At 51.4% G+C, this 143,202-nt stretch overlaps 2 protein-coding genes across 6 annotated transcripts; one reads left to right on the plus strand and one right to left on the minus strand.

Moving 5' to 3' along the window:
- Positions 1–3,613: 3,613 nt before the first annotated feature.
- Positions 3,614–4,702, plus strand: LOC120391734 (4-galactosyl-N-acetylglucosaminide 3-alpha-L-fucosyltransferase FUT6-like). Its single transcript, XM_039515767.1, has one exon. It carries the CDS (start codon positions 3,614–3,616, stop codon positions 4,700–4,702), a length of 1,089 nt encoding a protein of 362 aa, XP_039371701.1.
- A 19,177-nt stretch (positions 4,703–23,879) lies between these two features.
- NRTN (neurturin) lies at positions 23,880–119,378 on the minus strand. 5 transcript variants are annotated; one of them, XM_039516077.1, is made up of 3 exons: positions 119,102–119,378; positions 46,848–47,082; positions 23,880–34,411 (listed from the first exon to the last, which is right to left on the minus strand). In XM_039516077.1, the coding sequence occupies exons 1-3, from the start codon at positions 119,120–119,122 to the stop codon at positions 33,963–33,965; spliced, it is 705 nt and encodes a 234-aa protein (XP_039372011.1). In that variant the 5' UTR covers positions 119,123–119,378; the 3' UTR covers positions 23,880–33,962. The 5 variants fall into 5 exon arrangements, with proteins under 5 accessions (XP_039372011.1, XP_039372014.1, XP_039372013.1 ...); XM_039516080.1 differs by lacking the exon at positions 119,102–119,378 and adding an exon at positions 113,645–113,700; XM_039516079.1 differs by lacking the exon at positions 119,102–119,378 and adding an exon at positions 113,353–113,518.
- Positions 119,379–143,202: the final 23,824 nt, after the last annotated feature.

The following is a 143,202-nucleotide window of genomic DNA, read 5'->3' on the forward strand; positions in this document are numbered from 1 at the left end:
AAAAAGATATACTGGCACTAGAAAAAGTTCAGAGAAGGGCAACTAAAATGATTAGGGGTTTGGAACGGGTCCCATATGAGGAGAGATTAAAGAGACTAGGGCTTTTCAGCTTGGAAAAGAGGAGACTAAGGGGGGGATATGATAGAGGTTTATAAAATCATGAGTGATGTGGAGAAAGTAGACAAGGAAAAGTTATTTACTTATTCCCATAATACAAGAACTAGGGGTCACCAAAATGAAATTAATAGGCAGCAGGTTTAAAACAAATAAAAGGAAGTTCTTCTTCACGCAGCGCACAGTCAACTTGTGGAACTCTTTACCTGAGGAGGTTGTGAAGGCTAGGACTATAACAGCGTTTAAAGGAGAACTGGACAAATTCATGGAGGTTAAGTCCATTAATGGCTATTGGCCGGGATGGGTAAGGAATGGTGTCCTTAGCCTCTGTTTGTCAGAGGGTGGAGATGGATGGCAGGAGAGAGATCACTTGATCATTACCTGTTAGGTTCACTCCCTCTGGGGCACCTGGCATTGGCCACTGTTGGTAGACAGGATACTGGGCTAGATGGACCTTTGGTCTGACCTGGTATGGCCGTTCTTATGTTCTTATGTAAAGCACTTGGTGAGCATTACAGGAGCTGTCTAGTCTGCGAAATGGTGCTGACGTGAGAAAAAAAACCTGAACTCATTTCCTGTGTCGAGTCCTGCTGCAAACACCATGGCCCGATTCCCTGTTGCCTGCAGCTCATGGAGTCATTTAACCAGGGCTGGCTTTAGGAAATGCGGGGCCCAATTCGAACAGCTTCGACGGGGCCCCAGCAGGGATGACTGAAAAAACAAACAAAAAAAACCACAGGTAAAAAACCACGTGGGGCTTGTACTCACCGGACAGTGCTCCGAGTCTTCGACAGCGCTTCGGCAGCGGGTCCTTCACTCGCTTCAGGCCTTCGGCAGCACTGAAGGACCAGCCGCCGAAGTGCCACCAAAGACCCGGAGCGCCGCCAGGTGAGTAAAAATTAAAAAGGCGCCTCTAGCCAGGGAAGGGATTCTCACTGGGCACGGGGCCTTCTTAGGTGTGGGGCCTGACTCGGGGGAATTGGTGGAATAGGCCTAAAGCCGGCCCTGCCCAAGTATCTCACTCTCCTTCGCTCGATGATATTTTTCATACTCCTCCATGTTAGACTCCTACCCTCAAAAGCTGCTCCAGTCTGCACAATGTACCTGGGGTCAAGCCTAGGGGATAAAAGGCACCTCTAGACCTGACCCTTAGGGATTTGAAGAATTTAAAAGCCCTTCGCAGCAAATTCCTGAACATCCCAGGCCTGATTCCTGCCCCCACCGCCTTCCAGGTGCAGCCTCCATCCAGAAACTGTAATTCAAGTCAAACAGCCCACGCGTCCATTTAAATACATTTCATCCTGATTTAATGCATGAACGGCCTTTTCATGCCAGCCCCTTGCAGCCAGGCAGGTGCACAAAGAAACAATTGACTCCAGTCGCAGCAACTGAAAAGCATGGATAACCCCAGTGACTAAGATACATGAGACCAACTCACCTGGGCTGGGGGTGGGGCGAGCTTTGTAGCAGGACAGGGCCCATAGCTGGTCTTCCCCAAGCAGAGCCGGTATCACTCCGTGTTCCTGTCCAGCTCACCTCTCGAGTGCTGGGAGTCACGAGGGGGTGAAGGAGGTGGAAGGCAAAAGCTTGAAAGTGACACATCCAGGGCCTGAGACCCTGTCACTTCCTTGGTGACACATCCAGGCCTGAGACCCTGGGTGAAGTTTCCAACGGGGGTTTGGCAGCACATTGGAATCAATGGGAGCAGTGTGGTTAAATCTGCTCTTTAGCTTTGAGACTCGTGGTGATTAATAATCTCCTTATCAGCCTAGGCAACCCCTCCATGGCAAAGGAGAAATGGAGAGCGGCGGCTCTGCACAGGTTCCCATGCTCAGTAGGGCCTGTGGGCTGACTCTGGAGCTGATGGCCGTACCGGGCAGAGCTCTGAGGACTGTTCCACCCATCCCCTGCTCACCTGCTCTGCAAGAGCCCTCGGGAGCTCAAGAAGATCTGGAATCCCAGCACACATGCATTGCTCCGTCCGTCCCTTTCAAAGGGAAAGGAGCTGCGCCACATCCAACCAGAAAGGCAGATCTGGTACGTTTCAATCTTATATTGTCCCTCTTTGGGTGCTGTTTCCAGTTCAATTGCTTCCCTCTTCTTTGCTGTCACTGCTCAATTATCTTCAAACATATCAGCCTTGGGAACAATTGTTGTGAAGGGATTGGCCGGGGATGTTTAAAGAGGGTGGGACTTTTATTTCCTGGAGATCTTGTTCCAGCTGCAGCTGATTGGTATATAGTAAACTGTTGGCCAGGAGATACATGAAATCCACTCCCTGTAACTTTGCCCTCCTCATTCTGTTTTGCATCACTTGCGTTCTCTTATCCTACCTGCCGCTTCGACTCATCTCACCAGAGCACTTACCGTCATCTCAGGAATTTGTCAGGACAGAAGCCAGAGGTGAGTCGCTTTCTTCACTGCTGTCTGGACTGTGGTTTGGGTGGCACGTTCCCTAATCATAGGCAGCCTGGGGATAGGGGCACTGGCCGAGGCGGCAGGCTCCCTGGGTTCTAATTCCCACTTCTGCCAGCTGTCTGGTCTATGACCTTGGACAAGCTGTTTCCCCCTTCCCTGCTGCGTCTGTCTTGGCGTGAGCTCTTCAAGGATGGGACTATGGCAGTGCCAGGTAGGTAGCACCAGGAATCCTGGACTCGTTGCTGCTGTATTGTCATGCTAATAAATTTCTAAAAAAGGGATGGGTGAAATGTGGAGTAAAAGGCTGAGGAAGAAACTGAGGTGGGCAGTGGTGAAGGAAACCCCGAGGCCTTTGGAAGATCCTATGTAGCCCACCGGCGAGTGTGTGTTATAGCAGACAGCTATGGAGCCTGGGCTTCTCAGCTCACGCTTTTAGTTCTGGCAGTTCCTGGTGTGTCAGCCAAAGGGGTGGTAATCTAAATTGGTGGGTGCTCCCACTGTATTTTGAACCAGAAGCCTGATGAAACGGAAACCTGGAATTACCCAATGGCTCCCTAAATCCCTCCTGCCAGCTGGAGTTGATTATCTCCATTTTCTGCCTGAGGCTCCAGCTCCATTTACACAACTGGAGTGTTTGTCTGGGCGATGCCCTAAGCCGACGGGAAAGAGTTTAATAACTTCACCTCCACGAAAGGCGGAAGCTGTCTTAAGTTCTGAGAGCCGTAAGTTCTACTGAAGCAACCTGTAGTGTAGATGGGGTCTAAGTGGTTGGAAAGGACTAGCCATTTCAGTTTGCTCTGAGTAATTCCCAGCCACAAGGGCAGCATCATACCTCAATGAGGTTATTTCAACAGGGGCAGGTTTGGGAGGTGGGCCACCAAAGAACTTGTCTGCCCTTGGCTGTGAGTCTGCGAGTGATTCTGCTTCGTGTTGCCTCCTTTGGGCTTCAGATCTGTGACCACTTTCTAACAAGCGGTGCCAGTTCCTGGCATTGCTCCATTCCCCTTGTCCCCGCCATGTTTAGTTATCGCTAATCACTAATCCCTCCGTCATTGGTGTCTCCTGCATTCCCAGGCCAGCAATGCAGAGCAGCGAGCAGTTGAAAAGCCCAGCCTGCAAGCACCTCCTCCTCTTTATTCTCTCCCAATTCATACTCGCCCTCTGTTTGTTTACATACCTTCGGCCCTCCAGGGACCGAGGCCCAGAGCCCCAGGCTGGCAATCCCTCTGCACTCACAATCCAGCTTGGGAACAACCCCACAGCTCCACAGGCTGGTTCGGAACTGATCATCCTGCTATGGACCTGGCCCTTTGGGCAGCCTGCTGCTCTGCAAAAATGCTCTGAGCTCTTGGGCATCGGGGACTGTCACATCACGGCCAATCGCAGCTGGTACCACAAGGCCAATGCGGTGATTGTGCATCACAGGGATGTGTGCTCCAGCCCAAAGCAACTGCCCCAGGGCCCACGGCCCCCATCCCAGCACTGGATCTGGTTCAATCTGGAGTCCCCCAGCCACAGCCCTAACCTGCGCTTTATGGATAACCTCTTCAACCTGACCATGTCATACCGGAGGGACTCGGATATCTTCACCCCCTATGGGTGGCTGGAGGTCCTCAGCCAGCCCCAGAACTTCAGCATCCCAGCCAAGTCCAAGCTGGTGTCCTGGGTGGTGAGTAACTGGAACCCAGCCTCCCGCCGGGTGCAGTACTATGGGGAGCTGAAGAAATACCTCCACGTGGATATATACGGCCACCAGCACATGCCTCTGCCCCAGGACAAGCTCGTCTCCACCCTGTCTCAGTACAAGTTCTACCTAGCCTTTGAGAACTCACTTCATGAGGACTACATCACCGAGAAACTCTGGTACAATGCCCTGGGCTCAGGAGCCGTGCCCGTTGTCTGTGGCCCCCCCCGAGAAAACTATGAGCGCTTTCTGCCCCCCGATGCCTTTATTCACATCGATGACTTTCCCAATGCTCAAGGGCTGGCCCAGTACCTCCAGGAGCTGGACAAGGACCCAGCGCGCTACCAGCGCTACTTCCAGTGGCGAACGTGGCTAAAACCGTCCGAGCAAAGTTCCTGGACCATCCGCTTCTGCAAAGCCTGCCGGGCCTTGCAAATGACAGAGACCTACCAGACCAGGACCGGTTTGGCCAAGTGGTTCCGCTAGGAGTTACATGCTCAGCTTGCTGGGTTTAGTACAGATCATTTCCGGGTGGTTCAGTTGCAATTAGCCAAGACTGCTACGTTGCTTTGTACAGAGACATGCCTGCATTTGTTACAAGCTGGGTAGCCTTTGCACCAGGAATCGGCTGTTCTGCGCACCCCAACCCCTCTGCCGGTCCTCGGCTGCCTGGCTTCAGAAATCTGAAATTGTGAAATGCAGAATAAGGAAGAGATGACAGAACAAAAAGCAGCTTCCGGGAGGGCACCAGTTTGGGGGAGCTCTGATTATGGCCAGCCTAGGCCAGTGGTTTTCAAACTTTTTTTCTGGCGACCCAGTTGAAGAAAATTGTTGATGCCCGCAACCCAACGGAGCTGGGAATGAGAGGTTCAGGGTGTGGGAGGGGGCTCTGGGCTGGGGCTGGGGGTTGGGGTGCAGGGGTGAGGGCTGTGGGGTGGGGCTGGGAATGAGAGGTTCAGGGTATGGGAGGGGGCTCTGGGCTGGGGCAGGGGGTTGGGGTGCAGGGGTGAGGGCTGTGGGGTGGGGCCAGGAATGAGGGATTCAGTGTGTGGGAGGGGGCTCTGATCTGGGATGAGGGGTTTGGGGTGTAGGAGGGGGTCAGGGCTGGGGGTGCAGGCTCTGGGGTGGGGCCAGGGATGAGGGGTTTCGGGTGCAGGAAGGGGCTCTGGGTTTGGGGGGGCTCAGGGCTGGGGCAGGGGATTGGGGTGCGGGATTACCTCAGGTGGCTCCCAGTCAGCAGCTCCAGCGGGGGTGCAAAGGCAGGCTTCAAGCAGCAGGTCCGGCTCCTAGACGGAGGCGCGCAAGCGACTCCGTGCGGTTCTTGCCCACAGGCACCGCCCTCCCCAGCTCCCATTGGCTGGTTCTCCTGGATGGGGAGATTATGGGTAAGTGAATAGAAGGATGAAGGGCATATGGGGCATTGTGGCTTCCACATGCCAAGCTGGGCAATTTTTAGGTCTGGTTGAACTATTAAGGGGCAGGCGGATGATAGATAGATCAAGGTCAGTTCTGGGGTCCCGTTATGGTGGGGCATGGGATAAGTGGGGATGTTGGGTTCCCTGGACATTGCAATGAAAAAAAAAACCCAATCAGAAGTCCAGAGGCTAGTTAGATTCTTGGGAACGTTTGGATTTTAACAAGAAGAACAGGAGCACTTGTGGCACCTTAGAGACTAACAAATTTATTTCAGCATGAGCTTTCGTGAGCTACAGCTCACTTCTTCGGATGCTGTAGCTCACGAAACACACACAGATCGGAACGTGCCCAGGGCTTGGGAAAAAAAAAGCCACAAGACCTTGGTTCCGCCTCCAGCTTGCAAGCACCCTGCCGGGGGTTGAAACTTTGCCATATTGAATCAAGTTCAAAGTCACCGTCCTGCTCTTCAAAGCACTCCCTGGGCTGGTATGCACATGCACCTGTTGTTCTGTGCTTAGAGCTCAGAAGCAAGATCAAAAAAATGAGCTTTGTGCATGGAGTGGAAAGTGGGGAGGGTTGTGATGGTCCCTTGTTCCCAGGGGAGTTCATTCCACAGTCTCAGGCCGGGTCTACGTTAGCTCACCCCAGCAACGTCGCTCAGGGCTGTGAACAATCCCCACCCCTGAGCAATGGCGTTAATCTTCCCCTAAGACTCTGTGTAGACGGCACTAGATGGTAGCTGGATTCTTCCGTCAGCCTAGCTGCTGCCTCTCGGGGAGGTGGATTAACGACAGCCACGGGCAAACTCCTCCCGTCGCTGCAGTAAGTGCTGCTGTAGCGGTTTCATTGTAGACGCAGCCTCAGCTCACCCAACTCGCACACGATCAAATCAAGCCACTGCACTGCTTCTCCTAGCGAGAGGAGGAGGGAGAACACACGCCAGGCGGGTGTGTCCTCACATGGCTTAACACCGTGGTTCTCAACCATGGGTCTGGGGGTTGCGAATACATTTCGGGGGGGTCGCCAAGCAGGACCAGCATTAGACACGCAGTGGCCCAGGATAGAAAGCTGGCGCCCCACTGCATGGAGCTGAAAAGCCCAGGGCCCTGAGCCCCACCGCCTGGGCTGAAGCCAAAGTCTGAGCAACTTAGCTTCACGGAAGCCCCTGTGGCATGGGGCCCCGGGCAACTGCCCTGCCCCTAATGCCGGCCCTGGCTTTTATACGCAGAAAAGCAGCTATTGTGGCACAGGTGGGCCGTAGATGTGGGGGGAGCGGGGACTCAGAAAGAAAAAAGTTGAGACCCCCTGACTTAATGCATGACTGGAGGAGCTCAGATACTATATAGGCTACAATAGGCGCAAACTGCATCTGCAGAAAAGCCGCAGCTTTGAAAACATCTGATTCCACCTTTTCTAAGCACTGTCGCTCCTGGGATAGTCCTGCCAGCCGCATGAAGGCTTTGGAGACAGCTTGAGTTTAAACAGTGGCTGAGTTGAAAAATGTTTCAAACCTTCCAGCCAGTAGCGTCTGTGCTGTCCCCTCTGCCCCTTTCCAGCAGGCAGCTTGCTGATGGGAAGCCCCAGGAGAGAAAGAAAGGGGAGTTTTGAGACGCACGTCCCCCGCAGCTTGGCCGGGGGAGCCTGAGCAGAGTGGAAGGAGATGTGAAGCAGCTTTGTGACTTGCTGAGGCTGCGGGAGCCAGAGGAGGAAATGCGAAAATCAGGATTGACACCCCTTTCTGCGTGGCCCCTGCCGATGACCACCAAAGAGCTGCTCACTGTCTCCGCTGTTCTCCTCATGGGACTTCGCAGACCCTGCCGTGAGGGGCGGCAGTTTAAAACCCTGCGAGCAGTAGATCCTGTAACCTCCCCCCAGCCCCCAGGGATACGTGGGCTGTATTTTCACAAACAGCCTCTCAAACCAGCTCCTGCAGTTCCCCCACCCCCAACTCTTGGTGCCAGCAAAAGGCCTCTGGGTGTGTAACTCGGTGTCTCGAAAGTCTCCATTTGCACACAAACACACACGCACTCTGGCAAACTTGGGGGCCGGGCTGGACGGTGCAGCTTGCTGTAAAGTGTGTGTTGTGCCACTCTCCAGCCCACGGAGGGGGTAAAGGCAGACTACCGCTGCCAGGGGATGGAGTTACTCCGTCGGCTTGTGTGACAGCCTGGAGTCCAGCCCTTTGGTGGGGGTTGTCATGGGAGCATATTGGCCATAAACAAAGGTTTAAATGCTGCAATCCAGACAACAGACACTCCACACGTGTAATACTTTCCCAGCAAGAATCCTGGGATTCTGTCTCTGCAAACCCAAACCCTCTAGCTGGGATCGAGGAAGCCAGACAGGAGGCTGGACGTTTGCTCAGTTTGATCCCATGGGCTGTTCGATGTAGAACCCATCCTGCCCCATACGGGTTACTTCAGAACCGTCTCTGATGGGATTCTCAACCGCCCAGCCTAGGCTGCGCTCTGGTGACGGGGGGAGGCAAAGCTGGGGCAAAGGCAACCGTTTCTGCAGGAGGTCGGCGCACAGGAGCTGCTCTGCAAAAGACAGAGCAGCACAAACCACCTCTAATCCCAGAGACCGGCTAGCTTGTCTCCTCACGGCCACCAACTTGGGTGTGCCCTACATCTCCTCCCCTTGTAGCTGCCACCAGGGAGCTCCACCGTTATTTGTATTTCAGTAGGACCTAGAGGGGCAGATCAAGATCAGAGGAGCGGCTTCCTAAACACATACCACCAAACAGCCCCTGCCTCGAAAGGCTGGCAGTCTAATTAGACTATGGGAAGGAGGAGGAGACGCCCGCTACTAACAGGCGGCTCTTGTCACCAATGCAGCTTCTCCAAGGAGGGGAGACTCGTTATCGGGAAACTGAGGCACGGAGAAGGGAAGCAGCAGGTCGGTGGCAGAGCCAGGAAACGAACCCTTGTTTCATAGAGTCAAAGCAATGTAGGGCAGGAAGGGACATTTTCCCACTGCTGCACTGCAGCAGTGGTAAGTATACCTAGGCCTGAGTTCTGCTCCCATACCCTAGCCCCTGGACGGGTCCTAGCAGAGTGGCTGCAATCCCACTTAGGACCTGAGGACTCACGTTTACTGGTAGCTCTTTGGCTCACCGGCAGTGTCTCGTCTAGCTTCATAACCCCATTGCAGATTTCACATCCAAGGCAGGCCACGGGCATAAAGTTAAATACATGCAAGAGACCTGCCATGCCATCAGTCTCACGGGGCTGTTACCTGGGACAGAAATGGTGAGTTTCCCCTATGCAAGCTCAATCTGTAACAAAACCTCAGGCTTTCTGAGCAAATTCGCATGGGTTGCGTTTAAAGGAGAACTGGACAAATTCATGGAGGTTAAGTCCATTAATGGCTATTGGCCGGGATGGGTAAGGAATGGTGTCCCTAGCCTCTCTTTGTCAGAGGGTGGATATGGACGGCAGGAGAGAGATCTCTTGATCATTGCCTGTTAGGTTCACTCCCTCTGGGGCACCTGGCATTGGCCACTGTTGGTAGACAGGATACTGGACTAGATGGACCTTTGGTCTGACCTGGTATGGCCGTTCTTATGTTCTTATGTAAAGCACTCGGTGAGCATTACAGGAGCTGTCTAGTCTGCAAAATGGTGCTGACGTGAGAAAAAAAAACTGACTCATTTCTGTGTCGAGTCCTGCTGCAAACACCATGGCCCGATTCCCTATTGCCTGCAGCTCATGGAGTCATTTAACACGTCTGCAAAGTGAGTGTACGATGCTGCCATTCTGGTCTGGTGGCATTTCACACCCACTGGGGTCCAATGTAAACTGTGGCCGAAGGTGCAGAGTGATGACGAATCCGGCCAATGGTGGCTCATTTCGCTCTTGGACTTGAGTTATTTTTAAATGGTGAGACAGGCTGTATATGCAGAAGTAGAGTTGTGATTCTCCTGGCTGTAAAACTCTGTATCTGCTTCTGCGTAGGCACCAGCCAGCAGGTTTTTAACAGCTTCACTTACATCCAGCCAATTCAGGCACTGCTACACGGAGCCGGGAGGCATTCAGCAAGCCATTCCAGTGGGTATCTGGCCAAGACTCTAGGATGTATCTGACCATGGAGTCTGAAGCGGCCAGACCATACACAAAGCCAAACCCCCATGTCAATCAACGGCAAAATGTAGCTGCAAAAGACGGTCTATTTTCCCAAGTGAAATTCACTTTGCTCGCTCATAAATCCAGCACCGCTATGATCATTTCAACAGCGACTGTATAAATAGGCTTGTCAGAATTCGATTTTCATTTTTTTAGACTTTCAACAGCTAACATCAACGTTTATTTTTAAGCCTTTTTAAAACACTTTTTCTCGAGTTAAATGTTCACACGTGTGCAGAACCATGGGGCTTTGCAAGCATTTTTCAAACTTTTTATCACGTTACGTTTTCACAGTTGTGGGAAAAAGTAAAGCTTTATAACTGTTTAAAAACAGTCAACCTCAAATATATAAATTTTAGTCATAAATCAAACGCTAATCAGTTCTCAAGCAGCATTTGTCTTACTTTGCCTAGCTGCCCATTGCTATTATTATCGATGGAAATATGTTTTTTTCGATCGGTTTGTGTGTGTGTACAGGGAAATCAACGCGTATTGACATTTACTGATAAAAATCGAATCCTTCCAAGCTTACACAGGAAAAAAAAAATACCCAGAAACAATAAAAAAAAATTGCCAAGGAATGAATGGGATAACTCAAAACTGCCTGTATGTGTTTGCTTTCAACACTTTCAGCGCACAACTGGCCTCTCCAAATTCGTTCTCGAAAGCAGCCCCATTTCCAAGGTGCTTACGTTTTGCATGGTGCATGAAGCTGATCTGGTAACAATATTATTGCTACTGGCGGAGCGGCTGGTATGCAGTGTGGAGGACACAGGGCAAAAGGCAAGTGCTTGAGAATAGGGACTATGTGTTTATCCTGTTCGTACAGCACCGAGCACTGCATAGCACCGATTAGGCTGTGCGAATGCACCGTGTGGCCCTGGCCTCTAAAATATTCAGGCTCCAAACACTTGCTTAACAGAAGTTAACAGTCCAATTGGATTACCTCCAGGAGGCAAGTTTAGCTCTATTTTCCCATAGGAATGGGACCCTCATCTGGGTTGGGGCCTCTGGATGCTATTGAAATATAAATGAGCATGATTATTATTGTATTACTAATGCAAGAGACTGGAGCTGACAGGCAGGAGAGGGAGCACAGGTAACAGTGAGCAGCATGATAAACAGCATAGACTCATAGAAGATTAGAGTTGGAAGAGACCTCAGGAGGTATCTAGTCTAACCCCCTGCTCAAATCAGGACCAACCCCAACTAAATCATCCCAGCCAGGGCTTTGTCAAGCCGGGCCTTAAAAACCTCTGAGGAAGGAGATTCCACCACCTCCCTAGGGAACCCATTCCAGTGCTTCGCCACCCTCCCAGTGAAATAGTGTTTCCTAATATCCAACCTAGACCTCCGCCACTGCAACTTGAGACCGTTGCTCCTAAGAACAGCCGAGCTCCACAGTCACAGGGCGTCAGCTGCTCAGCCATGGTCGAGTTTTATGGAGCCGTCACAACAGAGGGAGTTTTAAGGAGGGATAGCTTGTGTTATTATCTATTATTGGAGTCCTGCTAAGTGCGAGGTTAGTCCCTTTCCCTGAACGTTGGAGATTTTCACCAGGATCAGGTGCGGGGTTTGATTGGAGCAGCTAGAAACATCTCCAGCTATTTTGGGAAGTTTGCAGGAACCCACACGGTGAATCATTTGGCCCTTTGGGTCGAGTTTTCCATCAGCTGCCAAGGCTTTAGAAGCCCAGGCAAAATAAATACCCTCGGTTACGATTTATGAATATTGACATAGCTGATCCAACAGCAATACAGCTCCCAGCGCCGATGCCCAAAATGGCAATGCAACCTTCAAGGGATCTACTAAACCCTCTTTATTTTAATGACACTAGAAGCAACTGAGTCTGAGAATAAAGCAGGGTGTAATGAACGCCCCCTGCACAAACAAACACGGGCCACGTGCTTTCGAACTGCAAAACAAGCTTTTATTAACCCGAAGCTCCCAGAACTGGCAGCTCCCAGTTTATTGACGCAAAGAAAAGAGAAGTGAGCTTGCACCACTGAGCCACGGGGTTTGCGTTCATTATTGGAAGGGAAAATCGACACGGCAGCCCAAAAGCGATGTAATGAAGAAATCCGATCGAGTGAAACATCTGGATTCCTGTACTTCAGGGGCCTGGCTGCCAGGGAGTGGAGAATTACTCTGTAACTGACAGGCCCATTTGTTAAACAAGAGCGCAGGATCGGGGGAGCATTGCTAGGAAGCAGCATGCTTGCTTCCTCTTTTTAAGTGCCCAATTTCTCCAGAGGCTTAGCTCCCTGCCTCCTTTCAAACAGGCCTTGTTTTACAAAACTGTGGTCCAGGGAAGCAAAAAGAAAAACACACCCAAGTGCAATCACAGGGTGTATGCAAACAGTGCCACGAGCTTGAGAGAAAAGTCTGCTCCCAAATTTGGTTCCTTCTGTAGATCTCCCGGATGGTGCACAAGGTTTTTAATCAAGGGTTGTTTTGGTGGGTGTTGACAAAGACACCTTAAAACATATGGAACTAGGCCGAACAGCATCATCCAAATTGCAACATGCAGGGAGGTGCAGTTTCGCAGCCTTGGGGGCGGGAGCTGTCTTTTTGAGATATACTATTAACTAGATTGGATGGCGAGGCTGTGTCTGGTGGGACTCGCCCTATGTGGGAGGGGATTGGTGGTATTTGAGGCTAGGGAGTATGGGCTAGTGGGTGCAGCATGGGGCTGGGAGTCAGACATTCCAGAGCATATGTTACTGACACAATAGCCTTTCCTCAAGCAACCAGAATAGATGGTTCATCTGTATCAATCGCCCCAGCGTCCTCATTTTCTCTTCATGGCCCTGGAGCACATGAGGAGCAATCATACACCCATGGGAAGGAGGGTACTGGCCTTCCCATATAAAGGGAAACATGGAATGGACATTGTGGGGGAAGGAGGACCAGCCTCGCACTCGCCGCCTTTGACAGCCATGGTGCAGGACCCCTCAGATACTGCACTGATGGGAGCCAGGTAACAGAGAGAGACAATAACGCAGGCCACCCGTTTTCCCAGCAAACTGACTGGAGAGATAATGAGGGCTCCTTCCAGCAGTCAGGAAATTGAATAAATTAACCCCGCAAAGGGCATATGTAGCTTGCTGTGTGGGAATTCTGGAAGTGGGAAACTGAGGCAGGGTGCTGATTCTTGGTTGCCCAGCATGCTATGCCGTCATTTGCACCAGCGCGAAGCGCTACCATTTGGATCCGGAGGAAGAGCCGTCAACAAAGTCCTTTGTCTTCTTTCATGTTCCACAATAGTTTGTCTAGCGCCGATGGGCCTTCCTAGTTGGCCAGAACATAAAACCTTCTGTTGGAGATCAGCACCCTACACTAGTGAATGTCTCTCTCCTGTCTGGTGACTTTACACTGTCACAGAGGCTTATAATATGTCCATTGAAATATTACCTTACGCTATGGGATACAAATGTTGTAAATGAGATTAATGCAGGCAGCAACTTCCAAGTGTTCAATAAGGTCTAAATGCCAAATGCATTTTTATAATCTAAATCCCTATTTCAACAATATTAACACGCAGGTGAGCCAGACCGATTCCAGATACGCATGTGTCAGTGTCCCACCCAGGCATGGGGGACCTTGGCATGAGCTGGCACCTGGTTCGCCAGCATCGCAGCTACAGCTGTAGGGGCTTTGGGGCAGGAAGCAGCTTTATGTCCTGTGTTCGGACAGTGCCTAGCGCAATGGAGGCCCGGTCCGTAAAGAGAGGCTCCTAAGTGCTACTGCAGTATAGATAGAGAATGATCATCATCAATGGCAGATGGGAAGCTCCCCGTGGTGAGTGAAGGTGTCTAAACCAAGCCCCTGTAAGGACCAAGGCCCCATTGTGCTCCGTCCGGTACAAACACAGAAGAAAGATGGTCCCGAGTTCTGCGGAATTGAAGAGTTCTTTTTATAAACAAATTAAGTTTTGAGCCCTCCGCGATAGGACGAAACCCTTCCACACGTGATCCCTGTGCAAACCAATACAGTGCGCTCGGCCGGAGCTGGCAGTCAGGCAGCTCGCCTGGTTAGATTGCGGCTCGTCACTTTGCCAAACAGTGAAAGACACCAGTCAGTGTCACTGCTGCTATCCAGCACCACTAATTTTCACTCTTCCACTGCTTGGGAAGTCTCTGAGCCACTTGGTAACTACTGTCCCTGGACCTATCTGATAACCCTCTCCACATCTCTTGGGTCAGACTTTGGCTGGTAGGTGTAGTCCTCTTGCTAGAGGCTGGTCGCCTCCAGAACGCCCCATCCTGGCCCCAGGGTGGGCCTGCAAGCAGCCCCCTGCCTCAGTTTCCCTCTTGCAGAAGCCGCAGTAACAACACGAAGCCAGTTTTTGCAATATAAATAGCCCTTTGTGGGGTTAACTTATTACAGAAGTCCCACCACCACAACTGAGATTTCCCCAGCACAGTCCAGACAGTACAGTCCATCTTCAAGTCCCAGTAGCCCCCCCGCCAAGTACAGATCTGGCATTTCTCACCCCGCTCACCTTTCAGGTATGGATCTGGAGTCTCTCACTGTGCCTCACCCCAGCCTCTCTCTCTGGGATGCTTCTCTGCCCTGCTCATGCTCAGGTTACCATCTAGCTCTTGTCGTGAGACACCAGCGGGGTCACTCCTCAATCATTCCCCAGCCTTCAGCTCTCTCAGGCCCTCCAGCTTCAGCGCTCAGAGAGCCAGCAGGCATCTCCCTCTGCAGCTGTCGGCCTTCAGCTCTCTCTGGCCTGGGGAAGTCTATAGGTGACCCACCCCTGACTGCCTGCCGCTTTCACCAGCCTGATCTGGCTCCACTACTCACTAGGGAACTCTGACCGCTCCCTCCTCCGAGGGCGTCCCTTCCTTGAAGCGCTCAGACCATCTCTCCTGGTCTCTACTTCTCTAGACACCCCCAGCTCTTCACTCTGGAATCCCCGCTTGCCTTTGGGCTGTCTCCCATTGATAACTCCCGGGTGCAGCCCCACCCACTCGTTACACCAAACTGGGGTGCACCTGGACTGCAGCAGGAGCGCTGGGCCCGATTTCATTTACGGGGCCAGCTCCCCTGTTACACAGCTCCTCAGCAATAGTTCAACTCCTCTCCCTTGGGATGTGCCACATACACCACAGACAGCCCAGATACTGGAACACGGGACCCCTGGGTCTGCCAGTGATCTCGGGCGAGGCGTTTCTGTCTGTCGCTGTTTCCTCCTCCACACCCTTTGCTGTCTTGCCTATTTAGATTGTAAGCTCTGTGGTGCAGGGACTCTCTCATCTGTATCTGTTCAGAGTCTAGCACACTGATCTAGGATCTAGGGCCCTGATCTAGGATGGGATAGCTCAGTGGTTTGAGCATTGGCCTGCTAAACCCAGGGTTCTGAGTTCAATCCTTGAGGAGGCCATTTAGGGATCTGGGGCAAAGATCTGTCTGGGGATTGGTCCTGCTTTGAGCAGGGGGTGGGACTAGATGACCTCCTGAGGTCCCTTCCAAACCTGCAATTCTATGATTATAGGATGAAGCCCCACGGTGCTATCATCAAACATAAAACTGGTGTGATGTGGCTGGGAACAAACCAAACCCAGAGGTGTCCAAGACCCGCTGCAGTTTGATTAATCCCGGGAATCCAACGCCAACTATGTGAAACAGACAACAGCAGCGTTTCAGTGACTGAGCCACCAGCCCTTCAATAGCATCAGCGTTTCTGGCCGAGCAGCGTCTGAGGCAAATAAAAGGCTTTTGCAGTTGGTTAAATGCCAGGATGAGGTTGAGCCTCCATTGCTGGAACAGAATCTAGATGGTGCAAGAGGAGGAGGAAAATCCAGCAAAACATCACACTGAAAATAAAAATGAGGTGTCCCTGGCCTCATGGAGACAGCAACTTGGCGCTTGTTTGTGCTTTCGAACCTTCTACTGACACCTCTTTGGGGTGGGTCTCGTTTGATTTCATTTGCCTCAATGTTTAAGGCCAGAAGGACCAACATGATTGTCCGGTCTCGGTGCTACGAACCCCAAGTGTTTAAAAACCATGAGGCCAGGAAAAATTGTGAGATTGGCTTGAAAAATCACCACATTTTTCAAAATAAACTCTGGGGGACTTTTTATTTATCACCCAGTGCCAGCGCATACGGAGTTCAAGTTTTCAAGCTTTTCTCTCCAACCATGAGGGTTAAAAACTTACTTTGTATTTAAATGACAGCTGAGATTCTCAGCTAATCACATGCTGCCAGGAGCTGGGGCTTTAGGAAAGCACCAGCTGTCAAGAGACTCGTGATAAAATTGCAAGCGCTGGCAATACTGCAGTCCGACCTCCTGCATAATACAGGCCAGACAGTTTCATCCAGTGGTTCCGACATTAAGCCCGACAACTTGTGGTTGAGCTGAAGCACCAGAAAGAGCCGCCCAATCTGAATGTAAAGCCTTGATGTGACAATGAATGTGCCACCTCCCTGTGTGGATCTACCATATCCAATGGCGAATTACCCGCATTTTGCACATCATTTGAATTTTTCTGCCTTCAACTTCCAACCATTGGCTCTTTGCCTGTTAGCTTATAGCGCTTCTAGTGTCAGATAAGTTTTAGTGGACTTGTTTTTATGTATCAGCTGGGAGAGTTGCACAGGATCAACATGGCACGAATAGGCGGAGGTGAGCTCAGAAGGCGTTTTGAAGGCTCAGCACCTGCTGGAAAACGAGGCCCAAGAACAAGGTAACGTCATTGCCAAAGAATGTCCCTGAAAGGAAAAAGCTAGTGAAGAAAGGGAGGCCCCAGTGATCAGAACTCTCATCACATGACTAAAAGGCTGGGTGGGGCCTGCCCCCCGAGGGACTCCAGCTGACGTCTTTGGGCAGGACTCTGTAGCTGAGATCCTTGCAACAAGACGGCTCGGCTGTGTCTCTGAGCTACAGAGCAAGAACAGCTTTGGCTGTTAGCACTTACCTTGGATGAGCGGAGGGGGATGTGCAGCCACTCACATGCCTTGGGCAAACAGTAGTAATTATGAGTGAATGGCTCCCTTCTTTCCCATTGCATAGACAGTGCTCCCAAGTAGGGTGGCTGACACGTCTCCATCTAAACAGCTTTTTGATGGAAAATTGGGCTTTTTTGCAACTTCATGAAATTTTTCACAGAAAAGTGGCTGCTTTCCACACAAAATTTAGATTTTTCATCAAAAACTGGAATGCCCCAAAACAGAAATATTTGTATTTGCAAATGATGCTGCAGTGCTTCATGGGAGATGTAGTCTGGTTGCCTCATATCCTCATTTTCCTCGATGGGCTGGGTTTCCCACCTGGACTAAATCTCCCATGATGAACTGCCTCTCTGCTTCAAGATGGGAGACAGCGATGCATCATGGGAAATGTAGTCCAACCAGTGAATCCAGCCCATAGAAAAGAATGGGAGCATGGGGCACCTGAACTACAATTCCCATGAGGCACCCCAGCAGCACTTCCAAAGCAAAATATTGTGGTAATCCAATTTTCACTGCAAAAAATCAAAATTTTGTGCAAAAACACCCCCTTCCTTCATTTTTCCTCACCAATTCAACTCCCCTGGCAGAGCTCAGTACAGGCCTAGGATCCTGTGGTCATAGCTGCTGATGGTGGTGAGGAAGGTGACCGTAGTGAGGAAGGCCAACCCCCCAGCTCTGCTTCCTCTGGCTCCTAATTGGTAGGAGATGAGGAAAGGATCATGTGTCTGTGTGGGAGTTTCCAGATCTCAGCTCCATCCCCTTCCTTACCTTGAAAAGGGGCAGAGCCGGCAGCCAGCCTCTCACCCCTCAGACAGCCATGTTGGCAGTTGGCTCCATGAGCCCTGGCAGCACAGAGATGGCCGTGGTGTGGAGGCCTCCGCCCTCCGGGGCAGCCCCCATGGCCCATCAAGGGGGCTGCAGTCTGGGAACTACCGCCTGAGCCTCTCACATCAACTGTCATTTCTTTAAACTGTTGCGCACGTCAGATTTTCCAGGCAGCCTTTTCCAATTTGATCATTAAAAATCAAATCCCCCCCCCGGTTTTTGACACAGGCTGGCAGTGAGAGCGCAGACTTTTTCTGCTTCAGGCATGCACACACACACACAAAGAGATTTATGAGTCTCCGAAGATGGTGCCTAAAATATTTACAGAGTGTAGCTTCGAATGTGAGTGATGGAATCCCTCACAAGCCAGCCGCCGCTGTCAGGAATCTGGGTGGCAAGTGGGGAAACATAAACAGACCTTTTTTCCATTCCCCCAAATGCTATAAATCTTCTGGGCCAACAGCTTTTCCTATTTTTCATCTAAAATCCATTCCCCCACCTCACCCACCTCCCGGCCAAAGAGCACAGATTCGCTGCAAGCTGCGGGGAGGATCAGGCTCTTTCGTTTAGCTTGGGCGGTCGGCAAACAAGCCCCAAGGTGCTTAGCTACCGTCGCCCACAAGGCGCTGGCTATTTTTAGAGCAGCAGAAAATTAAATCACCTTTGCAGGAAAGCGTTAGGACTTGTCTAGGCTAGAAATTTTTTTTGCTAGCATAGCTGTACCAGCAACCCCTCCTAGTGTACATGCCGTTTATACCAGCATAAAAGTACTTCTGCCAGCCTACTTTAAGCCAGTTCCCCAAGAGACATGGGTTATGGCTACACTTCAAATGCGACAGTGGCCCAACTTCCGCACTGTTGTGCATCCACCTCCCCAGGAGGCGGGAACGAGGCTGATGGAAGAATTCTTCCATCAACCTCACGCGAGCTACACAGGGACTTCGGTCAGCTCATCTATGGTGCTCAGGGGTGTGGGTTTTTCACAGCCCCAGGCGACGGAGTTGGGTCAATCTAATTTCCTGGTGTAGACCGGCCCTCAGACTCATAGATTCATAGACTTTAAGGTCAGAAGGGACCATTATGATCACCTAGTCTGACCTCCTGCACAATGCAGGCCACAGGCTCTCACCCACCCACTCCTGTAACAAACCCCTAACCTATGTCTGAGTTATTGAAGTCCTCAAATCGTGCTTTGAAGACCTCAAGGTGCAGAGAATCCTCCAGCAAGTGACCCGTGCCCCATGCTGCAGAGGAAGGCGAAAAATGCCGTAATAGCAGAGTCACAGTCATGGGCGGCAGGTATCGTAGGCAAGCGGAGGCTGTGCCTCTCCAAACAGCCTCCCCGGGCCCCGCCCCCAGGCCAGCAGGCCTCCTGCAGAGACTCGGGGCCACTGGGGCAGCTGGTGCCGTGCTGCCTGCCCAGCGCTGGCCGCCCGAGCACCGGGCCTGGGGGCCGCCTGCAGCCCTGGGGCTGGGGGCAGGGCTGTGGGCGCTGAGGCTGGGGGGATGCTACGGGCTCCTGAGGGGGAAGGGAAGATACAAGGGGAGGGAGAGGGAGAAGAAGGGGAAGGGTGGGGCCTTGGGCACAAGGGGCAGGGCCAAGGGTTAGCCTCCCCCAGCGGCTGGGTCTCTGGCTGCCCATGCGCACAGTATATGCCAGTATAACTGCATCTGCACTAGGGCTTATATGGGCATGGCTACACTTTGTGCCGCTTGTGCGTGTCTACACTTTGCTCCTTGGGTCGGCGGTGCACGGCCTCACCAGGGGCACAGCACCGGTTGAACTCTGGGGCATTGCGGGGCGGCTTCTGAAAGCCGGCAACAGTCGCCGTCAGCAGCGCAGTGTCTACGCGAACAGTGCATCGAGCTAACTACATCCACTCTACGCCTCTGGGGGAGGCGGAGTTATTAAGTCAGGGTAGCAGCAGGGCCGCTCAGAGGATTCAGGGGGCCTGGGGCAAAGCGGGGGAGCTGCGTCGCTTGTACTCACCCGGCGGCAGTTTGGGTCTTCGGCGGCAGGGGGGCCTTCAGTCGCTCCGCGTATTCGGCTGCACTGAAGGGCCCCCCGCTGCCGAAGACCAGGACCACCGCTGCATTTTCAGCTCCGAACGATCAGGCATATTGAGCCTCAGCTCCACTGCACCTTGTGCAGTTGTTTCTACCAATGCAAAATATGACTGATATGGGAGCATTTTACGGCCACTCTTGCACTTGCGTTGCGGAGGTGTAAATGACTGCACGGGGCGTAGGGCAGCAGAGACTCAGAGCTGGGCTTGCTCCTTGATATAAACAACAGAGTAACAGAGCACATAATGCTCTCCGCAGCCACCTTGAGGCTTCAGAGCTGGTTTCCCTCAGTTCTGCTCCGGCAGGACTAAGTCTTATGGAACTAAAGGTTTCCTGTTTTGTTTCCAGCTGTAGTTTCGTTGATCTTCGTGCCAAACACAGCCAGTAGGGCATGATCTTTGGCCAGTGACTTGTTTGGCTTAGAAACGAGTCCATCATCAAAAGGAAAACTCCAGTGTAGCAGAAACACTAGTGTAGCAACTCCATCAGAACATAAGGAAGGTTTTTTTCCCTCGCTCATGAGCATCTTGACCATCACCAACAAGAACAACTCACACGCAAACGGGAGTTTGGCGACATTTGGCTTGAAAATACGCCTCTCCCCCTGAAGCTGCCGGGAGGTCAGTTCTCAAACTCTTGCTAATTTCAGTTTAACAGCTTGGGTGATGAATCAGTTTCAAACCAGAGATTTTTTTTCCCCCCAAATGCTGAGCCCTCACGCATCCCCTTGCCTTCAGTGCGAGCTGCAGCTGCTTGGCAAACCACGACACTTCTATTTAGGTACCTAAGTGTGGATTCAGGAGCCTAGTTAGCACTCTCTGAAATATGGAGAGCTCGGCCCTGGAATTTAGCTGACAAGCAGAGCGCGGTGAAATATTCTGGATGACTAGATTAGTCACCAAAAAAATGCAGTTTGGTGGTTGGCTGAAATTATTTGTGAATTCGGGTCAAATTTGCATAATAGTTTCAGCCAAAAAAAAAAAAATAGGGGTGCGGGAAAGAGCTTCAGAAGGGAATTTAAGTGCCATTCACCAAAGCGCCAGAGGTGGTGCTCCCTTTGTACCACTAGCCCAGTGGTTTGGGCACACCCCTGAGATGTCAGAGACCCAGGTTTAGGTCTGGAGCAGGAGTGCAGGGCTCCCCTCACAGGAGGGTGGCCTAAGCACTGGGCATTTAGCTATTCGGGGAGCTCACTTGATCTCGCTTGTTGAAGCTGTCTGACTTTGGGTGAGAAAGAGAGGGTAAGAATTACTCGCCAGCCGAGGGGGGGGGGGGACTCTCCCGACGTGGGGATGCCTGGTCCATCCCCGCTCCAGGGACTAGTTAATTATTTTAGCCATGAGGGTATTCTGTGCCAAAAAAATTAAACTTCTGTACCAAAAAAATAAAAATTCTGGGGGAGGGATAGCTTAGTGGTTTGAGCATTGGCCTGCTAAACCCAGGGTTGTGAGTTCACTCCTTGAGGGGGCCATTTAGGGAACTGGGGTAAAAATCTGTCTGGGGATTGGCCCTGCTTTGAGCAGCGGGTTGGACTAGATACCTCCTGAGGTCTCTTCCAACCTTGATATTCTATGAAAATGCTGCAAATTTTATTTGTCAATAAATAAATGTGGAGGCCTCAGCACGGCAATGGGGAGCACAGGCCCCTGGCTGCACAGAGGTGAGAAATGACCGTACAGCTCCCCCGCTGGGGTACGGACTCAGCGATGAGGCTGCACCCAACCCTGACACAGTGTAAGGACTGGGCCTGCCCCAGAAACACCCCAGGGCCCTGCCCCAGGCAGGATCAGCAAGGCAGGGTCCAAGAGTGGAGGGGCTTAGTGTGAGCGGGATCCAGGTGTGGGTTGAGAGGGTTCTGTGTGGAGCAATCTGGATGCAGGTGGCTCAGTGGGGGATCTTGATGCACAACGGCTTGTTGGGGGGTTCTGGGTCCAATGGAAACGGGACTCTGGAAGGGGGTCCAGGTGAAGGTGGTTGGGGCTCAGATGGAGGGATCAGGGTGTGGGGGGGGGGGATAGAGCTCGGCAGGGGTGTGTGGGTGTGGGGAGCTGAATGTGGGGATCCAGATGCTGGGGGAGTGGGGCTCAGTAGGGTGGGGACCCAGGTGCAGCTGGTTGGGGCTTGGTAGGGTGGGGATCAGGGTGCGGGTGGCTCATTGGGGTGGTCCAGGTGCAGGGTGGATGAGGCTCAGCAGGAGAGTCTGGATGTGAGGGGGTCTGGATGCACAGGGGTTGGGCAGATGGGGGAAGAACTCCCTGTACAGAGATCCCTCCCCCTGCAGCTGAGGAGCACTGAGTGCAGGAAGTGCAGGGGTGCGGGAGAAGGAAAGAGAGTGTGCAGAGCTTCCTACAGCTGGGGGAGAAATCTGGGGGTGAGTCTGATATGCTGATGTGGCCCCGGATGCCGTGCAGGGGAACAGGAAGTCCCGTCCTCCCCAGCCCAGCCAGGACTAGCAGCTGAGCCAGGCACAGGGTAGGAGCCACCAGCCGGGTCTTCCCCAGTCCCGCCCCCTGCCCCACAGTGATTTACATCTCTGCTGGCTGCCTTGGGCACTCAAAACATACTGCTGGGGAGGCTCATGTGACTGCTCTTGTAGATTCCCTTTGCTCCCCTGTCAGAAAGTCATTTTTCTGTGGGGAAGCAAAGAAATCTGCAGGGGACATAAATTCTGTGCGAGGACATTGGTGCAGAATTTCCCTAGGAGTATTATTTATACTAAGTTGAACAGCGTCAACGGGAAAGTTTGACAACAACCTGGCTTAGACTAGCCTAGTGGTGAGTGTTGCCTCCTCAGAGGAGAGAAATCCTCGTGCCAAGTCCCTGCTCAAAGGAGGTGTTCAAGTCCAGTCCCCACGGTAGTGCTCTAGCTATTGGGTAGAAGTGGGCCGCCTCGTCCTTCTCCTTGGTTTGGTGGCCTATCCCTTCATTTCCTTTGCTTTTATTTCAAGGGAGGCTAAAATGCCCGAAAATTAAATGAACCATTTCATTTCAGGTTGAATAAAATGTTCCATTTGACCCCCAAACAAAACTGTTCCGACTTTTTCAATTTGCTAAAAATTGAGAAAAAATTTTGGTTTCGATTCGACAGGAATCAACCTTTTTTCTAATATTTCAAAACCTCCAGCAAACTGAAAAATCAGCTCCGCTGCCAACAACGCCAAAACTCCAGTGCTGCCAAATAGTGAAGCGGATTCTTTCAACGCTTGCTGAAAAGTATCCTGAATAATACTGTCATAGGTGGGAATTTTCATCTATAGATCTCCAAGAGCTTTACACAGAAGGGTCAGCATTATTATCCTCATTTTACAGATGGGGAAAAGGCAGGGCCGAGAGCTTAAATGACTGGACGTGTTGTGTAACCTTAGGCAAGTCAGTGGCAGAGTCAGAAATGGACCCCAGGAGTTCTAGCTCGTACTTTGTAGCTGTGCCGCTGTCGAGCCATAATGTAGACAATTCCTACATCGATGGAAGGGCTATTTGCTGTCGATGTAGTTAATCCATCTCTCTGAAAGGCGGTAGCCAGGTCAGTGGACGAATTCTTCCATCAACGTACCTGCATCGACAGAGTTAGGTTGATTTATACATGTAGCTCAGGGCAAAAATTTTTCACAGCCCTGTGCAAGGAAGCTAATTTTTCAGTGCAGACCAGGCCTTAGATTTAAGGGCTGTCCACTGGAAGATGCAGCCAGAGAGATAACAAAGGGAACGGCTTGCTGCACTGAGACTGAACAAATGAAAGCACTTCTTAAATACTATTGCAAATTAGGACCAGGTTCTCTCCCGCTCTGAAACCTTTGCCCAGGGCCGGCTCTAACTTTTTTGCTGCCCCAAAAAAGAAGAGCGCCGCGCCGCCCGAAGCCCCGGCCCCCCCGAACGCTGCGCCACCGAAACACGCCCCCCCCCTCCGAGCGCCACCCGGTGGAAACGAAAACAAAAGAAAAAAAACCCTCCAGCGCTGCCCTGCTGAACCAAAAAAAAACCCAACAACCGAGCGCCGCCCTGCCCCAAGGTGCCGCCCCAAGCACGTGCTTGGTCGGCTGGTGCCTGGAGCCGGCCCTGCCTTTGCCCAATGGGCCTAGTGAGGTCCATGTGACTGAAGCCAACAGGGAGGGCTACCATATGGGCAACCTTGTTCGGCTTTATACCCAGCTCTCGAAGTTGCAAAGTTAATAGCAAAATAAAATGAATGCAGCATCCCGTTGCCATTGATTAGACAGAGACAGAAGTGAAAGAAAATAACTGGACAGGAATCAATACAATCCTCACTTTATTTTCACCTTGTCTTAAGTATGTAACAGCATCACAGCTGGCTTTAGGTTGTTTAAAAAAAATATTTCATACTGCATTTTACTCAATGTTCAGAATAAATGGTAAAATGTAATAAATGTAAACTGCACTGGCACCATTTTTGCTCAATAAATAAAAAAAAGAAAGAAAGAAAGAATGCTTTATGTAGACTGCACACTACAGTATCTAAATAAATAACATAAGTTACTTTGAATAAATAGAGATCATCTCACATACAGATGCATTGCATCAACTTCTTGCAGTTGGTCATTCGAGCCAACAATGCGGGAATGGAAGCGACTGAACAGATGAAATTGACCAGCACTGAAGAATGGACCGTGGTTACTAGGAAGAACCCAGTAAAATAACTTGCTCCTGTGTAATTTACAAAAAGAGAAATGAAATATTGTTTCCCATTCCCATTGTGTTTCTTTCAATTAATCTGAAACTACTCTCCTCTTTGAAATGGGGACTATGCCATAACTGTATTCCTTGCTCAACCAATATTGAAAGTATTCAGTAACTCTGTTTATTAAGAAAACAGATTATTTTCCCTCCCTAAAAATAATTTGTCTTCATAAATTAGGCAAACCGATTTAATACAAAGTTTCTGGAACTATTTAAGTAAGGAATGGCCCGTTTGCCAATGGTTTCACTCAAATGAAAACAATGAAATTGGGCTGCTTCTCACACATACATCAATACAAATCAGAAGTGACTCCAATGCAGCCAGTGGAGTTGCAACTGGTCTAAATGACAGAAGGATCAGTCTCCTAAACACCTCTGTACTTCACAATCCTTCTTGCACTGGCCAATGCTATGGATATATAGTAAAAACACAGTGAATTGTGCTTGTAGCTCATTAGCAGACAGAAGAGGGTAAAATAATCTACCAACTCTCATGGCTTGATCACAACTGCCAGAATTTTTTTTTTTAAATGCGTCGTGTCTGGAAAGCTTGTCATTTTTCAAACGCTATGAAATATCTTTGCCCTTTATTGGTGGGTATATTTAAAGCTAATGGCCGATCTGCAGCATACAGATATGCAAGTTGCAGAGGAAAAAAAAAACCATAACAGATGTTATTGTTATTAACAATAAATAATTCATGGGATGGTGAAGAAAGAGCCAGGCGGCAGATTTGGATGTCGCTTTCACGTAGAGGCTTTTCCATCCTTTCGCCTCCTTTCTGCATTTTAGACATTCTTTGGGAGGCGTAAAATCTCTTACTGCAGCCGAGAAGGAGATGCAGAAGCATTTGTCAAATAATAGAGAGAGAGCCTATTAAAAACAGATTTCAGTGAATAAGCAATGGAGGAGCACACAGAATGTGACCGATTGAGCAACATTATTACATAACACAAACAGAGGGACTTACAGTTCCTCTGTGTAATGGCCCCAAATACAGCCCTGGACAGGACACACACACATAAAAATCCTTTGGCGAGAGGGAGGGAGCTTGGCATTCGGAAACCCAAACGTTAACACTCACATTCAAACAAGAAATCAAACCAAACCAATTCAGCCGGCCACATTTGTGGTACGGCACCGCAGAGATCAGGCATTCGAGTGCCCTCTGCTGTGCTACTGAATCATTTCCTTGGTATGTCACTAATAATGGGGCTCTGATTTTTGGAAAGGGGTTTTACTAACCGACGCCCTGCCTGCAAACACCAGGCAGAATCGCCTTGGGCTGGAGCAGGTTGGTAGCCAGAATGACACGGCAGTCAGCAAGGCTTTCAATGGCTTTATTGGGCATTCGGGTAGATCAGAACATTTTCATCAACTTGAAGATGAGAAAAAGCAGGCTCAACCGTCGGCTGGAAAACCGAGGCGAACAGGGCAGCTGTAGCGCCGAGTTAATGGATGGCCTCAACACTCCATATAATGAAACTTCACTTTCCCTTGGCAACCCCTCCTGTCACAACGATTCGGTGCCGGCCAATCCAGACAGATCTCAAAGCACTTCAAGAACCCATTGTACAAACGGTGGCCAAATTCTGCCCTGGGACACATACAAGTGACATGCAGGTATCTGAGGATGGGACTTGGCCCAAGGAGTCACTCCCACTCCACCCCCCAAAAATGCAGCCTCCTCTGGGGTGCAACACACCAGCTGTTTAGCAACACCACAGACAGGAAATGGCTACAGTTCCTATCCTGAAGATACTGAGATCGGCTCAGGAGAAGTCATTCCACAGTCCCTCCTTCTGGGACATCTTTGCGACAACAGCGCCGAGATCTGACCAACGGGAGCCATTTCTCTCCCTGGCTCGCTCCTGTTTCCATGCCTCTCACTACAGCTGCAAGTCTCCCACCTGTCTATTCATCACGTCCTCTTCTAGAGTGAGATGTGATAGCTGCCACCTTGGCTGGCACCCTGGGGACTGAAGCGGGGAACCTCAGAGACTAAAAGCACAAGCTGCTAAAATTCCCTAGCTAGGGTTGCAACAGACATATCCTCTGTGGATCAGGCCCAGAGCGGGACCTGTAGCTCTCAGTGACCGGTGAGTTAGTCACACCTCTACATTAGCGTTAGCGTGGGTTCCAGGAAGGGCAGGGAGAAGATCGGTATCGCTATATAGGAAACAGTCATACTCCATGAATAAACTCGAAGGGCCTGATTCTGACTCACACGGGTTATAATGCTGGCTCACTGGGCCCATTTTGTTTTAGGTCCTGGAGTCTCCTGGAACGAAAGAGGACGCTTTGATGAAAGATGATGTCACGTGAGCAAACCTCCAGGAATACGTCCAACCAAACCCGGCAACCCTGTTTTTACACCAGCATAAGTGATTTCAGAATCCAGCTCGAAAGGCCAAGATTTTCTGTAGTGACTAGCAATCCCCAGTGCCCAGCTGGATACACCCTTAAGGGGCCCTGATTTCCAGGGGGCAGGTGGGAGGGTAGCTCAGCGCTTGCTGAAAATCAGGCCCGTTTAAGGTAACTCAGGTCAGGCACCCGAAATCACTAGAGACGTCTGAAAATCTTGGCCTTTAGGCCTGATTTGGACATCACTTAAACCAGGTGTGACTCCACTGACATCAGTGTAAACCAAACTCTTCCCCCCAATTCCCTCTGATTTCAGTGGGAGCCTCGTGTGATGGTGAATAATTTCCACAGGCTCAGACCATAAGAGTTTGTCTTCCCTGCAAAGATACGTTGAGTGTTGCCCCGAACTCGAGTCCCAGCCGCACACAGACGGCCCTCACTGGAGTATGGCGCTGCATTTAGCTCAAATAGGCTGGCCTGTCCGGGGCTACAGGTTACATCTTGAGAGAGCACAACTCATCAGTTGCTAACACAACCACCCCGTAGTGTGGATGCAAGCTACTGCCACTCCCAAACCTCTGCTCCTCCAGAGCCTTCCCACAATTCCCCAAGTGTGGCCAGACAGGAAGCTCTCCCAGAATTCACTAGGAAATCGGTGTCAGAGTAGCTCTGCTTACTGCGGGCTCAAGGCATTACGGGTTAAATATTCCCATAAGTCTTAGTGCCACGCATGTGTGAGTGCAGCGCCAGTGAGCACACGGCTGCTCGAGTGTTCCCTTGTGGTGTGGCCGCTCTCACTCAAGCTTGGCTCGCATGAGAGGAGCCAGCTGGTGTGTAGATAATTCAAGTGTAGCTGGTTGGGAGTTTTTTGGAAAAAAGTGGGGTTTTTTGGTCAGAAGATGCTGATTCATCAAAATTGAATTTTTCCCCAGGAAAGGGTTAGTTTCAGGAAGGTTTCGCACAAGAAAATAAAAGAGACGCCTACTCCCCCTACCCCCCAGAGTAGCCAACTGCCCAGTGATCAGGGCACAGTGCTGGGGTGGTTGGGGGAGACCCATTTCCAGGACAGTGGCTCTCCCTATATTCCAGGAATGGGCTATTGGCTATTCTGGGTGTTTCTCTCTCTCGTTTTCCACGACAAATTCCAAAAGGTCTTGATTTCATCACACCGCGGAACAGGGAACATTTCGAAAATCTCAAACATGGTGGCAGGATGGGAAAACCGTTTCCCACCCGAGTGAACTCTGCAATGAAGATCTACCCCAGTACGTCAACCCACAGAATCCCTGTTCCCTGTCTGCTGCATTCTGGCCCCAGCCACCGATCAGCTTTTCTTTCTAAACCGGAGACTCTGCAAACAAAACCAGGTTAACTTTTAGAGTGGAGTGGGCTGGGAACCAAATGTTCAAGAGGCCATTTGCTCTTCTTCAGTTTTTTTTAGAAGTCAGAAGAGCGCGTCTCTCATCTCTTGAAAATAGAACATCCCGTGATCCCAGCTCCCAAGCTGAATGCTATTGCATCTGCTAGCCAGGCCCATGGCCTGAGGCGGTATGAGGGGATTTTTTTCATTCAGAACTGTTGCTGTGACACAAGCCATGCTCGGAAAGAATAATTGAAATAGCAATTGTGTAGGCAGTGCTGGTCAGACTGTTTGCTGGGAATAAATCCATTGAATATTTGTCAGCTTTCGCCCCCCCTTTTCCCCTTCCCCACAATGAATCAATCCAGATTTCTGCACCTGCATTCATTACTTACAAGCCTTTACCTTTCACATTACTTAGCTCTGTAACTGATCGAGCACCCACTGAATCCATGGGAAAACTCCCATTGTTCACAAGCGAATGCAGGGTGGTGCATGAAGAAGAGACATTCCCCAACCAAACCCTTGTTCCTACCAATAGCCAGGACTAGCAGATGTAACAGGAAGGGGATAAGAACAAAGGAAAACAAGGAGCTATTTGGGTTCTGAACGACTGCACCCAAACACTATGGCCACCTCTCATATTGCATCAATTCTTCCATTCCCTGACATCTTTCATGATGGCTTATTTTTCTGCATGCCTAAAGGAACTGAAAACCATGAAGAAATTAGCATTGATCTTCCCTAGGGCTCTGCCACGGCCCACATGGATTACCGAAGTGCTTTCTTGTCTCCAAAAGTGACATTCAGTTTACGCACACATGGAATCTCTTGACTGATGCTAGCAGATCACATTTCCTCCGGATGTAAATATCACCCTACACTGATTCTGGCCAAGGGCTAATCTTCGTCACACTAGTCTACAGTGAATAGTCATAAAAAATCACACGTGTCTTTGATTTATCTATCACCTCGGTGACATTCTGATCTGATTTATACCTCGGGCAATTCTCCATGAAGCCAGTAAACTGGATTCTCCAGTCACTAATGCCAATTTCGCACTGATGCAACTCCGACTTCAACACAGTTACTCTTGTGAATGGAGAATCTTAGCTCCTTGGAGTTGCATAAGGGCGTGGCGGGAGCTGGCATAAGTCATCACAGAATTTGGCACATCAAATAAAATGAAAAGCAAAGGCCCGAGACACAGGTGGAATGGATTCAAGGGACCAATTCGCCTCCCAGGTACCACAGTGCAAATCAGCAGCAATCCCACTAAACAACAGACTTGCAGTGGAGTAAAAAAACGGCGTAAGTGACCGTAGAATCAATCCCAAATAGGGGAATTCCACCACACAGCCTCAGGCTGAATTCTCGTGCGCAGCCTGCATTAGGAGGTGGAACGTCTTGTGCTATGTTCGCTGTATTTTTTAGAAAATATACACATTGGCTTTTGTCACTTCTGAACTAGCAGGAGCCTGGGTTAGCCAACCCTGCTGCTGAAGAGACTTTAAGTACACCATGTTCGCATTCCCAGTAGGGCATTAGACATGGTTTGTAAAGCTGGGTATATGGGAACCCGGCAGAAGCAAAGCCTTGCGGTAAACAGCTGCCGTTTGCAAACTGACCGGCGGTTTTCCATGTGTGTACAAAGCCAACAGATGGACTCTATTCCCCTCTCCTCCTGCCAGTTTCTACATCTGGGCTCCTCTTTCAAAGGTGAGGGTAAAGATTAGGATTCCAGAGCCCGGCAGCCTGCTTTTATATGGAAGCAGGGTGCAAGTGAGTCAAAGGCTGCTGAATGATGATGTTTATATTGCTTTGATACATCTTGGCTCCGTTCAGCTAAGAGCAGCTTTTGGATCCAATGCAAAAAAGCCTGACCTTTGGCAGGGGTCAGAAATCTGTGCTATTCACGCGCCACGTTACATTTTGCATGTCTTGCAGGAGATACGCACAAGAAGTATGTGGGTTCCCATTCACATTATAGGCCGGGATTTTCAAAGTCAGGCTCCCAACTCCCCCTTGACATTTTTTTTTGGAGTTGGGTGCCTAACTCCCTTTGTCTCCTTTGCAAATCCCAGCCGCAGCGGCTCATTATCTATGCGAACAGGAAGGAAGAAACACGTTTTCCCCTGACTGCTGTGAAAAAGAAACAAGAGGGACAGATTCCGACCTCCGCCACTTTCACGTGGGGCGTCTTCCGATTTATATCGGTTGTAGCTGGGATCAGAGCCTGGCCCACAGTTGGGCAAAAGACGGGGACGTCAATAACAATCAGAGAATTCCAGGCCTGTTAATTTTCCATTGCCTTGGTGAATGCCCAGGACATGACACCAATATTCGCCTTCTGTTTACCATTTGCATTAGCTGGGAAAGGAGCCAGGAGGAGAAAACCAGCTACTCCACGCGACAAATATAGCCTGTTCAGAGACTGCAAAAGTCTGGAGTCTCATTTATTTCCCCACATAGTAAACAACACTGACCCGGCTGTAAACGCTAACCACAGACAGAAAGGGCCTGGTTCTTCTCTCACCCATGATACAAGCGACTCTACGCTAGTGAAGTCAATGGGAAGCACTTGTGTACGTGCCGTGGGAAGAACGGGGCCTGGGTTCTTTGGAGACAAGGAACTGACGAAACAGCAGACCAGCACACACAGCTCACCACCCTCTCGTACATTCGGCCAACTGGGTGGGAAGTGCTAAATCCGAGTCCTTCTAGGGTTCGGGCTCAGGTGATTGCGCTGAGTGTTTCCTGTTGCATTCAAAGGCTGCTGTAAGTTGGGTTCTTAAGATTCCTATGGATTTCAGCCCCATCTTATCTGTAGAGGTGCAAGCTCTAGGGTGGCCAGGTGCCTGGTTTGCGACTGGAAAGTCCGGTCGAAAAGGGGACCTGAGAGTGTTCGGTCAGATCTATTGACTGGACACTCAAAGTCCAGTTACTGGGAGCAGGGGAGGCAGGGATGCGCCGAGTCATCACCCACTCCAGCTCCTACTCAGCCGGGACCGCCTCCTACCTGTGTTGGGCAGCAGCAGCTCCCAGGCCTGGCTCTGCAGGTGAGTCCCTCCTGACACAGGTCGGGGGGTTGGAGAGGAAAAGCAGCAAGCAAGCAACAGGGGGGAGGGGAAAGAGGAGGGGCAGGGGTGGGGCCTTGGGGGGAACAGGTGGGGCAGGGGAGCTGCCGGCACTCCTGCTGGAGTGTCTGGTTTTTAAATATTACGAAGTTGGCAACCTGACACGCGGCTCCTGATGGACTTGTTGATTTCAACTGCTTCTGGATTGGGATCTGGCCCTTCTGATCTGCCACTGAACTTCTATTACAGCTCCAGCTAGGATGTTATTGCTGATATGCATCCTAATTTTATCGCTCTGGTCTTCCACTGTATCACCACCCAATGCATCCCTAGCCCTCAGACTAAAACGCCATCCTATGGAAACACCCATCTCTCATCCTCCAGAGTGTTTCTAAACCATTTTACACTGAGGACAACCTGGTCATGTGAGCCGACACCAGCAACGGTGGAGGAAATGGAGAGTTGATCCAGTTACCGTAGGTTGGCATGAGCCTTAAGACAAAAAGCTGATGAGAGGGAAGATGGGAAAGAGATCGTTCCAGTGAGCGGGCAAACAAGAGGTGACTAGAATGGATCTGAAGGCCGACACCAGCTCTTGTGAGATGGGAGGCTTTCTGCTGATCTCAGCGGGAATCGGATCAGGCCCTAAGGGGGGTGGAAACACCAAACGTTTGTCCATTAAAAAGCCACATTTGAAGGAAAGTTGTGTATGAATGCCAGGGAACTCCTTTTCCTTTCACAGGACGGCCCAGGCTGGAGCAGCCCCCCCAGTTTTTTGCACAGCCAAGTGGAAGGCTGGGTTCAACAGTCACCCCAGTCTTTGGGAAAGCAGAGCCCAAGGCTGGTATTTTCAAAGGCGTTTGATGCCCAAATCCCAATCAAAATGAACGGGAAGCCCCAAGGCAGCGTCAACACTCAGCCTTACTGGCAAATGATCCCCACTGCACGGAACTCAATGGAATTTGGGTGCCTAACTCCCTTAGGCATGGCCTACACACAGATTTTGTACTGGTATAACTCTTTGGGTTAGGAGTGTGATTTTTGACCAGTATAGTTATACCAGTAGAGCTCCTAGTGTGGACACAGTTATACTAGGATAAAAGTTGCTTTATAGTTTATTCTCCTTCCCTATACTAATATGAGCACCTTTATACCAATATAAGCATGTCCACACTAGGGAAGTTGGACCGTTTTAATTACACCAGTATAGTCAAAGCGATATGACCTTGAAGTGTAGACGAGGCCTTAGGCTCCTTTGCAAACCCAAGTCTTAGGCCAGGTCTACGCTACACGCTTACTTCAGTATAACTTCATCGCTCAGGGATGTGAAAAATCCACGGTCCTGAGCAATGGAGTTATACTGACAACCCCCCCGTGTAGCCAGACATTGCTACTGCCTATCACAGAGGTGGAATTATTAAGAACTCTCTGCTGTCAGCTTAGAGCGTCTTCACTGGACGCGCGACAGCAGCACAGCTGCAAGTTTGTAGCATAGACCTGCCCTCCGTGTCCAATGAAGTCTGTAGACCCTGCTGGAGCATAGGTGCCAGTAACTCTATTACAGCAGTGTCCCTGCAAAGCTAGTCCAGGGAGAGGCATGATGGTTTATTTCAGCAGGACAGCAGGCTTGCCAGATGGAAAGCAAAGGAGGTGCTCAAAGCAGTAGAAACACGGGAAATTCCTTCTCAACAATCACACTTCCTGACTACCTGAATGTCAATATGCCTGATGCGGAACATGGAGATTTTCAAGGCTGCCTAGGAGATCAGAACACCCAGTTCCCATTAAAATTAAGGCAGCTTTGAAATTCTCATCACCCCCATGCCCCACGCCAATCCTCTTCCTCGCCCTCTCTCTGGTTAAACCCACCAACCGGACAGGTATGTTAAGATCATCTCCTGGCCCAGGTCAATAGAATGGCTGGGGTCGGGGGAGGGAAGCATCCAACAATTGTTCATTGACCTCACTATAACGTTGGCGTAACAGCTGTGAAGGAATGATACTATTCTGTATGTCTGCGATTGCCATCAATATTTATATCTCTATCTCTCTATATATTCCTGTATATTTACAGAGCATGAATATACTGCATGTCTACAATAAAATAAGGGTAAGATATGATCTTAGGATATAAAAGAATATTTCTTGACCGTTCAGTCATTTATCCGCACCCAAAAAGGTTCCATCCGCGTGAACTCGGTGCCCTGGTGCAATTCTCTTTAGGCCGCAATCCGTCTCGGAGGGGCGCCTCTGAGAAGAGGCCTCAGTTTTCGTAGGACTAGGAATGTGGATGCCAATCTGACTCCTCCTTTCCGACTGGATCGCAGTTTCGGAGCTGGCCGTCCAATTGCATCCAAAGACAAGGACGAGTGGCACCTTTTGGATCTGAAATACTTGGCCGGCAAAGCTTTCCTGCTAAATCCCTTTGTGCGAGCAATAAAATAAAAGCACACGTGGATGCCAGGCTGGCGTGACGGATGCCGGCATCCCTGAGGAAATCAGCAGGTGTTTCCTCCTTCTTCTCCATTCCCCAGCTCCTCCTTCTTAGAGCATCCCAACGCTCAGGGGCACCGGGCCGGTGGGGGGAGCGCGGAGGCACCTGTCGAAGTGTCGAAAGGCTCCTCGATTTCTCTCAAAGCACAACCCGGCATCAAGAGTTTCCCTGTTGCCCCTAGAGTCCAACCACAGAACTGAGGTAGACTTGGAAACAGTTGCCTTCTTGACTCTCTGAGCCTGGGTCCCCTCTTAGTTCCTTTCGCTCTCGGAGCGCAGCAATATCCCTTTAGGCCCTCGCGCTCTTGGCTTTTGGGGCGCTGCCTTACCGACATCAACCTTCCCAGGTTCCCTTTCCCCGCTTCACACGCAGCCACATTCCTTGGCCGACAGCTCGTTGACGGTGTAGTAGCGGTTGTAAGTGTCCAGGAAGGAGACATCGTCGTCGTACGCGAGAGGCCTGCAGCAAGGCCGGGCTCTGACCTTCTCCTTTTTGATCTTTTTCTTGAGCCTCATGTTCTTCAGGGAGAGGTCGTAGTTCCTGACGGCCGTCTCGCACGTGCCGCTGCAGTAGCGGAACAGCACGGTCTCGTCTGACTCATAGCCCAGGCCCAGCTCGCTGACGCTCACCTCCAGCTCCTTCAGGGCGCAGGGTTTGTGACGGGCCCGGGCTCGCTTCATGCGGTTCCCAGGCTTAGGGAAGAGCGGCAGCTCATGCCCCCCGGAGTTCATGGACTGGCTGTACCTCTCGACCAGCGTGGAGATCAGCTGTCGGATTTCCCCCTCCGTGTAGCTTTCAAACAAGGTACTGTCTGCAACAGAACAGGGACAGGGGTTAGCGAGCCAGGCAGCGGGGAACAGCAAGCATAAGCCCCGGGAGCTAGCCACCCAGATCTCAATGGAATCTGGCCATCCAACTCCTTTGAAAATCCCAGCCCCGAATATTTCTACGGACTGCAGGTAAACTTTCCAAAAATGCTTAAGTGACTTAGAAAGCTAAGTCCCATTTACTTACAATGGGATTTAAGCTCCTAAATCACATAGGTTCCCCCCTCCTTCACGTCCCCAGGCTGCACGCACAAGCAGGAAAGAGCCTGTAAAAGGGACAGGAGGGAGTGATGGGTGTTAGGAAATCAAGGCTCCAATCATTTGCGAAGCCCCTCTGCAATGCCAACTACGTGCTACACAAATCTAATCTTCCATTCAAGACACCGAATTACCTACCTAGCATTTCCCCTTGTGAAGCAATTGGCCTGTGCAATGAAACCCCAGCCAAACTCCGGCACCATCAAAGGCTGACATTCACCCCTCTCCCCGACCCTGCTTGCTCCTTAGAGGTCAGAAGGGCCTGCTTTATTTAGCAGAGCAGAGGCCTTATCTACACTAGGGCTGAAAAAATCACCAGATCAAGTTCTGTGGTTTAAGAACGAGTGCAAGTGGGATTTGGGCCCTGCCTATCGTACAGTTTAACCCAGGGAAGCCAGAACCCTGCCCTTCCCGGCGATTGTTTTGATGTTCTAGTCCGGTCCCTCTGCACAACACAGGCCAGAGACCCTCCTACAGCGAGCCCTGTACCGAGCCCACCTGCCTGCCGTTGAACCGGGGCGTCTCCTTCAGAGCGAGGCGCCCGCTTGAGAAAGGTGCTCACGGGTCCAGTGTAGTCAGACCCTGAGGGTGTTCTAAACCAGTTTGCAACCCCACGTTGCGGGTAGCCTGGTCGGACAGGAGCAGGGAGTCCGCCTCTTTTGTGGGGCTGCAGGAGGACTGAGCTAACCCATTACATGCAGGAAAAGCCACTGCAAGGCAACAACTTTCAGATGCCACCAACCCACTGCCGGCTAGTGCCCCCGTCCACTTCGTTCTTACTGGAGTCCTTCCTAAGGGCTGAATGAATTCATCCCAGCAGAGGCCACCGGCACCTTGGCCTCTCTAACACATGGTGAGCAATTACGCGGATGCTCAGTATTTATGGGGCCCCTGGCTTTGGTGGAGGCTGAGCTTTCGGATGTGTACAACATCCCTGAGTGCTCACAAACCATCACGTGCCCAGAGCGGCTTACGACACGTACAGGCCCCGGGGGAGGGAGCGGGTTTGGGGGATGCATATTCCAGTGACTGGTCTCCGCCAGCCACTAGCCATTTGGCAAAGGGCCCGGCGCGAATCATCCCATTGGCCTGTTGGGGGTGAAAGGGACGAAAAGCCAGCGGAGCTGGGCAGGAGGTTACGGAAGCCAGCTGCTCGGCATCAGCTTTGCCCCCCACCCTTCCCAGTCCCGGGTGCGGGGGGAGCGGGTTCTCTGGGGCCAAGATCCATAAGTGGGGAAATGCTTTTCCTGGCACCGTCCCCTCTATCAGCCTCCCCGAGAATACAAGGCTGCATGAATTAAGGGCCCATTCCCCCCATGAGGGTTAGTTGCAGGGACAGGGTCTGCCCAGGGTCCTACAGCTCTAGGAGTCACATTCATAGGCAGCCAGACGCCAGCACAGCAGCGAGTGCCCCGTTTGCCGATTCGCCGCCCCAGGCCGCCAGCTACAGCTCATCGATCCAGTGGCTTGGGTGGGGCAGAACCCCGTTTCCATGGCCACAGGGGCCCCTCTGTGTAAAATGGGTGAGATAGTTTAAAAAAAAAATTACAGGGATGAGTCAAGATTCAAGCGTCTTATTGAAACAGGATGAGAAATCTTTCAGCCTCAGAGCGAGAGGCTTTAACGACGGCTTTTCCGTTCAGCCCAAGGAGCCAAGCTGGCTCCAGATGGCACAGATGCTCTTCGCTTGGAGGATGTGGCCAGGGCCCAAGAGACAGGAATGCTTTCGGGGAGGCTGCCTTCGGCCTCGTCTACACTTGAAAGGATTGGCTGCTTGACCTACACCGGTAACGCACCCGCCTCCCCCCGCCCGACCCCCTCAGCGAACTCCCGGTGCAGATGCAGCTTATACTTCCGAGCGTTTCCAAAGCGATCTCACGTTGTGTTGTGTTTCCATGGCTTTCCTTGAGCTAAGCACCGTGTGGTTGGGTAGGTGTTTGGGTAGGAGACCTCCAGATGCTTTGGCCAATGCAATTTCCCTTTGAGTGAATATTGGCCACCATGGGGCTTGCTTTTATAGGACATGTGAACAGGGGCGGTGAAGCCCTCCCAAAAGTGTGGGGGGGGGGTGCCAGGGGCCCCCTGTCGCCTCTGTGGACCTGCCCCTGCCCCTCCTCTTGCCCCCCCCAGGGCCCCACCCCCAACCAAGCCAGAAGCCGAAGCGGGGACGGGATGCCTGGGTGGGCCCCTCCACCTGCCCGAGGTAGGGGGTGGAGGCGAGAGCAGTCCTCAGCCTGTGTCGTTCCCCCTCCCCGGACCCCCATCCAGGGCAGGTGGAGGGTCCGTGGCTCCCCACAGCTGCTCAGGCTCCTCGGCCAGGCTCCAGCTGCCAGCCTGGCCAGGGCCTTGGAGGGAAGAGGCGGGGCCCACGGCAAAAAGTGGATGGGCCACACCCGTTCACTTTCAACAAGCGGGAGCACCGTGACCCTCTGGCCCCCCTGTCCGGCGCCCCTGCATGTGAAACTCCAGTCCTGACCACTGGTGGCAGTTTCTGTAAGAATTAGGGATGAGTTAACCCTGGCATCCAATTCCAGTTCCGGCAATTATATTCTGTTTAGCCAAATTCCCTCTACAGTTTCACTTGAATACAACAGTTCGGATTGTGTCTTGATCTGCTAGGTGATGTAGCTGGGTGGCCTCAACCAGCTGCTGTGTCCTATCCCAGAAGCAGCTACATTTCAAGGGTGGGTGACATCATCTCGGTGTCAGTTAATTCATGAATGCCTGCAATCTGTGATCGTCAGGTGAAAGACCCTTCGGAAGTACCAAGCCTTCTCGTGGGGCCAGTTCCGGGTTTTACTCAGTCCTTACTCGCTTTGATTTCAGCAGGAGTAAAAACTTGCTGTTGGCAGTAAAATATTCTAATTCTTCTACTGCTCAGGGAATGCCACAGGCCCATGTATTTAAATGTCAGACCTACAGTATTTGTTTCAGCTCCGGTTGACTTCAGTCCACGTCAGGGGCGGCTCTAGGCCCCAGCACGCCAAGCGCGTGCTTGGGGTGGCATGCCACGGGGGGCGCTCTGCCGGTTGCCGGGAGGGCGGCAGGCGGCTTCTGTGGAGCATCCGCAGGCACGTCTGCGGGAGGTCCACCAGAGCTGCGGGACCGGCGACCGGCAGAGCGCCCCCCGCGGTGTGCCGCCGTGCTTGGGGCGGCGAAATGGCTAGAGCCGCCCCTGGTCCACATGCAGTAGAATTGGGCAGGAAATAGTTTTCCCGGTCTGCAAAAAGTAGATTTCAAACAATTTCCCCATTGGGACGAGACGGAGACCTTCAGAACCGTTTTTGGAAAACCACAGAGTGCCAGACCCATTCCACAAGACCCTGTGGTTAGGTGCTCACCTAGGATGTGAGAGACCCCCGGTCAAGTCCCCACTCCACCTGATTCAGAGTAAGGACCTGCAGCCGTCTCACATCCCACACGAATGCCCTAACCCCTGGGCTAGGGTCTGTTCTGGGACGGTGCACATGCTGTCTATTTCAGTTACAGACTAGACTCGAGGAAACCATCTAGATAAATGAGTATTTTCCGATGAAAAACCATTGTCAAAAAATTCCCGACCCGCTCTAATCTACAGGCTATTTCTAGGATTTGGAAAAGCAAATTAAGAATTAATTAAGAATTAAGCAAATTAAGAATTAAGCAAATGTACATGCACACGGGTGTTTTTACATTAAATTACATCGACTGCTCCAAATTTGCCAACCTGAAACCCATGTTGCTAGAGAAAATTCTTTTCACGGGGCACCCTCTCCTCCCAACACCACACTGCATAGTGACCCAGCTGTCTGCCCTGCTAGGAAGGGACTTCAGGGATGGCTGACGGGCCACAGACAGATCACAGTTTGAAACTGCTGTGAACCTAGTGCTTGCCCAGGCCCCCACCTCATCCAGATCCTTTCAAAGATAGTTTCCATCCCCTTGTAAACTGACTTTCCCTCACAGTGAAATGGGTGCAGAGTGCAGAGCCTGCCAGCTAATTACAAGCCTAATTGCTGGTGATTCGGCTAAAAGTTCCCGTTACTACAGCTGGATTTAGGTCCTGTGACCAATCTTGCAGCCTATCTAGCATCCCTTGAGATGCAGGGACACAGCACTCGCTGTAGCACCTTGGTCACTTAGGCCTTGTCTACACTACAAAGTGAAGTCGGCGTAAGCCGCCGTGCATCGACCTAGTTGTGCACGTGTCTACACTTAAATTCGCCTCCCACCGCCATAAGCTCTATATTACGGAGCACAACCTCCTCGAGCGGCATTGAGCCACAGTTGATGTGCGGAGGCCAATGCAGTGCAGAGGTAGACGTTGTATTACCTATGTCAACCCTAACAGTCCTCCAGGAGCTGTCCCACAATGCCTGACACTCGCCGCTCTGGTCACGATTGTGAACTCCACTGCCCTGGGGCCATAGAGACTGTAAACTACCCACCCCCTCTTTAAAACCCTGTAAATTTTTGAAATTCCTTTTCCTGGTTGTCTGGCTTAACTCTCAGCTCTCCCTCATTGTGTGCAACTCCCCAGCTGGCCATGCCGGCTACACACTCTGAATCCACTCTGGCCTGGAGATACTGGATCTCCTGGGCACATGGGGAGAAGAGGCAGGGCAAGGACAGCTCCGAAGCAGCTGTAGAAATGTTGACATCTACAAGCAGGTGGGGCGGGAGTGCAGGAGAAGGGGTACGACAGGGCCCTGCCGCAGTGCTGCATGAAAGTGAAAGAGCTGCAGCAGGTGCACCAGAAGGCCAGGGAGGCCAACAGTTGATCTGGTGCCAAGCCGCAGACTTGCCGCTTTTACAAAGAGCTGCATGGCACACATGGTGGAGACCCACCGCCACCCCGCACACCAGCACAGATACCTCTGAGGAGCCTGAGTCAAAGGCCCCTGCCATGAACAGGGAGGAGAAGGAGGAGGGTGGATGGCACGCAACCAGAGAGGTCCAACTGTCCTGCAAGCTGTTTGAGACTTCACCTTAGTCCAATCCATCCCAACATCGGGATGAGCCCGATGCAGGGGAAGGATCCCCAGGCAAGTGTGTAAATTCATCTCCCATTACTGTGATGGCGCCCCCCACTGAGCAGGACACCGCTATCAACTTTTCATTACTTTACTCGCACTAGGAGAGGTAGTGGTACCATGAAGTGAGGCAGAGCTGCTGTTCATAACCCTCCAGAGTTAGGCGAGGGGATGGGGGTGTGTGGAGTGGTTTGTTTATGTACACGGGGATGCCCCTTGAATCCTGCTGAGACAGCGCGATGAAACTTCCATGGAAGTCCTCTGCAATCCTCTCCCAAAGGTCTCCAGGCATGGCAGCCTTATTTCTTCCTCTGCAGTAGGACACATTCCCACGCCAGTCAGCAATTATTGCCAGGGGGCCTGCCAAAGCGAACGGGCTAGCAGCCTATGGGCCCAGATGGCTTTGAGATGCCAGGAATAGCTGTGGAGAGGTGGGGACTTCTGAATCTTAACTTCCGCTTTCCGTCATGACTCTACTGTCCACAGTACTTCTGTGCGTTTCATTTGTAGCTGATGCCGTTGCGGCCTTGAGAGGTTCCCCCTCCACACCCGCGGAGTGCCCAAGTCAGAGAAGGAGAAAGAAGAGGACTCGAGTTGATCTGTTCAGCGAGATCCTGCAAGCCAATGTTGCATCAGGCCACGAACAGAGGGCCCGGCGGATGAATATAGCAGAGTGTTTTAATATGGAGATATACCTCCATATTAAAACACTCTGCTATATTCATCCGCCAGGCCCTCTGTGGATGCAGAAGGAAAGAACAGACAGGAGAAATGCCCAGGAGGCCCAGCAGGAAAAGGAGAGGGAGATGCACCAGGGCTTAATGGGTCTTCTCCAGCAACTAACGCAGAGGCTGCAGCCCCTTGTGGACCTACAGGTTCAATAATCCCAGGCTTTGGAGACCTCCATGGTCACTGCTCCTGACACCTTGCGACATTCCATGTGGCATCAGGAGCCACATCCCTACCTTACCACTCTACACAGGGGGACATTAAGGAAAATCACAGCTTCACCTACGCTGACCTGGGAGAGCCACAGTTGAAGTATGTGTAGCTAAAATGGACATGAATGCTCCTTCCCTTTCTTTAAGCTGTGTTCCAAAAAAAAGTCCCTGCTTGTAGCTTTGTGAACAGTCCTTTCTCCTTAGAGATGCAGGCATCATGCACCTTCCCTGACCAGTCAACACTGGTGCTGGTGAAGGATCCCTGGTGATCCACCAGTGCTTGCATAACCACAGAAAAACAGCCCTTTCTGATGCTCTAGTCTGTGGCAAGGTGGTCTGGTGCCAAAATAGGGATCTGTGTCCCGTCTATTGATCCATTCGATAACCTCATTGCTGGAAATCCATCCCTTATGTCCTGCCCATTGCTGAGAGTCACAGTCCTGTGTAACAGGAGATGTCCCTGCACATCTACATGACAACCACCCCTGCAGTGGATTTTCCAACTCCAAAATGATTTCCCACAGACCGGCAGCAATCTGCTGTGGCAAGTTCCCACAGCGCGATGGCCACGCACGTCTCCACTGTCAGTGCTGCTCTCACGTTAGTGTCCCTGGACTGGAGGGCTGGGGCGAGCTCGGTGCACAGATCCAGGAATATGGCTCTGAGCATCTGAAAGTTCTGCAGCCACTGCTCATCATCCCATGCCTGCATTCCGATGAGATCCCACCAGCCACCGTTTGTAGCTACTCTGTGAATGCCACCAAAAACCTCACCTTGGTTCTCACGGTGTTCCACAGCAATCTGCTCTCCAGGAATCATCATGTTCCCCGTGACTCAGCTCATAGCTCTCAAATACTGGAGGATCACCAGTCCTGTGCTTGTCCTGGGTTTTTTTTGCCTTTTCTGAGGGTTTTCACCTTCCTCTGCAGCACGGGGCATGGGTCACTTGCAGGTTTAAACTAGTGTCAACAGTGGATTCTCTGTAACTTGAGGTCTTTAAATCATGATTTGGGGACTTCAGGAACTCAGCCAGAGGTTAGGGGTCTGTCATGGGAGTGGGTGGGTGTGTTTCTTTGGCCTGCAATATGCAGGAGGTCAGACGAGATGATCATGATGGTCCCCTTCTAGTCAAACTCTCATGACAATAGTCCAGAGCAGTGTAGGCTCCATGCTTCTGTCAGAAATGGTGGACAGCGACAAATCCCAGGCTGGTTTGTGGGATTTTCTGAATAGGCATGAAAATTATGGGATGGAGATAGCATTCCGGGGTGGAGGCAGTTGCACAAGGGGACCTTGACGCTGCGGTCCCAGTCACCCCTGCGCGACCTGCTTCTGCCCCGCCAGTGCACTGCATGGTGGTGAGTTGCACCCTGGGATACCTGCACGGTCCACCGCACGGTGCATCGAAACAAGCACTCCTGGTGAGCACACACAGCGCCGACACAAAGAGGCAAATCTGCCCGCGCACAAGTGATATACTAACTTGAGCTGGCAAAAGTCTGCAATGCAGACGTGCCCTGAGGTAACTACGTAACCAAGACAGTTACAGGCTTAATTGGAGGCAATTAACTTGTTATGGTGGAGCTTGTTGACACTCGGGGGCAGGGATTGGGCTAATGAATTCATTAGCTCAATACAGAAAGAGAGAGAACTGGCAGGAAGTTGCTGGGGGGGGAGCTTGGAGAATGAGCTGGAGAAACTGCAGAACTGGAATTAATTTGCAAACTGGACACCATTAAATTAGGCTTGAATAAAGATTGGGAGTGGATGGGTCATTACACAAAGTCAAACTATTTATTTCCCCATGCTAATTTCCCTCCCTACTGTTACTCACACCTTCTTGTCAACTGCTGGAAATGGGCCATCCTGATTCTCACTACAAAAGTTTTTTTTTCTCCTGCTGATAATAGCCCATCTTAATTGATTAGTCTCGTTAGAGTTGGTATAGCAATCCCCATTTTTTCATATATATCTATCTTTCTACTGTATTTTCCACTGCATGCATCCAATGAAGTGGGTTTTAGCCCAGGAAAGCTTATGCCCAAATAAATGTGTTAGTCTCTAAGGTGCCACAAGGATTCCTCGTTCTTTTTGCTGATACAGACTAACACGGCTACCGCTCTGAAACTGGGTGGAAGGTTCCTCCTCCTGACACATGCCTGTATTACGTACTGCAATGCTGGGAATCTAGAGATTACAGATACACATGGGGAAAAGAAACAGACTGTGTGTATATCGGGAATAAGAGACCGTACAAACGGGCCAGGCCCGCGGCACACCGGGTAGCCGAGGGAGCAGCCCGTGACAGAAGCCTAAGCAAGTTGCTGGGTGCCCGCATTCACCCTGGCTGAGATGTAGCCTAGATTGGCAGGGATGGTCTCCTGAATGAAGAACTTCCACTGCTGAGCCACAAGGAAAAGGCTCCTTTAAAGGAACGTTGTCCCCTCACCCTCATCCCACCTTCCAGCTCCTTGGTTTGAAAAGATCAGGTCAATATCTCTTCTGAGCTAACTCCAATCCCGCTCCAGAGTTCTGCTGGAACTCCTCCTCCTCTCCACGCCCCTCACTTTGTCTTGTTTATTTTCCTAGCCGACTTTCACCGCTTGCAGCAGCTCAGGCCACCCCTCCTTGCATGACACTTAAAGTGCATGCTTAAAAAAAATAATCAAACATTTGGTGAATCAATTAAACTAACTCCCGTTGCGTTCATGACTTCCAGATGCCGTGCACACAGCCACGTCGGAGACGCTGGGAGGAATCGCAGCTTCCTCCAGCGAAGGGGGAACGGGCAAGCCTGTGCTGCAGTGAACGGGTCGGGCACAGCATGCTCCCGCTCCCGCAGGCGTCACAAGCAATCTAAGCCATGGGGAAGAGGGCAGGGAGCAAAGAGACGTGGCACCGACCAATGGGACCACAGCGCTCGGGTCTTGGGCTGTGGCCATAAAGGGCCCGATTCTGATCTAATCAGCCAGGTAAAGCAGGAACGACTCTGCTGGAATCAAAGGAGACGATTCCAGTCTCACTCCAGTGTCACACTGGCGTAACTCAACAGAAGTCAATGGAGCGAGCCCTGATTTGTACAGCTATAAGTGGGAGGAAAATCTGGCCCACGGGAGTTAAACTGATGTGAGTTCAGATCAGACCCAAAAACTCTAACACCATTAAAGCCGGCTGTCACTCTGGATCAAACTATGCACTAGGGTTACCATATTTGAAGATTCAAAAAAAGGACACTCCACGGGGGGGTGTATTTGCTCGCGTCCCTCAGCCCAGCCCCAACTCCGCCCCCTCCCTGCCCCATTGTACCCCTTCCCCAAATCCCCGCCCCGGCCCTGCCTCCTCCCCTGAGCGCGCCGCGTTCCCTCTCCTCCCCCTCCCTCCTAGCTGCGTGAAACAGCTGTTTCGCGGCGCACGCACTGGGAGCTAGGGGGGAAAAGCAGGCAGTCTCTCGAGTGATCAACATTCACTCTCTTTCTTGAATGATCAACTCTTCTTTGGGGAAAAATAATAATGGCAAAATCCCGGACTTTTTTAGATATTTAAAAATTCCTCCCGGACGGCGATTTAAGAACCAAAAAGCCGGACATGTCCAGGAAAATACGGACGTATGGTAACCTTACTATACACTATAACAAGCCTAGGCTATTCTGTCTTCAGTGCAAACTCTCCGGGCCTGACTCTCATCTTTCTTCAACCTAATCCTCACAGCAGACGGCATCTAACCCTTCCAGACACAGACCTCGATTCAGAGCTGGGGTGTAAGAAGCAGGAAGAAGGCAGAAAGCGCAGCAAAAAAGTTATCACCCCCACAAACTTCACGACCTGGCTCCAAAGCGTGGACACGCCGGCACGCTGCAAAAAAACCAGCTGAAAAGTCTCCTTAACGTTACCAACATGATCTGACTTTCCCTTTGCCTCATGCTTAGAAAGGGCGGAATCATCTTCAACTAAATTAACCAAACTAATTCAGCCGACGGCTGAGAGCAAGAATGGAATATTTCAGCCACAACGGTTAAAGTCTGGCAAAGTTGAAACCAGGGGCTGGCTGATAACAGGATGCACGAGGCCACCCTTGACTCTCAGCATTGCCATTAACTTTCTGTTTTTACTTTCGGCTCCTCTAGCACCTTTCAGCCAGCTCTCAACCATTCATGGACCCACACAGACCCCCTGCGAGAGAGACACGCAGAGAACACACCAAGGCTGCCCCTCACGTCTGGGCCAAACTTGCTGTAGACTCCTGCACCTCCCTGTCCTCCTTCAAGGTTGGATGTTAGGAAACACTGTTTCACTAGGAGGGTGGTGAAGCACTGGAATGGGTTACCTAGGGAGGTGATGGAATCTCCTTCCTTACAGGTTTTTAAGGTCAGGCTTGACAAAGCCCTGGCTGGGATGATTTACTTGGGGATTGATCCTGCTTTGAGCAGGGGGTTGGACTCGATACCTCCTGAGGTCTCTTCCAACCCTGAGATTCTATGATTCTAAATCCCTCCTCGACTGCGATGCCTACAAAAAACTTTTCAACAGCCCGGCTGCTGATGTGCTGAGACACTGCCCATCGTGACCAACCCTGTCTCATTGTTTCCTTGTGCTACCCCGTCTGTCTGCATCCCTCTGTTGTCACTTGTCTTAGACTGTGAACTCCCTGGGGCACAGAGGGTCTTTGTGTTCTGTGTCTGTGCACTGCCTGGCACAATGGGGTTGTGGGTCCTGATTAGGGCTCCTCTAGGTGCTACATTAATACAATAAATAATATTTTCATCGGCAGAGTCAGGAGCAGACCCGGATCTCCTGACTCGCAATCCCCTGCTCTCGCCACTAGACCGTACTCCCTCTCAGTGAAGCAAAGATGTAATTAACCCATTTAGAATTCATCAAGGACCTAGCAACCTCAGCCTGAACACCAGAGGTCGGGACCAGAATTTCATTGTTCCTCCAAAGAGCAGCAGTCACCTCACAAACACCATCCCGGGGCACTGGCTCAGCACCTCCTGCCCGTGCTCCTGGAAAGACCACCTCTCAAAGTACCCACCAACTCTGACCATGCTTTAGGGAGCAGAGCACAGCTGGCTACAGCTGCAGGCCCACAGCCCTGGGGCTAAAGACAGCAGGCTGGGTTTGATCTGGTTTTTAATCACATGCTGTCCATCGTATGCGGAATACGCAAAAGCACATGCTGTCACACCATGGATAAGGAGGCCTCCGGTAAAGCAGAAGAGGAACAAAACCCCTTGTCTGGAGGGGTCAGTCTTGGATGAGCTGAGAACACAATGATCCCTGCAGCTTAATTGGCCTGAGAACCTAGTGGTGACCCAGCTCAGATGCTCAGGATCTGTCTACACTGCAATGGAAGTCCTGGGTTAGTAGAACTTGAGTTAACAGGCCCTGGGTTTGTTTACCTAGGACTTGAGCATCTACACTCATTTGTAACCCCAGGTTAGGAATTGTTGAACCCCGGCCTCCAAGTTGGGGCTCCAGCATCTACACTGCATTATGCAGGCATGAGTCCAACCAGCCGTATCCCAGACTTCCTAGCGCCCTCCCAAAATGTGCCCGCTCGAGCCAGTTGTTTGTGATGCAGTGTGGGAAAACTTGACTGTCCAGAGGACAAAGAAACAGCTTGTGGGACTGTAGGATACAGCAAAGCCTCAGAGTTACAAACACCAGAGTTACCAACTGACTGGTCAACCACACACCTCATTTGGAACCAGAAGTGCCCAATCAGACAGCAGCAGAGACCAAAAATGAAAAAAAGCAAATACAGTCCAGGGCTGTGCTAAAGGGAAAGCAGCATTTTTCTCCTGCATAGTAAAATTTCAAAGCTGAATTAAGCCAAGGCTCAGTTGAAAACTTTGGAAAGAACCATCGTAACGTTTTGTTCCGAGTTACGAACCGCCTCCATTCCCGCGGCGTTCGTAACTCTGAGGTTCTACTCTATTATTGGAGGACTCGGAGCACGAGTCCAGTGGGGCTGCGTCTACACTGCAGAACAATGAGGCTTGATCCCTGGGTCTCGGCTTGGCTCAGGCTCAGACCCTCCAGGGAACGGCTACACTGCAATAAAATCCCATGGCATAGCTGGAGCTGACCATTATCCCACCCGTTCCATGTATACCAGGGTCTGGGGAAGAAACGCTCTCCCGCAGCAGTGCCAGCGGAGGAGATGGCTCTGAGCAGATGGAGTCAAGGCAAAGCATGCTATAGCTTACATTGAGAGATCAGTGGGTCACGGTGCTCCAGGGCTCGCGGGGATCTCCGCTGGCCTACAGGCAAGGCAGAAGAGGAGGCTGACCTTGACGGCGAGGAAGGGAAGGGGCTGTATTTCCGGCTTCCGTTGAGCATGTCTCTACAAACTAAAATGGACAACATGGAACTGAGGAGCATCGAGGCAATGGCTGCAAACTTCCATACCTTCATCTTAGAGCAAGTCAGAACATTGAAACTCTGCAAAACAGGCAAAACAAATATCCTTATTACAAAGCCTCTCCCCCGGCCCCCAACACCTCCCCGCAGACAGGTCCCCAGTAATAGCGGTCGTGCCGTGGGCTTCTGAGCAACCATCCCTGGGGATCTCGGAGCAATCATACGCATTCCTTCGGTCGGACTCACCCCCCTCCCTCGGGTCAGTATCATCCTCATCCCTATTTTATAATGGGACACTGAGGCACAGAGAGGGGACGTGACTCGCCAAGAGCCCAGCAGCGAGTCAGAACCCAGGCGTCCCGATTCGCAGCCCCAAGCTCTCAACAACGGACCTTATTCGTGCCCTCACTTTCCTATCACGGTAGCAGGCCGCTCTGCTTGTGGGACAGAGGACATTTACAGAGAATCAGCTCTGAGGAGCAGATTGTACCAGGCGCTAGCGAGGGCGGATGGGGGAAGGAGGGCACACGAATGCACATACGTGCCCTGGGAAGGGGTTAGGGGCCAGTACACGGGTGCTGCTCAGCTGCCCAGTGCGAGAAGGTCGTGCAGAGGCGGTGCAATGCACACGCTTTCTGTGTGCCAGGCGACCCCTCCTCACCCCAGCCAGCAGAGCCACCTGGATGCAGGAGGAATCTCAGCTGCACCTTTCAAAAGGCAGGAGATCTCCCTGGTGCTCCCCCAGAGGAATTCCGGATGAGGCGAGAAGGATTCTACCTGGGATTGCAGGTGATGGATCATTTCCCGTTCCGGGCAATGTACAGTCTAGCCTGATGGGTTTAAATCCCTTTAAAAAAAATAGAACAGGGGCCAGCATGTTTCTCCTCCAGATAAATATCCATAATTCAGTACCAAAAAACCCCAGCCTGGCCAGAGCAGCAAGGATGTGAGTGCTGAGTAGGATTGCTAAATCTGATCACTACCTCCGGAACAAGATGGGTCTAGAAGCTGCTGCCAACAACCACCCACGGAAGCAATTCGCACTTCGCTTCTTTTCCAACGACCTTTTGCCAGATCCTTCCTTTGCTCTGTGCCTCGGGGAGTCACTTACTCCAGCGCAAAGCAAATGCCATTCTGAGCCAGTAGCACTTCACGCCTGCTTTGCCCTGGTCTCATGAGGACAGAAAGTCTTCCGAGCCCGGCCCCTTTACAGCAGTGTCTAGGGCTGGGCGGGAAATGATTTTCCCCTAGAGGGAGAGTTTTTGAGATATCAAAAAAATTCCCCAGCCCAAATTGGGAAGAAGAGTCAAAATCTCAAAAATTTTGGAGAACTGAAAATCAAATATTGGTTTAGGTGAATTAAAAGATTTTAATTCCATTATTTTGAAACATTCCGTTTTGATAGTTTTGAAACATTTTGTTTTCAACCTTTTTTTCAAAGCTCTGAATGTCCTCAGATTTCAAGATGAAAAACGGTTTCAACTCAAACCACCTGAATTTTCCATGCCAAAAATGTGGACGTGGGACATTTTGACAATTTCAAAACACTTCTTCCCAATAATTTCTCAGGTCAGGAGATTCGGCAAAATCAGCCCTGTTTCGCCAACGGTTTTGGTCTCAACAAATTGACATTTTTCAGCCAAACACAGCTGGTTGAAAAATTCCTGACCAGCCCTGTTAGAGACATAGCCCTGGTCTACACGACAGAGGATTACTCTGATATAACTACATCGCTCAGAGGTGAGAATAATCCACTCCCCTCACCGAAGTGGTTACACCAACCCAAGCACCAGCATGGATGGCACTAGGTCGGCAGGAGAACTTCTCCCACCAGCGTAGCTACTGCTTCTTGCAGAGGTGGATTAACTTCGCCAATGGGAGAGCTCTGTCTTGTCGGCGTAGAGCGTCTTCACTGAAGTACTACAGCGGCGCATCTGCATGGGTGCAGAGTTTTAAGTGTAGACCTGCCCTTACACAAGTTTCACTGCTCTTTATTGTCTGCCCTGCGAAAACAGCTCAGCTAAGGGAGAGCGAGCTAGAATCTGTTCTTCCTTGGGCGCTGTCAATAGAATTGTTTACAAAGTTCCAAGCACTTACACCTGTGCAAACTCCCTGAGGACATTTGGGTTCTGCAGAGACATCGAGGGCCTATGTTTCAAAGCAGGGGAATCCCATGGATAACAGAAGGGCTAATCTGACACACCAACCAACCCTTTGTTAGTGGTGTTGATGCATGAGAAGGCAAGAACCGCAGGGTGTGTTTACATTGCAATTAATAGGCCGGCCCATGTCAGCTGACTCAGGCTCAAGCTAAAAGGCTGTTAAATTGTGATGTAGATATTCAGGCTCGGGCTGCAACCGCATTAGGGACCCTTACACCAGTGTAGAGTGGGTGCAAGCCGAGCTCATTCTGATTAGAACCGGGAGACATTTTGGAAGAAACTTTTTATGGTGAAAAATGCAGCTGCAGCGACATCAAAACCTTTCACGAATCGGTTAAAACAACAAACAAAAAAGAATTCCAAAGACACTGAAATGTTTCAACATTCGCTAAATGAAGTGGTTTGATTTTCTGGTGCGAAATAACTTTGTCACAAAATGTCCTTTAATCATACTGTATATATTTTTTTAAACGCAAAAGCGTTTCAAAATGGGCAAAATAAAAACGTTCTGATTTTGTCAAAATGAAACATTGTGTTCGACCCGAGATGGTTTTTTATGTTAGACTTGCTGAAAAAATTGCAAACGTTTTCATTTTTTGGCCTGACCCCAAATGAATTCCCCTCCTCCGCCATTTTTTGGAACATCCAATTAACCGCAAAATCTATTCTTCGCCCCGTCCTAATTTTGATCTGGTAGTTTCTTACCCGCTCTTTGCACTGGGGTAACTGGCAAGGAACAGAGGAAAAGTCACAGGAGTCTTGGAAAGACAACACACAGCCCTACGATATCGTTTTTTACGGTCCTTTTCACAGCCGTTCCGCAACTGAATGCATTCATTTAGAAGGGAAAATGAGATGTTTCCAGATGTGCCACATTCCGGTTGTCAAATGCCCTGCACCCTGTTCTCCAGCTAGCGGAGATTCTTGTGCTCGTTACCAACGATTCTTAATAACCAAGTCATAATTACGGGCCAAATCGTACAGTCCTCACATGGGTCTGATTGTCATTGACCCTAACTCCCTTTTACACCTGACAGTGAAAGGGGATTAATAGTGAATGTAAACGTAACAGATCCAAAGCAAGGCCTTCGTATATGGCTACGGGCCTTGGCATCAATGAGAATCAGATCCACTGACTTTAATAGGAGTGTTGCCTACACAAAGTCTAAACAAACCACAGGAAGTTGGCCCAATAATACCAATAAATTATATATTGGGCGTCCCGTGCCAACCCACAAGGTCTCCGAGCACCTAGCATGCACAGAGCCAATAAACAAATGAGAGAGCAGAACCGAACGCCGCTCCCCTGAGCTGGCCTCCTGCCCTCCGCCCACGCCCAGCCACACACGTAGCCGCCGCCCAGAGCCAATCCTCCCCCACAGCAACGGCAAGCTAGCGCCGAACCAGACATCTCTTCGGCCTGGCTTTGGAAGGAGGTGGGGCTCTGGGGTCTGGGCATATGCCGAGAGGGAGACGGTAACTAGCGGGGGTCATGGGCCCGGGCAGTCAGCAGCATCTGATCAGAGCTGCTTTTCTGGGGCACAGAACAGGACCAGGAAGGGGCGTCCTACCCCCTTAAGGGTCAGCCTGGAGCTCACAGCAAGAAGTGCCTGGGTCGAATCAAGGAGGCTCCCTCCTCCGCCCTCCCTCGGACTGACCTGTTTACACAGGGACAGGGAGCCGAGCTGGAGAGAGAGAGGACGAGAAGCCATCCAGGTTGCCACCAGCGGCGCTCTCCTGGCAGACTCGTTCCCGAGCGCGGGCCAGGCATGTAATGTTCCGAAAAGCGACTGTAAAGGCGGCTCTGCGTTTATCGTCTCCCAGCGACCCCAGAGCCCTGCAGGCTCAGCTGACAAGCCCGGAGAGGTTTGGCTGAAACGCCAAGTGAAGTCTTACGGCACGTCTACACTACGCAATTAAGTCGACCTCCTTCTGTTGATGGCTGACCTCCTTCTGTCGGTGCTGCGCATGGTCACCGGAGCGCTTCCACGGACTTCAGAGGGGCAGCGCGGGGATCGGAGAGCCTGCTGGGAGCTCCCTGCCAGGAACCCGGCTGCCCCCAGGCGCTCCCGGCAGGGACTGGGGGACTGAGAGCCCGGGCGGTCACCGTGCTCACAGCTGGAGTCTCCTACCCACCCTGGGGTGACAGCCCCAGCTGTGAGCCGAGCTTGGGGCTCCCGGCAGGGAGCCTCCCCATTTCATGGCTCCAGCAGGGCCACGTGACCTCGCCACAGCTTGTTACTTAAAGCTGCGCAGAAAACACCGGCAGTTCAGCGGGGCAGGTGGGCTAGGACTAGCCGCGACGGCAGGAAAACGGTATTCGGGCTGGAGTCGTGAACCAGTTCCTCTGCAGGGGTGCTGTCCAGCCACAGCACTGAGGTGTGGATTCAATGGGACTGAAGCAATGTCCGTCGCTAGAGACCGTCTGATCTCGTGCTAGTGCCAATTAGCTGGGCCGAGGGCGTACTCTGGAGGCTGCCACGTCCATCCCAGATCCCCAGGCGTGAGAACCCATCCCCCACTAGGATTCCCACAGCCGCTGCCTTCTCCCTGCGTGCTTAGCCTGGAGAAGAGACGCATGAGGGGCGACCGGGGGACACTTGTCATGGATGGTCTACGTTTACTTATTCAGGGCACTGGACTAGATGACCTCTCGAGGTCCCTTCCAGCCCCGGGGTTCTATGAGGCTACATTTCCCTCCATTTCTGACTGGCGTCACTACAATGTTAACTGCTGCGGATCAGCTCCAGCCTCCAGAATCCCCATCCTCTTCGCTGTCGCTCTAATCCCATCACCTCCCTCCCGCTCTCCGATGCCTTCACTGCTTCCGCCTCCCCCAAGCCTGGCCAAGCCCCCGCACCTCGGTCACCCACCACTCTCCTGCTCGGACTCTGCGCTCTGCCAGTTCCACCCCGGTCCCCTCCATGCCCCTTCTGCAGCCGGCACCTCCGGGTCCCCCAACGAGCCAGTGGCAGAAGCAGGAACAGAGTCTCATATCCCGTCTATCTGTTGATGGCTGCATACTGCCTCTCACCCTGGTATCTAGGCACACACCATAGTATCCTCTGTTCTGAACACTGGCCCTCAAGGAGTAGTCTAAGGGGGTGTCCACACTGCAGTGTAAAGCCCGTGGCTGGCCCATGCCAGCTGACTCAGGCTAAGGGGCTTGGGGGCTGTTTTACTGAGGGGTAGATGTTCGGGCTCAGGCTGGAGCATCCCAGAGCTCAGGCTGGACCCCAAGGCCAAATATCTACCCCACAATTAGACAGACCCGCCAAGCCTGAGTCAGCTGGCCCAGGCCAGCCACGGGTGTCTAACAGCAGTGGAGACGCACCCAAAGATTGTGAAGGGGTAAGTTCTGTGCTGCTCCCTACCCCTGGCAACGTCTTCCCTGCTCAGTACCCCGTGCCGCTTCCCACTCCTCCTGCTTCTGAAAACCCCAACTAGCTCCACCATCCCTCAGACAGCGACCCTGCCAGGCACTCCCCTTACACATCTTTCCAAAGATCACGTCAAACAAAACAGAGCAAACAACTAGGAACGAATAAACGGCTCACGGCTCCAGCCCAAGGCATCGCACATCCACTCTCTATGCATGTCTCCAGCCTCCCTGCTTCTTGTCTTCCCCAGCATCGTGGGGACTGGGGCAGATTGTAAGCTCGCGGGTACAAGGATCACACCTTTCTTTCCTCGGTGGAGGGCTTGGCACATCTGCGGTGCTGTTCCCAAGTGCTGATCAGTACCAACCTGGTCATTTCCGCTCCGCATTAGCCCGTCTAACAAAGCACTTGACTTTATGCAGACTCCTGTGTCAAGTGGCTGCTTCTGTGCGTTTGTTGGAGCAGGGCAAAACCTGCACAAGAACCTCCGTGATTTAGGAACCTCCGCCCCATTTTCAAAAGCGGCAAACATTTAGGCGCCTCAGGCCCATGGCCGTTCAACGCGACATAGACGCCTAAGTGAGGCAAGGCAACGTTTTCATAAGTGATTTGGAGCCGTAGGAGCTAAGGGTTTGTCTTTGCTAGAAACGCTGCAGCTACGCCGCTGTCGCACTCCAGTGTAGATGCTCACTGCCATGACGGGAGAGGTTTGCCCGTTGCTGTAGTTCATTCACCTCCCTTGGGAGGCGCTAGCTCAGTCAACAGAAGAATTCTTCTGCCAACCTAGCGCTGTCTACACTGGGGGTTAGGTCGGCATAATTGTGTCGCCCAGGGGTGTGGGTTTTTCAGTGTAGGGACGCAGGGACTTAGGCTCTTTTGAAAACACTCCCTGTGCTCATGTTAATGCCCAGCTGGCTCTTTCTAAACAAGCCGCTTCTCCCCAGGGGATCGTTTCACAGCATCTGGCCCTGTGATGACTTCTTGTGGGTCTTTAGCGCGTCTCCCCAAACCATGGGATTTCACGTTAATTACAACGGCTATCTGCACCTCCTCCCTTCAACCACCAGGCCCCGGGGCACCTGGCAAATTGCTAATTTCTCTCCCGCTTGCCTTATTCTCGCCGTCTCCAGCCGGACCCAATAAAACCAAAGAACACGATTATCCTTGCTCCGGAGGCCGGAGTCGGTTGATTATAAAGGTTATCGGAACTGAAGCGCCCGTCTTCCCTTTTAGTTTGGATTCAGAACACAAAGTGCCCCATGCGCCCTCTGCTGGCTCTGCGGGAGAATCAGCCGTGCAAAGTGATAAGTGGAGCGAATAGAAATTTGGCTGAAAAATGCCTTTTTGGGAGGCTCCAAAACTACTTATGAAGTTGGGTCAGATTCAACGGACAGTTTATACAGCTGCAAGGCTGGTTTGATTTGGTTGCCCATTTCACGCCCACTCTACAATCTGCTGGCACGGATGCAAATGAGCGCCCAATGTGCAGGGCAACTGAGAATTAGTCCTTAAACGGGGGCAGCAGAACCGGGGGTGGAGGGTGGAGAGACCGATCTGGATTTCTGACACACACCCCTCCCCCCAACATCTTGCAGAGCTGGGACCCAGCTATGTGCTGAACATGTGCTGGGGGTGGGGGTGAGGAGAGACAAGAGCTGGACCCGGAGGAAGGCTGAAGCAGCCACTGCAGTGCACAGATTCAGGCCAGCCACTGGGGAGCAGGTAGGACTCCCTTGTCCAGCCTGGTCTTGCTTTCCAGCCGCCACAGCAGGCCCTAGTGCAGACACCCAGCCCAGGAGAGGGGCAGGACCACGCGCATCAGCTGCTTGAGTGGAGTAGAGGACAGGCCGGGGCACTGTCAGCTGGGCGGGGCTCAGGTGGGCACCAGCCACTGAGGAACTGCCACAGGGACGGCAGGAGGAACTTCCGGGAAACCCCTTCCCAGCCTGGAGCTGGCTCCCCCTCCTCCGGTCTCTAGCTCCCCTTGCTCCTCCTCTGCCCCCTCTCACCCACGGCCGTACGTTCTGTTGATCCTCTACCATTAGGGGGATGGAACAGCTTCCATATGAGGAGAGATTAGAAAGACTGGGACAGTTCAGCTTAGAAATGAGATGGAGGGGGATATGATAGTGGTCTATAAAATCATGAGAGGAAACTGAACAAGGAAGCCTTATTTACTCCTTCACATAACACAAGAACCAGGGGTCACCCAATGAAATTAATAGGCAGCAGGTTTAAAACAAACAGAGGGAAAGATCTCTTCACACAACGCACCGTCAACCTGTGGAACTCCTTGCCAGGGGATGTTGTGAAGGCCAAAAGTATGACTGGGCTCAGAAAAGAACTAGATTAGTTCCTGGGGGTATAGGTCCATCCGTGGCTATTAGCCAAAATAGTTATGGCTGCAACCCCATGCTCTGGGTGTCTCTAGACCTCTGAGTGCCAGAAGCTGGGAGTGGATGATGGGATGGAGCACTCAGTCACTGCCCTGTTCTGTTCATTCCTTCTGAAGCACCTGGTGCTGGCCACTTGCAAAGGCAGAACCCCGGGCTAGATGGCCCAGCGGTCTGACTTAGCTCAGCCATGCCTACGTACCACTCAATTCCCGGCAAAGGCAGGCTTTCATCAAGCTGAACTGGCCTGCGATTTCCTCCCTGTTCCTTTCAGCTCTTTGCAAACTCCCAACACGTCTCCATTTTAAACAAACTCTCCAACCTAGAGCCACGGAAACAAAAAAAAGGAGCATTTGCCAAGTGGGGAAAAAAGTGAGTTTTAACTGGGGCAAGAAATGTTTATTGTAAAACGTAACTTGACAGCGTCTCCTTTCATGTCAATAATAACCATGGAGCTAGGAAGCTGCTATATTGCCAATAACACTTTATTTTATAGGATGTAAATAAATTACATATTAACTAACACAGTAATTATAGGCCCCACAGGTTACAGGATAATTGTCTAACCCAGCCAGAGTCTAAATATTTTAAGTGGATTGTAAACAAAGCCAAGCTCAAAAAAAGAATAGTTTAGCCATATAAGGAGGTGAGATTGTTAAAGGCAGCCATGGTACCAAAAGGTTAACTGTGTATGGACCTGATCCTGCCGGCACCCAGGGTGCAATTTGCACAGGGATAGCACAAGGATTCTACACATCACATAGGACCCGCTCAAGTCCTATTTCGGGAGCTTCGTAAGGAAGTGGTGCATAAGGCTTGTGTTGGTTCTCTGCACAAAGTCTGTATCACAGCAGCAGCCGTAATCCCCAGCTGAGCTCCAAGCCCCACCGTGCTACACACTGTAAGAGACAGTCCCTGTCTCAAAGAGCCGACGATCTAGCTAGATAAGGCAGAGCACAGGCCGGGGGAAAGGAAGGTTTCTTCTCCCCAGTTAACAGAGAAGCAAATTTCACCCAGCACGACCACCACAGCCGCAGCGGCGCGCGGTCGCGCCGGATTTCGAGCCGCGCGCCCCTCGAGGGAGGGAGCAGAAACGCACCTGGCAACAGCGGGCACGAGGAATCCATCCTGCGATGAATTGCCCGAGGGCTCAGAAAGGTTCACAGGAAGGATTCAGCTGATAGCTCAGAAAAACAAAAGACAGAGCAAATTGCTCTATGTTCTTGGACAATTCACTGCCTCCCTTCCCCCCCACAAGGAGAAAGGGGTGAAATTCAGCACATGCCACAGGCCATGCTCAAGGCCACTTTTCATTCCTTTCTGTAAGAAGCATTACAGTAGAAATGAGAGACCCCAACCAAGGTCAGAACCCGTGACACTAGGCCTTGTGCATCCATCTCGTAAGAGACAGAGCCCACAATTTAAATGGACAAAGGATGGGAAGGGGAAACAACTTGCCCAATGCCAATTAGGTCAGGGGTCGAGCTGGGCCCTTTACCCAGGTCTCCTGAGTCCAGGGCCCCCAACCACAACCCCCCTGCTGCCTCACTTGCTTCACTTTCATCTGAAGCACTCAAAGCACTTTGACAACTAATAAAGCATCACCACACGCCCTGCAAGGCAGAGAGGCATTATTAACCCCAGTCTACAGATGGGGTAAACCGAGGCCCAGAGGGACGCATGCCTTTCTCCGAGATCACAAGGGAGTACATGGCACATTCCGGAGCAGAATCCAGTTCTCCTGCTTTTTAGGCTTGCGCCTTCACTACAGGAACATCTTTCCTCTTCCATTGGTAGAGACCCCACACTGGCCCGGGGCATGGAGTTTCAGAGATGAGGGACCTCAATCTCAACATTGCCCTCTAGTGGCTGCAGTGCAGACTCGTAGTCATCAAGCGGCAGACAGCCTGGACTTGTAGGTCACAGGTCGGGGTCCCCATTGTTGCGTGGGACTGGCACGGCTGCCAACAACGAAAAGCTCAGTTCTTGGCACAGAAAAGCGCCTGGTGCCTTTGAACCGCAGCAATGGGACGTACGTGACAAGGTGGTTGCTCAGCTATCTAGTGACCAGTCCCCGTGGATGCAACCGAGCAACGGTAACAAACCCACGTGTGGCAGGGGAAATACCAACTCACTAGGTAAATCAGGCACAAAAGTGGGGAACCAAGCCTAGAACCCCTGGTCCTTGGAATCAAAACACAGGCCTCTCTACCCTTGAGCTAATGGAGAGCTCCTTCAGCTCACTTTTGCTGTAGGGCTAAGCTGCAGCCACTAGAGGGCAGCGTGGCCACCACTCAGTCCCGCAAAGCTAGCACATCACACAATCACCACTTGGCGTCTGGAGCCAGAGTAAATAACCCAAACTTTGGCAGTAGAGAAATGAAACAGAGCTTCAGCACAGTGTTCAGGGGAATCATAGAATCTCAGGGTTGGAAGGGACCTCAGGAGGTATCGAGTCCAACCCCCTGCTCAAAGCAGGATCAATCCCCAACTAAATCATCCCAGCCAGGGCTTTGTCAAGCCTGACCTTAAAAACCTCTAAGGAAAGAGATTCCACCACCTCCCTAGGGAACCCATTCCAGTGCTTCACCACCCTACTAGTGGAAAAGTTTTTCCTAATATCCAACCTAGACCTCCCTCACTGCAACTTGAGACCATTACTGGGATGCTGGACTTCCTCCGACACCAAGGTGATGACTATGTCTGAGAGAGTCAACACAGAGTGGCAGTAGGGGGTACTGGTTAGAGCGGGGCCTCTGGGTCAAGAGACGCATGTTCTACTCCCAGCTGTTTTACTGCACGGCCTTGGGAACGGCCCCTCCGGAGACAGTTTCGATTCCCTACTCTACCCCGACTAGATGTGGGGCAAGTCGCTTTGGGCTGAGAGCCGTCTCATTTCTCCTGCTGCACAGTGGGGATGACAGCACTGCCCTACCACACAGGGGAAAACATATTAAAGATTATTATGCTATGGTTAAGAACAAAAGAACGGCCATACTAGGTCAGACCAATGGTCTATCCAGCCTCGTATCCTGTCTTCCGACAGTGGCCAGTGCCAGATGCTTCAAAGGGAAAGAACAGAACAGAGAAATTATCGAGTGCTCCAGCTGCTGTTTCTAGGCCCAGCTGCTGGCTGCCAGAGCTTATGGGACACCCAGAGCATGAGGCCGCATCCCTGACCATCTTGGCTAATAGCCAGTGACTGACCTGCCCTCCACGAACTTATCTAGCTCTTTTTTTGAATCCAGTTATAGTCTTGGCCTTCACAACATCCCATGGCAAGGAGTTCCACAGGTTGACTGTGTTGTGTGACAAAGTACTTCCTTTTGTTTGGTTTAAACCTGATACCTATTAATTTCATGGGGTGCCCCCTGGTTCTTGTGTTATGTGAAGGGGTAAATAACACTTCCTTATTCACTTTCTTCACCCCATTCACGATTTTATAGACCTCTATCATATCCCCCCTTAGTGGTCTCTTTTCTAAGATGAACAGTCTCAGTCTTTTTAATCTCTCCTCATATGGAAGCTGTTCCATACTCCTAATCATTTTTGTTGCCCTTCTCTGCAACTTTTCCAATTCTAATATATCTTTTTTGAGATGAGGGCAAGTGCAAATACAGGCAGTATTCAAGGTGTGGCTGTACCATGGATTTATATAGTGGCATTATGATATCTTCTGTCTTATCTATCCCTTGCCAAATGGCCCCTCACATCCTGTTAAATTTTTTGACTGCCGCTGCACATTGAGCGGTGTTTGCAGAGAACTGTCCACAATGACTCCAAGATCTCTTTCTAATTTAGATCCCATCATTTTGCACGTAGAGTTGGGATTATTTTTTCCAATGTGCATGACTTTGCATTAGGGCTGTCGATTAATCATAGTTAACGCACGTGATTAACTCAAAAAAATTAATCGCGATTAATCGCAGTTTCAATCACACTGTTAAACAATAGAATACCAATTGAAATGTATTAAATATTTTGGATGTTTTCATATATATTGTATTCTGTGTTGTAATTGAAATCAGTGTATATTATTTTTTATTATAAATATTTGCACTGTAAAAATGATAAACAAAAGAAATAGTATTTTTCAGCTTACCTCATGCAAGTACTGAAGTGCAATCTCTTTGTCGTGATGGTGCAATTTACAAATGTAGATTTTTTTTGTTACATAACTGCTCTCTAAAACAAAACAGTGTAAAACTTCAGAACCTACAAGTCCACTCAGTCCTACTTCTTGTTCAGCCAATCGCTAAGACAAACAAGTTTGTTTACATTTACAGGAGATAATGCTGCCCTCTTCTTATTTACATCACCAGAAAGTGAGAACAAGGATTTGCATGGCACTTTTGTAGCCAGCATTGCAAGGCATTTACGTGCCAGATATGCTAAACATTCGTATGCCCCTTCATGCTTCGGCCACCATTCCAGAGGACATGCAGATGACACTCGTTAAAAAAATATTACGCTAATTAAATTTGTGACTGAACTCCTTGGGGGAGAATTGTATATCCCCCACTCTGTTTTACCCACATTCTGCCATATATTTCATGTTATAGCAGTCTTGCATGATGACCCAGCACATGTTCATTTTAAGAACACTTTTATTGCAGATTTGACAAAATGCAAAGAAGGTACCAATGTGAGATTTCTAAAGACAGCTACAGCACTCGACCCAAGGTTTAAGAATCTGAAATAACTTCCAAAATCTGAGAGGGACGAGGTGTGGAGCATGCTTTCAGAAGTCTTAAAAGAACAACATTCCAATACGCAAACTACAGAACCCAAACCACCAAAAGAGAAAATCAACCTTCTGCTGGTGGCATCTGACTTAGATAATGAAAATGAACATGTGTTGGTCCGCACCGCTTTGGATTGTTATTGAGCAGAACCCATCATCAGCATGTTTGCATGTCCTCTGGAATGGTGGTTGAAGCATGAAGGGACATATGAATCTTTAGCACATCTAGCACGTAAATATCTTGCAACACTGGCTACAACAATGCCATGTGAATGCTTGTTCTCACTTTCAGGTGACATTGTAAATAAGAATCAGGCAGCATTATCTTCTGCAAATGTAACCAAACTTGTTGGTCTGAGCGATTGGCTGAACAAGAAGTAGGACTGAGTGGACTTGCAGACTCTAAAATTTTACATTATTTTATTTTTGAATGCAGGTTTTTACGTACATCATTCTACATTTGTAAGTTCAACTCTCATGAACAAGAGATTGCACGACAGTACTTGTATGAGGTGAATTGAAAAATACTATTTCTTTTGTTTTCTACAGTGCAAATGCTTGTAATCAAAAATATATATAAAGTGAGCACTGTACATGTTGTATTCTGTGTTGTAATTGAAATCAATATATTTGAAAATGTAGCAAACATCCAAAAAAATGAAAATAAATAGTATTCTATTATTGTTTAACAGCGCAAATAATCACAATTAATTTTTTAAATGCACAATTAATCGCGATTATTTTTTTAAATCGCTTGACAGCTCTACTATGCATTTATTACCATTCAATTTCATCTGCCATTTTGTCACCCTGCAAGCCAGTTCAGTGAGATCCCTTAGTAACTTTTCACAGTCAACTTTGGACTTACCTATCTTGAGTAATTTTGCATCATCTGCAAATTTTGCCACCTCACTGTTCACCCTTTTTATGAAGATGTTGAACTGCAAAGGTCTCAGTTCAGAGCCCTGGGGGACTCCACTATTTACCTCCCTCCTGTGCTGCCTCTAATTTTTCCCACCCATGTGCAGAATGAATTTTGTTATGCGCAACAATATGGAGGTGATGTGTGACACATCACCTCCATATTGGTGCACATAAAATTCATGTGGTGGGGGTGGGGCTGAGAGGTTCGGAGTGTGGACGGGGGCTCAGGGTTGAGGTGCAGGGGGGTGAGGGCTCTGGCTGGGTGTGCAGGCTCTGAGGTGGGGCTGGGGATGAGGGATTTGGGGTGCAGGAGAGTGTGGGGGAGAAGCACCTGTCCCCACTGCGGGAGCTCTGGGGCTGGGGCTGCAGGATAGGCACCCCTCCCCCAGACCCAGTGGGTCCAGGCCGTTCCAGGGTTGGTCTGGGCCGCACTATGCCTGGGACCAGCATGAGCCATGCCTGGGGCTGCACGTGGGCCTGATCCAGCCATGGCTGGGTCCATGCTGCTCCAGCCACGCCATCGTGACCTGCCGGCTGCCGCGCGGCCATGCAGCTTACAGGGAACTTAGCCTCTCTCCATTGTGAAAACTGACCATTTATTCCTTCCCTTTGTTACCTATCTTTTAACCAGTTACTGATCCAAGAGAGGACCTTCCCTCTTATCCCATGATTACCTACTTTGTTTAAGAGCCTTTGGTGAGAAACACAGGCGCCGACTCCGTAGGTGCTCCGGCACTGGAGCACCCATGGAAAAAAAAATAGTGGGTGCTCAGCACCCACCAGCCACAGCTGATCTGGAACACCGCCAAACAGTTGTTTGGCAGCTGGGGAAGGGCTTGGGGGAGGGCAGAGAGCGGTGGGCAGAGGACTTGGAGAAGGGACGGAGTGGGAGCAGGAAGAGATGGAGTGAGGGTGGGCTTCAGGGGATAGGGTGGAGCAGGGGTGGCGCACCCTCCCCACAGGGAAAAGTAAAAGTTGGCACCTATGGTGAGAGACCTTGTCAAAAGCTTTCTGAAAAGTTCATACACTATATCTACTGGATCCACATGTCTGATACCCTCAAAGAATTCTAATAGATTGGCGAGGCACAATTTCCCTTTACAGAAGCCACGTTGACTCTCCCCCAACATACTGTGTTCATCTATGCATCTGATCATTCTGTTTCAACCAACTGTCTGGTACTGAAGTTAGGCTTACCAGCCTGTAATTGCCAGGGCCCTCTCTGGAGCCTTTTTTTAAAAAAAATCTGTATTACATTGGCCACCCTCCAGTCTTCTAGTACAGAGGCTGATTTAAGTGATAGGTTACATACCACAGTTAATAGTTCTGGAATTTCAGATTTGAGTTCCTTCAGAATTCTTGGGTAAATACCATCTGATCCTGGTAACACATTGCTCTTCAATTTACGGGTTTGTTCCAAAACCTCCCTACTGACATATCAGTCTGGGACAGTTCCTCAGATTTGTCACTGAAAAAGAACGGGTCAGGTGTGGGCATCTGCCCACATCCTCTGCAGTAAAGACCCAAGCCAAGAATTGATTTCGCTTCTCTGCAACTGCCTTGTCTTCCTGGAGTGCTCCTTTAGCACCTCAATCATCCACTAGCCCCACTGACTGCTGGCAAGGCTTCCTGTTTCTGATGTACTTAAAAAAATATTTGCTGCTAGTTTTTGTGGCTTTAAGCAGCTGCTTTCAAATTCTTTCTTGGCCTGCCTTATTATACTTTTACATTTGACTTGCCAGAGTTTATGCTCCGTTCTATTTTCCTCGCTGGGATTTGACTTCCAGATTTTAAAGGATGCCTCTTTGACAAAGCACTTCCACGGTGGATGCAGCTTATACTGGCAAAACCCTGCACTTTTGCTGGTATAGCCTGTTCCAGCCTCCCCGCTTCACCACACCCCCTGAGTGAAATATGTGATACTGGCAAAAGTGCAGTTTTGCTGTCTAATTGCATCTATAAAGTCCATAATAATAGTCTTTTCCTCACAGGGATATTTTAAAGTTTTATTAGTGTTTGAAGGCTTGGCTCTCCTCTCTGTCTGAATCCGGAGCGACTTCCCTGAAGTTCATGGCATTACACAAGGGTTAAATTGGTGTAAGTGTGCAGCAAATCAGGCCTGGAGCCTTTCAGATCTTTTGATGAAAGGTGCTCTGGGAGCACAACGCCACGGGGGATCGGTATGTCGGTTTCAGACGCGATGTAGAGACGGACTGAGCTAAACGCAGGATGTGTATTTCTAGCATCAGCTATTCTATGGCCCTCCAGAGAGATGGCCCTGGGTTCCATAAAGGGCATGCACCCACCGCACGCTTTAAATCAAACGGCACCGTACAATTGCGAGCATTGTTGGAGACCGCGTCACGCTAATCAAGGCCTCTTGCGTGGACTTTATAAACGGATAGACCCGGATCAGGGTCTTCCATCACCGCAGGGTAACACAGGGAGCCGCTGTCGGGACAGAGCACCGCGAGCTAAGATCTCCAAGATGCCAAGGAGATTATTGCATTCGAACCGAGGCTGCTCTCTCAGAGGCCCTCCCGTGGGAGGGGATGAGAATTTGCCTCTTGAGGAACTGAGCGAAAATCAGAGGCGGGCCTGTGAATTGTGGTCTACTGTGAGCAGATTTTAGATGGAGAGTTGGCTGATTTGGAATTTGGCCAATGCAGCATCAATCAACAGCCCCGCGCTTGGGATAAGCGAGACAGGATCTATAAAGACTACAGACGATTAGGGCCTAAGGTGGCCAACTTTGTAATATTTTAAAGCCGGATACCCTGCCCCTGAGGCTCCAACCTGCCTTTTCCCCCAAGACCCCGCCCCTTCCCCCAAAGCCCCACCTCTGCCCCCTTCCCTGCCCGCCTCTTCCCCAAGGCTCCATCCCCCATTGGCTCCTCTTTTCCCCTCCCCTCATTGCTCTCTCTCCCCGCTCTGCCCGGGACAGGAGACTCTCACCTGTGGAGCCGGGGCTGGGTGCGGCAGCCCCCCGGTGCAGGTAGGAGGAGGCCCCAGCTCAGTAGGTGATGACTTGGCGCCTCCCCACCTCCCCAGCCTGCAGTTCCTGGACTTCGGTGTCCAGTCGGTAGATGTGATCGGACACGGTCAGGTCCCCTTTTCGACTGGACTTTCTGGTTGAAAACCGGGCACACCTGGCCACCCTACCTGAGCCTCGGATTCACATTTCTGCCGAAAGCCGCTGCAGAGCACGGTATTGCTGCAGACGAAGAGCGCCACCTGCTGGATCCCCAGAACTGCGTCCTGCGCCGCGGTCCTGATCCGTGGAGGACTCTCCGGCTGCTTCTCGGCCCTGCCCGGCCGCTTTTAGCTTGGAAGAGCTGGCCCGGTTACAGCACAAGGGGGCATGGCTGCGGGCCACGTGAATGTTTGCAAAGAGACGATCTCAAAATACTTTTTCCAGAACAGGAACTAATAAACTGTCAGCAACTCAGAGGCCCAGAAATAGACAAAGGGAGGCAAGTGTCCCTTTCAGGCGAGGCAAAGCTGCTTGTTTAAAAGGCTTGCGGTGGGATTCGCACCAGGAATCGGAATGCTGGCAGGAGGGGATGAGCCCCTGGGGGTCACCATCAAAGGGACGGAGTGCTTCAGCAAGAACAGAAGGAAGAGAGATGAAAGAGCCAGCTATTTGCAGAGGCTGCGCTGCAGAAAGGCAGCTAATTTCCCCCTCTGTAACAAGCCAGGGCTCCGGGGAGTGGAAAGCCTTTGTAGCGGTAACCCGAGCACCCTCGCCTCAGGAAATCAGCCAGCAGCCCCACACAGTGGGAATGCACTCGGGTAGCTTTACAGACACTAGCGGCCGGCGTTCCAGCCTAACCTTTCTATTCAGGTTAGTAAGAGGAGGAGTATGGCAGTAGCACCTAGTAGTGCCAGTCATGTGCTCGGTGCTGTACGAACACAGAACAAGCAAGCAGCCCCTGCCCCATAGATCTTACAGTGTAAGGTTCTTGTCCCCGTGGGATCTGAGCACATGACACTGCTAGCAATGCAGGACCCCATGCAACTGCATCATACACTCTTCTCTCCAACACGTTCCAGGAACATTACGACGGACTCAGAGAAGGGCGTCCCAGCGCCTCACACTTGGACGAAGCAGGCAAATGTCTCTCTCCCCCACTTGATGTCCGTGCACAACCAGAGCAGCTGTGACGCAGCTTCATCTTCATTCCTCCACGGCACAAGTAAACTGAGACCTCCCTCTGGGCTGGAGTTTGCTGTGGCTTTTGCCAATGTAATCTGGGGCAACTGCAGTGAAGTCAAAAAGGGCTCGCTCTGGGTTTGCATAGGAGTCTCTGAGATGAGAATCTGTGTGTGTGTCTCTCTCTCTGGTGGGTCTTCATTACAAAGCAGGTAAGTTCCAAGGACACAACACTTTGGCCTGCAGCCTCACCATCTCTGCATAGACCAAAGCACTTCTGGTTCTTAAGAAGACCCTTCAGTCTTGTCTAAATGGGGACACTCAGTAAAAATTAATTCAGATTAATTTTCAAAGTGGATTAATTAAACCTCAAACCCCTGTCTGGACACTCTCATTTGGCACTAAAGCGGCTTTAGGAAAATTAATCCAAATTAACTGAAGGTGTGAATTCAAAGCAGATTAGTTACTAATCTGCTTTGAATTCACTCCTTCAATTTATTTGGATTAACTCTCTGAAGTGTCCCCATGTAGACAAGTCCTTCTCTCAGTCTGATTTCACACAAAGCAAGGCCACCAAGAATTTATAAAGCAAATCTGGAACAAAGGGAAAAGGCACCACTGTCTGCACTGTAATTTCTGGTTCATCCTGGCCAAGAGAAACCAAGAAATACTCAGAAGATTTCCAGGCCAATTTCAAGAGTAGTGAGCTTCTGAAAGTCCTTGAGTAAACAACTGATCTTCAGCTTAGCCACGTTCCATGTGGTTTGTCCAAAAGTAGTCAGAATGTCCAGTCACTTTAATCCACATCCCACTAGCGGAACATTCTCGTATGTTTTACCTTTTGCATCAAGGAGTTGAGATCTCTGTAATTACACTAATACAGTTCTGACATCACAAATCATAGAATCATAGAAGATTAGGGTTGGAAGAGACTTCAGGAGGTATCTAGTCCAACCCCCTGCTCAAAGCAGGACCAGCACCAACTAAATCATCCCAGCCAGGGCTTTGTCAAGCCGGGCCTTAAAAACCTCTAAGGAAGGAGATTCCACCACCTCCCTAGGGAACCCATTCCAGGGCTTCACCACCCTCCTAGTGAAATAGTGTTTCCTAATATCCAGCCTAGACCTCCCCCACTGCAACTTGAGACCACTGCTCCTTGTTCTGTCATCAGGTACCACTGAGAACAGCCGAACTCCATCCTCTTTGGAACCCCCCTTCAGGTAGTTGAAGGCTGCTATTAAATCCCCCCTCACGCTTCTCTTCTGCAGACTAAACAAGCCCAGTTCCCATAGCCTCACCTCATCAGACATCAAGTCTCGTTTCCATCTCGGGACCTGCCTTCCACCCAATCTGCATTGCAGGCAGAGACGGCCACCGTAGGGGAAACCCCAGTATACCTCAGAAAGGTCTGGAGGCAGAAGGGCATCAGGCACACAGGCTGGGATTTCAAAGGTGCCTAAGGGAGTTAGGTGCTGAACTTTCACTGAATTCCAATGGATTGGGGTACCTAAGTAGAGATGGGGGAATTACTGATTTTTCAGTTTGGCCAGCAAACTGAATATTCAGTTTGGGTCCAGAAATGTTTGGCGCATGTCAGCAAACTGGAAGAGTGCATGTCAAGCCAGCAAACATCTTGGCTATGTCTGCACTGCACGAAAACACCTGCGGTGCCGAATCTCAGAGCCTGCAGGGCTAAAAATGCAGCACTCGGGCATGCAGGGCTAAAAGTTGCAGTGGAGATATTTGGGCTTGGGCTGGAGCCCAGGTTCTGAGACCCATTCCCCGCCCAAGGCTTCAGAGCCCAAATGGCTCCACTGCAAGTTTTAGTCCTGCAGCCCGAGCAACCTGACCCAGGCCAGCCACAGGTCTTCTATTGTAGTGAAGACATCCCCCATGTGACCATCAGCCAAGTAGGTAGGACACTTGCCTGCAATGCGGGACAGCCAGACTTGAATCCCCACTCAGGAGCAAGATAGCTGGAACCTGAGATCATCCCCCTACCATGTGAATACGTCCTTAAATAGCCCTGGGGCCAGCCAGAACCACTCTGTAACCTGGTGATTAAAGCATTCACCTGGGAAGTAGGCACTGGGGTCAAATCCCTCCTCTGAATCAGACAGAGAGAAGATTGGAACCCACAGCGCCTACCTCCCAGGCAAGCGCCTTCATCACCAGGCTACCGAGTCCTTCTTTTGTGCATTGGCCCAATGAATAGGTAAGGAGTTGTGAAAAGTTGAACAGCAGGAGTACCTGAGTGCAGAATTGCCGATGGCCTGGTGGCGAGAGCCCTCAGCTGCCAAGAGGGAGACCTCAGTTCACCTCCTTGTTCCTCTGATGGCCTGGCTATCTCCTTGGGAAAGGAGAAGAAGCCAAGCTGGAGAACTAACCAGATGTGAGGCTGGGAAGTAGGGTGACCACATGTCCTGATTTCGTAGGGGCAGTCCCGTTTCTTGGGTCTTTTTCTTACATAGGTTCCTACTACCCCCCACCCCCGTCCCGATTTTTCACATTTGCTGTCTGGTCTCCCTACTGGAAACAAGGGCAGGTCTGGTCCGCTCATACAAAATCAATCCAGACACTGCTTGCGGGGGCAAAGAGGGGGGAGAGTCTGGCGTGAAAGCAGCTCTATGGGGAGGACAGGGACTCCTAATTAAAACCCCCAGCGTGAAACGAGCAGCAGGCTCTTTGCCTCCAAACTGCTCGGCTATAAAAAGGCTTCCTAGCTGGGAAAGGAATCCTGGAAAGGCTCAGCATGAGGAAGGGTGTTAATAGAGAACCGGGCACCGGGCTGCAACGGAAGGCAAGAGAGATGTGATGCTGGAGTGCAGACAGTATAAACAGCCCAGGTGGCGCTGGGGAAAGCAGGAGGCAGCGACACTAACCAGAACACTGCGGCCGTTTGAAGTTCCCTAAAGAAGTGGTGCCAAGGCAGCTGTTGTAAACCTCCAACTGCTCCTGCGTGGGTCTCCAGAACCCTTCACGCTCCGGTCTGACCTCGGGCCTGAAAGCAGAGGAGAGCTTGAGCACTCTGACTTGCAACCTCCGGTTCTACCGCGGTGTCAGAACTTTGGCTCCATCCCTGACCTCACCCTCCACGCGAGCGGCACATGGCAAACGCAAAATAATTCCTGCGTGCGCACATAGATTTTTTTTTTTTTTTGGGAGATGCACGGCTACACAGAAGCAAAACGTGCAGGAGCCACTGCAAGAAAAATAAAAGCCACACTAGCCAATCTCAGCGCCTGGGTCAACTGGCTTGCGCTTGCAGGTCTCACGCTACCAGGCTAAAAAAAGCCATGCAGACGTTCGGGTTTGGGCTGGAGCCTGGATTCTGAAATCCAGAGAAGAGAGAAGACCTCCGAGCCCCCACTGCTGTATTTTTCACCCCAAAGCACGAGTCCTGTGAGCATGAGTCAGCTGACCCGGGCTCTGAGACTCACTGCCCCAGGTCGTCTTTTTTTTTTTTGCTGTGTATACGTACCCTTGATCTGCCCATTTGGGAAGTGGGAAGGTAAAGGCCCCTGTTTTATTTCACATCCATAAAATTTTAGGAGAAATATTGCTGGCAAACAGCAGCGCTGCGGGGAAGGATCTGGTTTTTTTGCTTTGTTCCTCATGCTCTTCTGTGTTCAATCTGTCTATAAAGGAGAGGCTGCCAAGATGGTTAGGGGTGACCCAGGATATAGGGTTTAAACAGTTTTGCAAAGCCTAATATCACAGGAATTGTTTTCATTATTTCATGTCTTAATATTTAAGGGAAAATGTTTGAGGAGTGGAGACATCCCTGCGAGGTCCCCGGGAATGCCAGGCTAACGCAGCGTGTCTCCAACTCTCATCCTATAGACCAGTGTTTCTCAACCTTTTTGATACCAGGGACAGGCTTGCTGCCTTCCTATGCGGTGTCAGTGAGATTTCAGGGACCAGTGCTGATCCACGGACCAGTGATCCTGCTTCTCTGCCAAACCCCTATTTCTGTGGGCCACAGGAACTGGCAGACTGGAGCAGATCCGAGGTCCATCTAGCCCAGTAGCGTGTCTCTGACAGTGGCCCGTGCCACATTCTCCAGAAGAAGATGTAAGATGCCTTGCAGGGTTGGTGGATTAAACCGTCCCCATCGAAGGCTCGGCCCGACCCTTGATTGTTAGAGGTTGGCTTACACCCTGAAGCATGAGGTTCTCTCTCCCTTCCAACACTGTGGTTTTTTAAAGCAAATGACTATGATAAATGGATATTCTGGAAGATCTCTGCATATTCCTAGGTCTCCATCGACCAAACTTTCAGGACCACTGTGCCGGGGTGAAAGTAAAATGCAGATTGTACCGGTATGGGCCTGGAAGGGGCGGAGCCTTGGCCGGAAGGGGCGGGGCTAGGGATGTCAGTGTCCCCCAGTCAGTCCATCTGCGCTCCCTGGCCAGCGCTGCCTGGGGCTACAGCAGCAATTTAAAGGACCGTCATACTGGCCCGTATCCCCTTACTTCCCCCCCTGCCACTATGAGAGTGTAACATCGACAGACCTGGTCGGGGGCAGGATCGAACCTGGGACCTCTGGAGCTATGTGCATGAGCCTCTACTGCGTGAACTAAAAGCCACATGCCTCTTAGCTAAGGCTGTGGCAGACTCATTAATCTCTCTCTAAGTGGTCTCGGTGCCACTCGATGGGCCAGAGCACCACCCCCAGGAGGTGTGTGGGTTACAAGAGCACATCGGAAATTCATTCTCCAAGCTGAGCAAAATCCAAGAGCAATGGGAGAACATAAGTATCGACACCGGGGATTCTCGGGGTCTGGAGCACCCAGGGAAAGACATAGTGGGTTTTCAGCACCCACCCACCACCTGCTGATCAGCTGTTTTGTGGCGGGTGGGACTTGGGAGGCGCTTGGGGGAGGAGGCTGAGCACCTGTGTGGTGGAAAGTCAAATAGATTCTGAAATCTCCTTGTTTTAAAAACTGGCAGCAGCAACACAGGACAGGGGAGAGAGTTTCTTTTTTTATTGTCAATGTCCCTTGAAGCCAGGATATATTCAGGGCGCGGTAGTAACAACTTATCTCCCAGTTCTACAAGCCTTCCTCACAGCTGGGTCAAGAGGACTGTTTGCATGAAGGATGCAGAATCTGGGCCCTTGGTCTTCCTCCCACGTGGGGCAGCGGGAGGTTGCAGCATTGCAGAGGTGTTTTCATGCCACCCTCCCAAATTATTTCGGACTGCTAATTCCTCGCCCTGACAGATAAGGAACAGCTGAAAGGAACGTTACCAAAGAGTGGGCTTGAAAGGTTGTCCAATCAACTTGTGCCCACAGTGAGGCAGCATGATCTAATGGATAGCGCTGGCCTGGGCGACGGGACAGCTGGGTTTTATTCCTAGCTGTGCCGCTGTCCTGCAGCATGGCCTGGTGGGAGTTGCTTCTTCTTTGCATCTGTTTCCCCTCCCACCCTTTGTCGACTGAGACTGTGAGTTTGCCGTCTCTCGCCACGTGTTCGCGCCGTGCTTAGCACCATCCCCATCCCGGCCGGGGCGTCTCGGTTATCTTGCAATACCGATAACAACCGCCACCCAGGCCTGGTTCCAGCTGCAGCGCTGAGAGTGCCAGCGTAGGTCCGCGCCAGAGATGTTAAGCACCACCATGTCCATATCGGTAGCTTCCTGAGCCCGCTCCCAAGAGGTCAGTACTAATCCAGAAGTAAAAGATTTACTGCAGTGCAGCCGTGGCCCCTAATCTCCACTGTGCAAATCAATTATCTATCAATACCGGGTTCTGTTTTAAAAAAAAAAAGCTTTTTCCTTATGAAGCCGGAATCATTGGCCTAACGCGCTTGCCCGTAACCTTTTAAAACCCAGCTCCCTGCTACAAGTGCGCAAGATGACTACGTTACATAAGGCTCCTGCTCCTTTCTTTGGGATTTCCTGGCATTGGGTAAACCACAAAGTGTGTGCCAGTCAATGGGGGATCTGAAATCTGCAGAAAAACAAACGACAGCCCATGACTCACCCGGCCTTTGTTTGAACTGTGCTCTCGGGCTTTTCATTGCCATTTACAACTTGCAAAACCGTTGTCGATAACAAAAGAATAAGAACGGCAGGGCCCCGGCGACTTAACGAACAAAGCACACATCTGGTTGGGAGGTGCGGTTGCCAAGAGAATCCAGAAAGATCACAAAAATGACGGGTGCTAGCAAAGCTGAGTGTTTATCTCCAAACAGCCCGAACTCACCCCTGCTCAAGGTCAATCTCACACTTGGAACTGACGGAGCTCTGGGTGGCTGCTTCCTCTCCTCGTTGACTCCTGCAACCCAACGGCCTGTGGATTGAGTCTCAGCCACCTCCCCGTCAATCCGAGCCCCAATCCCAGCCAGGCATTGTGTTAACTGATAGCTGATAAAAATGGAAGGCATCGGCCCAGAACTCCCCAAGAACCGTTTAGGCACCAAAATTAAGTGCTCGGCACCTGCCATTAACAATGGAGAATCCCCCCAACCAGGGTGGCCAATTTTGGTGGGACGTGTTTTTGGAGGTTTCCTCACATGACATATGAAAGACTCATCTTTAATTCCTGGAGAATCCAGGGCAATTCTGGAGGGCTGGCAACCCTCCCCATCACCCTCGTGGTTCATGGGAGATATGAGTTGTTGAGCGCTTCCCGAAATCTGGCCCACTGCACAGATGGCCAGCCCAAGACCCTCAGCCTTAATATCTCCCCATATGTGTTGAATACGAGGAGTGGCAGAACTGAGCTGTCTGGTGTCGTACAGAAGAGGGCCCCACCAGTTTAGTTGCTCAGAATCTACAGCTGAGCTGTAAGGTTGAGAGAGGAGGTCATGACTGCAGGCTCCTTGGCCTTTCTGTTGAGACTGCCAACAAGACAGCCAGCTAGTGGGGGTGATGCTCTATCCACTAGCTCCTACTCAGAGACCCACCAACTTCAGGAGCCAACAGAGCTTCAGAATGGAGAGTGAGGAGCCCCGCTGCCAAACCGATCCAGCCATCATATCAGGCTCGCGACACATTTCTGCTCGCCGAATTCACCGGGGGACGGCGCGGGTTAGTCTCTCTCCCACTCTGCCTCCTCCTCTTTCCTCGCTCCAGAACCAAATGCCTGCGTGCTGGCTGCCACCAGCGATGTCTCACTCAAGCGGATACAGAGCTAGCATCAAAAGAAAAAAAACAAAACACCCCAGGGGCAAAGATCAGAAAGCCCTCAGCATTAGCCTGCTAAGCTGCACTGACATGCTGAACCAGGCAACTGGATATTTCACCTCTTAAATAGTGACAAAAGCTAATGTGAAGTCTCGATCCTCCTAGCACAGCCACACCTGCTGGTGACGAAATGTCAAGAGACCAGCCAGTCCTCCACCCTGTCCTTTAGACACGCACTTGAACTTGGCCACTGGCTGCTTAAGATGAAAGATGCTGTGTGTTGTACCAGCCGATCTGTTCCGGGCTTGCTTTGAAAGTTTGCATCTAGTATCCTGCCGGATCCTAACAGGCTGCAAGGGATATTGCTCTAGGGATGCCTTAATAACTACAGTTAGCACGTATCTGCCTAGATCTCAAAGCAATTGATTCATTATTATTAATTATTTGTATTACTGTAGTCTCTATGAGCCCTGCTCACGGACCAGGCTCCCTCTGTGCAAGGTGCTGTACAAACTGAACAAAAGACATTCCTTCCTCCAAAAAGCTTCCAAGCCAAGTATAAGACAAGACCCAGCAGGTGGATATAGACAGACAGAGGAGCACACGTACATGCGACGGGACATGGTCTCAGCACAGCCGCATGCTACCCAATGTCAAGACTTTTGTCCGCATCGCAGCAAAGGAGAGATTCGAAGCAGAGCAAAACGGCTTCGTGGGAGCTCCTCCCAAGCATGAGGGGCGCTTGTTTGCAGATTTGACAACCGGGTTATAGAGGCTGGCACTATGGGTTGATCCTACAGGTGGGGGAATGTGCACAGAGTGGGGAATGTGACTCGCCCAGGAGTTCTGATCAGAGACACCTTGGGGATTTGAACGCAGCTCTCCCGCTGCTCAGCCACCTTACCCACTGTACCAGGCCGCCCTGCCAGGGAGCAGAGCAAGCCTGTAGAAGTACGTATATCAGATATGGGACTTCAGAAGGCAACCCCCATCCCGATCCAGTTTTTGAATTACGCACAGGCTTAGCAGAATTTGATTTTTTTTAAAATCATTTTGACAGATAATATCAATGTTTATTCTGAGGCACTTTTTTCTATTTAAATGTTCACCATTGCGCAAAGTGATGGGGTTTGTGCATCCTTTTTATTGCTATCGGTGTACGTTTTCACAGTCGTGGGAAATAATTTTTTTGTTTAAGGCGGTAAGACTTTAGCTTCAAAAAGTTAAAGCTTTATAAGACTGTTAAAACACAACTGGTCAACCTCACGCGTCACAGTAAACAACGTAAATATCCTTAAACCGTAATACGTTCTCAAGCAGCATTTCTCTTATGTCACCTACCTGTACATTTCGATTCATATCAATGGGAAATGTTTTCCCGTCAGTTTATGAGGGTCTGGTGTATCAAATATTTCCAAGCCTAATTACACAAGAGTCTTCAAAGCAGAGCCAGTCTGCCAAAATAGGAAGCGAGCTCAGTTCTAACAGAACAGAGTCACTTTGGCTTATCTGTTATAGGGCTGGAATAGTCACGTATACTTTATATCTGTTTCAAAAAATAGCGTGAGGAATACAGAATGTTTGGAACGTGCCTAGGAGATAAATTGTCTTATAGCACGTGTAATCGCTGTAAAAAAAAGTGCTAAAAATCTTGTTCTAAAGATGTTATGAGCCTGCTTTTCTGTTGCCTTTGGCTTCAGGCAGTCATTTACACCAGGGCAAGTCCCTGCATACTTTGCTGAGTTACAAGGCGTATCTGCCTTCTCTCAATGGGTCAGTTGTGTAGCTGATGGTCCTTAATGGGCCATCAAGCAGGCTAGGCAGAGCTGACACCAACTTGTCTGGGGTGTCACCCCAAAGCACAGCACAAATTTGAAATACAGACAGTATAGAGCCAATACTCACAACTTCAACTAAAAAAATGACACATACATACAGACAGCATAATCATAACCAGCAACCCATAACCTGGTCTTAGACACCTTATACGACCCCCTTTACCTAAGATTTGGTGCCATTACAGGACCTTGCTTGCAACCATGTTCTATATGGTCCCAGATTATATCAAGAACGTCACAACAGGCAAAGACAGCTTTGCTTCTATAGAGAAGCCATGTGGTCTATTGGCTAGCAGCACTGACCAGAACCCTAACAGACCTGGGATTTAATCTCAACTCTGCTGTGTAACCATGAGTGTGCCTCCGTTTCCCCTGCCAGCCCTGTCTAGATTGCAGCAGAGGTTTGCGTAGGGCCTGGCCCAATGGACTTCTAGGCACTACTGTAACACAACAAATACCGCTGGTGAATGTACAGCGCTGACCCAGCCATGGGGGAGCAAGCTAGCTTCTATTCTGTCTCCGGTGCCGGCAGTAAGATAACGAGCCACAGACTGACTGCAAAATCAGAGTGAACGGTGAGGGCATTATTATCGTGTGTATTGTGGAAGCATCTACACGCCCCAGTTGTAGGCCAGCAAGGTGCTAGGTGCTGCAGCAACACAGAACAAAAGCCAGTCTCTGCCCCCGAGAGCTTACAATTGAAGTAGAAGACACAAGACAACAGGTGGCTACAGAGAGCGGAGCATAAGGACGCACTGCTGCTGGTCAGTAGTATAGGCAGTGGTCTGAGCACACCAGCTGCCTCGCCTTTGTCAAGTGCAATATGCAATCCAGAAAGTACCCAGATTGACTCTCAGATCCCAGGGGGAATTTTCAGCGCTGGCCTTTAGAAAAAAATCGTCTTTCTGCTTGTAAACTGAGTAGCTTTGGCCTAGGAAATATTTGACAGAATGATGCAAGCGTTGGACTGCTGTGTAATACTGTCGGATTACTGTATGCGATTGGGTCACTGGAGCAATTACTGTATGAACATGCTGGTTCGGTTTAAAAGCGGAGCTTTCGGGAAACAAGCAGGAAGGCCACACCATGGTTCCAGATAAGCAACCTTCTGGGAAACGCATCCGGGATCATAAAGAGACAATGCCTGAGCTATTAAAAGGGATGATGCACCTTCCAGGCCCCAGCCACGTTACAAACCTCATTTTGCCAAGGCTGAGAACGAACACATCGAAAGGACAAACAGCTAAAAACTCTCCGGTTTGAGGTAGGACCAGTTGTTCCGCAGCTGTTTATGGGGAACAGACTGACACAGACAGCTGTGTATGACTCTGAAGTCACACCCTCCTCAGCTTTCCAGGGGGATGGTGACCCAAAGGTAAGAGACTTGCATAGGGACTGTTAATTGTTTTAAACTTCCTTTTATCGTATGCTTTGCTTTGTTGCTGCTGTTAAGATTAAACAATACTTTAGTAAGAGAAAGCGGCCTGGTCGCCTGCATTAAAAACTAGTCACAAGTTCATAGAATCATAGAATCTCAGGGTTGGAAGGGATCTCAGGAGGTCATCTAGTCCAACCCCCTGCTCAAAGCAGGACCAAACCCAACTAAATCATCCCAGCCAGGGCTTTGTCAAGCCTGACCTTAAAAACCTCTAAGGAAGGAGATTCCACCACCTCCCTAGGTAACCCATTCCAGTTCTTCACCACCCTACTAGTGAAAAAGTTTTTCCTAATGTCCAACCTAAACCTCCCCCTCTGCAACTTGAGACCATTACTGCTTGTTCTGTCATCTTCTACCACTGAGAACAGTCTAGATCCATCCTCTTTGGAACCCCCTTTCACACACACAAGTTCCTGAAGGGAAGACCCACAGGTACCCAAACGCAGCCAGATTTGTTAGGGATAAACATGGTTGATATTGGATCCTGGAATACAATACCCTGAGTCAAAATGGAAGGATCACATCACTCCATCCAAGAGAGGTAAAGGCACAAAATCTCACACTTGATGGGGTGCACACAGGGAGAACAGAGAGAGGGTCAGAGGTGCAGCTAGTCTGGTAGCCATGACAGCCAGGAATGGGGACAAATCGGAAGGGCCAACCTGGAGAATATTTTCTAACCAATTATTTCAACTACACATTCATGTCCATGAATACGGACCCTCACAATGTGATTTCACCAAGTTTCTTTTTTAAATTAGAGCTAGAGCTTAGCTAATAATTGATTTTTCAGGCTGGTGGCTGAACCGAAAAAAAAAATAATAAGTTTCAAACCGAAACTGGAGTTTTTTTCAGTTTTTCTTGCTGAAACAAGAAACCGATAAAGAAGAAATGTTCGGGTCGAACAAACCGGTTAGAATGTTAATTCAAAACGACGTTTTCAAAACAAACCATTTTGATGTTTCCAATGTGTTTGTTTACAGTGCGCTTGTTTGTCTGTTTTCGGAGGAAACATTCACCGAATTCACCCTGACTAAATGAAAAGTTCAGTGCCCCCAAATGGATTTTCCAGCAAATCTACTCCTTGTTGAAGATATTCTGCCCAGCTCTAATAAGGACTAGAGCTGAGTAAATAATGTTATTTATGGTTCAGAGGCCAAACCAAAATATTTGAAAGAAAATCCAGTTTGATTTACACTCAAACAATTTTTTTCAAATTTATTTTTGTCCTATCAAAAAAATTTCATTTTGAAATGACCAACAGGTTTGCTTTTTCATTCAGATGTTTCAGGTGTTTTTCACCTTCATATGTGTGTGTGTGTGTGTGTGTGTGTGTGTTAAACTGGACAAATTTAAAATCAAAACACTGTTTCAAACCAAAGAGTCAAAAAGAAACATTTCTAAAGGGTAGAAAGCTTTTTAAAAGACGTCCAGCCCTGTTTTAAAGATCTCAGGTGACATAAAATCCACCATATTCCTTGGTAAATTTTTCCAATGGTTAATTACCCTCACTGTTCAAAAATTATGCCTTATTTCTAGTCTGGATTTGTCTACCTTCAGTTTCCAACCACTGGATCTCATTATGCCTTTACCTGCTCTACTAAAAAGACATCTACTAATAGAATTCTCTTCCCTGTGTAGGCACTAATAGACCATGATCAAAACACCTCTTTACTTTCTCTTGGATCAACTAAACAAATTGACAGGTTTCAGAGTAGCAGCCGGGTTAGTCTGTGTCCGCAAAAAGAACAGGAATCCTTGTGGCACCTTAGAGACTAACAAATTTATTTGAGCATAAGCTTTTGTGGGCTAAAACGCACTTCATCGGATGCGTGGAGTGGAAAATACAGTAGGAAGATACATATATACACAGAGAACATGAAACAATGGGTGTTACCATACACACTCTAACGAGAGTGATCAGTTAAGGTGAGCTATTACCAGCAGGAGCAGGGGCGGCTCCAGGCACCGGCACGCCAAGCCGGTCGTCGTGAGGGCGGCAGGCAGGCTGCCTTTGGCGGCACGCCTGCGGGAGGTCCGCCAAAGCCGCGGGACCAGCGGAGCCGCCGCAGGCAAGCCACCAAAGGCAGCCTGCTTGCCGTGCTTGGGGTGGCAAAATGCCTAGAGCTGCCCCTGAGCAGGAGAGAAAAAAAAACTTTTTGTAGTGGTAATCAAAATGGCCCGTTTGCAGCCGTTGACAAGGGGTGTGTGTGTGTGTAAGTAAATAAACATGGGGAAATAGTTTTACTTTGTGTAATGACCCATCCACTCCCAGTCTTTATTCAAGCCTAATTTAATGGTGTCCAATTAGCAAATTAATTCCAATTCAGCACTCTCTCACTGGAGTCTGGTTTTGAATTTTTTTTATTGTAATATTGGGACTTTTAGGTCTGTAATCGAGTGACCAGGGAGATTAAAGTGTTTTCCGACTGGTTTTTTAACGTTATAATTCTTGACGTCTGATTTGTGTCTACCAATGTGATATATGCCATCATGTGCCAGCAATGCCCCTTTGCCATGTACATTGGCCAAACCGGAGAGTCTCTGCATAAAAGGAGAAATGGACACAAATCAGACGTCAAGGTTTATTGAAAGTCTTATGATAGTCAATGTTTTTCTTAAAGCGCCAGCTCCTGGAGTCTGATTATGTGAGTTTCTCAACTTCTAATTAAAGGGGGGAAAAGTAAGTTTCTAAGGCCTCAACAATAGGGGACATGAATCCTCGAGGCTTACAAAACCAAAGGGAAATAGAAACCCAACATGTATTACATTTGTAATATCTGCTGATTTTTAAGCCAAGCTCATAATTTTGGGGCTTGGCGTGATTTTTGAACCCCATACTGTGATCATTCATAAGGACAAAAAGTTATCACTCTCCTGGTGCCAAGAGCCTCTCTCAAAATCAAGGCCTTGCTGGAACATCAAAGAGAATTTCCACCTGTCACCCTCTTTATTTTAGTGCCTTAAATGGGAGCCGAGCTGCTTTGAACTCCTGGGCCTTAGTGACTCACTCGGCATTAAACAATTTCCACTCAGGATCAACATACTAGTAAAATAACGCCAGCATTTGCTGCGAGGGGGCTTCTCAGAGCCCATACAGCAAAACCCGACTCCTGTACGGCGCGGCCTGGCCACTGAGGATGAGCAGCGTGACGCAGTAGACCCGGTCCGAAAAGCCGCCTGAATTAACAGCTCGCAAAGACAATACCAAGAGAGTAGAGAAAGTCTGTCAGCCCAGAATCCAAACGCAGCCAAGCGCCAAACGCTGGGGCGGATGGGGCTGCAGGCTGTTCAGAGAAAGACATTACGAGGAATGAGGGAAAAAACGTTCCTTCGGGAGAACTGGGGGAGGAGGGAAAGGAAGAAGGGGGGGGGGAAAGGCGCGCGAAAGGAACTAAAATCTCAAGTTACCGACCCACTTCTGGGAAATGAATTGCTTCTAAAACCCCCTGAATCGAAAGGAGAAAGCAGGCAAATCCCAGGATGAGGTAAAAGCTGCACAAAGTGAAACACGACCCACACAGGGAGCCAGCGCCTGCTGCAGCAGAAAGCTAAACTCAGATGTTCGAAAATCAGGAGTCCTCCCCACCACCCCCAAAAAAAAAAAAGCATGAGGGGTTTTTTTTATAAGGTTATAGTAGGTGTTTTGGTCTGGCTTTTGATTTTTCCTTCCTCTGTGTGTGTGTGTGTGTGTGCGCGCCCGCCCCCCCCATGCGCCTCTTCTCCCAGGGCCCCACCCTGCCCCTCCCTCAAGACTCCCCTCACTTGCTCCTCTCCTCCCTCAACTCCAGCATGAGTTGCAAACCCCAGCTCCAGCAGGCCACCTGGGAGTGCAGGTCAGAAGAGCGCTGCGGCCACACAGGAGCAACCGGACAGCCCCGCTGGCGAGCTAGGACACGGCCCAGCAACCTCCCACCTCCCTCTGAGCTGCCTGCCCGCTGGAGCCCTCCCTGCCCCGGAGCTGCCTGAGAGCAGGGCCGGGGGAAGCGCTGGCTGGCGGGGCAGCTCATGTTCCTTCCATCCCGGGGAACGTTCCATGCCCGCTGGGAGCCCCTTACCCCGCTCGCCGTGCCCTCCCGCCTGCACTCTGGTCTCTGCCACAGCCCTGCAAAGTGTACTCCTCGAAGGGGCCTCTCGAGCCGGTGTATGCGTGTCGCCACAGGAGCCGCCGCTTCAGAGCCCAGGCGACAGGCTGCCACTCTCCCCCACCCACCCGTGGTAACCGGACCTTTGGTGTCCGGTCAGCACATCTGACTGGACACTGCCAGGTCCCCTTTTCGACCTGACTTTCCAGTTGGAAACCCTATTTATTGAGGATGGCGATTTCGGCCCTTCCGCGGCTGGAGCTCTCACCCCCACATCTGCCCACCCCCCCAGCCCAGCAATTAATTCTCCCCACCCACAATCCTGATATCAAGCCTGTTCCACCAGCCCAGATCTGCCCGGGGCAAAGCCGTATTCCCCACCTGCCAAACCAGCCCAGATTATCCCCCAAAGCTTCCCCAGATGCACAGAGAAAAACCTTCCAAGATACACAATACATGGGGACATGCCTCCCACTCCCACACACCCCAACCCCAGACGTCTCCTCCAACCCAGAGGCACACAGCAAGATTTCACCCATGCACACCTGATCTCCCAGCCCAGGAGGTAGCAGCCATAGCTCCTCTGCCTGGAATCCCCTACAGCATTCTCTCCCCGCGTCCTCCGCGGGGAGACATCAGGGAAGGGCCACCATCTCCATACATGACCCTACCCAGTCCTAGCAAAGAGAGCTTGCCAACACAACAACAGGTGCTGTTTGCAGGCTGGGAGGAGGTGGCCAGAGGGAACCAAGGCTACCCCAGTGGTACCAACTCTTTTTTTTAATCGCGAAATGCACCATAGTTGGTATTTTTTCTTGAAGCGCCAGCTGCCAGAGTCCCAGGATTACACATCAACCTCAGCTCCCATTGAAAAAGAAAAAGTAAATTTCTAGCCCTTGGAGGACTAGCTTGAAAATGAGACCAGAGTGTGACCCCCTAAAAGTTTATGAATCGGATACAAGAACCCCAAATGTACTATTCTTCAAACTGCATGATTTTTAAAGCCATCTCAGGCTCATGGAGGGGCCCAAGCCATGACGTTTGATCTCCTGGGGCTGGCCCTGCTGCTACATGTTCTTGGAAAGAATATTTTAGACCCACGCACATGGCGACTTGTTATTGGTTTTTTTCCTCGTTCTTCTCGGGCCATCTCCACCCGAGCCTAAGCAAAACCAGAGCTTCAGTGTGCCCCAGATGGTTCCGCTTTTCCTCCCATCATCAGTGCAGACCATCCAATGGGAAAGAAAACACAAAAGCCTTTTCCTCCCAACCCCCACTTTTCCCTGGTGCCCCTCCTCAGAGGCCAGCCTCCCCAAGACTGACGCCTTTTCCCTCCACTCCCCCTTCTCTGGGGAAGCCTTTTGGATGACAATAAAAGCCTTTCTGCAGCGCCCCAGTGGATATTCCACCTCCTTGCATCTAGTGAAGGCACGAAACCGCAGCAGCTAAACGCATCCCAGATTTGCAGAATCACAGACAACAAGGAGACCGCAACTATGTGAGGGGATTTCTTGCATTCCAGGCAGGATGGAAACACCAATCGGCAGGACATGCTAACCAGCAGCCAGCTGTGCCGTCCCTACCCTGACATGAAATTTACATTCGTTGTGAATTACAGTTGGGATTGTTTTACATCTCCGAACAGCTGTGCAAATGCAACGAGGTGAAGGTGGCTCCAGAAGCAGCCGATCAGTATCTCCATGGTTTGCAGCATCCACCCAGTACCAGTCTCCCCCGGCAAACGTTCAGCCTGGATGTTGAAATGGCTGCGCCGCGACTCCGTTCTTGCCCCGCCAGCCTTAGCGTCTCGCGAGTCAGTTTACGAGCGGGAGCATTGGCAGAAGCTGGGAATTTTAAGCCAGTTTTGCAAAAAAGTCAGTCTCAAATTTGCCATCACAAGCGTCGCCTGGGAAACCTGGCTGAAAGGCCACCTCGCCCCGGTGCGGTCATTTGCACTGATGCAAAGAGAGGGCAAAGGGATGTGAATTGCTCCTGTTCTGATTTGGTATTGGAGCGGGGTAGCCATTTCTTAATCCTCAGGGCCCCAAAAGGAAGTTCATGGCCAAACAACAGCTCTGGTGCCTTCTCTCACCGCCAGAGCTCTCCTTCTGGCCCCCTCTGTTCTCACAGCCCGTCTCCCAGCTTTTCCTGGCTGGAGCTCAGCCACTGGCCGCTAGGCCCAAACTCCATCCGGGTTTCCTCAGTGGAGCCTCTCCCTCCCTGGGTTCCTCTGTCACACCGCGGGAGTCCTCACACTCTCTGCAGTGTCTCTACCGTATTCTGAACCTTCCCTCCCTTCATCGCAGCCTCCTGATGCTCTTTACGGGGCAATCACCCGTCTCGCTCGGAGGTGTGACTCATTCTCCAATGTAATCAGAGTTGCCCAGCCCCAGCCCTCAAGGGTCAAGCCACCCTGTTACAAGTATCATCTTCATGTATTACTTGTATCCCCACTGTGCTAGGCGCTGGACAAACACGGAACAGAAGACAGTCCCTGCCCCAAAGAGCTTCCAATCTAAGACAAGAGACAACAGGCGGATACAGAGTGGGGAGCCCAAGCAGATGACACGGAGCAGCATAACAGGCAGTGGTTACATTTTTGTACCAGGGTAAATCAATATATAAGGTGCAGGGGACGGAGAAGCAGACTTATCCAATCATGAAACAGAAACATATCACGTGACCCATGTGTCCAATCAAAACTGTGCTCATTTGAATACATATCACGAGCGATGGGTCAAGAAATGCGAAAACGGTCTGACAAATAATGCAGGATAAAGAATAAAACAAGAAAATTGTGATTCCTTCACAGAAAATTCACACCCAGCCCTAGGAAAACCTGATCTGCAGAACCCAGCCAGGTATAGTCACAACCCATTCATCTCCTAAATCAGGCCTTGCCTATAGTCAAAGTTGCATTGGTTTAACCTTAAATTAGCCTAATTTAGTTATACTGGTGCAGAATAGAGTGTGAAAACTCTTAATTTGATTTAAACCTGGTTTATATCAATTGAGCTAATCCAGTTCTTTACCAACCAATGGCTGATTTTGCATGCAGCCCCAGATTTTGTTATGCCATTGTCTGCAAAATTACAAAACCCTCTAGTATCAGATCTCTTCTCCCTGCGAAGCTAGTTATAGTTATAGTGATGAAACCACCTTTTTACCTCCTTTTCAAGAAACTAAGCAGACAGGAGTCCCTTAAATCACCGTGCCAGGGGTGTTTCCCACACCTCTGATGATTTTTGTATTTCTTTTCTGAATCCTCTCCAATTTTGCAACATCTGTTTCAAACTACAGGCACCAAAAAAATGGACACGGTATTCCAGCAATGGTCTCACAGATGCCACATAAAGAGACAATATCACCGCTACTCTCACTCCATATTCCAGCGTCCATACATCCGAGGATCACATGAGGCCTTTTTCCCACAGCATCACAGTGAGAGTTCGTAAGATGTATATTAAGATAGATGTGCATTTGATTGTACAGACACAGTATTGGACTGTAGTAAAGTCATCATGCTAAGCTGTGCCAAGTTTCCCAAGCAAGCTGTATTTCCCTGCCCACAACTTTCCTGTTCACAATTCACCACTCTTCTCATCTGCAGATTTTAATCATAGAATACAAGGGTTGGAAGAGACCTCAGGAGACCATCTAATCTACCCCCCTACTCAAAGCAGGACCAACCCCCAGGCAGATTTTGGCCCCAGATCCTTAAATGGCTCCCTCAAGGACTAAACTCACAAGCTTGGGTTTAGCAGCCAATGCTCAAACCACTGAGCTATCCCTCTCCAGCAGCTTGATCATCCAGTTCCTCCACTGTACAACCCTCCTCCTCACTGGGGTTAAATTTACCGCTGGGCAGAGGGGACCAGCAGAAGACCTAGGCGCCACTTCTTGCAAGTCACACGTTGCCTTCGAAGTGGAACTTGAGTGGTACACGGGCCCCTCTGCTTTGGAGCAAATCTAAGCCCTGTGGGAATAAGGAGCCGCAGGCAGGGTCCTGATGTTCACATGGGAGAAGGTGGCACAAATCGGATCCATCTCGGAACCAGGATCATATTAAATTCACCATTGCGTGCCGGATACTGGGGAGGAGCCAGCTGGTCGGAACACTTCTCCATTTCCCCCAAAGGGGGGGGCTAAGTTCCTATTTTACATCCTTTGACCGTGTGCGGTTCGCCTGGCAAAGCAGACAAGCTCCTAACCATGAAGAAGGGGTTGTTACACAGACGCCCAGCCTAGCTATCTGGGAGGCAGCTGGGTCGCCTTTGCATTCCTTCCCAGGAGGTCCAATTCTGGTTCTTATTTCACTAATCAGGCAAAATATGCAGCTGACAGAGTTAGGGAGGGAATCTCTTCACAGACTCTGTTGTCTAGGTCCTTGCCCCTGATGCTGCTAGATTTCCTCCGTGAAGCCCAGTTCGGGAAGTGATACCCACCCTTCTTTACAAAGCGTAAGAAACGAACGGCACTGGCAGAAGGAGAGAGCCATAAAGGGGAACGGCCCCATGCTGAACATTCCTTCGTGTCGCTAAGGACCCACGTGGATGGCACATTTTATTTGGCCATTTCCTCGCATGGCTGCCTTGCGCCATCAGTCTGCCAGGCCCTGATGGCCAAAGAGAAACACCCCTGTGCATGGTCTGTGTCCTTGCACGCAAGAGGAGAAGATGCACCTAGGCTCAGATGCTGGCAGCATGGCCCATTAGGTAGGAAGACTAGGGTGGGAATCAGAAGACATAGGTTCTAATCCCTGCTGATCTGCAATGTGACCTTATGCAAGTCACTTCCCCACTCGGAGCCGATTTCCCCTTTCACCCGTGGTCTGTCTGGTCTTTGGGTCAGGGCCTGTATAGCTGTACAGTGCCTAGCCCAATGGGCTGATCTTGGCTGGTGACTTGTAGGCACTACTGTCATACCAACAGACATGATGCTGTCTTCTTTCCACAGGCCTCCCTTTGCCTCCATATTTCATCCAGCCCTGCTGGTGGCACCCCTTTGGCTGTCCAGCCCATAGATCGGCAAGGCCAGCACTGGAGGTAACGAGGGTGATCAGTGAGGAAAGGGTTAGAAATGCTGGCAGTTGTCTTGCAAATTGCAAGCCTGGAAGCAAAGAAAACCAAGCTCCCCGCCTTTGAAGTTAAACTCGCTCAGGTCAGCTGTGGGCTTGGCCAACCATGACTGATGAAGACTCCGTCCCAGCCACGGAACACGACTCACTTTGCTCTCCCACCCCGCTGGTCCACGGTTGCTCGACAGCATCTTTCCTAACCCCGCACCACCTGGGTTGCTGTGGCAACGACTGTGATGTCACACCCCCTGCCCGCCTCGTGTTGGAATAAGTAATAGAATGGCCAAGGCAATATAGATCCTGCTGTTGTTCCCACGTCACCTGCAGTAAAGAATGAGGGAGGAGAGAAGAGAAATCTCTGGGCATGGCCCAACAACAAGAAGGTTGCCAGAGAGAATGGTCTCCCCTCAGGCATCTGCATTCTTTAAACACAGATCAGATCCAGTGCCTGCAGATGTTACACAACAGATGATTGCTTTGGCATGGTGTTATTTACAAAGGAACTCAGCAAATTAGCCACGCCAGATTTTATTCGGTTGCAAGATAATAAGCCACAAACGCCTGTTGAGTGCCCTTGGGTGCTGGAATGTTATCACCAGATTGGCGGGTTCAAGGGTTGAGGAACCCTGGGCAGGCACAGCCAAAGCAGGAGGACACACCAGCCTGGCTCCCATGTTGGATCCTAGGGATCTGGAGAGATGGGGCCAGAGGTTTGGATGGCTGGAACAGTTAACTGAGTGAGTAGCATGGAACCACCTTGTTATCCAAACGATTCTGGGAGGCTCGGAGAAATCCACTAGCCCAGTGGGTTCCAACAGGTAAAACCAGCAAGCACAACCCCCTTCCTGATGTCTGGCTGCCCTGTTGACAGGCAGAGGAAGACCATGCACATCTGAGTGCTTGTAGGTTGAACTAGGAGCCTATAGGTGAGGTGAGCCAAGTGTTACAGTCACCGGGCTATAGTTAAGGTGACCCACTTATCATTTACACGGCAGTAGCGCCGAGAGGTCCCAACTAAGATCACAGCCTCATCATACGGGGAGCTGTACGTCCACAATGGACAAGTCAGACTCAGGGTGGGAAGTGACTTGGTCGCCCAGCAGATCAGTGGCCAAGAGGACCCGTGTCTTCTGAATTCCAGCCCAGCGCCCTGGCCACACCTGCTGTTCAACCCTAAAGGTTTCCATTCCAGAGAGCCACGTTCAGATGGAAAATTTCAGCTCAAAAGGTTTAGCCATTTTTTGAGGACGACAGAAACCAACCAACCATTTCTGGCATTAAAAGAAACAATGGTTGTGACTTGTTAGAGCAGTTCCTGTGCCTAAAGAGGCTGGGGTTAGAAGCCTGATATTTGGCAGAAACCTGCTGCCTAGGTCACATGTCTGCTTTCCTACAGGCTGGTGGAAACAGGCTTTCACTAAGCTGAGTGAGAGCGGGTTAGCGTGATTTTGACAGAGTGCAGGTGTCCGTGACATGCTAAAGATGATCCTGATGCACCAAGGTTGCCCTGGTACCCTGTGTAGAAGGGTATATTGGTGGTGTGTACCCTTCGACGCTAACGTGGATCTGCACAGGGGTGCCTCCAGGTTAAGTGGGAAATCCAGGTTAAGATGCATGCTCTGCGCTGGCACACATGGAAGGAGAAATGAGTTCGCTAGAGAGGCAGCATGGTCTAGTGGGCAGGGTGCTCATCTGGGATTCATGACAGCTGGATTCTAGTCCCAGCTCTGCAACTGACCTGTTAGGGGATGTCTCCATTACATGCCAAGCTTGTGACTTGGTGTTTCCAGGCCTGGGCATCTGTGTTACTTTGCAAACCTGGGTTGACCTGGGGCTGGGTCTCAGATCCACACTATGCGGACCTTCTGATGGGGGGTTGCAGCTTTACCTGTGTCCACACTGCAAAATGACAGGGCCTAGCCCTGAGATGCAGCGGGACCTGGAGTCTGAACAAAAACGTCTGCAGTAGTGAACCTTCGAGCCCAGGTCAGCTGACTTGGGCTCATGCAACAGGGCTTTAAAAAAGCCACAGAGATGTTCCTGCTCTGGCTTTGACGCCTGATGGGGGTGAGGACTCAGAACCCAGGTTGCAGCCTGAGTGAGATCATCTATTTTAGCGCCATGATCCTGGGCCAACTGACTTTTTGTCTGAAAAACTCGCTGCTGCTGGGTTTTTTCCTTGCGGTGTAGACCTACCCTAACCATCCACCCCAGCAAGGCCCTAGGACCTGGGTCCTGAGGGCTTGCTGACCTGAGTCAGACTGATTTGTGTGTGGACGGAAGGAAGGCTTGGGCTCAAATCAGAGTCAGAGGCCTGTCTAGACTAGGGCAATCAGCACCGTTTGAAAATACATTAGGGACCATGATTTTAACTAGTGTTCGCCAGTCATCGCTGGAGAGTAGAGTCAACCACGACAGGCCGACATGCTAGTAAAGGTGTCAGACTTGTCCACATTAGGTGCAAAGCCGTGTGCAAAATCGTATTAGCCAACGTTTTCAAGCCTACTCTACTTTCCTCATCTAGACGCAACCTTTGTATTTGTACAGCCCCGAGCACAATGAGGCCCCAGTGTCAGACCCTCGATGCCACATCCCATGCACAGCGCTGGTCGCTTTGTTGCCCTCCCCTGTCCCTCCAGGCCAAGGGCTGTCAGATTATTACATTTCATTCTCTTTCCCACCGTTTCAAACTTTCTACATATTACAACATGTTCCTGACTCCGGCCCAGCAGAAACAAGCCATCCAGCTCGAGTTTAGCTGCGTCCCATGGGGCGAGTGGACCATTTTTTCCATGGAAAGTGTCATTTTTCATGGAACAAAAACATGGCAAAAGTCACAGGCCATTAAGTTTCCCAAACTTATTTTAATGGCCCCATCAACCAAGGGATTTACAAGTGCTAGAAATGCCTCCGTGCAGAATCCAAAGGAAGAATTTCCGTTCACTCCTTCACTTGTTGGAGCTCTGCTTTGAAATACTCCAAGCAATAACAGGATATAACGTGACCATTGGGAGCAGCGGGTACTAGAAAGGGGGATCAGGAGCTTAGAATCCTCCATCTGACTGTCCTGTGTCCAGCCCTGCTCTGGCATTCTCACTACCTTCAGTTGTCCAGCCCCTGGTCCAGAGATGAGCCGCAATGTTCTGCTTCCTAAACGCCTGCACCAGCAGGTTTCGCTCGGAAAGGCCGTTTCAGAGAGGAGGAAAGGCCAGCTGCAGTCTCCCAAAAGGGAACGTCTACCCAGCAGAGAGGGACACTGTGTTGACAAAACCAAAAGAGAACTTCAAAGCCACATACCTGACCTGCAGAAGCAAGAGTCCTTGCTCCCCAAGGGGAATCACTTTAAAGTCACTCCGCACTCTCGTCTCTGCAACCAGGCAGGGAATAGCTCAGAGAACCGGACAGGGGAGAGCAGAGAAAGCTTTCTTGACCCTCTAAACACACCCAATATACCCCTCTCCCGGCCACCCTGCTATTGTCCGCACTAGAGCTGCCAGACACCAGGCTTCTGTAATCCACTTAATTTCAGACCTGAACCTGAAACCACTTTGAGCTTGCGTGGCCTATTGGATCTAGACTGAGACTCTAGAAACCTGGGTTCTACTCCTACTGCTGGGTAATTATGAGCAAACTACTTGGCCACTCATTTCCCCCTGTAAAATGGGACACGTCTCTCCTCTGAAAAGCGCTTTGAGATCTACTGATGAAAAGAGGTGGTGTTATTTGAAATCCACCGGGAGACTATGCCCTGTCCCCCATGGCTAGCTATTTTCCTTAATAACCTTTTTATAAATTGCTGCAATTCCAAGCGCACTAAGTACACCGGGCCGCCTTTGACTGTGACCAGCTCTTCCAGCCTCCTCCAGTAGCTCAGCGAGCAGGAGCTTCCCTTTACAAAAGCCAGGGTGGTCTGGCCCGAAGATGGCGCAGGGTTGCACAGCCTCACTCTGTCCTAGGGCTCGCGCCAAGATTAGACTTATCACATCTAATTGCACCTGGCGTTTTCCTTGGCTCCTTCTCTGAAACTAGGCCCCCGACAAGCAACTTCCCTGCTCTTCAGGAAGCGTTACTAAATATCACAGGGAAACCAAAATTGTACTAGGCATTTCCAGGGCAAATGCAAAGAGCGTCCGATCTAAGTTTAGGCAGGACACAACGAGCGAGAGCAACAGTACTGGAGTTTGGGAGGGACAGAGCAGTTCTCCTTAGGGAACTGAACATGGGCCTTTCAGCACGACAGCAAAGGGCTCCACCACTGGAGCTAAAGAAGCAATTCAAACAGCTAGTAGCAGTAGTAGATCATTACCCTTTTATATGGACTAGCCACTAAAGGAGAATATGTCAAGGTTACTGAGTTATGGTATGTGTGCATCTCGATGGGACCATTTAAGCCATTGGGCCAGAGCCATTTCTTACACTGGTGTAAATCAGGTGTAAGATCAAGGAAGTTAGATGAGCTCAGAATCAGTCCCATCACTTTATTCCGTTGATGGTAAATCAACTCTCTTCTTGTAGGTAACAGGGCAGAAGTTACTGGCTTTAAGCACACTATGTGGGCTCTGTGCCAATTCTTGTCTCTTCCATCCTGGTTCCACACTGTCAGAGCTCCACTGACTTGTGGGAAGTGACTCCTGAGCATTTCCACCCCTGGGACTTCACACTTAGTTTCTTTCAGCGGAATAACATCTGGTCCTGATGATTTATGCTCCAGTTCCACAAGTTCATCGGCAGCCCCCACCACAGAGAATTCCCTCCCTGGCACGGTTACGCACCGAGATTTCCCAGCAACCGAGCCGGAGGGATTGCAAAAACCCTCCCCAACTTCCAGGAGAAAAATGGATGCAAAAAAGTCAATAAATTCTTGCACCTTTGCTGCCTCTCTAACATCCTCTGATTGCCCCATCTCAACTCCCGCTTCCTCCCCTAGTCCTGAAGACGAGTTCTGTGCAGCTCAAAAGTTTGTCCCTTCCACCAACAGAAGTTGTTCCAATAAAAAATATCACCTCACCCTCCTGGTCACCAGTCAATCGCCTACCCTACTATCTCCAGCTGTCTGCCCTGCCTCTTGGGGACAATCTCCCCTGTCTGGCTTCTTCACACACTGATTCAAGGGGAGAATAAACAATTAACATTCCACAGTGTTTTGCCCCCATGGGGTGAGTGATGGCCCAGGGTGTCAGGCAGGGGAGAATTGGGCCCAGACGATACTTGAATTTCTAACTAGTGAAACAAACAAATAAACCCTCCCTCCTTCTACCCCGCCACAGAGCAAGCTCCCTCCAGAGCCTTCATCCATCAGAAAGAAGCAGTTTTCCATTTGCAGGTCACTTTTCAAGCCCGGGTCCTACAGCACAGGTTCCCATCAAAAGTGTCTTGGGCCAGACACAAGGCCAGTCGTCCTGGTTCACTGCTGTGGGGGGATTGCGGCCTTTTCCCCACTAGGACTGCACATTACGACATAACAAAAGTGCCAGGACCCCTCCCCCCATACATTCAGCCCTCCTCCCTGATCCAGCCCTGGACCGAAAGAGGGTGATCGCCACCTCCTGCCAGCTGTTCCCAATCCCCCCGCTGAGAAGCTCGGCACTAGAGATTAATTCCTAATTTTTCCAAAACAGCTGCCTAAAATTGGGCTCCTCAACTCGCATTTAGACACCTAAATATGTGGCTGATTTACCAACTCAAGAGCTCCCATTGAGGCCTTTATTTAGGGGCGCCGGTGTGGATGTAGGGGCCTGACTTGCAATTTTTATTTTTTTTAAATCTGGGCCTTAACTCTTGGCAAAGCTGCAGAACCCAGACTAACACCGCTGCTACCAGCCTCCTAACGCCTGACCTGGAACATTGTTCAATCCCAGAGTTAAGTGCTATTTATGGCCGGGGCAGGTATTAACAAGCATGTGTTACAAAACAAACCAGAGATGCTTCCTGCAGAGACCAAGAGGTTTTTTCCATCGGTGCAGGAAATCCACTTCTGGGAGCGGTGGGTTGACGGAAGACGTCTTCCATTAACTGGCCATATCTACACTCTCAGGGCAGCATACCTAGTGTGCTCGGGGTGCAGGGGTGTATTTTTCACACCCCGAGTGCCATAGCTACAATCAACCTAACTTTTAAATGTAGACCAGACCAAAGATGGGAAACATGCAGATAGGACGATATATGTGGAGGGTTAAAGGCAGTACATTGGCCATCCTTCATGCTGGGGGGATTAGAGCTTGCACGCCACAAGGAAAGCAATTTGTAGCTCTGCCCTTTCCCTCCTAATCCTTTCTGCACAGGAGTTGCCGGCTCACGAAAGCTTCTGCCGAGGATTGAATTGTTCGGCTCTGCTCAGGGCAGAGGGAACCCGTTAGAGATTTGCAAATCCAATTTCTGCTAAACCCTTCCAGTGGATTCTGGCCTGAGCGCAGCCTGATATCATGTTAGCATTTACCGTCCTCGCTCCTGAAGCATCTTGAACCACTTAGAGCAACGCAAGAGCAAACAAATGCGAAATTCCTCCCAATGGGACAATGCCTTGAAGAGAGACAACGGCAACATGAAAGGTAGGCGAGAAATAGCTAACGAGGGTGGAGAGTCAGAAAAGTTTGGGGAGGAGGAGGTGGCAGTTAGGAAAGGATCGTGACCCCCGTGCACTGCCTACCTGCGGCCAGTCTGTGATGCATTCTGGAGTCTCTGCCCGGAACCACTCTGGATGAAGCTTTGCAAAAATCCTTTCCCTGAGCAATCACTCCCTCTCTCACATGACCTAGGAGCTGCTGGCAGCTGTCTACTGGATGTGCAGTTGACTGTAAAGAGACCTTCGGGCTGAAGTCTCTCCTGCTTGTTCTCAGCCTCAGGTATGAGGGGTCAAGTTTGATGATACCTTGGAGATGGACTTTTTAAACTCAGATCTATCCCACAGGTCCATGACTACAAACAACATAACGCAACCCCTCTATAGCAAAACCACGACCTTCGGTCTCAAAAGCAGGCGCTGCTACTGCTGCTTGAGCAAAAGAACCCACGTTTCTTACTACAAAGGCTCCAGCCGACTCGCATGCTTCTAGACACGGACTACCCACAAGAGGGAGACAAAGACTCATGGATGCCAGAATGGCTGGCTCAACCACGAGCCCCGCGTTGCCTTTACGCCCAATGACACCAACCGTGCAATGGAGCACGGCCATCCACAGTTTGCAGCCTCTGTGGCGCTCTCGCCCCTAGAGGGCGCCACAGGCACTTCAGCCCCAGTCGGGCACGGTTTCCAGTAGAACGTAACATCATGGGGGAGTCGCTGCCATTTAGCGACAAGCTCTGCTCATATGACAGCAGGCCTGCGTGCTGGGGCTCAAGGGACAGAGTTCTGATCCCGCTCCCAGCGAGTGTGTCTGATCTGCAACACCTGGCTTTATTCCACACGGGAACAGTACAGCTGATGTGAATCAGTCTTCTGGAGAATCGGCTTATTCGAGCGAGGTGTTGTCAGGGTATGTGCCCTCCTGATCAGTGTTACGTGAACTGAACCACTGCAGGTTCCAACGTGTTCCCAACAGTCTCCGTCCACAGCGTTCCTTATACGTCACCAAGCCATTCCCGAGTGCCATTAGCCTCGCTTCAGCAATTTCCAGATTACAAAACTAAAGTGCTCGTCTGCTCTGAAAAGTGACCTACAGCAACGGACTCATGGGGCTGGCGTAGGTGCCAAGTATTATTAGGATCCATAGTAATGATGATTACCATTCCCAGGACGTTTATTATCTCTCAGGGACTCCGGATCAAACACGTGCACTTTCCAGGTAAAGGGATGAGGTTTTTGTTCTAACTGCCAGCGCTGCCAATTCAGCCTGGGATCCAATTTCCTTCTGGTGTATCCTTCGTCACCTGCAATCAAGAGTCTGAGGGTCCATTTTTGGCCCTTAATGACACCTGTGCAGTCGCCAGTGAGTCTGCACAGGTGTAGTTGATCGACTGGAATATAGGCTCTAAGGGACACATTTTTCAAGGTCCTCAGGAACCCTAAAGGGCAGAGAGGGGCCTACTTGGAATTCCCAAAGTCCCTCTGGGGCTTAGACACCTAGGTGCTTTTGAAAATCCCACTGGGCACCAATCTTTGGCAGGTGCCGAAATATCTTTAAAAGTCTGGCCCGACTAGGGTGACCAGACAGCAAGTGTGAAAAATGGGGACAGGGGGTGGGGGGTAATAGGAGCCTATATAAGAAAAAGCCCCAAATATCGGGACTGTGCCTATAAAATCGGGACATCTGGTCACCCTAGGCCCGACGTTCAAGCATTTCAGCACATACTGAGGCCAATGGGACTTAAGCACATGCTGAATCAAGGCATCAGTACGCGATGCGGAAGATGCTGCCTAAGGACACATAGGCTCCAGCTCGTTCTCTCTTAGCCTTGGTAGCTCGGCAGTGATACCAGCAGTGGAGAGGTCTTTGCGGTCAGTGCAGCAAGCAGATCGGACCTGGATGCACACAGCAGAGAGATCTGATAAATAAGAAGGGGCTATTTTTATACAGGCCCTTTTCAGAGCAGAGCTTTACTTAAAAGTGCTGGATCATACCGAGAAATGTGCCTTCACATCTGCTCCAAAACATGTTCCTTATGTGCTGCTGGCCTCTGTCTTAATTACACCCTCACTGCTCATATCAGAGCACTGTAACCTGTAAATATTCTCCTAGGCCCCAGTCCAGCAATGCTTAAGCCTGTCCCTGATTAGCAAAACACTTAAACACATGCTCAGCTTGAAGCATGTGCTCAGTTAAGTGCGTTGCTGAACAGGCTAAAGGGGGGGGGTCCCAAAATTTATCTTAGGGTGTTACACTGGTTCCCCAGCTCTGTGCCTTACGGATTCATTTTCACTGGGTGTACGGGCCACGTTTTTCCCAGCTGAATCGGAGTTGGTTGTTTTCTGCCCATGTTACTAATCTCTCTCTCTCTCCATCCTGCTCCTCCCAAATTACTATCATCTGCAAGCCTCATCGGCATGTTGTTTACTCCCTCTTCCAGATCATTCATAAGCTGCCTCCCCAGTGCCTTTAATACAGAGCTATTAACGGTTTGGCAACCAGGGCCGGCTTTAGCAAGCGCGAGGCCCAATTCGTACTCACCCGGGGCGCTCCGGGTCTTCGGCGGCTCTTCGGCAGCGGGTCCTTCACTCGCTCCGGGTCTTTGGTGGCACTCAAGGACCCGCCACCGAAATGCTGCCGAAGACCTGGAGTGCCGCCGGGTGAGTAAAAATTAAAAAGGTGCCAGTGCAGGGCCCTCTTAGGCACGGGGCCTGATTCCGGGGAATTGGGCGAATCAGCCTAAAGCCGGCCCTGTTGGCAACACACCGATGTGCGACGTGCCAGAGAGAGAGTAACTTACATAGGTGCAGGCATAACTGTGCTTGTATACAGAGTTTCATGTATACAGAGTTCCTTGTTTCAAGATTACACAACCCCTATAAACCCGATGCGTCAATAAACACAACAATAGCGGGCGGCTCTTTGCAGGCCCGTGTGAAAAGAGTTGGCAGGGTCTCATTGACAACCTAGCGAAAGCCATGATCATGTCTGCATCAGCAGCGGAAGGACCATGCAGGCTGAAGCCTTGTCAGACTGTTGGCGATCTCTCACGGGCCCGGCGTTACTAGAGCACCTAAAATGTCCAGCTAAGATTACAGGCCAATTGCGCTAGGTGCTGTACATACACACAGCGTCCCTGCTCAGCATTAGACAGCTGATGAAAGCAGAGACACAGAACTTCCTCAAGGTCACGCCGCAGGCAAGGGTAGAGCTGGGAACAGGAGCCGCGCTTCCTGCGATGCAGGGCTCTATCCACTGACCTACGCTACTTCTCAAGCTTAGGGGGCAGTTCACGCTGATGCTACCTGTGCTGCACCTGTTATCCAGCTAGAGAGAGACCTTCCCACTCCCCACATAGTCTTCAACCTCGCACCTTTCACCAGAGCAAACAATCAAAGCAGGGAATCAAGAGGACCTCCATGGCAATACTATGACGCCCGCCAGTTAAAACGACCCAGGATTTCTCTTCAGCCGCACAAGTACCAGAGGATTAAAGCTACGGTGACCAGATAGGGCCGGTGCAACCTATTAGGCGACCTAGGCGGTCACCTAGGGGGAACCACTCCCCGCCTCCTCCCCGAGCACGCCATCACTGCTTCACTTCTCCCGCCTCCCAGGCTTGCAGCTGATTGGCACCGCAAGCCTGGGAGGCGGGAGAAGTGAAGCGGCGACGGCGTGCTCAGGGAGGAGGCGGGGCAGGGGGGAGCTGGGGCGGGGAGCTGCCGCACGGCTCCCCGGGTTGAGTGGGGGGGAGCTGCCACTGGGGCGCCTCAGGGCAGTGGGGGATGTGCCTCAGGGCGGAGGAGGGGTGGGGAGCTGCTGCGGGGGAGGTGCCTCAGGGCGGGGTGGGAGCTGCCACAGGGCTCGGGAGGGTGGAGCAAAGTGAGCGGGGGTGGGGAGCTGCTGCACAGCTCCCCGGGGTGGGAGCTGCTGTGGCGGGGCTGCCTCAGGGCAGACGGGGGCGGAGCTGCCGCAGGGGGAGGGCGCCTCAGGGCAGAGTGGGAGGGAGCTGCTGCAGGGGGGGGGGGCGTTACCTCAGGGCAGGGGGGCAGGGAGCTGCCGCAGGGCTCGGGGGAGGGCGCAAGGTGGAAGTTTCGCCTAGGGCGCGAAACATCCTTGCACCGGCCCTGAGAGCAAGTCTGAAAAGTCCGGACTGGGGTGAGGGTGCAACAGGCGCCTGTATACGATAAAGCCCCACATATTGGGGCTGTCCCTAGAAAATCAGGACGTCTGGTCACCCAAGTGAAAGCTGCAAGGGAAAGGGGACAGACGCCTGAGGCTTTACCGAAGCTTTGCCCGGCACGCCAGGAGCACAGTCAGCCGCGGAAGGCCTTGGAGTGTCTAGAGAAAGATCTCCCGGGCGAGGGAAATAATTGTTACACATCAGAAACGTGCTTCCCTGCCCGGCCTCCCAGGAGCCTGCTGAGCCCGGAGAGGGACAACAAAAAGATGCCATCACAATCGCTGCAGCTAGCCCGCCTGGCTCTGTTTTTATCTTACGATGTCAGCAAGGTCCTTAGCCATCTGCCCACTTCCAGCCCCTGAGGAGTTCAATGTTGCATGCCCACCCCCCGCATCCTAAAATCACAAGTCAGGCCCCCACCATCATGAAAGTGGCTTAAAATAACTGGGTTTTTTTTAAAGCAATAACATTTGGGTTTTCTAACTGCCTGCTGGCTATGGAGCCCCTGGGTCACGTTTTCAAGCTTTTCCCTGCAACCGCAAGGGCGAGAAATGTACTTCTGTTGGGACGTGAAAGCGGAGTGTCCCACCTAATCACATGACTTCAGGCACTGAGGCTTTGAGAAGATACCAGACGTCAAAAGAGGCTGGGCATGCCAGCACCCCATTGGCCGACTCGGGTGCTTTAACGTTAGGCAGATGCTATAAATATTTGTACGACAGTAGCACCCAGAGGCCACCGGCTCTAACGGAAGCCCCATTATGCGAGATGTTACACAGACATCCCGTGAGAGGCAGTTCCTTTGCCCTGGCTGAGTTTACATGTACAAACGATATATATGAGCCGGAAGCAAGACAGTTAAAACCCACAGGGGAGAATGAACAGAACACATTTAGAGTCATTATTCTTGTCAGCTCTTTGGGGCAGGGACTGTATTTTACTTCCTAGCGTCCTTTCTGGTCTATGACTGGCGCTCCCAGGTGCTACCGTAAGTACAAAGAAACCCTACTACACAGGACTTACACAGCATTTTTCAGTAACTGATCTCAAAGTCCTTTACAAAGGGTGGGTAATATTTTCCCATGTTACAGAGGGGAAACTGAGGCCTGGAGAGATGAGATTTGCCAGGAGACCTTAGCCAGGGACATCTGGCAGGAGCAGAGACGTGGGAACAGAGGGGAATCTTGATACCAACTGCCTGACCACTGGATCTGTGCAAGCAAACCAGCAACATCTGGACCCCTGCCCGTCCCAGCTGTTCTAAATGCTCCTGTTGACGTGCCGCATGAGACGGACTGAACTCCCCTCTGATCCACCAAGCGGCCCTTTGCACAGAAACAGCAGGGCTCTGCACTAAGGGAACCTTTGCTGTCATCAACGTGCCTCGTTTTAAGCACTTCGGTGGGGGCTCCTCACGGGTTTGAAGGAGGGCTGCTACCTCTGAGATGCAGAAAAACTGGCCGTTGGCCACCTCCCCACCAACAGAAAGGGTCCTAGCGCCGACTGCAGCTAACTATTCCCCACACCTGGGGCCGCAGCCCTCCCTGCTTGCCAGGTCACCTAGACACACAGGAGCCCCCACATCCACCCCATCCAGGAGCCTCAGCTTTTGAGGGAGCCTCCTACTGTCCCCTCCTAGGAGCTTCTGACTCCCCCACCCAGCTCCTCACCCCTCCTCAGCAGATGGTGGACCCGGCACGCAGAGTGAGACCCAGATGCCGGCCAACTCCCAGCCACGCGACGTGTGCGGTAGTTCCCAGATCGCTCCACGGCCGCTTGCGCACGCAGCTCACAAGGAAACGTTGGCCCCAAGTGTAAAACAACCCCAACATGTTACATTTTTGGACCAGCAACTGGCAAGGCAGTACAAGAACCGGCCAGGCTGGTTGCAAACCGGCCAGGTGGCAACCCTGGGTTGAAGTTAGGCCCATGCTTGCCAATACGGCCCTCCGTGCATGCGGTTGAAATGACTTGCATCACATGTGAGTCTTATCAAATAAGCCCATCAGCATTGCTCAGACACATGTTAGAAGAGTGTTACAACACCTGCATATGGGTGTGCCACAGTCTGCCACTCAACAGGGGCATGCTATGAGAATTCAACCCCACCCTTAAGGTCTCCAACATGCCGCCCACATTGTGGGATTGAGCATCTCGTGGCAGAAGACCAAGATCCAGAATGGTGGAGCCGGGCTACCAGAACCCCCAGGGCAGGTGGGGTCGAGCGCCGTGGAGAGGATGGACCAGTTCGTCTACCTAGGCTGCAAGCGGTGTTCAAATGGTCACAGCAAACCGACGTTCTTCAACTAACAGATCTCGCCACCCCCTGCATGACGTCCACGTTTGGCGTATGGACGCAAGAACGTCTTTGCACCGGGATCTCCCAAACCTGTGTGCGACCTGTATTGCTATACGGGTCAGAAACCTGGCCCCCTCTTACAGGCATTGCACATGCGGCTAGAGGCATTCCATATGCGCGGTCAGCACCAATTCCTGAGCATAAAGTGGCTGGACTTTGTGCAAAATCTCAGCGCCTTGCAAAAAGCCGCTCTTCTTTTAGTCCCTCGTTATATTCGAAAGCAGAACTGCCTGGCGCCTGGCTGGACAAAAACACCCCAACGCACCACGCTCTCAAGTTCTCCATAAACGTGCGAAGGGGTCCCCGCTGTGACCCTACCTCGCACTGCTCACGGGGCCGTTCCCAGAGATCCGTGGATTGGCCCAGATCTGGGAACTTCACTGCACAACGCCTGGTGTGACGGCCTCAACTCGTGGTCAGTCCGGTGCGACGGTCCTTAGCGGACAGTGTGCGTTTCCTGGCTGCTCCCTTGATCCCAGTTTAGGGCAACCAAGCCAAAGCTTTGGGGCTGGAGTTCCATACTGCCCCCCCTACTGCAGGTCCCAAAGGCTGCTGACACCTGCCCTATGCGGCTGCCCCAGGGAAGTTCTCCCACGGCCCCCCAAGAGCCCATTTCCAGGGCCTGTTTGCAACCAGGGTGACGCACCGGGGCAGGACCAGTCCCCGTCTAGCCAACCCGATACCGAACACGTCTCATTACAGAACCAGGAGGATGGTTCAGACATTCAGCACTCAGAGAAATCCAACTTGATCCTCCCAAGAGCAGCGGGCTCCTTCTCGACAACAGGGCAGGAATAGGTTACCCCTGCCTGCCAGAATTGGCATTAGCAAGCGGCTCCGTTCTTGCACAGGCTACTTTCTCCAGCAAATGATTCTTTTTAAGCCCCTCCCTCAAGCTGCCACTCACTTAGGCCCCGCCCACATCCCTGGCACGAGGGTGTCATCCTCGCTGGGGCATAAGCTGTTTATGGCCTCTTGCGCTCCTTTGCCACACGCCATATCCTCTCTCTTGGCACCATCCCTTCCAGCCAGCCCTGCAAAGCTGCTAAGCCTCAAAAATGTGCTCTCACTAAGCAAGTGCCACTTAGCTAAGGCAGCAGCTGCCCTACTGAACTGGAGTCTAGCACTTACCTGGGGCTGACATTCAGGGAAGCTACTGAAGATATTCTGCCTGTCGCATGCGTGTGTAGGAGACAGTGCGTTGTGAACGTACACAAGATGCAGTGAGCCTGCTGTGCAGGTGGGGGTGCACGCACTGAGTTCCTTCTGGGAATGTTCTGCTTTATACCCTGGAAGGGGCTCCCATCATGGCCTGCTCTAAGGGGATTGTAATATTTGCTTATAGACATCGAAGGCTTTCTTGGAACACTGCAAGTATCAACTCCAGCACACACAGGCAGGACTTCACTTCCTCCTAGCCTCCTCCATGTTCCCCTAGCTTCCTCTGCACCCCCTACCCTGGTCAGTTACAACAACATAGAATCATAGAATCTCAGGGTGGGAAGGGACCTCAGGAGGTATCTAGTCCAACCCCCTGCTCAAAGCAGGACCAATCCCCAACTAAATCATCCCAGCCAGGGCTTTGCCAAGCCTGACCATACAACATACAACAACACTAAGGTAAAAATACAGCACCATCTACCGGTGGCGCCATCATCCGTCGGCTCAGCAGTCAACACTGATCTTGACAGTACGTCTACATGGCCCCCTTACCCCACGCTCTCACCCAGGTGTTTGTGTCAATCTCCCCTCCCCAGGGAGAGGTGCATTAAACCCAAGTTTACTGACTTGGCTATGGGGTGGGTTAGAAGCCAGGCTCTGCTTTAACTTAGACTGAACCCCCCCGCCACCTTGCAGTGAGGGCAAAGGCTAAATCATTCGAGTGCTGGTGGTCCTCCAATGCCCTTCCCATAATACCCCCTGATAAATTCTCCCCCCAACTGATTCAGAAAGAATCCTAGAGCGTCTCAGCCCGAAGAACCAGGGCTCTGTCCTCAGACACACATGGGCAAGTGCAGAGAGGGCACAGTAGCCGGGGTACGGCTTTGCCGTGGGGATGTTCACACCCAGGGGCTAAACTACCCTGGCTGCTCAGACCTGGAGGCCAACGGGCCCAGGCTAACAGGGCCAGACTCTCCATGGCCCGGCCCCTTGTGCAGCCATTCGCACTATTGCAAAGCAAGTGCAAAGGGGGTGTAAATGCTCCCGCCCCGACTGGGCAGCACGCTGCACTCGCGTTGCACGGATGTAAAGGACCACTCGAGACGCAGGGTCATGGAGAATTGGGCTGGGTTTGTGCACTGGTTTTGCAAACGTGAGTATGAATGGGACACAGTACAGACTCATAGACTTTAAGGTCAGAAGGGCCCATTATGATCATCTAGTCTGACCTCCTGCACAACGCCGGCCACAGAATCTCACCCAGCCACTCCTGGAACAAACCCCTAACCTGTGTCTGAGCTATTGAAGTCCTCAAATCGTGGTTTAAAGACCTCAAGGTGCAGAGAATCCTCCAGCAAGTGACCTGTGCCCCACACTGCAGAGGAAGGTGAAAAAACCTCCAGGGCCTCTGCCAATCTGCCCTGGAGGAAAATTTCCTTCCCAACCCCAAATATGACCATCAGCTAAACCCTGAGCATGTGGCAAGACTCACCAGCCAGCACCCAGGATCAATTGCCAAATTAATTGCCAGTATGTGTTGGGTACAGGCTGAGTCCTTCCAGTTGCCTCATCTCTGGTATAGCAGGGTAGTGTATTTTAACAGGAACTCAGTGTCAATCAACAGACCTCACCCTGCAGGGCAGGTGGAAACCAGAGGACAGCCGACACGCACTGGCACTGCAGCCCGGCAGCACCCTCAGAGGGGGTGCCCATGCTCCAGAGAGAGAGCCCTGCACCATTGCCAGGCCCTGTCAATCAGAGATCCCCTTTGCCTTTCTCCACCATTGCACAAGGACCCCTGGGAGAGGGCAGTGCCCCTCCTACGTCCCCGCCACATGTAGCTGGGTAGGAACTTTGATGCTTTTCGAAAGGTTATTTAAGATCCAGTGAGGCCCAAATATTCCTCTCTGAGCAGCGCAGCCGCAGTCTGCAGCTTGGCGTAGAGCAGACGTGGGCAAACTACGGCCCGTGGGACCGTCCTGGCCGGCCCCCCAGCTCCTGGCCCAGGAGGCTACCCCCGGCCCCTCTCCCACTGTCCCCCCTCCCCCACAGCCTCAGCTCGCTCGCTCCACTGCCGGCGCAATGCTCTGGGCAGCGGCGCTGTGAGCTCCCGGGGCAGCGCAGCTGCAGAGCCGGCCTGACCCGTCTCTGTGCTGCGCGGTGGTGACAGCGGCGTGGCCTGGCTCCAGCGCCGCCAGCCACCGGTGCTCCAGGCAGCCGGGTAAGGGGACAGGGAGCAGAGGGGGTTGGATAGAGGGCAGGGGAGTTCAGGGTGGTGGTCAGGGGGTGAGGGTGTGGATAGGGGTTGGGGGGGAATAGGGGATTGAATGGGGGCAGGGGTGCTGGGGGCAGTCAGGAAGGAGGGGGGGTGGGTGGGGCAGCGGGAGGCAAACGGGGCAGGGGTTCCGGGGACAGTCAGGGGACAGGGAGAAGGGGTGTTTGGATGGGGCAGGGCTCCCACGGGGCTGTCTGTAATGAGAGGAGGGGTTGGATGGGGTGGCGGGGATCCGGGGGCAGTCAGGGGACAGGAAGAAGGGGCGGTTGGATTGGGCAGGGGTCCCTGGGGGGCCATCAGGGAACAGGGGTGGGGTTGGATGGAGCAGGGGTCCTGGGGGGGGCAGATAGGAGGTGGGGGCTGGGCCATGACCTTCTCCCCTAACCGGCCCTCCATACAATTTACAAAACCCAATGCGGCCCTCAGGCCAAAAAGTTTGCCCGCCCCGGCATAGAGGGTGTATTCGGCCGTGACTTCAGGAGACGGTGCGAAAGCAGCATGTGCAACGGAGAGAGAATACACAGCAGCCCGGCTCTAAGACAAGCCAATGCTGGGTCCTCTGTCATCACCACCTGTCTATATGTATCGGGGGGCTGTGGAAATCCACCTCTTTTTGCTTCCCCCCCTACCCTCTGTCTATTGAGGGCCCATCCCTTACTGTGAGTTTACATGGCACCTAGGTGCTCTGATGGCAGCTGGGTCCTCCAACCCCTCCTGTAATAGAAATAACGACGGCAGAAATCATGGGGAGGCGGCAAATCCTCGCTCGCAACCTCCGGGACTGCGTAGACGCAGCCGGAAGCAGTGGTTCTGCGGCATTTGGAGGGAACTCAGCTCCGTGGATGTTCCCCGACCAAGGGTTGGGGCCTAAGAATTCTCCGTCTCGGCCTTAACTCGAGCAGAGCTCCTGCTCCACCGTCACGTGCGACTTCCATTGCAAAGAGGACGCCGTAAGGCTAGGAAAGGGCTTTGGGTACGTCCACGTGGCAGCTGCGTGGTGTGATTCCCAGCATGGGCGGATGTTCCCATGCTCGCGCTGCTCGAGCCAGCGCGCTAAAAATCGCAGCGGGAGGCGAGCTCATGCTAACTTGGTACGTTGACACATGCTGCCATTGCGCCTCCCAGCTGCCAGGTAGACATACTTTCCGCGCCTGATATGGAGAAATCCTCCCCTTTGCATTTCCCCAGTACCCACCCTCTCTAGGATCTAGCTTCAGGTTGACAGGGGAGTTCAAGTTCCTGGCAACACAGAGCAGAGGGATTAAAAGATGCACCCAAAACTCTGTGAGAAAACAAACGAGCAGGGTCTATTCTTCAGTCCTCATTAGAGCTTGTCGCCACTGGAGCTGCAGCCCAAGTAAAACAGCTCCCGTATTGTATAGGGCAGGCATAGAGGTCAACAGCCGGCAATAAATATCCTTTCCAACAAGCCTGAGGAGGCCACAACCAAGAACAACATTAGCAAAGGCAAAGAAGCCACCAAACACTGTGCAGAAGCTCAGTTCAAGCCCTTGCTCCCTTTCCAGACGGCGGGAACAGGAACGTCGCAGCCAGGCACGTCAGCCCAGTGGAAACGGATCTGGGAAAGGAGGGGTTGGTCTTCTCTCGGCCACTGAGCTGTTTAATTGAATTTGTTATATTTCCTGGGCTAGATTCTCAGTTGTAAATCTGCACCGCTCAATGATGGTAGCGTATGGAAAACTGTGCTAACATGACAAGCTTTCTCTTTAAGAGTTAGGACTTCTCGGGGCCTTCTGGCAGGCTAAGGGGCTCTGTAGGGAAGTGTGTGATCTGGGTCTTCTGCAGTCAGCCTGCAAAGACCCAGGCTAGAGCAAGGTGGGGTGAATTGTGCCTTATTGCTTTAAAGAGCAGCCTGCTTTGTCTCTGTCTGGTTTTGTTTCTTGGGGGTTAGGGTTCTGGGTTCGAATCAAATAAAATAGAGTCGCATCGCCACCTTCCAGATTGTTTTCATCTAACTTCGCTATGCAGATGCTGTGAAAATAGCAATGATGTACACCAGCTGAGACCTGGGGGCCCTTTCCTTTCCAGATCAGTGGTGGGAGAAGTTGGCTTGATCCATTTTCAAGCCAACTCTCAGACAAAATGAAATTGACATCTGAGCGAAGGGCCACCGCGAGGCCCCGGTAAATCTTGAAAATTATTACTATGTAAATTGCTGTCATCTGTAGGAGCTATGCAGCAATGCTCCACTGTGCTAGAAGCTGTACAAAGACAGAATGAAAGGACCCTAGGAAGCCCGGAATTTAAGTAGTGCCTGGTTCTTGGCCCGGCCCCCTCTGCACAGGAATGAATTTCACCCGCACTTTGAGTGCGATCGTTCGATTCATGCAGCACAGAGAGGGCAGGTTGGGGTGAGAGGAGCAGAGAAAGTGGAAGACGGGGCCAAATAGACTGAAAAATAGAGAATAGGGTGGAGCAAAGTGAAAGACAAAGATGGGGGGGAGGACAAGGAGACAGAGAGTGAAAATGTCTAATGAAAAAATAAATATCTTCTTGTGCCAACCTTGACTTTGTGGGATTCTTCTACCCCTTCCCCAGTCCTGCCAACCCCCAAGCGTCCACAACTCATAAGCTAGACACCCCCCCCCAAAAAAGCCCTGAGATTTTAAAGAATAATAATTGCTACTTTATTTTTATTCACCTTCTGGCTTTTGAGCCTCAGAGGTGCATGTTTCCAAGTTTTTCCCTGCATCATAAGGGCTAGAATCTTCCTTTTTTACAAAATTAAATCAGCCATCTGTTCAATCACAGGACTCCAGGAGCTGGGGCTTGAATGAAACCACTAAATATCATGAGACTCACAAAACAACCCTGCATGAATCAGCAACACCACTTCCTGTTAGCTAGACGAAGTCTTTTTAAAAAAAATAATCAGAGCCATCTTTAAGCCACTATTAAAAACCTTGTTCACGATTCCACACCCTGGAGTGAAACGTCAGTCATCAGTGAATTTCCAAATTTGAGCAGAGACAAGGAGAGCATCTTTTGCACTGATTGCTTAGCTACGCTCGCACTCGGAGATGAGGACAAGGCTGAGACATGTTATCATCTATATATTGCCCTAGTGCCTAGAAACCAGCCAGGCTGGGTCCCACCGCGCTGGATGCTGTACAAACATATAGAAAAGGACAGACGCTGCCCAGAATTGCTCATAATCTAGGGTTAGATTTTCAAAATCGCTCAGGGTGTATTTTTCAGGAGCTCAGTACCCAAAGATGAGGCCAGGGTTTCAGCTCCCAACATGCCAGGATCTACCCATTAGCACAACGGGCACCTTCTCCAGCGTAACAGAGGAACGTGGTGGACGAGGAACAGCCACAATGATTCATTATGTTTTGTTCAGGGCTGGGAAACCAGAGCCCTTCACTAGCCACCAATCCACTTTAAAATATATTCGGGCTCGCACCGTTTTCTCGGGCAAGCGTCACGAATAATCATCTCCACCGTGAGCTGCACATGTGGCCGGCCGTCTTTGCTAATTTTCCTCCCAGAAATCATTCTAAGCCTGGCAGCGATTTGGACCTGGGACCGTCTTTGTGCTCTGTGATTATACAGCACCTAGCGCGATGCGGGTCCAGGCCCAGGACAGGGTTCTTGGGTAATGCCACAAATAATAAATGATAATAATTAAGTGCAAATTCATGGATACTGTGGCCACAAGAAAATACAACATGGGTAGGCTTGGCAGAATTCTATTTTTTTTTTAAATTTCAACAGGTATCGAAGTTTATTGTTCAGCCTTTTTATATCTATTTAAATTTTCCACAATTGCACAAAATTTGCGGGGGGAGGACAATTATTTAATGGCAGCAGCCCCTGAGATTCAAAAAGTTAACACTTTATAAGCCGGTAAAACAACCCGCGTCAAAGTATACAAAGTAAATATCCTTAAAATCAACAAACCGTGCCCACTTTTCCTAGTCATTCGTCGGTCCATTTGTAACGAGCTGAATTCAAAACTCAAAATCTCTGGAATTTGCCTGCCTGCCGGCCATGTCGGTACCAGGACAGTAGCGAGATAACTTGGGTGCACCGACGTCTGCTGGTGAGGGAGACACGCTTTCGAGATACACAGAGCTCTTCTTTGGGGCGGGATTTTGACTGTAATTAGTTCTCAAACAGCATTTTTCCTGTAAATTTCAATGATTGCCAATGGAGGGGGGATGAAATTGATGTTGACCGACATTTCCTGATACAAATCTAATCCTTACAAGCCCAAACATGGGACTCCTTCATGTCAGGGCTAATCCGGCTCCCCTCTCTCCTGTCTCCTGCCTGGCACTAGCATATCAAAAGCCTCCAGCACCGCCTTGCAGAGAAGCAAGGAGGTCCCGCGTCTCGAAAACAGAGCCTGATTAATGACAGCAGCACTCCGAGGATTAAGTTTATTTAGATGAACGAGCTGAGCCCAGCATTGCTGCAAAGGGAGGAGAAGCCCTTGGCCAGATCTCCCCTGGCACCCTCCCCTGCGTGTGCAGCTTTAAAGCAGATTGGAGGGCTCAGAGCTGAGGGCCGCGTGCTGCCAGGCCACATGGGAACAGGCCGCAAGGGGACGCTTCCCAGCAGCAGGATTCGGCACATGTGCTTTGGGTTAGACAAGTAATGAAAGCCTGCAGCCACTGGAGGGGAACCAAAAAAAAACCAAAAACACAACCCAACACAACCGTTGTGGATCGCGCATCTGTAGCCCCAAATCCCTGTGTCAGAGACTTCGTCAACAGCGGAGTCCTACTATTTACCTCTTTCTTTCTCCTTGCCCCAGCCTCAACCCGCAGCATATGCCGGGTGAGACAGAAAGACTAACTATCCCTATGGTTTTTTTCCCCAAATTAATTATTTATCTCGCAGTCGCGTCTGGAAGGCCCCCCCGGGGGCCCGGTTGCGCTCGGCCCTGTACAGACCCGTAGGAGAGCCCCCAAAGCGTGCAAAATCCAAACAGGACCAGTCTCCGTTCGGCGTCTAGCCCTGATCTCAGCTGGGGCCCCTAAGCGCAGGTCGGAATCGGGAGAACAGCAATAGGCAATGAGGGCTTGCAGATTTAATGTCCTATCTCATGCGACCTTAGGGTGACCGGACAGCAAGTGTGAAAAATCCGGACGGGGGTGGGGGGTAATAGGAGCCTATATAAGAAAAAGACCCCAAAATCGGGACTGTCCCTATAAAATCGGGACATCTGGTCACCCTATGCGACCTTGACATTAAGTGTGAAATAGGTGCCCATCTGCGCTGGAATCCTTACGAGGCGGGGAGGATGCGGATGTGTGTCCTGGATGTATGTTTCAACTGAGCGTTTTGCTCAAAGAGAAGGGGGGAAACGGGACCTGTATTTCCAATCTGACCTTGGGGTAGCTGTTCACCGAGGCAGGCCAGAAGCACGACTGTGGGATGTATTCATGAGAGGGACTGAGATGCAGGGGCCCTTCCCTTTCATGGGGTAGGCAGAGAAACCCAAGTCAAGGGGGGCTTAAAGCTGGAGTCAACTTCCCAAGCAAGGATCTCTGCACCTGGGTATAATAGTCCTCCCATTCTTGGTCTGGCACAGGCACCGCGCGCCGAGCAGTCGGCGCGCCAGACTCTCTCCAGTACAGTGGTCCCCATCGCGGTGCCCACGGGCGCCATGGCGCCCGCCGGGGCATCTCTCTGTGCCCGAGTACTGGCCCGCGGACCAGCATCCGCCGAAATGCCGCCGAAAAGCGGCAACCTCCAGAGGCGTCGCCGCCGAAAAGCAGCGTCATCAAGAGCCGCCGAAATGCCGCTGCTTTTCGGCGGCGACACCTCTTGACGTCGTCGCTTCTCGGCGGCATTTCGGCGGAGGCTTGTCCGCCGGCCACGGTGGCTCGTTGCCCGGCGCCCACCAAACGAAAAAGGTTGGGGACCACCGCTCTAGTACGTACCCAGGCTCCCTGCTGGGCTCGTATTTGGGCAGCGAGCCGGCGTGCAGCCCGCCGCCGTCACAGCCTCACCGCTGTTGGCACCCAAGCTAGCTAGGCCAAAGCGAGCTGGGGAATGCAACACAGACAAACCCGTTAAGGCCCAACACTGAATGGAACAAGCACGGTTTCTAATCCAGAAGCAGAGAGACAGATGCCAAGACCAGAAGGAATCACCATGACGCTCAAGACCTCCTGCCTAACAACCCCCCCCAATAATTCCCAGAGCAGATCTCTTAGAAAAAAAACACCCAATCTGGAGCTAAAAACTGCCAGCGATGGAGACTCCACCGCAACCCTTGGTAAATTGCGCTCCCTGTTAAAAACGTGTGCCTTATTCCCAGTCTGAATTGGTCTAGCTTCAACTTCCAGCCGCTGGTTCGCCTTCCATCTTTCTTGGCTAGGTTGTACGACGAGGAAAGAAAGACGCATTTTTAATGAGGCTTTCACAGCGGCAGCTGTTTGAAAATCGCTCAGGGGGCTGGAAGGTTAGAGGCAGCCGGGGCAGGAGTGGATTGGCATCTGAGGAGGTCAAAAGAGCATGAGGAATGCTCTTTAGCAGGGGAGGCTGGAGCTGGTGACATCGGAAACAAGTTAATTTAGCCCACTGACAGCATCTGTGTTATACGTGCTGACAGGGGTCAGGATTCTCGGGGGCGGCTAGTGATTTGGGGGGTGCCTGGTCCGAGACACTGGAAGAGAACAGATTTGCAGAGGGGCTTGTAGCTCACTTTCTGAAAATCCGGCCCCTTTAAGAGGTCTCAGGTTGGGTACCCTGAAATCACTAGACTGGGGGGGGGAGGGGAGGTGGCCAACCTGTGGCTCCGGAGCCACATGCGGCTCTTAGAAGTTAATATGCGGCTCCTTGTATAGGCACTGACTCCGGGGCTGGAGCGACAGGCACCGACTTTCCAGTGTGCCAGGAGGGTGCTCACTGCTCAGCCCCTGGCTCTGCCCCCCTCCACTCCTTCCCGCCCCCTCCCCTGAGCCTGCTGTGCCCTTGCTCCTCCCCCACCCCCAGAGCCTCCTGCATGCCACGAAACAGCTGATCGGGAGGGAGGGGGAGGCGCTGATCGGCAGGGCTGCCAGTGAGCAGGAGGCACTGGGAGCGGGAGGTTGGGGGGAGCTGATGGGTCGGGGGTGGGGGCGCTGCTGACGTATTACTGTGGCTCTTCAGCAATGTCCATTGGTAAACTCTGGCTCCTTCTCAGGCTCAGGTTGGCCACCCCTGGACTAGACACTCCCAGCAACTTTGGCCAAAGCGTATAGGTAAAAGGAAGCGGGTTGTTGGTCACGTGCTTAGGGCCCTGGGCAGAAAGTCATGACTGGGGGTCTGTTCGCAGCTCTCCACAGACTTGCTAGACAACAAGCCGCTTCACTTCTCTGTGCCTCAGTTTCCACACCTTCAAAATGGGGATAACGTTTCCCACGCCTGCAGAGGATGTGGTGGGACACATCAACAAACACAATCCTGGGGTGATGAGCATCACAGAAAAGCCTATGAACATCCATAACCCGCTCCCCACTTCTATAACCCGTTCCGAGAATTAGGCAGGAAGCCCTGAGACCACAGTGCATGAAGACAGCAGGTCTGACCACACCTATATGCTGCAAGGCACTGTCCTACCCTTGCCAACTCCCTCCTGTCCTGCTCCCAACTCAGATCTGGGCTGGGAGTTACTGGCTCACGCCTCTCTGGAATCCCTCTGTTTTTCCTCTCCACATTGCGGAAACAGCTGGAGTAAACGCTTTGTAAAGCATTCCGCTGGCTAGCTAGAGAAGGGGGTACAGCTGAAACCGTTGGCTAGGATTTATTTTGTGTATTGTTGCAGCATCTAAGAGCCCATCATGGACCAGAACCCCACTGTGCTTGGTGCTATACAAATCCAGAAGAAAAAGACTCTCCCCACCCCAAAGACCTTACAAGGCTTTGGAACTGCCGATTGCCTAACCGAGTCCGCCAACGATCCAGTCCACATGTGGCACTCAAATCACTCAGGGGTAGTGAAGTATCGATTGAGGTGCACTGAGAGGTTTGGGGACAGATTTTCAGGTGGCGTAAGACGTCAGTGGAGCGATGCTGATTTACACCGGCTGAGCATATGGCCCTCAGACTTCAAACCCCCCCTGCTTTGGATCAACTATCCCCTTAAACTTTTCTCCTGAAATGCCAAACCCTGCAGGTCTCGTAAAGTCATCAGCTCTGGCGCTCGCCCTGTGAGTCAGCCCCAGTGCCTAATGCCTATGGCATTTCCTAACTGTAAGCGTTAAGTAACCAAAGCGCCTGCCACTTGCAATCACCATCTGTGCTGCACACTACCTGTGGGAACGGGCATTAGCGCGGTTGTCATTCCATCTCCTGGAACCTACTCCTTGCTTAGCAAGGGAGTGTTGCTGTATTAGGACGGTCAGGTTCGGCAGGGCCACGTGAAAGAAATATAATAAAACCAGAGAGTCAAAAAAACCCTCTGACTCACATTGAGTTCAATCAATCAACCAGCCAATCCACCTGCCTGCAGTGGCGATGAACCAGCAGGGCGGAGTCTCTGTCCCAAGGGAAGGGAGGAAAAAGAGACAAATCACAGGTCAGACCTGTGGGCCATCCAGCCCAGTGTCCTGTCTTCCAACAGTGGCCAATGCCAGGTGCATCAGATGGAATGAACAGTAGCGGCAACTGAATGATCCATCCCCTGTCACCCACTCCCAGCTTCTGGCAAACAGAGGTTAGGGACTCTCAGAGTGTGGGGTTGCATCCATGCCCGTCCTGGCTAATCGCCATTGATGGACCTATTTCTCCATGAATTTATCTAGTTCTTTTTTAAACCCTCAAGTACCAGAGGGGTCGCCGTGTTCGTCTGGATCTGTTAAAAGCAGCCAAGAGTCCTGTGGCACCTTATAGACTAACAGACGTATTGGAGCATGAGCTTTCGTGGGTGAATACCCACTTCGTCGGATGGCCTTTTGGCCTTCACAACATCTCCTGGCAACACGTTCCACAGGTTGACTGTGCATCGTTTGAAGAAGTACTTGCTTTTGGTTGTTTTAAACCTGCTGCCTATTCATTAGTAAGGAATCACTGCAACCAGACTCCTTTAAAAGCTTCCACGGTTCACATTTTTAAACCTCCACCCAGCCCCAGCGATACTGGGAATTTTCCTTCCCTTCATGCAGAGGTAAAACTGACCTGACAGCCCCTGCTAAGCTCTCTGGATACAATGAGGAGAATTCAGAGGGGGCTTAGAACTGGCTAATAAACTTGCGAGAAGGTGACAGGTTTGTGAAGGCAGGCAAAGTGCAGAGGCAGATTCTTCCGTTTCTTAAAATAATATTTAGACAGGACACATTTCCCCCCCCCCCCCCAACACGAACAAACCTCGCCATGACCAGCTCTGGCTGTGTTTGTGTTTCGATGCAATGGGATTGCTTCATACTTCGAGACAAACTCCCCTGGCTAGACGGAAAGGACTTCTTGACACCAACCCAGCCGCGTGCACGGGGGTTTTCCGCCAGCTGGATGGGAAGCGGGATAAACCCACTTAATGAAATGACACAATCTCGATTTAGGGACGCGCTGCACCCCCTTGGCACTAACGAGACAAGGTGCCAGGCGAGGGAGAATCGACTCCATCGACTTCAGGGCGTGCCAGAGCCAGCCACAGATCAGGAGACTTGAAACATTCTCTAGCAAACTTCACTACAACAGAGTCCTTCATTCTGGACAGGCTCCAGCAGACAGATGGGAGCACGATCCCAAGTCCAAGCTCTGATCAGGCCACATTCTGTCCCCTGAGGATGCAGCGAGTGTAAATGAAAGGCCTGAATTTGACCCATTGACTTCAATACTGGTTTTGCCTGAGTAAGAGCTGCGGGATTTTGGCCCCCCAAGTTACAGGCCTGACTCTGCTGCCTTTGCTCACTTTGGTCCCTAGCGAGATACTGCTCAAAGTCCAGGAAGGGACAGAAGAACCTCGGAGTTAGGAACACCAGAGTTACGAACTGGCCAATCAACCTCACCGAGAACCAGAAGTACCCAACAGGCAGCAACAGAGACCAAAAAAATAAAGCGAACCCTGTACAGCAGTTTGTGCATTAACCTGCTAAACTCAGGGTTGTGAGTTCAGTCCTTGAGGGGCCATTTAGGGAACTGGGGTAAAAATCTGTCTGGGGATTGGTCCTGCTTTGAGCAGGGGGTTGGACTAGATGACCTCCTGAGGTCCATCCGAACCCTAATATGCTGTGTTAAATGTAAGCTACTCTAAAGGGAAAGCAGCATTTTTTCTTCTGCCCAGTAAAGTTTCAAAGCTGTATTAAGCCACTGTGCAGGTGTCAACTTTTGAAAGAACCATCCTAACGTTGGGTTCAGAGCTACGAACAAGCTCCAGTCCCAAGGTGTCCCTTGCTCTGAGGTTCTGCTGGAACGGGACTCCTGGAGCCGGAGTCGAGGGGGCAGACTCCGGCCCATCGCCCCAGTCCAGCCCTCTTACAGGAACAAGTTGTGATTGTTTTGCTCCTGCTCTGCTAGGACCTAGCGAAGATTTGAGCAGGGACAACACCACATACCCATTTGTATTTTTAAAAATAACCCCCCTACGCCCCCCCCCAGGTATAAAAATGTGAAAAGCAGCCAGCAGTTCCCCCACCCCTGCCGCAGGGTCACTACCTGCCCTTACAGTGGCTAGTGACCCCAGGACAAATCCGCCCGTTTCCCCTTTCAATGAACCCAAACCATAAAACATGGTCTAGGCAACTGGAAATCTGATGTGACAAAGAGGCACCGGGGACACCACCTAAGCCAAGCGACCGGAGGGGGGTGGTTTATTTCAGGCATATGTAAAAGCAGCAGCAACCTCTGATTTACCAGCCGGCTCCCCAGGACACCCATAACCGAGGAAATTGGGCTAAGATTCCGTTGGCTTCTTTATGAGCTTTCAAAAGGGGAGGGGGGGGGGATGAGAAGCAGCCAATCAAACCTCGCCTGTCCAGGTGCTGACCCACCTGTGCTTGCCCGGGGGGGGGTTACCCCTCCAATCCGCCCCCCGCTGCCCCTGCAGACTGGAAGCAGCAGCCCAGGGAAGCGGGCTCTCCCTACCTTTAAGCCCGGCCAAATCCAGACTCCTCAATTGCGTCTCCTGGTGAGTCCCAAGGGAGAGGAATCTCTCCGCTCCCGAGCCATGAAGAGCAGGGTCAGGTGCCCCGGGTCCGCGCCCTCCATGGAGGGAGCCAGGCAGCGCAAGGACGAGTCCCCACCCGGCCGGTGAACGCCTCACGCCAGGCTGGAGCAGCGGGCAGGCTCCGGCTCCAGCGCATCCTCACCGGGAAGTCCCATGGCGGCCCCGTCCGGGCTCCAAGTATCCAACCGGCGTCAGGGGCATATCGCAGCCGCCCGCCTCCCGCTCCGGACTAGGGTCGGGCTGGTTGGGAGAGGAGCCCCCGGAACCCTGCACCCCAAACACCGCGCACGTGGCTGGGAGCCGGCTGCTCCTCCCTGCCCGCCCAGCCGGAGTCCCGGAGGGTGGCAGGCGGCTCTCCGGTGCCCGGGGCTGCCCCGCGGCTCCAACTCGCCCCTCTGCAGCCCGCGGCCGCTTGGCTGAAGGGATCCCCGCGGGAGGAGAGCGCAGGCAGCAGCTCTGACCCCTCGTCCCCCGGTGATGCCCCAGGGATCGGCTTAGCTCTGCCCGGATTCCTCGGCCCTTCCCTGCCTAGGAGCGGGGCAGCTGCGCTACCCTCCGCCCGGCAAGTCCCCTCCGGAGCCCAACAGCGGCGGGCGATCCCCGAGCGCCTCCTCCTCGGGCTCCCACTTCCAGCTCCAATTCCTGCTGCGGGCAGATCCTGCTCAGTCCCGGGCGGTCCCCGCAGCCCTCGCCTGCCCTTCGGCGCCCCGAGCGAGCAGGACCCTCCGAGTCCGGTGGTTGCGCTGGGCACGGAGCCGGAGGAGCGCGCCGGGGAAAGGTGCAGCTACTCTCGGGGCTCGGCAAAAGATGCGAAGGGAGGAGCCGCGCTGGGGCGGAGCCCGGCGCGAAGGAGGCAGCCGGGTGGCGGGTTCGGGGCGGGCTCCTCCCAGGCTCGGATTACCCGAGCTGCCAAATGGGTTACTGGAGCCCTGGCTGCGGGGCTGGAGGGCTCGGCGAGCCGGGCAGGGACAGAGACAGGCGAGGCGCTAACCGCGGGCGAGCTGGGGAACGGCCCCCGCTGGAGAGTCACGGGAATTATCTGCGAGCCGGGGGGGGGGCATTCATCGCTCTCAACCCGGCCGCCCCCTGCGCTGGCTCCAGCCTTTCCCCCGCTGCCGCGCCGTGCGCCCAGAGCGCTGCGCCCTGGAAAGCGCACAGAGCCCGAGCCAAAGCGCAGCAGAGCCCCGGGCCCCGGCACCTGTCTGGGGGCAGCTCCCAGCACGGGTCTGGGCAGCTCCGGCGCAAGGCTGGGACGCCGGGCAGAGGGGGGAAGCTTTGCTGAGCTCGTCCTGCCGAAACCGGCCCCGAAAACACGCGCTGGGCTGCGCCCGACCGCAGCTCCGAGCCGGAGCACGGTCCTCACCTTAATCTCCCAGCAAGGTGGATTAGCCGGCGGCCCACGCCCCTCGCCTCTGCCCTGGCCTGCCCCGCGGGTGCTTCCGGGCCAGGCGGGGGTGTCTCACTTCGGCCATCTGTTCCAAGGCTGGGAAGGGAGCGAGGACCCCCTCAGGGCAATGCAAAGATGTGAGAGGCCTTATGCAAACTCGGGGAGCTGAGGTCACCCCAGGCCTGCTCAGAGCGGCAGCCCTATTTCTCACCCGCTCATACCTGGCTCATCGACGTAAAAAACAATGCAGCCCCGTCCCTGCAACTACCTCTGATTTCCATGCAGACTTGGAGACAGTTTCTTGGAATAAAGGGGTTCTCCAACCTTCAGTGGGTCACAAGGTGGTTACAGGGGGGTTGACAGCCCTGATCCCCCATTAAACCCCCCCCCCCTTTTTAATTTATGATGGGGGTAGGGAGTCACATGCTGAGGCTTGCTGTGTGCCAGGGGTCACCAGTACAAAAAGTTTGAAAACCCGCAACTATGATTGAGGAGCAGCAGCACCTGGGAGGCTGCTCGCTGCAGCTGGCCTGAAATGTCCCATATTTGAGGTCCCAGTCTAACAACCACTTAGGGTGATGAACTTGATGCATGCTCATAAATAGTCGCATCTGACCTGATTCTCCATCGCCCTGTGTTCTGAGCAGTCACTTGGGCCAGTGGGATTGAGATCTGGTAGCATTCGGTGCCCGTTTTGCACTGGTGTTGGTGACTGCAAGGGTCAGGGCAGTAGAGAATCAGGCTGGAATATCAGGTGCAGTTCTGGCCAATACCAGAAGCTGGGAGCGGACAACAGGGGATGGATCACATGGTGATTCCCTGCTCTGTTCATTCCCTCTAGAGGAACTGACATTGGCCACTGTCAGAAGACAGGATACTGGGCTAGATGGACCATTATCATAGAATCATAGAATCTCAGGGTTGGAAGGGACCTCAGGAGGTATCTAGTCCAACCCCCTGCTCAAAGCAGGACCAAAGCCAACTAAATCATCCCAGCCAGGGCTTTGTCAAGCCTGACCTTAAAAACCTCTAAGGAAGGAGATTCCACCACCATTGGGCTGATCCAGCATGGCCATTCTTGTAGGACATTGCAGAATGAAAGGCGGTTCAGAGGAGAGCAGCGAGGATGATCAGGGACCTGGAAAACCTCCTATGGAGGGAGATTGAAAAGATTGGGATGGTTACATTAGAAAGGAGATGAATAAGAGAGGCCATGATGAAAATGTATAAAATAATGGATGGGATAGAGAAGGGAGACCCAGGAGCTTCTGTTTTCCCTGTCGCATGACCCAAAAACCAAAGGAGAGAAATTCAAGGGTGATGAAAGGACATGCCCTTTCACACAATTTGTGATTAGACTGCGGAACTCACTGCCACAGGAATCCATTAAGGCCACAAACTTAATATTTTAAAGGGACTGGACACTTATGGATACTAAGAATATCCAAAGTCATGCCACAGGGTTTAAGCCACTCTCTCTATTAGAAATCAGGCTGAGACTGAATGTGGGGGGCAGATTTATCCCACATCTGCTACCGTGGGGTTCTTACATCTTCCTCTAACACTGGCCAATGTCAGAGATGGTATGCAAGGCTGGATCAGAACCAAGGTCCACCCAGTCTGACACTTCATATATTCCTACTCATTGACTTCAATGAGGCTGCCTTACATGGCTAAAGTTACTTATGTGTACAAATGTTTGCAGATTTGGGGTCCTGATCTGTCTGCCCACCGGTTATTGTGTTTTAACTAAAAGTTAGGAGTGGGGGCCGTACACTATTCTATTTTAAAAATTCTTGCCACACTTTTTTAAACAGGTCAACAGCAGAAATTGCTGCAATTTGAACCTCAGCCTAGATGCCATCTGTGTTTAGATGTGTAAGTGGAGAGATAGGGGGGTAGGTACCTTACCAGGCCCAGGTGATGGGTATGAAATGTGAAGGAAGGAAGCAGTGAAAGCAGGCTAAAGGAGAGACAAGGTGGGAAGGGGGTGGCTGATGATTTCTCTCTGGAGTACTGGAAGTGTGCGGCTGCGAGAAGCAGGCATGGGCTGATGTCCTACGGCTCACTGGGTGCAAAGCAGACAGCCAGACTCAAAACTGAACTGAGCCAGGGGTCGAAACTCAAAACAAAGCTGAACCTTCAGCCTCTTCAAAGTTCAGAAATCCGTAGATAACATTTGCATACATTGGACTTCACGTTGCTTTTCCTGGCAGCCAGCAGCACCTGAAGTGGAAGTGCCAGAGGTGGTACTTTCTCTGAAGGCAGCAGGCAAGCCTAGGATTGAAATGGATGCTTTCTGCAACCAACTCACCTGGCTGCAACAGCTCCACTAGCTTCCCCCTGCTTTCCTTTCCGACTCCTGCCTGCAGCTCCCCCTAGTGGTCAAGTATGTCTTGCATCTGCTCTCCCCCTCTGCTAGCATTTTGGCTCAATGGGGCAGCCTTGAGCAAAAGGGTGGCCCCATGAACTGTTCCACCCCAGCAAGCGCCGTGACTCAGAGATGCCCCTCTGAGTCACCCCACCAGCACCCTGCTTCCTCTGTGCTCCTACATCACCAGCCCATCGCTATTCCCCAGTGCTGGCTCAGGTGAGTAAGGGATGCAGATACAGGCCTGCCCATTCCCTGCCCCACACATGCTCGCTGCCTCTCCAGGAAACACTGAGCAGGCCAGTAGCCCGTTCCCCTTACATGGCTGGGTAAGGGTGGGGGGGTTCTTATCCTTTGTGCAGCTGTGTTGCTCCAGTCACACCCTAGCCCACACAATCAAAATACCGCGTGGTGGGCTGCTCAGAGGGTACCACTGGCATGGGTGGAAATACCAGAAGCATCCCTGCAGAACCTGTTCTTCCAGTTTTGCGGACTCATCCAAACCGAACCGAACCCGCGAGCCACTTTAGCACGTGCCTCTCAGAAACAGGCTGTTGTGATCTTTCTTGGCATGATGTTTTCCTGGGCAGCTTGGAAGGGAAGGGGGAAAAAATGCAGAATGGTGACTGGAGTGTGTGTGGGGGCGGGGAGACAGAGCACAGCACACGATTGCCCTTGCTTTCTACTGTTTTCTGGCAATTAAAGCCAAGTAGCCATTAGAAACAAAGGCACAAACTTTTAACAGAGGGCAAACAAACTACCAAGGAAAGTGGTTGTAAGGATTCACCCCGGCGGTGCCTCCTGCTGGTGATTTCTGGGAATTAGCTCGGTCCAGCTCTGGAGCACCCTCTGCAGGCCGGTGATCCGCCTGTCCTCTGGCCCCTGTGTCCCTCCCTGGACCCGGTGCCCTTTTACCTGAGGTGCTGCCCCCTGGCAGTAACCCCTTTCTCTCAGGGTCTCCCCTCCCCAGGAAACCCCCACTCACTATCCCCACCTTGCCTCAGTACCAGGCTACCCATGCCCTGGGGCAGACTGCAGTACCAGCCTACTCAACACTGGCAAGGTTGGGTTTGGACCTGCTGCCTTGGCCTACCCCGGGCTGTCCCCTGCAAACCCCAGTACCTGTTAGCCCAGTGCTAGGCCGCAGCCTGGGGCTTTCCAGGCTGGCGCTCCCCAGCTCCTCTGCCTTTCCCCAGCCCTTCTCCCCTCAGGAGCCCTGTCTCTAGCTCCCTGCAGCCAGGCCCTTCTCCCTCTACAGGCAGAGGGAGACTCCCAGGGCTCCTGGCTCAATTATAGGGGCCGGCTGGGCCTGATTGGGGCTTGGCCCCAGCTGAGCCTACTTTCCCCAATCAGCCCAGGCTTCTTGAAACAGGAGAGGGCTGTGGCTGAGGCAAGCCCCACAGGGGCAGGAGCGGGTAATCACTCTGCTACAGTGGTACTAAAACACACACACACACCCCTCCACTCTCACAGGTACATATCTGGCCCCTTACCATAGGGTCAGAGTGTCTCACAATCTTAGACTTGCAACAACCCTGCCAGGCAGGGAGATGCTTTTATCCCCATTGTACAGATGGGAACTAAAGTATGTAGGAGGCTACGTCCCACTGAAATCAATGGAAGTTAGGAGCCTAAATGCTTTTGAGGATGTGGGCCCAAGTCATAAGCGGCTGATGAACGTATGCTGGTGGGGGGGGGGGACTTCCCCTTCCCCTGCATGGCTGCTCTTGGGGGAGATCAGACCCACAACTGGGAACCTCCCCCAGCTGCAGGACACTCCCCAGCTGCTGCCTTCAGAGCCCAGCCCTGAAGGCAGTATAGAAGTGAGAGTAGCAATCCCACAAACCCCTCTACAACGGCTTTGCAACCGCCCCCCACCCCAAATAACTCCCTTTGGGGTCAGGACCCCCAGGATTACACCACTATTGAATTTCAGCTGTAAACATCTGAAACCATGACACTGACTATTTTTAAAATCCTGCGGATGGTGAAATTGACCAAAATGGATGCTGAATTTAGTAGGGCCCAAGAACTTAGCAGAAATCTGTGGCAGAGCAGGGGACTGAACCCAGCCGTCCCAAGTTCTAGGCTTGTGCCTTAACTCAAGTAGCGGATTCTCCATCTCTTGAAGGCTTTCCATCAAAACCGGCTGCCTTTCTGGAAGATGAGCTTTAGTCAAACAAGTGACTGGGCTCAGTACAGGAGTAACTGAAAGTTTGCTGGCCTGTGCTGAACAGGAGGTCAGACAAGATAATCCAGCGATCCCTTCTGGCCTTAAAAACAAAACAAAAGCTATGAATCCACGAATTGAGCTAGCCTATTACAGATGAAGTGGTCAGGAATCCGCTCGCACTTTCAATCCCGCTGTGCTGCACCATGCGTTCTGTTTTATTAACGTCTCTAGCAGCAAGAGCTTCTCACGGTCTCTTTCCACGGCAGAGCCTGGGCAAGACCAAGTCAGGAGATGCCAAATACCAGGGTGAGGGACGTGTACAAAATGCCAGCTGGAGAGATTTTTCCCGTTCTCCAAACGAAGACCGCGGCGATGCTCGAATATGGCAAAGACACACTGCTGGGAGATGTTATTTTTAATAATAAATCATCCAGGTCAGCTCTGTACAGATTGATGTCAAGGAATTTAAATCCTAAAAGCAGCAGCAACTTTTAATTTAAGTCAGATCTGGGCCCTGGAAATCTTACAGGCCCTGTTGATTTAGAGCAGTTCAAAGGGCACGGGTTGTTTCAGTTGCATTTGCTGAATGGTGGCCAGGTTCCAGAGGGGACTTAATTCTTTTGTGGGATTTCCTGTGTCCAGGGACCGGCTTTGCTGTGGCTGCCTGTGCACCCTGCAGCTCAAACCAGGATCTTAGTGGGTTCTAGTAGCCAGTGCTACTAGATGAGCCATAAATGAGTGCCCCTCCCCAAGGCAATTAGAGACAGGCAAAGCCCCTTAATTGCTCTTTGCTAAAACCCAGCTAATTCTACTGCAGTTCTTATATGCCCCCATCCCAGCACCAGAGGGTCCAAGCACCTCATAACACACCTATGAGGCAGGGAAGTACCATTATCCCCATTGCATAGACAGGGGAACTGAGTCCCAGAGCACTTGCCCAAGGCCCCACAGGGAGTTGGTGACAGTGCTGGGAAATGAATCCAGATCCCCGAGTCTCAGTCCAGCGCACACACATACCGTTTGCCCTGAAAGATCCCACTTTTGTAACCCTGTCCTCCTCTGTCTGTCTCACCTACCTGTCACCTCTCCTTAGATTGGGAGCTCCTTGGGGCGAGTACAGTCATCTACAATAAGTTTGTACAGCCCCTAGCACAACGGAGCCTGTGGTGGGACACACTCACCTTTGGAGCACTCCCTTGCATCCAGGCGTAACGCCACTGGTATCGGCATCAGTGCCACCTGCTGGCTGGCTGCCTCTGGCTCCAGACCTTCCGTGGCTTAGCTGCTGGGCCGGTCACAAAGTTCAAACCGCTTTCAGGGTATCGCCAACAACACCAAATGAACCTGAATAATTCTTCTGCCCCTTTCGGCTACTCAACTCCTCCCTCTCTACTCGCAAACCCTACCTCAGGGCTTCCCACTCTGCCCCAGTAGTGGGCTGCTCCCTTTGTCCTCCTGTTAAACCCTCACCCTGGGCTCCTCTCTGACAGAGAGACCCATCTCCCCTGAAGTCTCTTCCCCAACTGAGCTCCTTCAGTCCTCTTAGGACAGAATAGCTCCGCCCTCTCTGGCCGGGAGCCAGTTAGCTACTCACCTCTCCAGGCAGAAAACCTGACTAATTGGGTGCATTTGCCAGCCTTGCAGGTGATGGGGGTTAAGTCCCATCACGAGGCCTCAAACTGATTGCAGTAGCAGCTATTGGCCTCAATCTAAATGTTTAATATTAAGAGAGTCACATGAGAAGATCCATTTTTTCTAGTGCTGCCTAGAAACAAGACCTTTGCTGTTGTCAAAGCCTTACCTCTCCCCAAAAGAAGCAGGTAGGATGGACTAGGAGAACTTGACTGAAGAGCTGAACAAGCAACAGGAACAAACATTCTAGTTCAAAGAGATTGTGTGTCCAAAGAGGAGTGGAAAGCATAGCTGGTTTTTCTTCAGTGCGTGCTTTGAGCAGAAGTGAAATAGTTATTGTCAGTGTTGATATATCACATTAGGCTTCAGAGTTAACAGATCTTTATGTGGCGGCTGCTCGTGCCTCTGTTTCAGGTGTCTGTGGATGCAGGGAGACATTGCTGCATCAGTTTTTGAGCTGGCCAACATTTTTCAAACAAAATTCAAATGAAAACAGCTATATATATTTTTAAAAAATCACAATTTTTTTTTATTTTACAAATCTTTTCAGTTGTGCAAAAATGCTTGTCAGAAATTATCAAGATGTTTCTTTTTCTCCAAAAAAAATTGATTTTTTTCAAATTATTTTCACTTTTGGTTTGCCGTGGTGTAATTTTTGATTGGATACAGGGATGTCATGTGATGTTTTCCTGTGTGTTCACAAAAATACTTGATACACTCACCTCCACCCATGTCTCACACAGGAGTCTCTTTGTAGTTTGGAAAGTTTTGGTGGGGGTTTGGCAACCATAAAAAAAATCATTCCCCCCCCCCTCCAATATATTTATTTCAAGAACTTTGAAATAGAAACATTTTGGTATTTTTTTTTAATTTCTCACAAAAATAAAGAGAAAAATGTTGACCAGCCCTAACTGGTTCAAATGTTGAAGTTTATATTTGCATCCCTAGAAGTCAGAGGGGCTTAATCTTTTTGGAGCAGGCTATGGGTTGACCAGACAGCAAGTGTGAAAAATTGGGATGGGGTGGGGGGTAATAGGAGCCCATATAAAAAAAAGCCTCAAATATTGGGACTGTCCCTATAAAATTGGGACATCTGGTCACCCTAGCAGGCTAGAACCTAGCACCAATCAAGTGCTAGAGTAGTGCTCTATCCACAAATCCATCCTACATGGCTAAATATACCTGCCTGCTTTTCACCATGCTTTGGGCACTGCTAGACGGTGAAATCAGCTATGTTAGAATACCTCTGATGCATGTCAGAATAAATATCAGAGGCTACTGTCCTGACTGCGTTATTCATGTTCATGTTTAATTAAAGAGAAAACTCAGCTTTTAAAATTTGGATGAAGCTATTTCAGAATTTCCAGACTACCCCATCCTGAGCTCAGCAACCCATTGGGCTGGGCATCATAAATACACATAGTAGAAGACATCTCTGCCCTAAAGAACTTACAATGTAAATGGACAAGACAGAGAAGAGGTGGGAAGGGAAACAGAGGCACCAAGAGCAGAAGTGACTAGGCCATGGTCACCCAGCAGGTGAGGTGCAGGGCTGGGAATGGACAATCTATGTCTTGAAGGCCTGTGGTGGGTTGTCATGTTATGCATGAGAAGCTCAGGTATTTGACCAGCATCTGATGTCTTCCCAACAGCCTCAATGCTAGTTCAGGTGGCTCTGGCCATCTGCTCCGTACGCCGGAGTCCATACAGTCAGAGTGTCCACCAGCTTTATGGGTTAGAGCCAACAAAAGCTGGATGGAGAAGACCTTGTGGAAGGCCTCATACATGTTGGAGGTATGTCATGGCTTCCAACCTTGCAGTATAGAGCAGGCTGCAACATTGGCAGGAGACCAGGAAATGGTTGATCTGAAGTGTGTGCTGTATGCTCCGTGAGCAGGAAAATTAAGGAATGAACGAACGTCTTGGGTCCACTAGACCGTGCTTACAGCATCAAGGCCTGCTTGCACAAACAGCTGCCTTTGTTCTCCCTTTATGCCGCGTCCAACGTTCAGATTTGGAAAAACATTATTCCATACAGGGCTTTATCTCTCGATCTAATTAGGCTGCCTAATTTCATAATTACATGTTCTCATGACGCAACCAGTTTTAGTACATAAGGTTAGACCACAGCGGGAGATGGGAGCTTACAAGCGGAGCCTGGAAACACTGGACCATCATATCAACAGTACCGATTCCCTGGGGAAATAGAGCCAAAGATGAGAGAATTCTGAATACTGGGCCACTCCTGACTGTTCCTAACTGGGAATACGCTGCCAGCAGTCATAGATTCATACAGTTTAAGGTCAGAAGGGACCATTTAGACCTTCTAAGTCTGACTTTCTTTGTATCACAGGCCATTAAATTTCACCCAGTTATCTCCATATTGTGCCCAATAATTTGAGTCTGGCTGAAGCGGATCTTCCAGAAAGTCAGCCATCAAGTGATGGGGAATCTGCCACTTCTCTTGGCAATGTATTCTGTCTGTTATTCACCCTCCCCGATAAAATGTGTGCCTTACTTCTAATTTGTACTTGCTAGCTGGGCTGGATGACTATACACCACAAACGAGGAGACTGTGCGTTCGGACGCTAGTGTACTAAATAAAATCCCTTCTTCCGAAGGCTGATTCAGCTACATGGTAGCCATGAACCACGTAAACCCAGTTCCTGTGATAAGCCTCAGTTCAGCAAAGCTCTCAAGCATGTTCTTAAATGTAAGCGTACAAGTAATCTCTTCCCTTTTCACAAAGTGCTGGAGTGTACGCTTGATTGCTTTGTTCATAGGGTGACCAGAGAGCAAATGTGAAAAATCAGGATGGGGGGGAGGGGTAATAGGAGCCTATATAAGAAAAAGACCCAAAAATCGGGACTGTCCCTATAAAATTGGGACATCTGGTCACCATATTGGCTCACTGGGGATGGGTTACTTCTGCTTTGTCAAATCAGGACCATATTTAACTGACTTGGTCTGAACCTTTGAATTTGTTCAGGTTAAGGACTGCACTGCTCTTTCCCCACCTATAGGGGTCCCGCAGCTGTAGGTGCCGCGCTACAGAAAAGCTGAAGTTTTCTAGTTTAGGTTGAAGGCCCCTTTTCTTTGGAACTTGCAGAGCTCTGGTGCTGTCCTGCCAAAGGGCAAGTTTGAATCTGAAAGGGACAAAAGACGCACAGGAACATTTTTGCTTTTTCTGGCCCAGCCACTCCAGCGTGTCCTGATCTTGGGAGAGGTCCAGCCCCAAAGAATTTGGATACGGTAAGGAGAAGCACGGCCAGATGGACTCTCTCCCTGCCTTTGGACAGTCCCCCATTGTCACTGGATGGCGTGTGATGGTTTCACGTGAGGCGGTCTCACCGCCCTGTGATAGGCCAGAGCATCCATCTCCCCCACTGCATCATCCTGGAGTTTCCAAGTTCTCTACTTCCAGCGAGATCTGTCTTGAATCTGTGTGTGTGAACAATGTGTGTCTGCGCACAACTACACTCTTCTACATGGAACACAGCGTGTACTCAGAGACTTACTGGCGAGAGGTCCATGCCTTTGGAACCAGCAAAAGGGAGTTCTATTCCCACATACACATGGTGATCTGACAGCCTCGGGTTCTGAGACTGGACGGGTGACCACGATGCCTTTAACCACGGTCCTGATTCTGCTCTTGCTTAGCCCAGCCGACATCAGGAAAGACTCCTCTGAAGTCATCAGAGTTACAACGGTTTGAAAGCGGGGTCAGTGAGAGGAAAATCAGCACCAGTGCTTCCACGTCGCCGCTGCAACCTCTGCACACTTTGCATTCAGTTTAACCTTGTGAGCGTGCGTGCGAGCCACAGGAAAGTAGCGTGACAGATATTTCAACCGCACACAATATCTGTGGGGATTGTACTGTGTACCTGGTGTATGTTACACGGTTGGCCAGGGATTGTATTTAACTCTGAGGGCGGGGGGGTAGAGTTGCACATACTGGTTCAAACTGATTTTTCCGGAAATCAACAGCGACAGAAAGGACTTTGGCTGTAACAAGGCTGGGTTTAAATTGGCTCAGGGCTTTTTTTCTGAGCCAGTGAACAGACAGGACCTTCTGTCCAAGGGGAGCCCAGCCCCTGTGGAAGGGGTGGAGAGACCTTGACCCACCAGGGCCCCATAAGACTGATAGGTGAGCTCTGAGCATGTGTATAGGAACTTTGATGGCTTGTTATACGTTTTCTTCACCATGCTTTTACCTTAAGACTAAAGGTACTTGCTTAGAAAGAGCTGGGTGGTAACAGCTGACAATACACGGGTCAGAGCCCCTCAGAGAGAAAGCAACACACCGGTGCTGGCCTTTGGGGCAGATTGGCTTGCTAGGGAGATCAAAGCGTATGGCAGGGAGTTGGGAAGCCTTAAAACCCCCAGTCAGGAGGAAATGGGACAAAGATCCCTGCCCAGAGACAGGTGGCAGCTGGAGACCTGAGACCTTATTGGGCACTCCTGGAGCAGACCGTGGAGTGGGAGGGATACACCTGCAGCAGTGACAAGTAGCATCTCCTTGGAGACAGATGCCCGAGAGAAAAGTAGCTGCTATAATACAGAAGCAAGGGTGTGTTTCCAAATAGGACCGAAGCCCGTCGCTGCTTCATGGGAATAGCTCCATATTCCTGCTCTGAGGCTCCCCAGATGCACCACACTGGCATCTTGCTGCTAGATAATTTGCCTGCTTGTGCTAGGTGCTGTACAGACACATAGAGAGTCCCTGCCCCACAAAGCATCCAAATCTGTCCAGCAGGCTTCGCTTCCCCTTGCGTGGCCCAGAAAGCCATTTGCAACCCTACTTGAACTTGGATTTACCAAAGAAATAAATCCGCCCCACTTTGCTGTTGCTTGTTCAGGGCACTCCCCTTGTTCTCTCGTCAGGCCGGTGGTGCCCATAAAACACTCTTGTTTTGGCACCAACAGCAACATCCATCTGCTTGAATTATAGCGGTTCCTATGGCCCAATGAAAGCCATTCCGTTCCCAGAGCAGTAAATTAAAGGGCTGCTGTGACCGGGCTTACTGGCCATACTGCTGTAAGGTGGTGGTTCCACCAATCACTCCGCACAGGGGGTGTTCCAAAGTGGAAGCTGTGATGCTTCCAGGGCAAATGGATTCCAAAGGCTGCATTTCCCTCCTTTGATTTATGCCGTCGGAATTCCCTGGCCTATGCACCTTGTTCTGGCATCCGAGGCTAGAGGAAAATGAGCTGCAGATGTGCCCAGCACACCTGGATTTCAGATTTCCGCACTGATGAATGGGGAGAGGGGAAAGAGTTCTCTAGTGACAGCATGGCCCAGTGGGTAGGGCACGGAGATCTGGAGATCTCCAGGGGCTATTCCCAGCTGTGTAACCTTGGCCAAGGCACTTTGCTTCTCTGTGTCCCCTCCCACCATTTGGCTGCCTCATCTATTTAAATTGTAAACCCTTCAGGGCAGGAATTGTATCTGGTGGTAGAGCAGTTTTTAAACTAAGGGCTGGGGGAAAGCCAACAGGTGCAGAGGAGCACATGGCTCGGACAGAGACATCCCTTAGGGGAGGATCTACTAATGGAGATTCTCTACGTCCTGGTAAGGAGGAGAGGATGGACGATGATAAAATACAGGTAGGATCCAATGAGAAACAGCCAAATGAAAAAGAGGCCCATTCGATTACATCACGTAATAGCAGACAGATAAAAAGTGGCAATTTTTTAAAGTGCATATATACAAATCCTAGACGTCTAAATGATAAGATGGGTGAACTAGAGTGCTTCGTATTGAATGAGGATATTGATATAACAGGCATCACAGAAACTTGGTGGAATGAGAATAATCAAAGGGACACAGTAATTCTAGGGTACAAAATATATTGGAAGGGCAGAACAGGTTAGGGTGACCAGATGTCCCAATTTTATAGGCACAGTCCTGATTTTGGGGTCTTTTTCTTCTATAGGCTCCTATTACCCCCCTCTCCCGTCCCGATTTTTTACATTTGCTGTCTGGTCACCCTAGAACAGGTCGTGCTGGTGGGGGAATGGCACGATATGTGAAAGAAAGCGTGGAATCAAACGAGGGAATAATCTTCAATGAACCGAACTGTACATTGTCCATTCACAAATCAGGCATATTTGAAACCGAAAAGGTGGGGACTGCGGAAGATAAATGTCCTGTCAAAATACACAACACTAGGGCTGGTCCTGGTTGTATTATTCATTGACATCATTCATTCATTAAAAGCTTTTTATAGTATATCTCAGGCTCTCCTTATCTGTATGACACCTAGAGGCCCCATCATACAGGGAGCTGTGCAGACATATATTGAGACACGGAGCCTATCACAAAGAGTGACTCTAACTAGGCAAGGTGGCCAGGGGAGGAAAACAGGGAGGAAGGTCCAGATCCATGAGGTATTTAGGTACCTAACTCCCCTTGAAATCAATGGGAATTAGGCACCTAAATACCTCTGAGGACCTGGGCCGACATGGCTTGCTTAGGGTCATGCAGCAGGTCATTGCCTGAGCTGGAGCTTAAACTAAAGCCTCCTGTGTGTCAGTCCTGTGCTCCATCCACTAGGCTACACTGCCAGGTGGATGCTGCTGTAGAATCACTACCTGAGTGCTATAGATGCCCAGAGCCTATGTGGGGCCTTGACCATAGATAAGCGGCGCTAGGACAAGCCTCATATTGCTCCAGTACAGCATCATCTACAAGTATCTTGTAATACAAGCCCTGAGACACATTCACCTTAGAACCTTTTCTGTTACACTCACAGCTGTCTCTCCGAGGGGCTTTGGTACCATGTATGGGATGAAGTGTGATCCATACGAATATATCTCGCCTTGTGTCACCTCCTCATTCCAAGGGGAGAGAAGACAAGGAAAATACCCTTCCCGCCACACCAGTGCAGATGTTGCAGCTAAGCCTCTCCATCTGTCACAGGCAGGGGACATTCCCAGAGGCCGGAGGAGTACCCACCTGAAATTAATTATGGGAAATTTCCAAACAAAATAAATAAAGGATTAAAAACTGATGAGAGGGTGAGAATCTGGAAAGGTCTTCAGAGCACATGGGAAGCATGACAATTTCACATGGCATCTTCAGTAGTATCTGAACTGGTTGTACAGTTCAGCTTCTATAGGGCCAGATGGGGATTCCAGTGGGGTGCTTAATCCCTTTAAGGTTTGTGCCGGACCATATTTAAGTAACTACTTGCTTAACCTCTCTGTGAATGCTGCCAGGTATGAGTACCCCTTTAAGAGCAAGGCATGATGGGAACCACTTCTCGGTATAAAGCAGAAGGCGCCCCCTCTGGTAGAGGTTCGGAACAGAGGACAGGTTTGAAGGAAGCAAAGGGCTTGAAGGCCCAGTCGGCGGGATGAAGCTGACTTAATGGGTGGTTTATTCCCTCTTTTCTCCTGTCTCTCCCATGTTTGTTTCTGTAAGTATTAATATTCTGGGATTGTTTTCTATTACACACACTGAGTCCTTGCATTTCATCTGGGAGGTCTGGGATCCTGATGGCCCCCTATCATGGGAGAATATCATGAGAGATCCTATAACAATGTAGCACATTATTTTTCCATTGCCACAGTGCGAAGAGCCCCAGTCTCTTTCTGGGTCGGTACTGTCACGTCGGGAGGGTGTTTATACTGAAGCCGACGGACAAGCTTGAGGCAGCAGCTATTAGCAGTGCTGAGCTGAACATCGCTCTGCTTGGAAATCTCAAACATGCCAAAGACATTGTCTTGTTGGCTCGGTTTGGCAAGTCGCTGTAGCTGTGGCCAGTCTGGTCGGGCAAGGAGCACATTGGGCTGGTTATTAATCCAGATAAAACAAAGTCCTTGGCCATTACCAGCCTCCATCTCCAGATTACAACCAGCTCAGACAGGCCACTGTGCAGGCAGCAACTGTCAAACACTTGGGAAACACCATAGGTTGTGCCGGAGGATGCTTGAAAGAAGTGGATACATGTATGGCACCAGCTGGCTGCCATGTTTCAGGCCTTTCAGCAGGCACTGTACAGGTGGCATGACATCAAGCTTGCTACAAAGCTGCAGCTCTATAGACCCCTTCCCCCGCCGCCCCCCGCCGCTTATCCCAACTCTATGGCATAGCGGTGGAACGGGGGCACCGAGGAAAACTAGAGATTGACTTTGTTGCCTTCCTCAGCTGCTTCAGATTAAGAGGCAGGAGAAGCTCAGCAATGAGGATAGTCACAGCTGAGCCCAGCAACCACCTCCATCAACACCTCCACCTCCATCAGCAAAAGCACCTCCATCACCACCTCCACCAGCACCTCCACCAGCACAACCATCTCCATCACCACCTCCATCAACACCTCCACCTCCACCTCCATCAGCACCTCCACCTCCATCAGCACCCCCATCACCACCTCCACCAGCACCTCCATGAGCACAACCACCTCCATTACCATGTCCACCTCCATCAGCACAAGCACCTCCACCAGCACCTCCATCTCCACTAGCACCTGCATAAGCACAACCACCTCCATCAGCACCTCCATCAGCACAACTACCTCCATCAGCACAACCACCTCCACCAGCACCTGCATCAGCACAACCACCTCAACCAGCACAAGCACTTCCATCAGCACAAGCACCTCCACCAGCACCAGCACAAGCACCTCCACCAGCATCTCCATCAGCACCTCCACCAGCATCTCCATCAGCACCTCCACTACCACCTCCATCAGCACTGCCACTTCCACCAGCTCCTCCATCAGCACCTCCATCAGCATAACCACCTCCATCAGAACCTCCAGCTCCATCAGCACCTCCACCAGCACCTGCATAAGCACAACCACCTCCATCAGCACCTCCATCAGCACAACTACCTCCATCAGCACAACCACCTCCACCAGCACCTGCATCAGCACAACCACCTCCACCAGCACAAGCACTTCCATCAGCACCTCCACCAGCACCTCCATCAGCACAACTACCTCCATCAGCACAACCACCTCCACCAGCACCTTCGTCAGCACCTCCACCAGCACAAGCACTTCCATCAGCACCTCCACCTCCATCAGCACAACCACTTCCATCACCACCTCCATCAGCACCTCCACCTCCGTCAGCACCTCCACCAGCACTGGTTTGACTTCAGAGGCATTTTTGGTACGGACGTGGTATTAGGCTGGAAGATCAACAAATTACGAAGCATGTGTACCAAGAAATGCCACTATGCAGCCAGTGACTGAGCAGGCACCAAAAGCTTCAATGGAGCGAGAAGATCAGCGGAGATGAGCACAGCCTGAATAGCCAGCCAGACCATCTTAAAGGACCTAGATAGAGACTGATCTAGGTGGTGCTTTATCTGCTCCATCCATCCCTTTGGGATTTGCCTGTAGCACGACACCAGCATCAGTCATCCTGCAGATTGCATCACAGGATGTGCTGGACAGGTCCCTCTCTCCACTACCCCCAGGCTGGGCAGCGTTGCAGCAGTCAGTCAATCAGCAGGATGCAACGCAAGGCTCTCAAAGAAACGTCACCTCTGCTGGGCCGCAGAATCCCCCGCATGTGAACGAAGACCACTCCGCACGCAGCCCCTGGGGGCTGCAGAGAGAAAACAAACCCCACCAAGGCAACAATGTCCTGCCAAAACAAGTAGCTGCTAAACAAACATCTTAATGCAAAGCAGCCCTAAATGGAGCGGATGGAAATGTGCCTGGGAAAACGTAGCTGAAATTACAGGGCTGGAGCAAAAGGACACAGAGCAGGGAGGGCTTTGGAAAGAGAGGACAGAAGCGGCAAGATCGGGTGCCTCCCATCTTTTTTTAGAATTAGTGTTTTATTTACAACAGGTCGAATACGAAGCCATCAGACAAAGGTCATAGGATGACCACTTGAGAACTCAGCCCAGAGCTGTGAGCAGAACAGTTGTTCGCTACCTTGCTTGGGGATTTATACAGCCGCCCATCACCGGGGTATCTGGGGGCCATCTATGTAAAAGCAATAGCAAAGGCAAAGTCCCAAGGGGATTTCAGGGAGTCTCTGGGTCTTCTCCCTCTTCAGGGCCAAAGCACTGCTTGGGGGAGGCTTTTGGGTTTGGACTTTTAGATTCTATTGATCTCATTTTTGGTTGGTGGGGGGTGCACAGGGTTGTGAGCATCATTCTGGCGGTGGAAAGACGTTAGAGACAAGGCAAAAACTCTGCAAAGGTATAAAGCTAGCGGTGTTCTGTGTGGATCTCAGGCGAGTTACTCCTGATTTACACGAGACAAGGATGAGGCCCACCGAATAAGTAAGTCAGGGGTGTATCTTTCAGGCCACCGGAGATTATTGTTGAGTGAGTGTCATCAGCAGGGGCGGGCGGTGCACAGTGCAGAGACAGAGACCCTGCCCCAAGGAACTTACAATCCTGATCAGCAGGACAGTCCATGGAAACAATGCATCCTCCAAGGAACTGGTCCCAGATAAGCAGACGACGCACCAGTGTCAGTAATTCTTGGCTCTTATATTGCACCTTTCACTGGCAATTTCCCTTAGAAAAGGAAGGTGAAGATTATTATCCCTATTTTACAGATGGGGAAGTAGCCGTACAGAGAGGGGGAGTGACCAAGGTCCCTTAGCGGGTCAGTGGCAGAACCCAGCCTTTTGACTTCCAGGCCAGTGTTCAACCTTAAAGCAGTGCAGGCTCTCTCCCCGGCGCCTTCCCTTCTCTTGTGCCGTACGTGCAGGAGAAATGTCGAGGAAGGAGGGGGCTGAAAGAGGGGAGTGTAATTGTACAGGGCTAGGAGGAGAGGGGGTGAGATGGAAGAAGATATGAAGAGCATGAACCAGATTGTGGACCTTGTGCCCTGCTCTGGCAGCACCTAGGAGCTAAAAAGGACTTATAACAGCCCGGGGGAGATTACCCCCAGTGCAGAAGCAACATAGAACTGACATACACAATCCTACACTGCCCCCTCTTGCAGTGCCAGGCCTAGGGACATGTGAGGGGCAGCGGACAATGAGGACCATTACAAGTTAGAGGAGCCCCTGGGGCTGCTCTAATTTACGTCCTGGGTCACACCAGACCGGGCAGACCCTGGGAGGCACAAAGGTGGTTTAAAGCCACCTTCCCACCTGGGCTGAGCCTTCTGTGCCAGAGCCCCAGAGGGCAGCAGCACCAGCTGTAGCCCTTTGGGGTCTGTGTTTGTCCAGCACCTGCCCGTAACTGGAGCTCCTGGCTGCTATGGCATTACAACTCATAAATAATCTACCTAGGCATCACGTGCTCATCACCCTGGTGCCTGAATGCCTAGAGAAGGAGGGTGGCCAGGGTACAAGGAGGAAGAGAGTGCTTCATTGTACCTTATCTGCCTAATACCGTGACTGCTGCAGCCGTCTCTCCCTAAGCCGAGGCCGGGCCTCCTTGCAAACGTCCCATTAGCATTTCTGTTCTGTTGGATAACCGGTGCCAAGAGGTGGCGGAAGTTTTATTTAGGGTCTGATCTTATGGCCCAGCCTGGAACGTTCATGCTTTTAGAGATACAGGTCTGGGCTGAAAATAGCTCTCCTGGTGACGCTGCTGCCTGATGTTGCCACTCCGGGACAGATGTTCCTTTGGACACATGTGCCCAACATGTGTGGCTGCTAATAAAAGGGTTGCTCCTAGCAACAGGGACTTAAAGCTTCCCACGCTTCCTTTGAGATATTTGTAGTGGGGCAGATTAGTGAGGGCAGCAGGCAGGTTAAAGCCATGGGGACAGGAGCCGGGGGAATGAAAATGGCTGGGGTAGCTCTTGGAATGAAACAGGTGGCATTGTCCAAGGCCTGGCTGGTGGGAAATGGAGACCCGCTCGCCTCAAACACATGGAAATGACACCAGATCCTACGGGACTCTCTCAACGACAGGCAGGGAGGGGGCGGATCCAGCCCGGTTCCCAGGCGCTCCCCTTCTTACCAGCAGAAGCAGCAGGTTGCTGGAGGAGCAGGAGCAGCCTCTCCCAAGGTGGAGGGTTGCAGACGCTTTCACCCCGCAGGATTTGGGATGATTCATCTCCTGGAACGTCCAGCCTTTTCCCCGCTGAGCTGGATAATTCAGCCCAGTTTTGATCCATGAATTTAATTTTAAAGGTTTCCATGGAACATTGTTTGAAAATAGCAGCTCCAGGCAACCTCCCCTCGGTGCTGCTCACGCCCCAAACCCCTCTAGCCCCCCCACCCTGTGCTACTAGTGCCTCAGACCCCCTCCCCTCCAGCCCCCCCGTGCCGCTAGTGCCCCACCTCAACCCCCTCCTCTAGCCCTCCCCAAAGGACTACTGCCCAACCATCTCCCCTCTAGTCTTCCCCGGCACCACTGTTGCCCCAAAGCCCCTCCCCATCTAGCCCACCCCAGTACAGCTATCGCCCCAAACCCCCTTCTCCTCTAGCCCCCCCCGGTCTCACTAATGCCACGAATCCCAGGCTCACAGCCAGCCGCCTGGGTCTGCACCCAGGCCCCGGCCAGCTCTGTTACCTTGCCGGCAGCACACCCAGACCAGGAACCTGTCGCATTACTGGAGACAGAGGCCCTGCCCCGGCTCCCGCTGAAGTCATTGGCCCCAGGGCAAGCCTCAGTCCTCACCCGCAGCAGCTGTAATGCGCCCCGGCAGCTGTGGCAGCACCCCTCGGTCCCCCTCCGGCAGCACTGTGTTCATCCCAGACTCACCGCCCCAGAGCGCCTCCTCGCGGCGAGACCCAGCACTGCAGGCCTCTGCCTTCCCCCCGCCCCCTTCTGGGATCTGGGGCCATGTCACAGGGAGAGTCCCCAGGGCCGCCCGCAGGGGGGGGAGTGGGGCAATTTGCCCCAGGCCTCCTGGAGAGTTTTTTGGGGCCCCTGGAGTGGGGTCCTTCACTCGCTCCAGCGGTCCCGGAAAACTCTCACGGGGCCCAGGCCCCCAGAGCTTCTTCCGCTCCAGGTCTTCGGCAGCAATTCGGCGGTGGGGGGGGGTCCTTCCGCTCCGGGACCTGCCTCCGAAGTGCCGGGTCTTCGGCAGCAATTCGGCGGCGGGGGAAGACCCCAGGCCCCCTGAATCCTCTGGGCGGCCCTGAGAGTCCCAGCCCTTCCAGGTTAACCACCTCCCAGTTCACCGCTCAGTGGAATGAAAACTCCTCCACCCTTCCCGGCCGGCAATTCACCCCTCGCCCAGGTTCTGCAGAGCTCCTCTTCACCCTGTCAGACAGCGCCGCCCAGGGCTCTGCCCCACAGGCCCAGCTCCTCCCTCCCCTGAAGTCTCCCAAATCTGCTTCAGGAGTCTCCAGCTTTCCCGTCAGAGACAGCCCCAGCCAGGACACAGGCTCCTTCCCGCAAGCCCCTCGCTGGTTCCTTTCCCAGAGAGCGGAACCTCCCACCTGCCTCTCCCCTGGATGGGTTGGTCTCTGTGTCTCCTTGCCCTGGGGTCCTTCCTTTATAGGAACTGCCCAGCCTAGATCTCCTCAGCTGGTTCTAATCTTTAATGACCCGCCTCTGCTAATTGGGTTCAGTGGCTCCCCTTAACCCCGTCACTGCCAGAGCAGCGTTGATATCCCCCATCACAGCAGGACGATACGCCTAGGGGCCAGATGGAGATCAGAGCCCCACCGTGCCAGGTGCTGTACATACACACAGTGCAAAGAGACAAGACAGACAGCAGGCGGGAGAGGGAAACAGAGCTGTGTAGATGTTCAGGCTTGGGCTGGAGCTCGGGCTCTGAAGCCTAACGTCTACAAGGCTATTTTTAATGCCACGGCACGAGCCCAAGTCTGTAGCCCTGAGCTCTGAGATTCGCTGCCGCGGGTTTCCGCTTGCCGTATAGACGTGCCCAGAGAGGGGAAGGGACTTGCCAAGGGTGGCTCAGCAGTTCAGCAGCAGTGCTGGGAAGAGAGCCCAAGTCTCCTTCACCAGTCGTGCAGCTCACTCACCATTGTACCACACTGTCCCTCCTCTTTGCAGCTCGAACCTCAAACCCCCCCCCTCAAGTCCTTTGCTGCCCCCCCTCCCCCGCCCCCAGGCCTGACCGCTAGCACTGCAGCAGAGAGATGGTTCTGACCTGTGGAGAAGCATTGCGAGTGAGACGGCAGGCCTGACTGTCCCTTCTTCTGTCACCATGTCAGCTCGCCCTGACTCCTGTCCCCGATCAGCAGCCAAGATGAGAACCGGAGCCTCCAGCCATTATGTGCTTAAAACTCGCCAGATCCCCGTCAGCCTGGGCACAGGCTAATGCGGCTCCCCCTGGAGTCAGCGGGAACTTTTATGCCAAGGCTGAATTAATAGTAGCTGCTGGTGCAGAAGAAAGCAGAGAACAATGCCACGTGTTTGCAATTACTTGATTTTTACAGAGGGAATTAAATTATTGGGAGTGGAGGAGCTGATGGATTTGATGCTGTTATTGTCACCAGTATATAAAACTGCAATCCCTGCTCTGCGTCTGTTTCAGAGCCGTAATGATTTCCATGTGCTGCTGCTGTAACTCGAGGAGCTAAAGACCTTGCAAAGGGCATTTCACACACATCTCTAACCCCCACGTCCACGCCACTAGTTTAAATATTTATGCTGCCTTTTCAAATGGAAGGAGCTCACAGATGACTGAGACCCTGCCTTCATGAGGGAAATTTACACCAGTGAAGCCTGACCATGAGTAATACCTCACTGTTATATAGTGCCATTCATCAAAGGAGGTCAGTGACATTATTCCCATTTCACAGGTGGAGAAACTGAGGCACAGACCGGTGAGGTGACTTTCCTAAAGTCACCCAATGGCAGAGCCAGGAATGGTATCCAGCGTTTCTGAGTCCCAGGTCAGGGCTCTATCCACAAAGCCATACTGACCCCCTAGCACAGGCACCTAATGTAGACACAATGCACCAGAGCAAAATGGGGTTTACACCAGTGCAATTTAGGACTTGTCTACACAGCGACATCCGTTAATCCGAATTCACTAAAGGTGTGAATTTGAAGTGGAGTAGTTAAATTGCATGAAACCCTGCGGGGATGCTGTGATTCAGAATCAAAGTGGCCTTAATTCGGTTTAGTTTAATTTACTTCCTCTGCGAATTTCCCTCACGTAGACACGGCCTGAGTAAATGCTCCTAAAACATCGGGTAACTCTTCACATCATAGGGTCCAGTGCTGCCCGAAGAAGTCCAGGCTAATCTTTACCAGGTTTGCACATGGGCTGAAACCCATCCCAACATGGAATACTCCATGCAATTTACGCCCCGCTTACCTAAGGGGAGGGTACAGGGCGGGTAACTGTGTCATGGGTCTCTGCATCATGCACCCCCTGTAGGCATCAGGAGCTCTCTAACCGGGCCAGCAAAGAGGGGGTCATTGAGGGCAGGTTGGGGCTACTGGATCTAAGTATTTACAATTGATGGCCCAAAAGCCACATCGGGGGGCAGCTGCCACTGGCTACAATGAGGTTATGCTGCAGCCTGCGTGGAAGCTGGGCCATCAGATTGCATTCCCCTCTCCCCTGAACAAGGCTGGGAGCTTGCACTGTGCAAAAAGGGGCAGCTTTCACCCTGTGCTTGGATTCCACCTTGACGCTTAGTGATGGGGCCGGGGGGGAAATTAAGCTCTTTGCCTGTGAAAAATCCCTGGGTGATGCCCCTGGAGACTGGGCTTCCAGACCGACTCCCCCAGCCTCCATAACAGCACCGCATGCTCCTCCCGCCCCATGGCGCTGCCCTGATCTGTCAGAATAGCTCCCAAGGGCGGGAAGGGCAGACCAAGTCCTACCGATCTATTCACTCCCTGCCGGGAATGACGTTAGGTGGCTTTCAACGGGGGCTGCATTCGAACTAACTGAGTCAACTGGTTTGGACAAATTCAGAATCTACATGCGCCTGCACCGCAGACTCACCCCCTCGGCAAAGGTTTGCGGAAGGGCAGGGCCGCGCTTGTTTTAAAATGACCGGACGTTGTTTTTGCAGGCGGGTTGGCTCGCCCCGGTTCCAGCCAGGGCTGGCGCTGGAGTCACCACGAGCCCCACATGTAGGAAACATCACAAGGAAACCGGTTCTTGCGAGACGTCGGGACCAAGATGAGGATAAGCCTCTGAGCATTTCAGCCTCCGGACCTTGGGTCCAGTCCAGCTCTCCCCGAATACAAGTGGGAGGGAGGCTTTCCACCGACTTTGATGGGAGTTGGATCAGACTCCGGCTGAGGTTATCCCATCTCGAGCTTGTACCAGCAACCTCGTAGCAAACGTTTCAGAGTCACGTTCCCAGCCCCCCTGAGCACACGCCTGACTTGGTCCCACCCAAAAAGCCCCCATAGCACACAACTGACCCGGTCCCACCCCAGCATAAGGCGAATCTGTCTGAAAAGAGAAAATCCAGCACTTGCCAGCCCTTCTGTGCAACGTTGTGCTGTTAGAATAATTGCACAAAAGTCCCCGTATGAACCTCAGCTTTGCCTACGCTAATGGCTTCCCTGAATGCTAATGGGCAGCAGTGCACGGGACACGGATCATGGCGTGGCAGGAGACATGATAAAGGCACAGCTGGGCCCCTGCACTGCATCTTTGCAAGCCAAGCTAGTGCTCAGCACGTTTCCGCTCCCCCCCTCCTCTCGTTACTCAGAGTCCGGAGTGACTGGAGCTAAGACAGAGACGGAGCACATTACGACAGCAGCTGCACAGGCCCAAAACTCTCCGGGGACCCCAGGGTGTTCCCCAACAAACTGTCAACGATCATATGGGTGGGGAAGGGCTAGGTTTTCCAAACTGGCAGCTGAAACTGGCCGTGCAAAATATGCATGTGCAAAAAGGCTAATTGCGTGTAACCAGATCTGCAGGGCCCAGGGCGCTACCTGTAGTCACAGTTATTGCTCATCTCATGGGAGTGCACAGGGTGGGGAGGAGAGGGCTACAGGGAAGCCGTCGCTGCCAGGCACAGCTAAGGAAGAAGCAGACAGACTCCTGGAACAGGCACACCTCGCCTTCCAAGAGCAGGATGCGAGTGACGCCAGCAGCCCTAGCGCCACGGAGAGTGAGGTGTGGAAAGCCCTTGCTCTCCGACAGTTGGCAAGGTAATAAAGATAGTAATTGGAGATATACCAATCTCCTAGAACTGGAAGGGACCTTGAAAGGTCGAGTCCAGCCCCCTGCCTTCACTAGCAGGACCAATTTTTGGCCCAGATCCTTAAGTGGCCTCCTCAAGTATTAAACTCACAACCCTGGATTTAGCAGGCCAATGCTCAAACCACTGAGCATATATGGCACCTTCATACAGGATTGAGCAGGGTTCGTTCTTGGTGGCATCTTCCCACAGCAAATCCTCCTGCAGGCAGAACAGCTACAGGAGTTTCCCCTCCACACAAACCCCGGGGGCTTGTCGAGCCCTTCGGTCGTACAGCCCCCCGCGTTGCTCACGGGCACCGCTTAGCAAAGGAGTCTGGGTTTGGAAATATCGGGCTCGAGCCTGGTCTTGCCCACCCTGGTTCTAACCGGGCAGAAATCCAATGACGCGAGATGGGGTGAGGTGATTTACAAGTCCCCCCCCCTCCCACAAATTGTCATAGGTGGGGAAAGCCAGGGAAACGTTGAGCATTTCCCCTTCCCTTGAGAGCCACCTCTCCCAGACAGCCAGTCTTGATGTGGAGATCGAACACAGGCTTTGGAAAGTTGCCGCGTCACATCTTTATTGACAGGGATCTGTGGATGGAAACTGAGATCCTGGTCTACAATGCAGCAGTCATCCCCACCGTGTGAGACATGGGGGACGTACCGAAGCCATCTTCAGAGTCCGGGGTGGTCCCACCAGCGCTGCCTTAGGAAGATTCTCCGTATCAGATGGGAAGACCGTTGCACCAATGCCGGCGTTCTCGCTGCAGCTAATGTCACCAGCGTTGAGGTGAAGATTATGAAATAGCAACTTGGCTGGGCGGGCCATTGCGTGCGGACGGCGGATGCTCGTCTTCCGAAGCAAGTCCTCTTTTCTTAGCTTAGTCATGGTAAGAAGACCTGAGGGGGACAGAGGAAATGCTACTAGGACACCCTGAAAGGAAGAAGGGAGGCGCTGACCCCACAAATTGGGAAGCGCTGGCTGACAATAGACTGCAATGGCGTCACCTCACACAGGTGCCTCGGCCTGTTTTGAAGAGAATCGCCTTGCTCAAGAGGCTGAGAAACAGCAGAGGAGGAAGGAAAGGGAACAGCATCTGGGTGTGCTGTCTGCAAGCAATCACCGATCACATGTGGGAAAACCAGCAGAGCCTGGATTGGAATCCTCAGACACCTTAAGTCTCATCAATGAATCTTCCCCCTGGCAGACATCATCCTCATTTCGAGGGATAGATGACGACCTGGTTTACACCCACGTCCATGACAGCAGGATCAGACTCTTGAATCTGCACCCAACTCTGTACTCAGTTGCACCAACGTCCATCTAGATTAACGCCGTTGACTCCAGTGGAGTTACTGTATTTACACTAAAAAGCGACAAAGATTCCTGTGGCACCTTATAGACTAATAGACGTTTTGGAGCATAAGCTTTCGTGGGTGAATACCCACTTCGTCGGATGCATGTAGTGGAAATTTCCAGAGGCAGGTATAAATATGAAGGCAGAATCAGTCTAGAGATAACGAGGTTAGTTCAATCAGGGAGGATGAGGCCCTCTTCTAGCAGCTGAGGTGTGAACACCAAGGGAGGAGAAACTGCTTTTGTAGTTGGCTAGCCATTCACAGTCTTTGTTTAATCCTGAGCTGATGGTGTCAAATTTGCAAATGAACTGAAGCTCAGCAGTTTCTCTTTGAAGTCTGGTCCTGAAGTTTTTTTGCTGCAGGATGGCTACCTTTAAATCTGCTATCGTGTGTCCAGGGAGATTGAAGTGTTCTCCTACAGGTTTTTGTATATTGCTATTCCTAATATCTGACTTGTGTCCCTTTATCCTTTTACGTAGGGATTGTCCAGTTTGGCCGATGTACGTAGCAGAGGGGCATTGCTGGCACATGATGGCGTATATTACATTGGTGGACATGCAGATGAATGAACCGGTGATGTTGTGGCTGATCTGGTTAGGCAGATATGTAGGCAGAGTTGGCATCAAGGTTTGTTGCATGGATTTGTTCCTGACTTAGAGTTACTATGGTGCGTATTTGCTGGTGAGAATATGCTTAAGGTTGGCAGGTTGTCTGTGGGTGAGGACTGGCCTGCCTCCCAAGGCCTATGAAAGCAAGGGATCGTTGACCAGAATGGGTTGTAGATCACTGATGATGCGTTGGAGAGGTTTTAGCTGAGGACTGTAGGTGATGGCCAGTGGAGTTCTGCTGGTTTCTTTCTTGGGCTTGTCTTATAGCAGGAGGCTTCTGGGTCCACATCTGGCTCTATTGATTTGTTTCCTTATTTCCTCGTGCGGGTATTGTAGTTTTGAGAATGCTTGGTGAAGATCTTGTAGGTGTTGGTCTCTGTCTGCGGGGTTAGAGCAGATACGGTTGTACCTCAGCGCTTGGCTGTAGATGATGGATCGTGTGGTGTGTCCGGGATGGAAGCTGGAGGCATGAAGGTAGGCATAGCGGTTGGTGGGTTTTCGGTATAGGGTGGTGTTAACGTGACCGTCACTTATTTGTACCGTGGTGTCTAGGAAGTGGACCTCCTGTGTAGATTGGTCCAGGCTGAGGATGATGGTGGGGTGGAAGCTGTTGAAATCGTGGTGGAATTCTTCCAGAATCTCTTTTCCATGGGTCCAGATGATGAAGATGTCGTCCTAGAGAAGGGGCATCTTTGACATCTTCATCATCTGGACCCATGGAAAAGAGATTCTGGAAGAAGAATTCCACCTTGATTTCAACAGCTTCCACTCCACCATCAACCTCAGCCTGGACCTCCCCTACAGTCTCTCCTATCCCAGTGCTGGGCCCCCAATGCCACTCAGTCCTGACCCACAGCCCCCACCTCTAGTCCAGTCCACAGCACCTCCAGCACACACTTTTGCTGATGCCTCTCAATCTTGACCCACAGCCCCCCGGCTATTACAGTCCCAGGCTTGCTGCTTTCCCCTGACATAGGTCTTCCAATGCCCCTCTCTCGTGGTCCACAACCCACCCTGTTACTCAGGGCTTAATCTGTAATGAAAGAGCTACCAGGGCTCAAGCAATTTTTTTACTTTCATAAACTGATGCGGCAAGTCCAGAGGTGCCGGGGCTATGAACCGCCAAGCCTAGAGGTACCGGGGCTCTGAACGGCCAGGCCCAAGGGTGCTGGGGCTCTGAACTGCCAGCCCAGAGGTGCCGGGGCTATGAACCGCCAGGCCCAGAGGTGCCGGGGCTCTGAACTGCCAGGCCCAGAGGTGCTGGAGCTCAGCCCTGGTACAAATTAAGCCCTGCTGCTAAGTGCTGGGACCAGATGCACCATTGAAGCACCCAAATGAAGCAGCTCATAGACCTGGCTAAGGGCCAGGACTTTAACTAGTGCCAGGTCACAAGAGTCCTTTCCTCCCACCTTGTCCTAAGCATCCGTCTGCCACAGACATATTTGAGATCTCCCTGTTGGCTTTATGGCCAAAATTTTCAAAAGTGCATGGAATTGGCACCTCCTCATCTATTATTGGGAGTGGACTACATCCACCCTGATCGAATTGGCCCTGTCAGCACTGGTTCTCCACTTGTGAGGTAACTAACTCCCTTCTCCTCACGTGTCATTATACAATGTAATTTTCATTCCATGCATCTGAAGAAGTGGATTTTTTACCCAGAAAGCTTATGCCCAAGTAAATCTGTTAGTCTTTAAGGTGCCACCAGACTCCTTGTTGTTTTTGTGGATACAGACTAACATGGCTACCCCTTGATACTTTTCTTCCATATAGAGACTTCTTAAGAGGAGTTTTCTAAGTGCCCCTCCTCGATTCAGATCTCATTCCGACACTTTGGCATACACGTTCCATGTTAAATATTTCTCTAGTCCACCTCCCAGATCCCAGTTAATTCATCAAGTCATGTGGGAAGGGATGTTTTAAATACATGATACACAGTAAGAGGAGACACTGGAACAGAGTGAAAAATCTGAAGGCAGCCGGAAAGTGCTCAGTACATAATGTCTCACTCAAAATCTAATATGAGCAAGTGTCCATAAACATAAAGGGAAAAATCTAAGCAATTAAGTCATTGGAAATGTCAACTAGCCCATGGACCCCACATTCTGACATGACGGATGGATAAAAACATAGACATTAAAAATTCCTGAAAACTAACAAAGGAACAATGATTAATCTCTCCCTGTTCCAGGGCAATCGCGTTATATACACACAAAGGAGTCATAAAAATTCCATGATGACGGAACACAAAGTCCCTGAAGAGCTTCACCGATGAAATACAACGATACTTGAAGAGGTTGGAAGCATTACGTATAGGGCTGTGCCGTGGACTGGCTCCCACTTACGGAGGGTGCATGATAGACTCTTTCTCCAGAGCATTTCACAGCAATGTATAGACCATTGCGAGTAAAAAAAATCTGCTATGCCACTGCAAAGGATCTACCCAACCTTGGCAGCAGGAATGGAGCGCAAGCTCCTGCCACTTGTGCTAAAGATACAGCTCTGTTAGGTGCACGGAAGTAGTAGGCTGTTATCCTGCATGTGAGCCATGCGCTACGGAAAGACACAACTGGCTATGCTACTGCCCACAGAATCTACGTCACCACATGGAGAAAGAGGTGGGGGGAAGTCGACGGTACTGCCCCTCGTAGCTCCCACAAGATGAATGACCCAAGGAAACCAACTTCCAACTGGAGCAGTCAGTCCTGACCTTGAAGGGCTTATTAAGAAGCAGGTCAAGGCACAGTTTGACTTAACTTGATGTAATGACGGCAAGAAGACGAGTTCCTTGGTGTTGGCACTGTGTCGGTTTGCTAAGGTCTTGATCCTGGGAGCTGTCGAGAACCTCCTGGGAGGTGCAGCACGCTCCTGAGTCGGTACGATGCCAAGTGTGAGTTGAAGGGGTCTCAGGCCTGGCTCCTCAAAGGTATTAAGGGACCTAACTCCCTTTGGCCTCAGCATCCTACAGGATGAGGCTTGAGGGTCTCAGCTGCACCAGGCGACGCTTGCCGCTTTCTGGTCCGCTGTGCACAGTCTAACCTGTCAGTCATGTTGAGCGGCTCCTGCCCCAGGCCCAAGCAGCCCAAATGCCACCCCAGGTCAGGGCAAGCCGTCAGGATGCAGTGGGCAGCAGGGAGTCCCTGCGCACTCACTGTCATTGCTAAGCCAGGGAGGCGAACCCAGAGAGCCATTCACAAGAGGCTGAATTTCCAGTGCAGGCTTGGGTAATAATAGTACCTATGAACAACTGTTCCAAGATAACAGCTGGAAGGAGGGAGGGATAGCTCAGTGGTTTGAGCATTGGCCTGCTAAACCCAGGGTTGTGAATTCAATCCTCCAAGGGGCCATTTGGGGATTTAGTTGGGGATTAGTCCTGCTTTGAGCAGGGGATGGGACTAGGTGACCTCCTGAGGTCCCTTCCAACCCTGATATTCTATGAAGCCCAGGACCTCTCCCCAGATGCATGCACAGCCCCTGGCCTTGGCTGGGGCTTTTAGGTGCTACTGTCACATAGATAATAATTCAATAGAGGGGGGAAAGCCCATCAGCATCTCTTTTTCTAAAAGAAATGGGTATTGGTTTCCATTGCCAGTGTCACACTTCTCCACTCCTGTCAGAGGGCCCCCGTCACATTCTGTCTGGAACGGATGGATCCGTCCAGCAAAGTGACATCTGGACTCCTTGAGCCAGGGATCACTTGTGGATCACACAGAGCGATTGAGATTTTCTTGCTAAGGAAAACAGTTCCCCAAAGAGATTGATGGAAGCCCTAGGACTATAGAGACACCAGGGTCTTGGCACATCTGCAATTGGCCCCAGCGGTGCTTTGCTGTGCAGTCGTTTGGCAGAGGAGCAGGTCAGGGGCTCAGCCATGCTTCGACCCTCCCAGTCGTCCTGCTACAGGAACAGCTGTTGGAATCTTAGTACCCAGCAGAGTGTGCCCCTGACGCTTCACCATCTCTTCACCCATCATCTTTGACGATACGCAGTGCCTTAGGCTGGGTCTATGCTACACAGTTATGCCAGCACCGCTATGCCAGCGAGGAGGGTGAAAAAATCATAGCTACGTCAGCTAGAAGGGTGACAAGATCACCTTCCCTTAACTGATATAGCTATGCCAGGAAACCCTCAGTGTAAAAGCAGCTCTGCTGACAGAATGCTGCTGCTGCTGTCTGCACAGCTTGTGTCTTTCTGATCAGTGGTGTTTCTGCACCATCACAACTCCTCTTTCTGTTGGCATATACCAGGTCTGCCCTAGGGAGCTCTGCCGGCATTGCTCTGTACAGCAGACCTGGCCTTAGACTCTCAGGATGAAATTCAGCTGTGCAGAGGGTAAGTATTAGGCCGTTGGGGTTAAATGGGACTTCAGCCTTGCACCTGAGCCACGACCCCAGGATGGAATCCACCCTCCATGCTTAAGCATACCTTGTACGCCTCAGCCTTGAGTGCCTCACGTTCCCCGTTTCATGTGCTCCATTGCGCCGCTGGATGGCAAGTACCTGGTGCTCCGATCAAAGACCCACACAAAGCCCGGGGCTGCAACACAACCTGACAGAGCCCAAATGCTCAGCCCGAGGTCTGTGTGACACAACAACTTTGCAAGAGAGAAGCATAGCAAAACACTGCGCCCTCGAGGTAGAATTCACCACTGGGGACAGCTGGGAT

The sequence above is a fragment of the Mauremys reevesii genome, linkage group 26 (genome assembly GCF_016161935.1).
Source record: "Mauremys reevesii isolate NIE-2019 linkage group 26, ASM1616193v1, whole genome shotgun sequence".
NCBI lineage: Eukaryota > Metazoa > Chordata > Testudines > Geoemydidae > Mauremys > Mauremys reevesii.

Bases quoted from the DNA above. Each gene is read 5' to 3' on its own strand.
- LOC120391734 (XM_039515767.1), top strand. From the start codon at position 3,614: ATGCAGAGCAGCGAGCAGTTGAAAAGCCCAGCCTGCAAGCACCTCCTC.
- NRTN (XM_039516077.1), bottom strand. From the start codon at position 119,122: ATGCAAGGGAGTGCTCCAAAG. The intron at 47,083-119,101 runs GTGAGTGTGTCC...CCTGTTTTGCAG, and splicing joins TGCAAGGGAGTGCTCCAAAG to AGTTTCAATGTTCTGACTTG. The intron at 34,412-46,847 runs GTAAGCTATAGC...GTTCTGTTGCAG, and splicing joins TGACCCACTGATCTCTCAAT to ACAGTACCTTGTTTGAAAGC.